This window comes from Filicampus tigris, chromosome 6, assembly GCF_054856515.1.
Source record: "Filicampus tigris isolate MCC_2025a chromosome 6, RoL_Ftig_1.0, whole genome shotgun sequence".
Lineage (NCBI taxonomy): Eukaryota > Metazoa > Chordata > Actinopteri > Syngnathiformes > Syngnathidae > Filicampus > Filicampus tigris.
The window spans coordinates 12,804,250-12,918,435 of NC_141222.1; the positions used below are offsets into that span (position 1 = coordinate 12,804,250).

General features: G+C 40.0%; 5 protein-coding genes and 2 long non-coding RNA genes across 15 annotated transcripts in view; all 7 read right to left on the reverse strand.

The window, feature by feature from the left end:
- LOC147145867 (uncharacterized) overlaps window positions 1-8,376 on the reverse strand; it is a 12,412-nt gene extending 4,036 nt beyond the window's left edge. Inside the window, exons 1-2 of the long non-coding RNA XR_015087126.1 lie at window positions 8,343-8,376; window positions 3,474-3,556 (exon numbers count right to left, since the gene is read on the reverse strand). This is a non-coding gene — a long non-coding RNA (uncharacterized LOC147145867). The remainder of the gene's footprint in view (window positions 1-3,473; window positions 3,557-8,342) is intronic.
- Window positions 8,377-22,358: 13,982 nt separating this feature from the next.
- Window positions 22,359-25,463, reverse strand: LOC147145868 (ependymin-like). 3 transcript variants are annotated; one of them, XM_086032958.1, is made up of 6 exons: window positions 25,007-25,463; window positions 23,899-23,933; window positions 23,659-23,793; window positions 23,242-23,425; window positions 22,914-23,001; window positions 22,359-22,605 (listed from the first exon to the last, which is right to left on the reverse strand). In XM_086032958.1, exons 1-6 carry the CDS (start codon window positions 25,080-25,082, stop codon window positions 22,455-22,457), a joined length of 669 nt encoding a protein of 222 aa, XP_085889084.1. In that variant the 5' UTR covers window positions 25,083-25,463; the 3' UTR covers window positions 22,359-22,454. The 3 variants fall into 3 exon arrangements, with proteins under 3 accessions (XP_085889084.1, XP_085889085.1, XP_085889086.1); XM_086032959.1 differs by lacking the exon at window positions 25,007-25,463 and adding an exon at window positions 24,551-24,600; XM_086032960.1 differs by lacking the exon at window positions 25,007-25,463 and adding an exon at window positions 24,142-24,419.
- Window positions 25,464-26,180: 717 nt separating this feature from the next.
- pnpla6 (patatin-like phospholipase domain containing 6) lies at window positions 26,181-58,092 on the reverse strand. Of its 6 annotated transcripts, XM_086032953.1 has the most exons (38): window positions 57,963-57,978; window positions 57,296-57,348; window positions 53,865-53,953; window positions 52,990-53,043; window positions 52,830-52,917; window positions 52,639-52,721; window positions 52,467-52,558; window positions 52,253-52,393; window positions 52,012-52,171; window positions 51,730-51,810; window positions 51,309-51,437; window positions 51,071-51,151; window positions 50,253-50,388; window positions 50,030-50,092; window positions 49,456-49,556; window positions 48,081-48,260; window positions 47,133-47,210; window positions 46,815-47,020; window positions 46,467-46,598; window positions 46,229-46,352; window positions 45,020-45,133; window positions 44,868-44,943; window positions 44,597-44,746; window positions 44,442-44,505; window positions 42,901-43,069; window positions 42,624-42,806; window positions 42,391-42,509; window positions 42,154-42,310; window positions 41,689-41,805; window positions 41,529-41,598; window positions 38,377-38,493; window positions 35,303-35,412; window positions 32,972-33,127; window positions 32,695-32,847; window positions 32,094-32,210; window positions 31,230-31,317; window positions 30,828-30,973; window positions 26,181-27,588 (listed from the first exon to the last, which is right to left on the reverse strand). In XM_086032953.1, exons 3-38 carry the CDS (start codon window positions 53,910-53,912, stop codon window positions 27,520-27,522), a joined length of 4,152 nt encoding a protein of 1,383 aa, XP_085889079.1. In that variant the 5' UTR covers window positions 53,913-53,953; window positions 57,296-57,348; window positions 57,963-57,978; the 3' UTR covers window positions 26,181-27,519. The 6 variants fall into 6 exon arrangements, with proteins under 6 accessions (XP_085889079.1, XP_085889081.1, XP_085889077.1 ...); XM_086032955.1 differs by lacking the exon at window positions 57,296-57,348 and having other exon boundaries at window positions 50,265-50,388; window positions 57,963-58,092; XM_086032951.1 differs by lacking the exon at window positions 57,296-57,348 and having other exon boundaries at window positions 57,963-58,092.
- An 807-nt stretch (window positions 58,093-58,899) lies between these two features.
- On the reverse strand, window positions 58,900-62,026 carry atp5pd (ATP synthase peripheral stalk subunit d). The gene is made up of 6 exons (XM_086032961.1): window positions 61,900-62,026; window positions 60,751-60,881; window positions 59,556-59,652; window positions 59,369-59,440; window positions 59,184-59,246; window positions 58,900-59,085 (listed from the first exon to the last, which is right to left on the reverse strand). Exons 2-6 carry the CDS (start codon window positions 60,870-60,872, stop codon window positions 58,954-58,956), a joined length of 486 nt encoding a protein of 161 aa, XP_085889087.1. The 5' UTR covers window positions 60,873-60,881; window positions 61,900-62,026; the 3' UTR covers window positions 58,900-58,953.
- Window positions 62,027-63,641: 1,615 nt separating this feature from the next.
- LOC147145871 (homeobox protein MSX-2-like) lies at window positions 63,642-66,271 on the reverse strand. Its single transcript, XM_086033645.1, has 2 exons — window positions 64,995-66,271; window positions 63,642-64,406 (listed from the first exon to the last, which is right to left on the reverse strand). The coding sequence occupies exons 1-2, from the start codon at window positions 65,350-65,352 to the stop codon at window positions 63,991-63,993; spliced, it is 774 nt and encodes a 257-aa protein (XP_085889771.1). The 5' UTR covers window positions 65,353-66,271; the 3' UTR covers window positions 63,642-63,990.
- Window positions 66,272-67,477: 1,206 nt separating this feature from the next.
- On the reverse strand, window positions 67,478-68,978 carry LOC147145872 (uncharacterized). Its single transcript, XR_015087040.1, has 3 exons — window positions 68,850-68,978; window positions 68,087-68,211; window positions 67,478-68,004 (listed from the first exon to the last, which is right to left on the reverse strand). It is a non-coding gene; the product is annotated as an uncharacterized LOC147145872 (long non-coding RNA).
- Window positions 68,979-100,685: 31,707 nt separating this feature from the next.
- caly (calcyon neuron-specific vesicular protein) lies at window positions 100,686-109,975 on the reverse strand. Of its 2 annotated transcripts, none has more exons than XM_086034599.1 (5): window positions 109,823-109,975; window positions 106,495-106,670; window positions 106,180-106,302; window positions 104,738-104,851; window positions 100,686-101,796 (listed from the first exon to the last, which is right to left on the reverse strand). In XM_086034599.1, the coding sequence occupies exons 2-5, from the start codon at window positions 106,621-106,623 to the stop codon at window positions 101,557-101,559; spliced, it is 606 nt and encodes a 201-aa protein (XP_085890725.1). In that variant the 5' UTR covers window positions 106,624-106,670; window positions 109,823-109,975; the 3' UTR covers window positions 100,686-101,556. The 2 variants fall into 2 exon arrangements, with proteins under 2 accessions (XP_085890725.1, XP_085890726.1); XM_086034600.1 differs by having other exon boundaries at window positions 106,495-106,633; window positions 109,823-109,918.
- Window positions 109,976-114,186: the final 4,211 nt, after the last annotated feature.

A 114,186-nucleotide genomic window follows, 5' to 3' on the forward strand; every position in this document is an offset into this window, starting at 1 on the left:
CCTCATACCTCATAAGATGCATAATTTTTATCGAAATCTCGGTGCAAACTGTCATGATGTGCTTTGTGATGTTGGACAAGAAGGAAACCTGAATGAAGATGTAGACTGCTAAATTAGCTTCTCACGTTAGCTTTTAGCAAGCCATTATGTATGTATGTATGTATGTATGTATGTATGTATGTATGTATGTATGTATGTATGTATGTATGTATGTATATATATATATATATATATATATATATATATATATATGGATTTTCACTTGTAATTGGGTCAGGTACATATTGCCCGCGATAAACAAGGGGTCAGTATACAACAAGTGACTCACTACCAAAAGCACACAGTGCAGCATGCTCCTAGTCAGTGTCAGGAGGAGACAACTCTTACAGAAGCACATCGAGTCAAGCAAGCAGCCACAACTATTGAATGGAATTGTCAAGATGTCCACCTCTAACACATCACATTGACCTCATCTGTCCAGGAAGTGAGATGATGATGATAAACTGTGAGCAATGAGCATGTATTTCATTTACACCAATACCTTGTCACTATCTAAGGAACCAAAAAAATTTGAGTTCATGATATTGTTGACAATTCATAATTGCACCTGTTTTAGTCTCTTTATAATTTTCAAATGAAACTTTGAAAAGCATCTATTTCATACAAACCATGACTCGATATTTTATAGTATATTTTAATGATCTGCAATGGTCTGTTTACAGAAATAAAATCTAGCAGCTGTCTGCCCTGAGGCACACTGAAGGACAAGTAGACTTCTCCATGGTTACCTATATGTGTACAAGCGGGAAGCGTCACTGCACAGCATAGCAAGGAAGGCTGGATTATTGGGATAACGCCTAATGAGGCAGAACGGGGCTAATTCTATTTGAACTTCTCCTCTTGAGTCAACTTTACGGGTACGATTAGCTTGCTGACACGAGAGACGGGAACAGAGAAGGTGGGAAGGTGACGATGGAAGGGAAAGAAATCAATTTCCTCTCTGGGCAGTTCAAAACAAATGTTATGAAATGAATATCCTGCCTTTTACTGTAGTTGACCCACTATTCCTCCGTGTATCATTATAAAGAAAAACATAATGACCGCAAGTTTTTGCTACTTCATATTTTATTAGCTTGCATGATAGTAAATAATTCAAGCTATTCGAACCAACAACTGAGATGTTCACATGGACTCCAGAGATAAACACTGGAATAGTATTTTGAGTCCAAATGAGGCTACTGCCATACATTTTTTTTTTGTATACATTCCGGCTCAGTTGACTCTCATGAGAATTCACTAGGAAAACTATCTGGTTTTCATAACTGGACATCCTGTTCAAAAACACTCCACAATCACATACTGTATGTTGTGTTCTGAAGATGCAATATGTCATGAAAATGCTATTTTTACCATACAGCATTTCCAAACTGGATAGGGTTGGTGTATATTATTTGATTTTATCCACCCATGCATGCATTTTCTCTCGGGCTTTCCCATACGAGATGCAGGTGGGCTGCAGCCTATCCCAGTTGACTTTGGGCAGCCTTACACACTGGACTGGTCACCAGCCAATTGCAGGGCACATAAACAATCAACCATTCTCACTCACATTTACATCTTTGGGCAATTTTGAGCATAGGTGGGCAAAGTAGGTAGACTGAAGTTTAGCAGACGGACGGGTTTAGCCACCCCTTGTTGCTTAGAAACCGTTTAAAAATTCAGCATGTGACTACCTTTTAGGAGGAAGACTCCATTACATGCATCTGTGAAGGTAAGAGCCACATGGCAGAAGTGGCTAATTAGACATTTATGTCAAAACGTTTTTCAATGCTGAAAGTAAATTTACCGTACATTTATCACAAGGTTCATGATGATTGTGTAAAGACCAAAGTACACTGATGATACATTGTAGTATTCAGTTTTTTTTTTTTCAAACACATCAGTTAGGCTGTCTATGAGCTGCAACATTGGGTACTATATCCGATCAACTGAACTCAACTCACCTAGCTAGCATAAAAGTGCACAATATTAGCTGTATAGAAATTCAATATGGGAGCCATGGGATGAGTTGAGCCACCATCTCAACATACCCCATCTATCTTATTAGTGTATTTTGGCTATATAGCAATATGATAGATGTAAGCTCCAACAGAGTTTGCATCATTGTGCATTGTCACCTGTCCAGCAAGGGTGTAATAGATTATGAACTTGTCATATGACGGGTATACAGACTAGGCTACATTAACACAGCAGGGTAAGATTCCCATTTCAACTTGTTTTAATTTAGCGTTCTAATCCAAATCAAATCAAAATTAAAATCAAATTAAATTACATGAATTAGATTGAAATCTAATCGTATTTTTATGTCGTCATTCACGTTACAAAAACAAATCTGACTTGCAATAGATGCATATCTGATTTAGAACCACTAACGAAAGAGGCCTTGGTCATAATTCAGAGGGAAAAACAAACAAACAAATACAAAAACAGAATTGTACTATTAACATTGACATGAAAAAAATGTGATATATGTCACTTATGGGCAACAAAAATTGGAATTGACCAGGTCATTATGCCCCGTGTGTATAAGTGTTAAATGAACAGGTTTTCAATCCCCAAGGAAGTCCTTGACAAAGCAGCCAAGGACATGAAAGAGGGAAAGTCTGTTTTGTAACCTCCTGCAAAAAGCTGGACAAATGGAATGTAGAGTAAAGTGGGGCGGTTGGGAAATGGATGGAGAGAAAGGATGAATAGATGAAAGGAAAGAGGGTGGAGGAATGAGGTAGGAAGAAAATGGATAGATTATGAGGATGAAAGTTAATGTTCATGTAGGCAGGCAGGAGGAGGAGGAGAAGGTGGGGTTCCACACACACAGACCCCCCCCCCCCCCCCCCCACACACACACAAATATATCACAAATTATTGTTTGATTACACTGGTCAAAACATTTTTAATTTTTTTCTTATCAGAGATGCAAGTTAACTTTTCTAGATTAATTTTTGCGCTGTTTTCAAATCTACCTTTGTTTTTTCTATAGCACATCAGATTTTCATAACAACAACAACAATAATAATAATAATAGTAATATGTACTATAGCAATATATTTAGTAATATTTCTGAATTAAGGTTTAGATTCAGCAACAGGCGGAATTTTTTTCTGAAACGTCATAGTCATAAATTACAACACATGGTAAAATCCGCATTGTGCATTGTGCATAGGTCAAACTTAAAAACAAAAAATAAATTACGTATGTCAAAAACATCATGTGCTCGAAAAAAGTATCAGCATCAAAAATACGTTTCAAGCTGCATAAAACCATCTCTTGTTAAAATATATATATTTTTAATTTTAATTAGGCTATTTTTATTTGTTTATTTTTTTGCATCAATGTAGCTATTTTTTTCGCACTAAAATTGGTTAAGTGATATATTTATCATTTATCTCATTAAATCAATCCATCCATTCATTTACCATACTGTTTATCCTCACTGTGGTCACGGATGCATTGGAGCGTATCACAGCTGACTTGTGGCAAGATGCAGGGTACCGCACACCTAGGACAGGTTAAATATTAAATAACGATAAAAAAAATTGAAACATTTTACAAACATATTCAACATTTCTTTCATTAAATATACATATTGAATCATTAAATAAAATGTAATTAATTCTAAATGGCAAGATTATGAATTCTTGTTTTATTAACATGAACTATTTTCTATAAATTACACATTCACATTTAAACTTTTCTTTTTTTTTTTTTTTTTTTTAATCTGATTTACAAATCTACACAAGGCCAGATGGCCAGGGCTAAGATTTAAACCCAGAACCTCTCAACTGTGAGGCAGACGTGCTAACCACTAGTTCACCATGCTTTCCTATTAAAAATCATGGAGATTTTGCAAAACTGACTGTCAGGCTAGAAATGATCAATTTCGCAGTGAGAATATCTACTTTATCAAAGCAGTCAAAGGACATTAAAATGTTCTGGAGTAGGAAATAAACGACTACTGTAATTGGTATACTAAATGTTCATGAGGTGATGCACTCCTCAAAGGTTTTGTCTCCGTTTCATCATATCACAAGTAAATGTGGTAGCGGCCTTGAATCCATCCTCAGGAAGAGTTTTACTGTTTAGAAAATACGAGCTATGAATCAAAGTAGTGTTCTAAAAACCATCATCTCCAAAGCGAGCTGCCTTTCCCGGTGAGGGCATCAATCAGAAAATTCACAATCTGCTCGGGAAAATGGCCAGCAATAATGTTAAATGTGCAATTTTCTCTTTCCACAATTGGCAAGATAACGTAGAAAACAGAGCAATCATAGAGTGCATTTGCATCACAATTTAGTCACTGTCATAGAATATAAAGTTTGAGCACAATTTTGGTGGAATAGAAGACAAGATAATGCACCAACCAACACGGCGTGCTACAGCAGTGGGTCAAAGGTGAAAATTATTGAGCCACAATCATCCATCAGTACATGTGACATTTGCTGTCATATTTCCAGAGGTGCTGTTCGGTAGAATGACTGTGCACCTCACACCTTTATAGTATTTACATGAACAAGGCTGCTTTCAGAGGAAGAAAATGACACATAATTATATTTACTGTTATTCTCCCACAATGCTGACTGTCTCCCATGTTTGACCCTGGCCTTTCTCAAAAAAAAAAAAAAAAAAAAAAAAAAAACGCCCTCAGTGGTTTCTCTCTTACATGTGCCCGGCAACTCAATGCTTGGTTACTTTCACCTGGAAACAGACAGTGGTGTGTGGAGGGATTATTTGGTGTGCGGTATTGCTTTTAGACAGTCACATTACAGCTGAACCCGTATTGCTGTCTTGTTGATGTATTATTGCCAACAAATAAGCCCTCAGAGCAGCATGATTTCCATTTGGCCGATTTGAAAACATGCTTTCATACGAACCCTGGTAGCAATCTTTTTTCATCACAGACAGCAACACACCGACTCATTTTGTGTGTCTTTAAAATATCAAATCCAGCAAAGGGAGTTTGAATGCATTGCACACACACTTGTGTTGAGGGAAAAAAAAGGGCCCAAAGAGTACTTCTGGTTCGATGCGTAACCTTCATGTTTTGAGTGTGGAAGCGTGAAAAGTTCATTACATAAGCTTAAAGGATTTTAACTCTGCACCCTTAACAACACGCAAAGGCTCTTCTAATGCAATGTCAGGAAACAACAAGCCTATCAAATGGTTTGATTCAAGTCGCTTGGAGGCATCAACATTCAGTGAAGCATTATTGCTTCATTTATCAACACCAATCAAATGTTTCATGGAGCAATGAAGTTGGGGCTTCGACCTTGACGACCAGTGATTACAAGCCCGCGAGTCGGACGTTTATCTAGTATTACCCAGAAAACAGACTCCCACAGACAGTACATCATTGTGCCTTTAGGGTTGAATGGCTTGTGTGTTTCAGGGTCCATTTTAAAGTTCTTTTACAACCTGGGCCATCATACCTAACTAATATGCTTTTATCATATCAACCCTCGCGGGCCTTGAGGTCCTCCTGTTCCTAATGCTAGAATGAAAACCTACCAAGAAGCTGCTTCTGGAACAGTCTGCCAGAGGCCATCAGGGCCACAGAAACTATTGATGCTTTTAAAGGGAGGCTCAACACTCAGATGTTTAGGTCAGTTTTTCATTGATTTCTTTTCTATTGTCAAATTTATCTACCCACATATTTATTCGTTTTTCTATTTCATTTTAATTTTATTTTATCGTACCTCTACTTACGAACGTCTCTTCATACGAAAGTTACGAAATGCTTAGACAGGAAAATATTGCCTCTTGTTACGAAAGAAATTTCAGGATACGAAAGGTAAAAATACAGTATGGGCTGCTATTCGTAGCTCCAAAGTTTCCTGAACGCAACATAGTCATAGCTGCTCTGCCATTGGCAATTACCTGACATCTTCCTGGCATCTTATTGGCTAAGAGGGACCTCTACCATATGCATCTATGTGTGTAGATAGACAGGTAGATAGATATATATGTGATAGATATGACTATGCAGCGTCCTCGTCATTTGCCCCTCAGGCCATGAGGTGTTCCGAGAGATAATATAAAAGTATGAAAAAGTGATGCGTTTGGTTGATCTCGCCAAAGAATATGACCGTAATGTATCGACAGTCGCCACGTTATTAAATCAGTTGTTTACAAAACGCCAGGCAAAAACCACTTCTGAGAGAGAACATGAACCAAAGAGGGCAAAAAGCGATGAGGACAGATTAGGGCATTTACGTGGAAAACGCGTCTCTACCTAAAAAAATGTCTACTTAAGCAATTTCTTCCAGAACCAATTAATTTTGTAGGTAGAGAGTTTTCATTGTATTTTCATTGTAGTTTTTTTTTTTTAAAAATCCTGCCATCTGTTCTCTATTCATTTTTCCTTGACGATTAAGCTTATAATCAAGGATGACTCAGCCTTGTGCTGGCTCATCTCTTTGTTATGCTGCCATCGGTTGAGATTGCTGAGGGATCTCCCTTGATGCACCGAGCTTGCCTTTGTCCTCTCTTCACTCCTCTCCATTTATGTTGAATGTTACTAACCTGCTGCTCTTTGTCTTTCCCTTTCTGACCTATTAGTCGGACTCACCGACGGGCGCCCGTTTGAAAATAGAGGCGGACCGGACTATAGACAGGTACTATTTTTTCTCCCCAGAAAAAAGGCGAATGATTGACGATGGAAGGGTACCCACGCTGCAGACAGATGATAAATAACGGACGCTCAATTTGTAGTAAAATACCCTTCTCTGCTAAATATTATTAATATATAGAACAATATTCCACTATTGCCATGCAGTCTGCATCACGCTGACAGTTATGAATGCCAACGTACGGTACTTGACCTTGGCACACATTCAGCCTGGACAGGGTCACGACTTTTTCGACCTTGAAACCACTTTGGCAGCAATGAGAACAAACTGGCTGGTGAATGTCACAATCCATCACTTGCTCAATCTCAGCACTATAAAAGTGCTTGACTGAGAAAACGCTCACATCCTGACAGTCGTTCTTTATTTAGATTGCCGAGCATGTAACTTTGAGATGCAGTGGAGCTCATTATCTGTTCTTGTTTTGCCAAGGTGATCAGCATAAGGCCGTGGCGGCATCATTTCCAACACCTAGACGCCAAACCATTCAAAAAGACTGTGACAGCCCTGACAAGAAGGCACTTCCCAATAGGCCTAATTGTAAGCATCTGTCAATGTTGACCGCCTCCTTCTTTCTCTCTTTCCTCATGGCAGCTAACAAACACATGGTTGCTGATGAGATGGGCGGTCATGTCCTAGTCTCTACTCTTTCAAAGCAAAACAGCACCATCTGTGCCTGGATGAAGAGAGTCCACTTAAATGCTTGTCACTAGAATGCCAAGTTTCAGCAATCTGTAACCAGCACGTTGGTGACTTCTTAGAGTGGACTCCATCTGAGTCGTGGTGACAGTTCAGATTGAGTGCACATGGGAAGAAGTGACTTTGGTCTATGTATTTGTTTTTGTTTTCAGGGCTGGGTGTGGCCAGGTGTGTTGAACTCATTACGCAACTGTCTCCCAATAGTCGTCACCCTCGGCATGTATACACCAGTCTGACTTGCCGGAATGTCTTTTTACAATTCAGTACGGGTATGGTTCTCCACTGTGCTTACGTTCGTTCCGAGTGATTTCCTTGTTGCTTAGTCCAAGTTTTATTATCTGGCCCAATTGCACTTTGGTCTTGCTCCTAGTGTAGTTTAAACTAGTGATTTTATGTTCATTCCTTTGCCATTTTTTCAAGTTCTTTTCCTGGGCTTTCTCAGTACTTGGACTGACTGAAGATTGGACTGGCTTTTTATCATTATTATTTTTTTGTTCTTTGTATACAGCCTCAAATTTTAGAGAGCTCAGCCACGCCCAGTCCTCAGTTTGTTTGCTAATTTGATCTTTCTTTCATCAAGGTTGTTACTTGTATCGGTGTCCACTTCTGGGTCATACGTCTAGCCTCACCAGTGACAGCATATAATCTTTCCACCACCTCTAAAAAGCATATTTTTATCAATTTTCAGTAAATAAAACACCAGTGTGTTGTATAAAACACAAAAGAGAATGTAAAGAAATCACAGTATCTTATACAATCACTGTATGTGCTAACTACTTATGTGATGGCTGTGCCTCTTAAAGGGGCTTGGCCTAGTGAATGAAGTCATGAGCTGAAGTCCGCGGCTCCTTGCAAGTGCTCTCATTTTCGACGTGTGTTTGACTACCCCATGAAAAACAGTAAATAGCTGAAAGCGCACCGGCGACTGTGGACATCCTTGCCCACATGTATGCGTTACATTACCTTAATTGCTCCATTGACCTCTATCTGATCTACCTATCTGAAACAACCTCAGACATACTGGTATTATCTGCTTTTGCTGATGGAAAGGCTTCCGAAGCGAATATATTGAATGACTACTTCAAACCTTTGTGAAATTATTCATGGCATCTGTGTGCATTTAACATCATTATCAATTCAAAGCCGACCAATATGTTCGCTGAGAAAATGCTACAAAGTATTTTTACATTACAGGGTCTTGTTTCTTTTCCATGTAATAATATAACTTGGGAGAAAGACAAGCAAATGTGTGAGTGAAATCATTAGCTTTTTATGCAAAGATTTGAGTGCACATCAAGCATCTTCCTGAAATATGTGCAAATTGACGTATCCTCACTGGCTCATGTGTTGAATAACTTGCTGCTGTTTAGGAAACACTTGTTGCCAAATTTGTGATTCTGCTGCAACCGACGAGTGTTTTACATAAACACATGAAATATAATTAACTAGCACTTGTATCTTCTCAGCCGTGGAGCAGCTGGCGACACTCTTGGCCCCCTGTGTGCAGATTTTTCAGAACATTATAAAAGACTCAAACATGAAGCACTTTGAAAAGTTGTGTGCAAACACACCGGCAGGTTTGCATCAATGCCCAACTCTCATGTTGTGGGTTACAGATGTTGATGTGCTGTAAAGTTGTTTATTGGAATGTCCAAACAGCAAGCTCATCGTAGGTTGAGTGATCAGGGCACCTAAGAGTCATCGAAATGAAAAAGGAAATGCGGAATTCCCTGCGACACTGCTCTTGCGTTGCCGTCTACAGCCAAAAGCCAAAGTACTATTTATGCATGGACATGATTCTTCCAATGCCATTCCTATAACCATGACAGTAAAGTCTCTCTAGCCACAAACATCTGGGTGTAATTTGAATCCGATCAATTTTAGCCCAATAAAGATGACGTGTCTATCAGACCTTTAAGACGATTTAATTCATTTTTCAGAACTCTCTCAGGGTAGCCAGTTTGGTGCAGTAATAATGAATCTGACCGCCCGTTGCTCTTGAATTCCATCCTTCCCTCACTCGTGACCAAGACCACAACATACTTGAACTTCTCAACTTGGGGCAGGATCTCATCACCGACCTGGAGACCACTCTACCCTTTTCCGACTGAGGACCATGGTCTCAGATTTAGAGGTGCTGATTTTCATCCCAACCGCTTCACTCAGCTGTGAACAACTCCAGTGAGGGTTGGAGATCATAGCTTGATGACACCAACAGTACTGCATCATCTGAAAAAAGTAAAGAGGCAGTACGATCTCAGTAACCAAACCGGACCTCTCGAAGGGTAGCCTTGGCGGATTCCAACCCTCACCGGAAACTAGACCGGTCAACCCGTATCAGGGAGTTCAGTACCCCATACTTCCGACGTACAACTCCCCCCTGGTTGGTTGCGGACAAATAAATAAGCAAAAAGCGCATCGAGAATGGCTATAACCAACGCAGCGCCGCGAGAGTCCACGTTGACTCGCATGAAAACACAAGTCGCGCAATGACGTCAAAGCATTGTTGTCGCACGGTGACGACGTAAATCTCCGGGTGTAACCGTCCACACCAAAACGCGGATCCGACGATATCTGGGGATCTCCACTGCGGCTGGAGTTTTGCGTTTTCACTGAAAAAACTCTGTGGATGATAGAGCTAATCGCAGGCATCTATCCGGCGTTTTCAAAAACCCCGGCTACGTGTAGACAGGGCCTTAAACTGAGCTCCCTTCCCCATTAACACATTCAGTCAGGGAGCTATTTGAGCAGCGCCGCTGCATGAGCAGAACAAGTAAACACCAAAGTAAACACCAAAACACGCCTTAAAACGGTTGTGTGAGAACTAACGAGTAGATAATGGGGGACCACTGATGGGCCAGCGCCATTATGTCGGCTGTAAGTAATGGAAGGCTGCCTGTCTTATGTTGCAGCAACACTCTTTACTGGAGGTTGAGGTAACATGGAGAATGCGATCCCATTTGTTTGTACGGCTGACGGGTTATGATCTACTTAGCAGGGATGTTGCACCTGAAAGGGGGCTGAGGCGGGGGTGACTAGTGGGGGTCAGACTGATGATTTAATTGCTACATATAGGATATCAACATACCACACCGTATCCTACAACATGTACTTGACATGTTTTTGTTGCCAAACCCACTTTCAAAACAAAGTTATTAAAATTTGAATAAACAGTTTTTACTGGCCTATGATTACAAAACTCATCAATTTGCTGTGTATATTGTCGGGCCGAAACCTTCCAATCTGATAAATATCATATTTTGTCACAAATCTTTACTATTGGTCAGTCCACATGTGTTTTTTTTAATTGACCAATCGAAAGTGCTGAAAATAGCTTGCGCTCTTTGACGATGAAATGTTCACGGTTGAATAAGCTTGCCGTTTTTGGGGTCTCCTGAAAAGTGAAGATTTTGGTTGAACAAGGATTCCGCCCAACACCACAATGATATGTAATATGAGGAGGTCATCCATTTATTTGATGTCACATAACCGCCCTTCGAAAGAAACCATAACTGCGATGTGGCCCGCGACAAAAATATGTTTGACATCCCTGCTTTATCCGCTGCCTCTTGCCTAAAGTGAGCTGGGGTGGGCTCCGGCTCAACCATGATCGTACTGTGGACAAATACAACAGAAAATGGATGTCTAATTATGCTACTATTAAAGAGGACTTGATGTTTAATGAGATTAGCCATAGCATATATGGGATGCTAAATAAATGTTTAGTCAAGAGTCTTTAAATCTTGTGACAGTGAATCAGTGTAGTCAGTATTATAATGATGGCTGCACATAATCAAAATGTCAAAGACTTCATTACCGAGATATTTCACGGCAGATTGACTAACTTGGTTGCATAAATGAGTGGAGAAGCAGCTGTTTGCGTTGCTAAGCCCAGCTAAGACAGAATTCTCCCACATGAACAAAAGCTGCCAAATAAATTCGCTCAAAGCAAATACACACGCACTGGTTTCGCAGCATTGACATAATGAGATCCGGCCTGACGGATGTCAGGCCCGGATCTCACGTTACCACAGTGTGAAGCCACTTTCCGCTGAGTAAACACACACACGTCAACAGAAAGTACGTGTCTACACATGTGAACCCAGACTACACAGGATAACGACTATGTCTGCACACCATCGTTTTTTTTGTCTGGCAGGAGCCACCACTGTGAGGCAAATTAAGTCTTGGCGATGTGCCTTGCATGATGAACGCAACAAGAGGGGTGACATGTTGTAAGATGCATATTACAAACAGCACTGACTCATTATTAAATTCGCTGTCATCAGTGCTCGCATGATGACTTCCTAAATGTTGCCGTAACCTTTGAAACATCTCATCAAGAGAGCTATGCTCACATAATATTGGCCATGTTGCTTCACAAGTGACCTTTTTAAAGACGATTAAGGAGAATATGCGCTCAGCAACAATATGCTGAACTTTTAAATACCTGATACTGTGTTCTTACTGGTACGGCGATTGAGTGGGTTGTTGAATGGTTGGATTGGTTCTCATTCGCCTTTTTTTTTCAGGGAGGGAATCTATTGGAAGCATATATTGTGGGCAATCACAATTTTTCAATCATTTTATATCGTTTCTTAATGCTAAGTCCCTCCGCCGCTATTTCTTGCTTACACACACACACGCACAGCCACGCACGCACACACAAACAAACGCGCAAAACAAAGCAAATGGTCCCTCAACATCACGGGATGTCGTAAATCAGTGGAGCCTGCTCAAAAGTTCCACACGGACCACTCGACAGTTCCAAGAACTCTTCGGACCCATCAAGAATTAAAAATAGTTCTGGCGTGTCCCTGTGGCAGCATGTGTTATGTCACTAATACCTTGAGTTATTCAGAAGCTGTGGTATTATCAAATCCTCAGTATTTCTCTTCTTCTTTAAACTGAATACTGGATATCCTTGACTAACAACTCCATAAGATAATTCTTCCAGACAGTGAAAGTGAAGACTTCAGGATTTCACCTACTTATGATGTTGCCTGTGTTATACAATACTGTAGTGAAAGATTTGAAGGCAAAGCCACCAAGTTAAAGCTTTTAAAGCAACAATAGAGTAAGTATTATCTTTTCCTCAAATAAAAGCATTGAAATCATTCTCATAATACATAATAATATAATAGAGAACAGCTCATCCGTCAATGCCATACCTACCCTGGTTCCCCTACTTTAATGGCGTACCATTTTGGTGTGCCAGCCAGGATGCTCTTCCGAGATGTGACGCGCTTATACAATCTTTGCTACATACTAAAAAGGTCAGATGACATCAATGCGGCGCAATATACACTATGTAACGGCTATTAAAAGATTAGGATTACTACATAGAAGAGTAATAAAAGACACGTTTTTGTGTCATTCACAGTAAGTATCCTTAATTAATGCATTAATAAATACCACATCCTACAATTCAGTAAGTGATTGGAATTCCTGTCGTTTAATCCATGTGTTATCTTTGTTTTTTGGGGTATACCAGAACTCGTATATATTTGCTGGTATGACTGATTTAAGGGAGCTTTTATTGGTTACAACATACTTTTGTTCATTACACAACGTGTGATATTCTTCGTTTAGTTTAGTTTGAAGTTAAATTTCAGCTTTGAACGGCAGTAAACAGCTTTAAGTGTCTTATTTTAGAATTGTTGAGTATCTGTCAAACTGCCGCTGGTTATGAATTGAGTTCACAGCCTCCATACGGCGCTCGTATCATACAAGTCAAAGCAAAAAATAAAAATAAACAAATCAGCCAATTTTCCCCTTTTACCTTGTTCAAGTTGACGTGTTAGCAAAGGGCAACCAAGAATTCAGGTGCACAGCTACATTTGCATTCTTTTTGAATCCTCTTTCTGTTCAACAGTTTTCCAATATGCACTTTCATTGGAACTCTCCTGAGGAAATGTGTGACACTTGAGCAGTTAAATCATCGGCTATTCAGCACAGCTGCGCTTTGTTGCTGGCGATGATGGGCAGTTATTTACCAGAGCGATTTCACTGTTGCTGTGAAAAATGTGTATCGAGTGTGCTAATGAGATTCAACAGAAGTAAAGTTACTGGATGGTTGGCTGTCAGAAACGAGTTGGAGGATGCATTGCAGCCTTTGCGTCTGTTGAGTTACAGTGAAGAGAACTTTTTTAACAAACAATTGAGATGATTTACTGTTCGGCTAGTTATGTTACCTGTGATGTGATGGCATCCCACCACTCCATGTGTATTTGTATGTATCCACATCAATGTGGTTTTCCCAACAAGTGGAACTGAGAAATACTAACGATGATCCCAAAATGTCTAGGAAGAGTCACATTGATGCAGATGGAAGGCAGTGTCAAAATTGTCCAAGAATTAAAGGCAAACTGATCGTAGAAGAACGAGTGTTACAAAAGTCACAATCAAAAACAATCTGGCAGTGAAAGCGGTATTAATGTGGCTGAAGAAATCACTCGACCTTCAACGTCTTTTTCAGGAGGTGCGTTAAGCAGAGCATCTTGAAGATCTGTGAGCATGTATGTTCCCACGAAATACACATGCCAAGTGCAGCCATTTATTTTTGTACAATGCCACATCTGTCACGTATGTTCTTCGCAACTCAAAATTGTTGGTTGGTAAAACTGAGTTTGATACCTTTTGTCATGGTTTTACATGGTTGAGGACCCAAGTGCAGGGAAGCAGGAAGGAGAACACTCAAACAATTTATTTTCCAAAATCCAAACAGGGAAAACAAGGAGTGTGGAAATATCAAGAATATACGCCGTACAAAACAGTCAAGTCTAGGCACTGGACTGCTAGCGTTAGCTTCTAGTAGTACTGGTGTAACAAAAAACGGTTTGAACCAGAAAACCATTTTTTGATTTAAAAGGTGCGAGTGCATCAAATCGAACTGAATTGTTCAACTTTGAAATGTATCAAGATACCTATCGAATCGTCTTTATTGAAGTGATATATCTTTGAAGGAATTGGCACATTTACAGTACCGACAAATTCAATCAAATGCGTGTAAAATAACAACCAAAAAGTACCGGTAATTGCATCATAAACTATCAAACTGAGCCATACTATATCAAATCAAATCGTAATCTCAATGAGTCGAACCGAACCAAATCGTGTAAAATAACAACCAAAAAGTATCGGTAATTGCATCATAAACTATCAAACTGAGCCATACTATATCAAATCAAATCGTAATCTCAATGAGTCGAACCGAACCGAATCGTTCCACCTTCAAATCGAACCCCCCTTGAATCATTTCGCACCTGACATATCGTAAACCGTATTGAATCGTCTTTTGTGGAGAGATGCAAACCCCTATCTAGTAGTATTCGTTAGTTCTAGTCGTAGCCGCTAATTAGCTAGCCACCAACTGGCTAGCTGCAATACAGACAACATTTTTGACCCCCCCGGGTGACTGTTTTTAAAAAACGTGCCAAGCGACAAATACAGCGACTTTTGACTGGGATTTCAATGATATAATGTGAGATCTTAATCAGTGCCATTGTTCTCACTTTCTTTCATTCGGCTGTATGAGAAGATCTGTCAGCATGAACACCCCATTTCAAAGGCCATTGCCATGTCTACTTTTCAAAGCTGGTTTTGTGATAATGAGCTTGTTTGATCTTATTAGATCGAGAACATGGCTTTGCAGACACAAACTCTGCCAGAGTTCACACTCATTAAATTGGAGTCACAAGGCTGACATATGATCAATCAATCTACTGACCTATCTATAGTTCTCTGTATATTTCCTCTGACATCGACTTTTGAGACATAGCAAGCTGTGAATGTTAAGTGCCTATGTCTTCTGTCTATTTGAAAGGGAGAGTACATATTAATGAGCATCAGTGCAATATTACTTTGCAAAGCTGTTCTATCTACCGTCGCATTCCGTTCAGCCGTACTATTATGCCTTAAAAGAACCGCATCATATCGCAATGTCTGAATTCTTACTATATTATTATTGCTGCTTTTTCCAAATGCTGATGACTTTAGCTATTACAGAAAGGACAGCATATAGAAATCTTTTTCATCAACCTTTCAGAGATTCAAACAGATCAAGCACCAAGCCATGCGAGTCACACAGGAAGACAAAGGAGCGAGGGGGAGGAGGATGAGAACCGTGACGAGGAGGGACAGGTTCTCTCATTAGCGTAAAGAGGATAATTGTAGCATGACCCCTGAAGCCTGACATCCTCTGCTGAATAGCACGTGAGGGTGACTAACCAGTACATCAGGAAAAACGGCATCACGTGCATATGTAAGCACCATTGTAACCCCTTCATCTCACTCCTCCTTACTTTCACACATGCATTAAAACATGTAACATGAAATACGCATTTGTATTGTGTAGTACATATGCACTGCACCTGTTACCCACTAATGCATTCAATTACGGCTCCGGCACTCTGAGCGACTGAGCTGCGGTGAAAGAACAACAGAACCATCTAACAGTACCAGGAACAAGAGCTGTAGCCAACACTGCTTTAACAAACAAAAACTTTCAGAGATATTCATTCAACGGTATAATTATTATTGTGCTTGTAGTCGGCAGTGGTATAGAAATGTTACTGCACAGTATAATACATAAAGACATTTTGAATTCATCTTCACTAATACACATCAACACTCATTATTATCATTATTGAAATGGGCTTTTTTTTTAAATGTAGAGTTATTCTACTGCCCCTTCTCATCTGTTGCACTTGTGTTATGTATTTGATTCGGTGGGTTCAATCAATAGACACATTCACACACTCTTTATTCCAAACGTGTTACACTGTGAGGAGACGGTGTTAAATTTTGAGGAGTCAGTTGTGACTCCAATAAGTGAGTGCATTTGGACTTCCCGAGTGCATACGATACAGCCTTCACACCACCTTGCCACGAACTGACTTGGAAGGCCATTTTTATAGACGTCATTATGGAGGAGGCGGGGTCCACGGCAAATCTTGTGAGGACACTGTCACGGGTGAGGCCATCCATTTTCTATACTGCTTATCCTCATTAGGGTCATGGGTGAGCTGGAGCCTTTGCAGCTGTCTTTAGGCGAGAGGCAGGGTACACTCTGGACTGGTCGCCGGCCAATCACAGGGCACATGTGGACAAACAAGCATTCACACTCACAATCACTGTGCGGGGACTGAACCCATGTTGCGTGAACTGAAGTTAATTAAGTGAACCACTAACAGAGACAAGCACTGTGCCATGAGAGATCAAAAGGTGTGCTATGGAAAATTATCAAATTTCACCCGATTGTTCAGAAAGTTAATAAAATGACAGATCATCCTGTGTATCCACCTGTTGCCATTCATATTGCGAAATAATAGCTTTGTGTTCATCTAAACACACCTAGACTTCACACTAAAATTTGTGAGCAAACTGATTCTGATTCTGATTAATTTAGTGAAACCCCTGTTATTCGCAACACATGGGAACAGAGCCCTGATTCAAATAGTGAAAATTCGCAAGTAATTGATGGCACCTCTAAAAGGGGTTTGTAATTGTGAATAGATACCACGACATAGTATTCACAAACAAAGAGGCTCTTAAAGTATCAACGACATGCATCCAACATGTACACAAGAATGAACCCAATTTTACATTAACGACTGCAATCACTAGTTCAATTATTCAACACAAACAAACCACCTTCACTTGAGGCTCATTAATAGAATCAGCTTGCACATTAAATGAAATGCTAGCACAAACTGATGTGAGTCATCACACAAATGGCCACAAAAATATGCACAGTAGCACTTTAGACAAATGGTGTTGAGTCATTAAACTTACCTTTTGGCATTTACCCACAATTAAAAATGTTTGGGAATACGGGAAAAATGTAACACTAAAGTAGACTACAGTGGCTATTACGTTTTTGCTTCTTTCCCGATGCAACTACCATTTTCACTTTGTTTCACTCTGACTGTACATGAGGGGCATTCAAGGACTGCCAAAAAACAACAACACTGAAAACGTCATCGATTAAACCTAACAAAAACAATATTCCATAAAATAGTGCCAAACTAATAGTTTAATTTCTTTGACCAGACCACAATATCAGCGAATTTCAGCTAATAATGGTGGATTACTCCCCAAAATATACACTTTTAAACATGTATTGTGGTTTGGCATGATATTAATATTCTACTGTAATATACATTACTCACAAAAGAGGAAAATTAAGGATGTACCTAAAATGCAGTACAATCTTTACAGGTGAACTAAAGTTGACATTCTCTAAAGTTGTTTTTTATGCAAGTCGCCACTGAGTTTAGCCTTTCAGAAAGAGTCATTGGAGTGTTCCAACAGTCATACAGATAAAAAACAAATACAACAAAAAAAAACCTGTTTTGAATTTTTGCAACTCAGCTCCATGTTAGAGAAGAGCAAGTTGTTCAAAAAAGAACTGAAAGGCTGAACAGTTGGTGCCTTCGAAAGTTTAGAGAAGGCCAACTTAAATTCACCTGTGAAAAATATACAGCATTTTAGGTTCATCTTTAAATTTAATCCCCAAGCCCAATATCCCCAATTCCTCCCCCCCCCCCCCCCCCAGTAGTCTACAGTATGCACCTTGTTTCAATTAAGGTTGAGAAACACTGCAGTGCACTATCAGTGACTCATGTTTGCACCAAATACTCTACAAGAAAGTGTCTTCAAATGGACAAACCTCTGCAGGTAAAATTTCAGAACAGTGAAGCTAAATCTTTCTGCAGATAGATTCCCAGCACATCACTATCAGTCACAAGATGACATTGTGCACTAATGTGCAACTGTCCATTCCTGATGGAGCATCTGCCATGGATGACGAAGCATGTAATCACCACAACAGCTTGCATTTGCTATCACGCCACACCAATGCAAGACATTCAAGTCACACAACGCCAAGACCTTCAACAAAATGTTTAATTACAGCAACGTATTTAATTTTAGTGACATCTGTTTCCAATTGACCAAACAACATACGGATTACAGACTGGTTGATGTTTATTACCTAAATAAGAGGGCATCCTGTACAAGACTCTGTAAGTGAAGAGTGTGAAGAGGTTCACATTGAACTCGTTTTTTTGCTCCTTACGCTTTCCATTAAGCGAGCCTTAGACCAGCTGTGTTCCTGTGTGGGGATTTTTAAGGCGCCAGAGTTTAAAATTGCTTCATCTCTCCACTGACGTGCAGTCGAGCACAAAATTACAAATCTGCATGCAGCCTCTCCTCTAATATTTCAGCTCAGTTGCATTTGACACTGATTTTAAATATGTAAATACCTCATCACGGTGGCATGGTTAGTGTTTCTTCCTATGCACGCAGATGCATGCTTTTACTAGGAGGACCTTTAAATTAGGATTACCGTAATCCAGGCACCATACACTTAAATATGGTCATGGTAAACAAAAATTATTGGTATACTTAAGTGGAACAGAAAAAAAAAAGTGTGATGCCAAGATAAATACTTTGAAAACTTTCCATCGTTAATGTGACCTATAACCTGTGCATCTCAATTGATGAAAATTAATTCTGCCAAAAGGGGAAGTAAAAATAAACAATGTGAATGTGAATGTGGTTGAACAAGTGCTCACAGTCTCTAAATGGGATGGAACTGTGTTCAGAATTAAAGAGGAAGTCAACCCAAACATATTTTTTTCAAGAATATGGTCTATGCAGGCCCACAAATTTAAACAAGGGATTCTGATATATACAGCATTTGTGGAATAAGAGTTAATCCACCTTTTTGTAGCCATCCCTGGGGGAAGCCATTTTGTCACTTCTGTTGAGTGAAAATGACCTCACAGTTGCTCAGGGCCCAGGTAACGACCAATCGCAGCTCACCTGTTTTCTAAAGCTGAGCCATGAATGGTCGTTATCAGAGCCCTGAGCATCTGTGATGTCATTTTCAGTCGATGGCTAAATGCGTGTGGATTTTGCTGCTTAACTCATATTCCACAAATGCAATATTAATCAGAATGCCCTGATTCAACTAGTGGGCCTGCATAGAACATCCATCCATCCATTATCGATACCGCTTATCCTCACAAGGGTCGTGGGACGTGCTGGAGCCTATCCCAGCTGTCCTCAGGCAGTAGGTGGGGGACACCCTGAATTGGTTGCCAGTCAATCGTAGGGCACATAGAGACAAACAAACATCCGCACTCACAATCACACCTAGGGGCAATTTAGACAGTCCAATCAACTTACCATGCATGTTTTTGGAATGTGGGAGGAAACCGGAGCACCCGGAGAAAACCCACACAGGCACGGGGAGAACATGCAAGCCCCACACAGGGAGGCCGGAGCAGGGATCGAACCCACGACCTCTGAACTGTGAGGCGGACGTGCTAACCAGTCGATCACCGTACCGCCCTTCATAGAACATATGTTTGATAAAAATATGTTTGGGTTGACTTCCTCATTAACCAATGACATATAAAGTCATGTCAAATGTGAATCAGAAGACAGCTGGCACCATCTAAAGTCTCTGTTTGACCCCAAATGAAGTTCTCCGGACATTTGTTTTCTTTTCAGCAAAGGTCTGAAAATTTTGTGGTAGCACTGAATGCTATTTGGAACTGTTCATAATTCCCTCAACCTTTACTGAGGCCCCAAATCCATCTGAAGAAAAACAGCCTTGAAGTATGATGCTACCACCACCATGCTTCACTGTTTTTTGTTTTGTTTTGATGAGCAACATTTTGTTTGTGCCTAACATAGCTTTTGGGACTATGACCCAAAGAGTTTAATGTTGCTTTAAAAGGGACTTTGCAGGCTCACTTCACAAATCTACTCGAATCCTGCAGCTTGTTCAGTGTTGCGGTTGGCCTCTTGACAGCAGTTCAGGGTATATCCAGTTCTTGGTAATGTCACTGTTGTGGCATATCTTCGCCACTTATTGATGACTGTCTTCACTGCGTTCCATGGTATGCTTCCAGTGATTTCTCGGAAATTCTTTTGTACCCTTCTCTTGAATGATAGCTTTGAACCATGAGATCCCTCTGATGCTGTGGTAGCTCTCTGCGGACCGTGGCTTGTGCTATAAAATGGGACTTGAAAAATGTCAGGAAAAGCCTAGTGGAACACCTGAACTTCATTTGGGGTTAATCAGAGGCACTTTAAACAATAGCAGTTGCGTGCTGACTTCCATTTAACATGAATTTGAACATTATTGGTTAATTTTGAACACAACCACAACTTCGGTTGACCAGATGATCTAAGATGTGTATTTTTACTTACTTTTTTAATTCAATTTTTATTTCTTTAACTTTACTTTAATTCTCAATTATTTTTTTGTTGAGTTGTACAAGTTACAGGTCAAATTAATGGTGGAACGCTTTTCAAAATGATTGATCTCGCTGTCATTTATCTGTATCACAAAAACAGGCAACAGGGGGTGTGTCGACTTTTTACTGATAGAAACAGGTGTTTAATTGGATGTTCCAAATGTATGAATACAATTAAGATCTCTGTATACAATTAAAATCTCTGTATGGAAATTGTATTGCTAATGGGGCAGCATGGTATTCAGTGCTTAGCACAAGAAAAGGGAACTCCAGTTCCTCATGAGCCATCTCCTGCCTGACTCAAACACACCTGACTCAAATGATCAGGATCGTTTCAGACTTCTACCGAGCATGCTGATGAGCTGATCATTTGAATCAGGTGTGTTGCAGTAGTACAGGTAGATAGATAGATAGATAGATAGATAGATAGATAGATAGATAGATAGATAGATAGATAGATAGATAGATAGATAGATAGATAGAAAATCAAATAATACTGTATATGCCCCCATAGTGCTGTAATTTGCCCATGGGTCTTGGTTGTCAACCACTGGAAATAGAGATTCGAATTAAGGATAGTCTACTTGTGCAAATAGTCTCTTCGAATCAAGTCGTGGTTAAGTTATTTTATGAAAAATAAAAAAATGAAATCATTTTTCAATCAGTCAAACATATACAGTACCTTAAAGTGGCCTCGAAAGGGAAGAAGAATGTTGCTTCTCTCTGCTGGAGGACAGGAGTACTACAGTATTATGTGAGTGAGTTTAAAAGGCAAGCTTTCAAATTCAATACTCGACAGAATAAAATGTTCATATATGTATATATATATATATATATATATATATATATATATATATATATATATATGCTAACCAGTCGACCACCATGCCGCCAGAAAACACAACATTTAGCATTAAAATCAAAAGTGCTCATTTATTGCCGAACTAAGGTGTTCGGTAGTGATGGTCCTTAAAACCACATGCTGATTTTCAGACTTTGAAGGGCACGAGAACTTAATAATGCTGCCAACTAATTACTCGCCATGTGCCCAGTGATGAACATGAAGGTAATGTCTCTTACTGGTGAAATTTCTGGGGATGTAGCTAAAACCAAGCCCTGCCTACATACAAATACTCTTAAGTTGGGACAGGTTTTTCTACATAAAAACTTCTCATTTGAAAAAAATCTACAAAATCAATGTAAATCTTTGACCATACATTTAAAAGCAACCAAAGTGTTCTATTAAAGTAAAGTATTTTTTAAATGGGCAAAAATCTTCTACATTTTTTTTTTTCATGAATTGAAATTTAGGAGTTAGAGATTGGGACAGCCACCTTCCAATAGGAAGTGACATATAAAAGATGACGTTTTATACATTCAGTTTAGTAATATCTCAATAAATGCCTTGTGGTTAAATAGATTATAACAATATATTACTAAATATGCAAGGTCTGAACACTTCTTTTTTTTTTTATTTGATTTTCATTGTGGGACAGCAATTTCAACCAATTCGGTAGAATGGCTCATTTACACATTCATACATATATGTGTATACATATATATATATATATATATATATATATATATATATATATATATATATATATATATATATATATATGGATATATTCTCTCTCTCTCTCTCTCTCTCCCTCTCTCTCTCGCTTGCATGAACGCACGATATACACACAATCATTTTATCACGTGCCATGTCAAAACTTTATTTGCATTGAATCAATGCATAGGTTTTTCCTCCTTTGAATGAGGGGCTGACCAATGAACACATGCAACACCTGATGTTTTACTTCATGTCCTTGGTCTTCCTGGCTAGAGACTCTAAGGCGGTGAACATGGTGTCAGGTGTTTCAGAATCATCCAGCTGAGCTTTTGCACAGAAGAAAGGCGGGAAGAGGTCCATGGGATTGGTGATGCCAAGTACCCAGTTGAAAGTGCTGGAAAAGGAACAAAGACCCTTGTTTAAATTGCTCAGTTACGGTATATGGTTCCATGTGATTTTCTATGGAGCAATTCTGCATATTTTATAGTAGAAAATGAGAAAAATATTAGACAGTCAAATGCAAACTAAAACTACACTCAATACTGGACAGTGAGCCTGTGGTGTTGTTGATGCAGCGCTTGTATTAGACCTCCTAAGTATCATGACATCATCGTGACAGACACTTAAGGATGCTGACACATGGCACATGAAAGCTTGAATAAAAAAATTTTAAATAAAGGCTCTTCAGCCTTGAGGTCATACCTGACAACGGTCCATCCACTTGTTGGGGTGTAGCCAGTGAAGGTCATTGGGATGCAGCCAATCTCCGTGAAGACGCTCATATAGGTGCCTGAATTTATGAAGGTGTACAATATGTGGGGCAAAAGCAGTTGTCTCATTAAGGAATACAGGCAGTGCAATCCTTAATATTTATGCTAAAAGCAAAAGTGTTTTACGCATTCTGGATTGTAAGAGTAACACTCTTGTGTATATTATCAAACTGTTCTGAATCTTGCTCTGTCAATGAACAGTTATTTTTCACCACATGAGCTGTGCTCATGTCACAGATCCATCAGCGTTTTCTTCTCACCGTTGCCGGGCAGGTCCCCGTACCAGGTGTTGACAAGCACTCCCATTCCCCACGAGGAGGAGGAGCCCAAAACAATCTGACCCATCAAATTGGCATCATCAGGCACTTGCATAGGAACAAAATCTGTATTCAGACGTCTCTTCGTGCAAGACATTTTGCTCCAGTCGATCTCATAATAGACTTTCTAGAAAATAGAAAAGTGATGACCTTAAATAAGTCATACTTATAAATTACTTCAATGTTTACTGAGCAGACAGTGAGAACAAATATTAAGATGAAATGCCCAGAGAAAACTCACAGGAGCATGGGGAGAACATAGCGCACACTTATTACACACACTGTAGATAAGACTGAACAATGACTTAATCCAATGAATGAATTTTTTTCTTTCTTTCTAAAAGCAGATGAGCCACTCACCTTATTGAACATCATCAGTTGGTCCACACTGAAGGTTTCATTTCCAACCATGCCAAAGTTTCTAACCCGAATCTTCTGACCAATAGCATCATAGGTGATCGTTCCCGTGGACATGACGAGACCATTGAAGCCCATCTGGAAGACAAGTTACACTACATACCAAAGGGAAAATGTATGCAGAATACTTTTCTTCTTTAAGAGCAGGAGTGGGAAAATAAATAAATATACTGTGTGACTTACCACAGAGACACCTCCACTCATCAGGGGAGGAGACTCTATGCAAAAGGAAACAGAAATATACTATGAAAAAGTATTCACGCATGCAAAAGAAGTATAGAAATAAATGGCTGCATTTAGGTTCGACAAAGAGTGTCTAAAAAACATGATTGAAAATTACACTCAGTGCCATGGCCACAGCATTTTGGGCACATCAGCACAAGTTAAAAGTTCTGGCCTTGCAAATTCCTACAATGATAAACATACTGTTGATGACATGGTCCAGAAACAACAATTAAAGAAGGTTCACTGGATTGTGGAGGTGTGCCCATGGGAGAGGAACAGACAGCCGTGGTCTTTCTTTTTTCTTTTAAATAAAGAGCATTTAAAATGGCTAACAATGCAATTCTAAAATCAAATACAACCTGAAGAATATAAAAATTCCCAAATATCTAACCCGCAAATGCTCAAAATACAGTCCATCCGGAAAGTATTCACTGCGCTTCACTATTTCCACTTTTATGTTACAGCCTCATTCTAAAATGTAATAAATGCAGTTTTCCCCTCACAATTTTACACACAACACCCCATAATTATGTGGAAAAAGTTTTTTTTTTTTTATTTTATTTCTTGCAAATGTTTTAAAAAAATCAAAATCTAAAGAAATCTCACATACGTTTTCACAGCTTTTGCCACCAAGCTCAGAGTTGAGCTCAGGCACATCATTCTTTAGAGGTTCCTATACAGCTTAATTGGAGTCCACCTGTGGTAAATCCAATTGATTGGACATGATTTGGAAAGGCACACACACCTGCCTATAGAATGTCCCACAGGTGACAGTGCATGTCAGCGCACAAACCAAGCAAGAAGCCAAAGAAATTGTCTGCATAACTCCAGGACAGAATTATCCCTCGGCACAAATATGGCCTAAGCGCACACAGCCAAGACAACCAAGGAATGAATGAGGCTGTAACAACTGGAAAAAGTGAAGTGCTGTGAATACTTTCTGGATGCACTGTACACAATTATAAATCTTTTGGGCGACCCCTGACAGGAAAGTTTTCCCAGTTATCACACATTGTGAATTTGTATATTGTGAGAAATGCACGATGACTGTCGAGAATCAACTCACCACACTGTTGGGGTGTCTGGGCACTTGCAGTTGCAAGCAGCAGGCCAAGGATGGCCAAAGCGCGGACGATGTTCATCTTCAGAGAGTGCAAACACGTCAACAACCGGCGTCTCCAAATATACCCGATTCACATCTGGACGGGTCCCACCAAGTGTTATCGCCCCCACACTGACTCTTGTCTTTTAGCTCCCAAAATAAGAAAATATCAACTTGAGATGGAAAATGTTACTGATAACAGATGATGTATGTCGTGCGTAATTGGAGCCCCAACCCCATATTCAGCTGCCAACATGGAGGTAACTGAATTGAATATTAAAATCACATCCAGACCAATTTTCAACAGTAATTGGAATTGAACATGTTTCTCCCAAACCTGCTTTGAAAAATGAGACTCATTGAGACAACAGTCAAAGGTTGTGGATTGGAAGCCAATGCAGCTGGAACAATTCCCACATCGTATCAACCTCCAGCTGCTCTCTTCTCGACCTGCATCATCTGGTTCTCAGTGTTCGCTTTGAGCAAATGAAATTTCTCACCAGTTTTATAGTTTACTCATAAAAAGACTACTTTTGTTCCTGAATAATGGAAGTGAAAATAAAGTTATTTTTAATTTGTCAATATTCTCAACAATACAGGGGAAAAAATATTTTCTTGGCTTCTCTGCAGCATAACAAAAGACTAAAGTTCATGGAGAAGTCACCTGCCTCTTAATTTGCCCACCACATATTTTCATTGACTGCGTTTTTATTATCAGCACTGAGCAGAAAGACCTGGTTACCAAGAAATGTTGTGGAGGAGCAGTGCATTAGGCCAATACCAGATAAAAGGTACAGACCCGGGATTATGTTGCTTTTGTTAGCATTAGGAATTGTATTTATTCATTTTGGGGTGGGTGGGTTGGTTAGGTGTTGGTTCAACTGCTTCCATTCCTCAGATAATTCTTTCGTGGTAAAAATTAGGCATGCGCAAGCAGTGGGGCATCTATTTATGGTTTACAATTTGGTGCTCGACCAAATTAGTGTTATGGCAGAGGTGCTTGCTTCCGACATCATGACATTGCAACAAAGCTGAATTCTTGTGCATCACATAATAACAGCACTCTGCGGGCAAGTACCTTCCATTTTAAACATCAACATTCAAAAACAGAGGCAGATACATGCAGTAAAAACGGAAATATGGCATTATGCATATTTATTTTCCAATGTGAATATTTAATATTTTAATCTTACTGCTTTAGGTTCTCAATGTGGACAATTAATGAAAAGTCATATTGTCAACATTTCAGTTACCATCCTAAATTAATTAAGACCCCCCACCATAAATTGAGGAAATTCACACCGCAAAAAATAAAAATCAATTAACATCCAGTAGTTAATAGAGTTAAATACTGTATTCTTTCAACAAAACAGACTTGCAGTACAAATGTTTGACATCGCTTTTGTTTGGATGTCGGTTTCGCAGCTAAGCATCAGAAATGTACACCTGATGTAAAAATATTCATATCAACAAACGCAAGTCCGTATCATTCCAGTTATAGATTTTCACTCGGGGCGCTTTTGGGTGGAGTCTGCGACCAAATAAGTTCAACATGGAGATTTACAGTGTGACATCACATCTGTTACGAGATGACCACCTGGTGGGGGAAACCGCATGGTGTTTCCGTACAGTCAAAATGAAAATGGACACTTTGTGGCAAAAGGGGGGCTGAGATTGACCGCCGGCTGCAAGGCTTCTTCTGCAGTTTGACGAGCGCCCACTTGGGTCGCTGAAAGCAGCTCGGCTCAATCCAAAATTCCATCACACATTCATTCTCTCACCTCTTCCCTTACAACTACCAAAAAGCAAGCTGTCATTGTGCGTCAGTCTTCAATAAATTAAATTAAAATAACACTAACTCACTATTTTTTTTTTTCGTCCTTAAAAGACATTTTAAAACAAATCGGAAGTCCCTTTCACATCTTTGACTTCCAAGATGTATTTTATCTGTCATCTTGATTGATTCTTACAACCTCTCATGATGCTGCTTGAAATGTACAGTTGTCGACTTCAGACAGTTCCCTTAACATATCACTTCCAGTGTCCTGCTACTATTTCAATATTCAGGACTCACACGTACACACACACAGACAGTGTACATTAATACCCTGGAGGCATGCATTGTAAGCGTCTTTCTGGTCATTTCATAGCCAAACACTGCAGTGGCGTGCAAGGACCTCCTGTGTGGGGTTGGTTATTGGAGTCCTTTTGGGGTTTGAGGAAAAGATTACATGAAGTGAGAGGTCTCCTTTAAAATCCATCTTTGAAAAATCTGCTTAACTCCTTGTGGGACAGACAGAGTAAGCCACTTCTTTTTGGCCTTCTTGACTGACGGAGAGCTTCGAGGATGAGTTCAAGAGAAAACAAACAAGAACAACAAAAAGTATTTCCAGAAAAGTCTGGAGTGGAGCACATTGTCCGAGTTCTTTTGTTGGCCCTTGATGATCCACTTGAAAATCTTCCACTGTGGCTTGTTGTCAGCAGTCAGAGACTTCTGAGGCGTCACTGGTGGGTTTCCTACGTTGCCTCACAGATTTCTCCTCATCCTGCACAGTAAAACAATGTTGTTTCCATGGAAAAGTACGGAAGCTGACAAAGAGACGTCTGCACCCCATGTGGCGCCAAATTAGATCATTGTGATAATCCTTTTAGTATTGGACATAATAATCAATTATAAAACATAATCAGGAGTGCACATAAGAATTTCGGTTCGCTTCCCAAATGAGTACCACAGGTCATTGTTTGGTGCTCATTTTTTTTCTTGGCCTGCTGACCTCATGGATGAACTTAAAGACTTGTAGCACATCTGGACAAAGTAGGTCCCGTGGGTGACATCCAGTCAGTCCACAGTCCCTGCAGCTTTTATGAACTCAAAATAAAATGGCAAATATGTGCTGCTTTTATTTTGACGTGAATGTGTCAACATAGCAAGCGAACAAAAGCAGCGATTTGTCTTCAGTGTTGTTAACTTAACATTCGCTGCCACTGACGAATTTACTTCTTTTCACAGTCCAGCCATTCAATCCCAGGAATTTTTTTTTTTTTTCTTCAAATTTTTTCAAACGGTTAGGGGCAGAAAATGCCTGGCAGTGAATGAGTTAAGAGACTTCTTCAACCATTCTAGCAACTATTTAAAAAGGAAAATGGAAAAGCCCAACGGCTACTGTGGTCCTCATTTTAGCAACAATCTTATTTCCTGCACAGTGAAGCGCTAATAATGACTTGAGATCCTAAGAACAGCTAATAATGGTTTATGTTCATGTTAGTACACTGAAAACATATTTATAAAAAAACAAAATTGACACTTTGGGCTTTTTTTTTAATGTTGATTAAATAGTGATGTATTTTAATGTGGCTGATTGTGCTTTTTTCCCCACCAATTTTCATTTACTTTTGTTTTTATTTCTTAATACTTGATTTCTTATACCAGGGCCACACAAGCAGCAGCTTATTAAAATAATCAAATTTACTGCTTTATGAATAGACAAATTCATATTTGAAATTTAGTGAGCATGTTGGTGTGGCCCTCGACAGCTGTTTCAGGTTCTCAAAATGCATTGTCCACCCCTAAATTGCCCTGTGATCAGCTAGCTGATTTAGCACGGTTCTCTACGGTCGGCAATCGGCTGTAAAATCTTTTTTACATCGTGGACCGCTTTCACATAAAGAACTATTTTGACAGGGGGTTGAAGTCGCGTCGCTGCGAGACGGAGATGACCGTCTCATCGGCGACCACCGCCGACACCGGCCTCCGCCAGTGCAGCTGTTTGCAGGGGTCCAGGCAATGCAAGCCAGCTTACACTATGCAATGCGCAGCGAGGGTCAACTTAAAAATAAATGCAAGTAATACTGTACATGGATATCAATTCCTTATTGGTCTTCTATTTTGAAGTTGGCTCTCAGAAGCCGTCATTGTGGTGGCTGACTTGACTTTGACTGGAGGCTGGCCTGACTGCAGTCAAGCTGACTGAGTTGCAATATGAAAACTGACATAGATGACTCTGGTGTGCACATGAATATTTTCATTTAGCATATGTAGCGGCGCACCTCTCATGTGAACCCCTGCCCATGATCATTCTGACAATTACAGTACAGTGGTACCTCTACTTACGAAATTAATTGGTTCTGGAAGAAATTTCTTAAGTAGAAAATTTTGTAAGTAGAGATGTGTTTTCTATGTAAATGCCCTAATCCGTTCCAAGCCCCCCAATATTCAGACATAAATGTTTTATAAAGGATAAACATGCATGAAAACATGTAACAAATACATGTTACAATTAGATTATTGCACAATAAATGAGAGTTGTGCATAATGTAACAAAACAAAGCATAGAGTAAGGAATAAAAATGATGGTCGTTTACCTTTTAATTGCTGTCCTCATTGCTTTTTGCCCTCTTTGGTTCATGTTCTCTCTCAGGAGTGTTTATTGCCTGGCGTTTTGTAAACAACTGATTTAATAACGTGAAGACTGTCGATACATTGCGGTCATATTCTTTGGCGAGATCAACCAAACGCATTCCTTTTTCATACATTTCTATTATCTCTTGCTTTGTTTGTATGGACAAATAAATGATTTTCTCCTTTTTTTCTTTTCCTCGCTTCCAATTCACATAAAGATAAAGAAGATGCTATGCTAGCCAATGGCAGAGCAGCTATGAGTATGTTGCGTTCAGGAAACTCCGGAGCTGCGAGTATCACCCCATACTTTTACCTTTCGTATCCTGAAATTTCTTTTGTTACAAGAGGCACTATTTCCCTGTTGAGGAGTTTCGTCACTTGAAAATTTCGTATGAAGAGACGTTCGTAAGTAGAGGGTACCACTGTATGTCGATTAATCTGGTTTTGAAGTAAGGCATTGTGGATTCAGTACTATTTGACATCAGCCATGGGAAGCTGTTCAGTTGAGCTACATCAGTGTATACTGTTACATAGAGTGGGAGGAAAAAGTTTGATAACACTTTGGAATTTCTTAAATGTCTGCATATATTGGTCAGACAATGTGAATGGACAATACAATTACCTTTCTCGTGTCCTTTGCTTGCAGATCAGATGTGTACAATGATCAGGATGAATTTTGGACCATCCCCCTTTACAAAAGTGCAGTTCAGCAAAATTCCTGAGACGTCTGGTGTCAATAGCTCTAATTGTGTGGGAGGAGCACACAACACCACGTGTGGAGGAAAACATGGCACAAGACTCGACCACTGGCACACCAATGGCACAAGACCGCTTCAGCATCATGGTATGGGTATGCTTTGCTCCCTCAGAGCCAGGACAGTTTGCAACCATCAATGGAAAAAATCATTCGCGGTTTATCAAAATATTTTGCAGAAAAACCTGAGGCCATCTGTCCAAGAATTGAAGCTCAAAAGAGGATGCGTGTTGTAAAAGGACAATTATCCGAAACTCTGAAGCAAATCAACAACAGAATGTCTTCAGAAGAAGAAAATAGGTGATAGTCCTGACCTCAACATGATTGAGATGCTGTGGCATTGCCTCAAGAAAAGCAACTGCAACAGTTTTGAACAGAGGAATGATCCAAAGGTCATCCTGATCACTGCTGGTATTAATTGACTGTTTGCTTATTCTTGTGATTTAGATGATCGTTGTGTTTTTTTTAAGACCAATTTATGTAAAAGTTTAAGAAATTTCAAAGGATTCACATACTTCTTCCTCCCACTGTAGAGTGCCACTATCAGAGTAGACGACCACTATACATCATGTAGAACCACTCAGCTTTTGGAACACTTGCGTGTTTTCTTTGGCTATTCCAGTTGTACTCACAGTCTGGAAGATTCCGTTCGGTCCCCACTCTCCCGGGGACTGGTCCTCTGGGTCTTCTGCCTCTTCTTCCTCCTGCTGCCCTTCCTCCTCTCTCACAGTGTCCATCCCATCCTCCTCATACTCCGTCAGACAGTCCGACTCCTCCGCTGAAGGGAAAGATTTAGAAGAGATATTACGACGATAAATCATATAGTGGCTGAACCCACCAGCATCCATCAAATGTCAGGGACGTGTTCTGCTGTATTCCAATAAAAGATGTTTGGTGTAGGTTGTAAGCCCTTATTTACTATACCAGTTAAAGCTAATGAGATCTTGAAGGTGAACTGTGCAAAGCGTTGTCTAAAATATGAAAGAAAAAACACGTTGTAAGCAATAAAAATGGAATAAAAATGTGTACTTCACCCTCAGCAGAAACGTAGTTTTGGACCGGCTCTATCCTGGATACGATCTCTGCAAGGTCTGTGAAGTCAGCTCCTTGACACGTGCATGACTGAGACACACGTTTTTCTATCATTCATTCATGCTGAATATTGAAGCACTCAAAAAAAAATAAATAAATAAATAGACTCCACACAGATCTGACCTGCTTGATATTTTGCATTTTTTACAAAATCGATGATCAATTGTAATGTTATTATTTGCCGATCGATCAATAATATCATGATTACAGCAAATACAACCTCGTTCACTCCAGGGATGTTCTGTGCTGTCATTGTTAATAATCCAAGGTTTCTCATCATATACAGTCAGATTTTCCCCCCCAAAATTTTTCCATAATTTTGAAAATTTTTAGGTTTTGTTATTATTTTTTCCCAATGCATTTCCGTGGCGATCTTTATATGCCAATTTTGGCTACTCATGGGCCGAGTAGGTCCCGATCCCAAACGAATAGCGGGGGACGACTGCACAAATTGTTTAAACAGATTGGTCCATCTTCTGATCGGAGATTTTTTTTTTTTTTTAACTTGCTAATCGGCTCCAAAAATCGAAATCCTGAACATGTAAACCAGGGGTCTTCAATCCTGTTCCTCAAGGGCCGGCGTCCTGCCCGTTTGCCCTCTTTTAGGGAAATGAATTATAGGCAAAACAAACACATACAGCATATTACTAGTATTACAAAATATTCTCCTATTGTGGAAGTTATGAAGCTTTTGGGGCAGCAGCCTTTTCACAAAATTCTTTGTTTTAGGGTTGGACACTTGCTTGACTCCTTGAGCATTTACACAATCAAGTAGAATTTCTCTGAATGGTACTTGTGGCACTCACATCGACTCTTTTGCTGTCGTTGTAGTCGGCTGATCGATGGTCCCTTAGCATGTTTTCAATGATGTCACCTCGGGCCCAGCCAGTGAACACCAGCTTACCGTGTTGGAAGCCCACATCCTGGAACAACACAATGAATCGACAAGAGGTGTTTGTAACAAAAGGAAAGAGAAATGATTCAGTTAAAACGCCTAATATCTTAAAATGCTGTTTGATCGGAGATTATTTAGATAAATCCGAGACAATAAAAGTAGCCATAACTGAAACCCTGAACACACTGCGACATACAGTGCTTTGCAAAAGTATTAGCCCCCCCTTGACCGATCGAAGTCAAAGTCCAGACGTGAATGCAATTGAGAATCTGTGGGAAGGATCTGAAACTGCTGTTCACAAACACTCTCCATCAAACATTACTGAGCTAATGTTAATGTAATAATTTAATCTTTATGTTTGAAGCCTGAAATGTGGCAAAAGGTCAAAAAGGGGGCCAATACTTTCACAAGGCATCGTATATTTGTACAAGAATATCAAAACATTTGTCCAGCATGAGTGAACATGTGCCTCCATGCATAAACCGAAAGAGGAAAGTTGTTGAGCAACTCACATAAATCTCGTCAAACTTGCCAAAGTCCATGGTCTTGAAGCGATCAATGGGCGGTCTAATGTACTCGCAATAAGCACTTTTCTTCACCACCTCTAATTGCCGCACACAAGACACATAGGCAAGCCGAGACTGGATCTCCGCCATGTCTGGCACCTAGATGAGGTTGTAAAGATTACAATTACAATCCAATAACTGTAAAACTGACACAAAAGTAGTTCATCACCACAGTAACACAATCATTATGGTCATCATGGTCTTGCAGCCAACTCGGAGGCACCTTGACTTTTTCAGCCCAAGGATTGATTCGTTTCCACAGCAACCACCAGCCAGACAGACAGTCGCCATAGTTACAAAGGTCTGTCTCGTCCTGGCTGCCCACGTCGATGGCGATGACTGTTTTGGCGCCCATGTTCCTCGCAATATCCGCTGTGATGTCCACAACACAAACACCAGAATCGAGCCGCAGACAAAAGATAAAGATTCCTTCAATACAAGTCGTATTCTAGAGTTTCAAAGTAAATAAACCAACACCACCAAAAGGATTTCCAGCAGGGAATTTAAGGTCGATTGGTGACTAACTGATTTGGACATTTTGGAAAAGTAATTCACAGAAGGATGGAAATCATCGCCTTTCTCACAAACTGGCTAGTGTTAAAGAAACTGGGCCTCAACATTGTGGTGGTGTTTAGCCTATTTAAAGACAAAGTGCAAATCTCTGATCCAGTGTCAAGATGGGCCATAAATACTCTTGATTGATCAAACTTCTCAGGAGGCAGGCAGCCCTATAGTTTCTCAACAAATTGTTGCTCATTTTACAAGACTGGAAGTCTGTTGGATCGATTTTTGGGCCCACGGAGCGCCACAATTCACAAGCTTCCGTGACAACTATCAGAGGAAGATGAGACATGAGTCCCATTCCAAACAGAGCTTTGCAGTGTGGAGCTTTGTGAAATGTGGCTGCTCTGTTATATCAGGATGACACAGAATCTCGAGAAAGTATTTTCGTCTTCATAACAAATTGGACTTCAGAAACTACACACATCTTACACACGGAGGAGCTGTTATGTACAGTGGGTACGGAAAGTATTCAGACCTTTTCTGTTCCGACGGTTCCTTCGACTTTTTCTCTGACATGCACTGTGAGCTATAAGATCTTATATAGACCTTTCCTAATCAAGTCCAATCAATTTAATTAGACACAGCTGGACTCCAATAAAGGAGCAGAACCATCTCAAGGAGGATCAGAAGAAATGGCCAGCATGTGAGTTTAATATGAAGGTCGCTGCAATGGGTCTGAATACTTATGACCATATGATATTTCAGTTTTTCCTTTTCCATAAACATTCAAACATTTCTGTTTCTTTTTTCTGTCAAGATGGGGTGCCAAGTGTACATTAATGACATATAAAACGAACGTTTTTGATTTTAGCAAATGGCTGCAATGACAAAGAAAGTGAAACATTTCAAGGGGTCTGAATACTTTCCATACCCGCTGTATATATTTAAACAATGATTTGCAGAACAACGAACTCTACTCATCTTTCCTCTGGTTGAAATTGTGACAAAGGCTAATTTTGGAACAGAGCAAGACCAACAGTACAACAAGTTGTGCTGAGTAGTCATTTCCATACATGAACCCGGTATTTATAAAGACCAATGTCCAATGTCACAGTTTTCCAAATAAATTGCAAAATAGCATGGAACATTTTGAACTGTGTTGCTCTGTTCTAAGAAAACTGCAAATTTCAACTGAGGGCACAAGCACCTGAAGTCAATGAACTAGTGTCAGCCAGTCAAAGAAAGATGGGAAATCAATGTTTTCATGCTTAGAATTACATTATCTGGATTTCTGTATCTACATGTCTAAATTTAAAAAGAGATCAACGATACCAACTTGAAACCTCCCATACTTTCAAAGTATCTGGCACTAGTTGTGAGGCAGACATCAGGTCCAAAGTAATACTTAGCACTGCTACACATTAATTTTTTTAATCTGGTTGTAAAATCAAATGTAAAATCCTCCTCAAATGGGTCTGACAAATGCTGCTTTTCATTCGCTTTTGAATAGAGGGTGTGTTCACAGTCACACCAACCACAACAGTTGTCTGTCAGTTGACACAAACCATGACATGTTTGAGACATGCATAGTAATGTATTCAAAATGGACAAAAGTCCATTTTGTGGAGTATCTTGGGTAGGAACAGTACTAGCAGAAGGAGATTGACAACTTTGTATCCGGTAATGGATGTTTCAGCCCAGATGGAAACTGCAAAGTTGTCTTTCTAAAATGTATTTCATGACTCTGAATAGAATATTTTAAATATACTTGACATGTACTTTCATCAAGCAATGATTGGACTGAATTAGACCCATTGCAAAGTTGGCTTGTTTGACAAGACTACCTTGCAGATGTGAACTCAACGTACCCTTACACTCTGATCTTGGTGGTCTGCTTAGCATTAAAAAAAACGTCATACTTACCCATCCTGTGCACATTATACACAGTAAACCACCAAACCAGCTTCCCTCTGTCCACTTTAACCCGTCCTTCTGGGCCACGGGGGTGGTGGATATTTGAGAGAGGGTACCACCTTTACTTGCCTGGCAGGTTGTTGATGTAGCCACCATCCATAAGCAAGTTCCCATCTTTGGGGTCGCAGAGAGGCGGCAGGTACCCGGATAGGGTCATGCTCGCCCGCACATAGCGCCACAGAGAGCCTGGCACACCGGGGACGGAAGTAGGGAGGAGGAAGGGGGGGGGAATAACATCTCAATTTCTGCTAAGTGATTCATGTTAGTGTTGATGCAGACCACAATCCCAACACTAGGCAGAGATCAGTCACGGAGGGTGAGGGGACCGCCGCAAAGTTTGGGATTGTAGTTCTGCCCGCCTTTACACTCTGCTGTACACCAAAGCAAACCTCATTACCAAGCACACAGACCCATTGTGACTTGTGCGACTGGTAAAAGGCAAATGGCAGCCATCACAGAGCACCAAGACTGTACAAATCTCCAAACTGTGTCTCAACATTAGCACATTTACTTTTAAATGATCCAAGCAGCAATCTCTCCGAAATACATGGTTGGTCTAAATGTGCTGCTGCAAAGAAGTCAAAGTCAAAGACGTAGTTGTTTTGTGACAAGTTTGGAGATTGTGCCAGGGAACAACCAGCCTGCCCAATTCTGCAGTACAGCTCAGCGCCAGCAGAGGGCAGGAGCAGACAGAGAGCTGCATGGGTTGGAAGGATAAGGACCACAGCAGAGATGCGCAAGGGTGCAACTGTGCATGAAGTATTTGTGAATTGGAAAGACATTTTAAGATCTCATTGCAGGGTTCTCTTCATCTGACTTAATGGTCATTCTCAAGTTGCACAAGTAACAAATGGGCTACAGCAGGATCCAGAACACTTGTTCCCAATTACTTGAAGGAACAATACAAGTAAAAAGATAAAGCAAGAGGTCGAGCACATTTATGGAAATATATTCATTGAATCGACGTGTCCAGAAGTGACATGCACATGGACTCAAGCAAAGCCAGAGGAGGAGACAGGTTTGCTGAAAGAGCCAATCACAATGTTCCTTCAGGTGAAGATGAACTGGGGGATGAATTGAAATGAAACAGTGACACAATAAAAAAAAAACTCCTCATGGAGATAAAAGACAGACACATTTCAGCCCAATGGCAGGTGCAGTTATTCAAGCCAAAACAATTTTGTGATGTAAACAGTGTGCAGGGCGATACTTCTTCCTCTTGAGGGTGCAAAAGTGGTATACAGTTAACCCATTAAAGCCTGAAGCCCCTCGTGAGATATTTCTCTAAAACCTATGGTCGTCTTTGGAGTCACCCTTGAAAACCTGACATTTTCGCCACCTACAAAATAATTAATATCTCAGCCCCTGTAGCAGATAAACATAATCCCAAAAGAATTCGAGAGCGTAGACATGTGGCTTTCACACAGGCCCGAGTTTATTCATCTTGACTGTTTCAATTGAAGATTTGGGCAAGTGAAGCACTATTTTTAATTTTTCTAAAATCGAGTGGTAATTACCATGCTGTGTTTTCTTACAACGACGTTGAAATCGTCATTGTCTACGAGCATATATCTTAACCATACATGGCGTTTGGATGGTTTCACGGCTTTAAAGTCTGCGAGCGTGTCATCTATATCGCTGCCGTGACTTATAGCAGAGCTCCCGCAATCAACTGTCTCAATTACTCGACAAAATTCCAGATATCCTCCGACAAATCACGACACCGTCACATGTATATTCTGATGCATTTCATTGGCTAAGAGACCGAGAATTGGATAAAAAAAAAAGAAAAAGAAAATGATGTATACGCTCTCCCGGCTTTAAAGGGAGAAACACACAACAGCGCTACCGGCTTTTAGTGGTAGGAACGCGGTTATGCTCTCCCGTCCTCGGTTAATACAAAACTGTTAACTTTCATTTAACCTGAATACATGAGACTGTACTAGTTGTTGGCTATGCCTGAATATCAAAGAAATTATCAAATTAAATGTGGCGTTGTATAACGGACATGGACTTTTAACCATCCATACACTAATTTTCTAAAGCACTCATCCTCATTAGGGGTCATGAGTGAGATGGAGCCCATCCCAGCTGACTTTGTGCGAAAGGCAGGGTGGATATGTTCGACAAACAATGATTTACACAATTTAGAGTCTTCGATGAACCTTACGAGCATGTTCTCGTGGACATGTGAAGCCCTTTGAGACTTTTCTGTGATTAAGGTCTATATAAATAAATTTGACTTGACTTTTTGGAATGTGGGAGGAAGCCAGAGTACCAGGAGGAAACCAATGCAGCACGGGAGAACATGCAAACTCACTGGAGAAGGTCAAAATTCCTAACCCGAACTTCAGAGCTGCAAGACAGACATGCTAATCATGAGGCAGGCCACTGTGATGCCCACTTTCAACTACAGAACTTCCCTTTCTTTAATTTAAATACAAAGGCTACATTAGAGTTTTTCGAAGTGCAGGACAGTGAGCCTCCCATCAGATAAAATAACACACAAGCAAAAACCGTGTGAGGTTGGGTTTCTTGCTCATCCAAGGCCATGACGTCTCTGTCAAGAACCAAAAATCCACCATCTATCCAAGCACTTTGCCTTCAACATACTATAGCCAAAGTGAGCTCAGCAACTTTAAAATGATCTTTTCTTTAATCCCTCACAAATGCTGTTACTCCCCTGAAGTCCCAAGCACCCCCTCAAAGGAGGCATGAAAGCCACCGGGCTAGATAACGTGTGTACATGAAAGAATTGCCATTATCAGTCCAAATTCATATATGAATAAGAAACTTCAAAGCATACAAAGGAAACCAGAAGCAGGCAAAAGATCATGCAACACTCTGATCCATGGATGCCCATACAAATAAGAGAAAATGTATCCAAAGACAAATGTAAATTTAAGAGCCAAATGAAGAGGACCACATGTCCATTACTTACTGCAGGATTATAGTAAGGTGGGTACAATCAAAAAGAGACATCCAAAAACATTGTCTTTCCTTCCAAACCATGGGCTCCCCAAGTCTAGCTGGTCAGGATGGGGTTAGTTAGGAACAGGAACGGAGAGGGAGACGATAGCCGAGCCACTGTTTGTCGACTTTGATGGTAAGGGAGGATGTTTTTGGTGTGCAGGCGTTTTAAGATCTGACCTGGGACATTGTTTACATAGCAACCGTCCACAAGCAAATGGCCATCCTTGGGATCGCAGAGGGGAGGTAAATAGGGGGTGTAGGAGGCGCTGGCTCTAACATACCGCCAGACGCAACCTGTCAGGAGATTGAGATGGAGGAGGAACACATCAAATATGGGTTGGATTCAAAGTTGCAGGTGGAAAAGAGAAGGAGAGACATAGTGTGAAAGGAGAACAGAGGAAGCTGCCATGGGCACGAATGAATGGCAATGTGTTGATCAACTGTATTTAGTTAAGGCGATATAAAACAGTAATTGTTTTCACTCTCAATGATCGCACTATAACACTGCTACGTTCCGTGATTATTAAAAGAGCAATAAAAGTGTTTACATTGAATCATATTAGCATTGTTAGATAAGCAATGAAAGAGGAAATTGAGTGCAGTAGTGTGTGAGAAAGAAAATAGGAAGGAGGACGGCAAGAAGAGTAAAGAAAGACGAAGTCCAACGCTTCACTAAGTAGCACTGCACTGGGCCTTCCACTACAATCTTCAAACTGTAACACGAACAGGAAACTGCAACTGCATCCGCGTTTAGCTTCAACATATCCGCATCCTGTTGTAGAATCTCGGCGGACGAAATAAAAAAATGACATGGAGGATTATGACACTGACACCGGTCACCCATCCCACCCCCTTAAAGAAACCTACTACTTAGAAGTAAGTCATTTAGCTGATGAAATAAAAATGGGAAGGAAATGCCACTATTAGGTTAACACTTATAGGTTAGGCAAAGACACTGAACTAGTGTAACTACAAAAAGCACTACATGAAGTTGAATGAGTGAAGGAAAGATGGAGGGATGCCGTTTTAGAGGGAACAGATTGGGATGGAGTGTTCTGGATCCTACATGCTGACATGGAATAAGGAGAACTAAAAGGCATTAAGGGGACTAAATAGGTTAGTTCTGCTCCGATGATTGGATGAGCAGCTCTGTGATGTCTCTCTGTACTGACTTCGAAACACAGCTTTTTAAAACAATAACAAGATAGCCACTTTGATAATTTAGCTGATGAAATAAAAATGGGAAGGAAATTAATTAATTAAAAAAATAACCACAGTGAAATAGAAATGAGAGAAACTGGTCAAGTGAACGGGAACACTGAGACAGAGAGGGAAAGGCTTTGCTGCAGATGTTAATAAACATGCCACGATGCAAACATTGATTTTAGTATCATACAGTATCCTGCCCCAACGCTCTCTAGCCTTTAAACCCCTCATATCCAGCATGCTGTACAGGGTAAAAATAATTTTACAAATATACTTTTAATTCTTGTTCAAGAATAGAATTAAAAATATAAAATAGCGCAGCGAAAATCTTGTATTTTCTGGACTATAAACCGCACCTTTATATAATCTGCACCCACCCTATTTAAAAAAAAACCATGAAAAGAAAAACGTATATAAGCCGTACCTTTATATAAGCTGCACCTAACTGTGTTGAAAATGTTGATATTTACTGCATTTACAGAACGATTTTGAACTGTAAATGTACATGTATATGTACCTGAACAGATTCTTACCAAACAGTGCCTTTTAACACGGCAGCAACTTTGCTGATTAAAACGAAACAGAACCAAGAGAAAAAAACAGTACTTATCTTCATTTCACTCCCACTCCAGTTTGTCAGTTAGCGTCCACCTTTTATTGCTCTACTTCCGCATACCACCTAATACGTAACCTAGTGCATAGCACCCTCGCCTGTTGGACTCCTCCACCTACAGTCACTTGCCCTTAATGGCAATTGTATTGTATTGTAATTCCGGTTTTGCGCGACCAGCTGTGGAAAAAAAAGCCACAGAATAGCTGCACCTTTATATAAGGCGCATGGTTCAAAACCTAGAAAAAAAAGTAGCGGCTTATAGTCCGAAAAATATGGTATACTTGTAGTATACTGGATTTGTGGGGTGAAGAGGGCAGTACTTTAGCCACTGCTAGTGATGATGCAAATGTAAATGTACAAGCATAGAAACTAGAGATGTCACAATATGAGCAATATTGTGATGTCGCGATATTAAAATGGCCACAATATTGTCGTCGTCATGCCAGGATAATAGCAGCAAATCTGTTTAAAAGCCCAAGTTGTTTTCCATTCGTGCAGTTCCAGCACGCTCCGGTGGTTAGTTTATTAGTGCAGTTTAAGATTCACAATGTGAGTATGCGCATTATCAATTAAGTGCGTATGCACTGCTGAGCCAATAGTAGCGCATGACTGGCCAAGCTTATTTCTTTGTGAATGCTGTTAAGTACAATAACAATATTGTGTTGTTGTTTTTTTTTGTTTTTTTTTTTTTACAATATCGTGAGCTTTTTATATAACGCCAACCTTTCCACAATATTGTGATAATTATCATATTGTGAGGTTCATATCGTGATATCATCGTATTGTGACATCCCTAATAGAAACACATCCAAATGTTGTTTTTGTCTAACCAGTGGTGCCCAAGTCCGGTCCTCAAGAGCCCCTACCCAGCCTGGCTTATATGTCTCCCTTCTCCAACACACCTGATTCAAATGATCAGGATCATTCTAAGGCTTCCGAAAAGCTTGCTGATGATCTGATCATTTGAATCAGGTGTGTTGGAGGAGGGAGGCATAAAGCAGGCTGGATATGGGCTCTCCAGGACTGGACTTGGGCATCCCGAGCTAAACAAATCTTTGGTTGTGGCCCCCTATACAGCATCATGGGAATTCTTGCATTATCTGTGTGTACCAGTATCTCTTACCATCATTCAATTTACATTTTTGTTTGGAGTGTGCCACAATAAGGAATAAAACTGAAAGCACGCCAGTCACACTAAGCATTTTCATATCAAGGAAAAGTGGTACAGTAACTTCAGCAGATGACTGTGTATAACATATGGTTGATAGTTCCTCTACTTGAGACTGACACATTATTGGCTATAGACTCTAAATGCCGGACTTTTGAAATTACTATCTAAAGCAGCATTTTTGCACTGTGTTGTTAACACGAAGGAGAAGCTCTGCATCCTGGTGCTGACATAGTCTCTTAAGAAACTAAATCATCTGTTTTCCATAAATTGCCTCAAGTTTGAATCCTAAATACAAAGGAAGGACGGTCAGTTGTCCTCAGTAGGACAGCTGTCACTTACCATCTTGGTGAACACGCATGGCGGATGCTGTAATATCTGTGGTGACATTGAAATATGGCAGCCACAAGTCCTGAAAACACACATAGTGCCATAAGCATAAAGTCCATTATTTTTCTTCTCTAATATTAATGTATTTAAGTGCTGTTCACTGCAAAATCACCTCAGCTTGCTTGTCCTGAAATACTTTGTAGATGCTGGTGTTGAATGCAGAGCCAGAGAACATGGAGGTGATGGGATAGGTCAGGTCCAGGACTGTTTTGAAAACTGAGTTCATGGCCTATTAAAATACCACAAGACACAGCACTTAAAATGTGTGTCATATTCCACAACTATAATCAGTGCATGCTGTGAATAAGCATAGGCCACCATATGCAGTATCTTTTTTCTGTCCTTCCACCCTTTTGTTTTATGTTTGTTTAAAAAATAAAATAAAAATCGACATACAACAAAAACCCATTTTCAGAGCTGAAGTACGTACTGTATATAAAGCTAAAAATAGCTAACGTAAACATAATTAGAATAAAACGGTGAGAGGCAATTTTACCGGACACAGATTAAATACAAGAAAAGACAATGCCAACCAACCGGTTACAATATCTGAATAACACAAATACGAGTACCGCACCTTTGACCACTCTCTGGCTCTCTGCTTGGTTCTGACGGCACTCCTCTCTTCAGCATACAGTGCACCAATGAAAGATCCGATAGATGTTCCACCAACAATGTCAATGGGAATCCCCGCTTCTTCCATAGCTTTAATTACACCCACGTGAGAACAACCTCTACAGAGGACAACCATATTGACATCAAGATGTTGCAAACGTACAGGGTACATGATGCACATCACATTTCTCTGGCTCACCTTGCTCCGCCTCCTCCCAGCACAAGGGCTATACTGTTTCCGGTCAGCTCTCGGGCCAGCCGAGAGAAGTCACTGTGCCTATCTGCTGTTTTCTCAAAAACCTTTTCGTAAACTTCCCTCTGCAAAACACAGAGAGCGTGTGTAACAACATTTTAGTAGGACCAGCGTCAGGAATGCAAAGTATACTAGGCTATGTGATGTGTACTGTAACAGTTCTAGATGGTCTTTTGTACCAGTTTGCTAGGGCTGCGTCTGGAAAAGACCCTGCGAGGACACTTCAGGTGAAGATGCCCTGAGCACCAGCTACGCATGTTAAGCCACTCGACTGTCCTGGAAGGACCTGGACTATCCTCTCTGTGAAGAAGGATCAGCTGTTTCAATGCACGGACTGCTGTGTTCTCCAGCATCTGCTCCAACTGAGGGCAAATATTAGAAGAGTGCATTCCTATCACGGGAAAGATTCACTGCCTAGTGACAAATACTGTACACTGCTCTTCCTGGAACACAAACCTCTCCAAGGGTAGGCTCCTGGTCTCCCAGGCCAACAATAAGGATGCAATCCGCCTGACGAATGCAACGCTGAGTCCATGGGGTCATGCTGTTGTCAGTCTGGTACAAGACAATTCGATTGATGTCCTCCTGCTGGGCCAGCCAGCCAGACAGGCGGTACTCATGGATGCTGATAGATGGGAATAGAGAATATCACTGGCCAAGTCTCGAAATAAGCGGTTTCGCATTGCTGTTTGCGACATCATTTGTGTATACTGCCCCTCAAACGCCGCCACTGCGACTGGGCCAGTGTTTATGTGACAAAATGCAGGGCTGCCAAATGTTACAGATCACTCTCTCTCTCTCTCCCTTTTTCTCTCTCTAACTCAGAGGCGAGCAGTGTATGGCTGCGCATGCTCTGTCTCAGAATGCATAGAGATGTCGTCGTATTCGTTTACGTACTTGCAAATGGTGGTGACCCATCAGAGCTTGGCTGAGAAGAGAGACCTTTTTTTCAAGCTACTTTAACTTGTTTTTATTAAGTGTTAAAACAATCGCAACTACTGTGATGAAAACATGAATGAACTCCATCATGAAAAAAAACATGATGTTTACATCGTTCTGCACGTGTCACACTGCTGTAAATTGATTGAACCCATGGAGCATGCAAACAGGTGACTACAAATCGTCAATCTACTTGTCTTAAGTTCCCATGTAAAGCCCGTGAGTTGACCACTTTATCCTCAAATGATTTTTAATATTGTATCTCACCAACTAAAAGGTGTGAAATATACAATTTCAACCGTTTCCGCTCTGTGTCTTCATTTGAGGGCCTTCTACACTTCCAATGTTTTACTACTGAATATTTGCATTATTCCAAGTTATCTGGTTTAAGCTCATAAACACATAGCCATGAACATACTGTATTAGTATGTTGCATGTTACAATGCTAGCTGCTCATGTGAAGATGCACAAAGGCTGTTAAAGACTTTTTGTATTAATGCCTTATGTTTTTGATACAAGAAATGCTAAGCTTAAGTTTAAATTTATATTTGTTTGAAACTGCCGCATTTAAATATTTCAACACAATAAAATAGAGTCTGCTGCTATGCACAGTACGGATTTAACAAATAAGATCGGTTGATTACATAAATTACATAAATTACATTTTTTTGTTACAAAGTCGGAAGTATTCAGTAAACATATCCTTTACCCGAACTTGAATACTGAAATATTTAATAGCTGCAGCCCTAAATTCAATCGCCCTATTATATTGCCATTAATATTTTTATTGTTTAAAACCCTTACTTCAGGTCCCTGGGATTAACCGGAAATAAAAATGCTCCTTAAAATGACTAATTTGCCCCTAAAATGGAGACTGTGAGTAGCAAAATTGCTCTTCAAAAAAAAAAAAAAGCCTTTGCTAGCTACTGTAACAACATAAAGGAAACAGGAAACGGCTATAATGCCAGGAAGAATCACTGGGACATAGTAATTATATGAGAATTAATATAGCACTCAAGGTTATTTCAACGATGAGATAAGAATGAGAGGATGCTGACCTGTCCAACACAGATGCTCCAAGTCGCTCTCTGATTATGTCACTGGTCAACAGCAAAGTTGGCCCTTTATGGTAATAAAAATAACATCATAAAGCAGAAAAATCCAAATAATCTTTGACTAAGAATTGGATCCAACTAAAATCACAGAGGCCTACCAATGGCACTGAGGGCATGGCTGAGCTCCAGGTTGAATGCATTTATTGGCACTTCATCACATACTGGTAGCACAGCCACAGTAGAGAGGTTGCTGGCAGGGTTGGTTACATCAGGATTGGTGGTCATACTGGGAAGACTCAGGGGTGAGCCTGCAAGTGAGCCAAGGAAGAAATGTGAGGGGGGAAATCTCAAGTGTCACTCACTGCCAAAGTGTGAAATTTACATCCAATCACCGATCACACGCTATGATCCCGATCGGGAACAATTTACCTGAGAATGGACCTCGACCCTGCTGGAGGTTCCCCAGAATTTTCTGGCCCAATAAGTGGATCAACCTCGTCACGACCTGAACACAAACAGTGAGCGTCAGAACCAATTGAGTAGACCGGACTCTAGACAATTATAAGAATGCTTATTTTTACCTGAGGATATCTTCTTTTGATGTTGTTGAGTGTTCCCTCAGGAAGCTTGACCAGTTCAGTGTCTCTTACAGCATGCACAGTGGTGGCTCGTGGCTGTCTGGTCAACGCCTCCACCTAAAAGCACATGGATATTGCTAGTATTCTTTGGCATAATAGTAACCATGACTGTTTGTTTTGCTATGGCTTCAAGCTCTTAACACAAGTTTCATAGTCAGATATTAAATTTAAAGGTTTCATGTAATGTGCGTCACAATTTACTCAAGCATTTTTAATTGTGCAACCCAAATGTCGCAATGTGAATGACAGACTAATTAAAACGAAATAAAAATGTCTACAACTGTTCTCCATAATGTTCAAGTTCATGAATGGTAAACAAATATGTAGCTGTGGAACTGGCATACAGTGCTACGGATTAGAATTACAGTGAAAATAAGAAGTCTAAGAACCTCCGCTAAAATACCAGGTTTTTGTGATGTAAAAAAAAGAAATTAAAAAAAAAAAAAAGAAACCACAAATGAGACCAAGATAAATCATTTTAAAACTTTTAATGTGACCTATAACCCATGCTGTGCAACACTCAATCGGAAAACAAACTGAAATCCTTTGAGAGTAAAAATGATCAGCAAACAATGACCTGGTTAAGAAAATATGCGCACCCTCAAATTAATCCATTGGGACCTCAAGTTACGAACTTAATTGGTTTTGTGAGCCTGTTTGCAACTTGAACCGCTCATAAATCAAGGTCATATTTAATAAAAATACAATAAAAATACAAAACGTGAGAGGAAGAGCACACATCCAATAACATTTTCTTTAGCAGTTTCTCTCCTCTGAGGAGCCATTCTTTACTGATTAATGATTTATTTACATTACAAAAAGTTCAACATGTCTGTCAACAAGTGACAGCTTCCGCATTCATTCAAGTCTGTCAGTGTGGCACATCTGGATGTGGCAATTATGCCCACTTAATTTGAAAAAAAAAAAAACACTGAGCTGTTTACTTCTTCTACACGTTGTAAAAGGTTTTATTTTTCAATGTTGTTGTATAAGTTATGGGACACAATAATGGTGGAAAATATTTTTTTCATTATTTATATTGGTCTCTTTTTTTTTTTTTATACATCACAAAAACCTGGCATTCGAACAGCGGTGTGCACAGCTTTTATATCTGCTATTCACGATCCAATAGTTCATTGAAAGGAAACTCACCACTCCAATAAGGTCTCCTCGTCCATATTCCCCGACTAGTTCTTTCTTGCCATTTGCCTTGCGGATGACTGAACGCAGACGTCCATTCAAAACGATATATGTGCAGTCTGACTTATCATCCTGTCTGTGTGTAGACAAAAAACACATACTGTATGTGTATATGTTCCAATTACATTTATGTGATTGAATAAACTTTGACAGCAATGCATGTACACCGGAAAAAGATGGACTAGAGTACCTATAGAGTGCTCTACCCGCTTCCACAGCCATCCAGTCAATAGCAAAGTCCATCTGTCTGACAAATGGTGACATACGGATGGCCACAGTGTGCGCTGCACTCAGCACCACGCTGGGCTGCTCCCTCATAATCCTGAGCAATGGAATCACAGAATTGATAAAGTTGCAAAACAAAGTGAAAGCTTTAAATTACGGTTCAGTTCAAGAGTTGACTCATGCTTCACAGAACTATGCTGTATGTATCGCTGTATTAATGCACCCTTGTTAGGACTCAATCAGGCAGTATTCTTTCAGGAGACCTATTTGTTTGTTTGCTTGCTTCCAAATGTTGCATGTTCAAAACACTCACTCATAGAAATCAGATTTTGAAATCTTGAGGTAAGTACAGTCTCGTATGGCCTTGATGGTGAAAATAAGAGGCTCTCCAGTAAGCACAGCGAGCTGTCCCACCATCTCCCCTGGGTGGGTCACAAACAGGCAGACGGCTTCCTGCTTATTTATCATCCGCTGATAGACATGCAGGCATCCAGACAGGACAAAGTGCAGACTCACATCCTTGGAGAGCGAAGAGAGGAGGGGAAAAAGAAAGCAAGCATCATATGATTTTATTTACGATATTCCTTTTTAAACTAAAGAGAGACTGCTGTATTTGCATTGTGATCGTTACCTGGTCTCCCTGTCTGGCCAAGACAGCTCCAGCTTTAGCATGATGTAAAGTAACTTTCCCATTTAACAGAGAGGGGTCCTGGGATGGAAAGGATTTATTGTAAAAAATAAATAAATAGGAACAATAAACATTAATAAGGAACACTATCGGATTTACTGAGTAATCTACTGATTTGATTTCAACAAAGCTTGTGCTTAGTAAGTGAAGCATTAGCTACTCACACAGGTGCATATTTTTGCCCCAAATGGATAAACGGATTCCCACTGAAATTGTCGTCAAACGTTTCTGTCTGTGAGTGTGTGTGTAAATAACAGTGTACTGCACCTATATAGGGGGCCTGCTGACTGACCTGCTTTCAGCATTAAGAAGATGCTGCAGGGTCATTAATGTCAATCAGCTCATTCATGCAGCAAGTGATTTATTTCTCAATCCGTAGGCAAATAGTTACCGTAGATTTGTCAGTTTCTCAAATGGACTTTACAAAACAATATGTTTCCCCCAATTCCATTTCCCAGTATAATTCTTTGTTGCCCTCCCTTTGAAATGACCTTCCGTAAAATGTTAGGCATTTTCAAAACTCCTCTTAAAAGTATTTTTTTTCTATGGCTTTTGACTCAGCATGAGACTTTGCATTGTTTTAGTGTTTGTTGTATTTGCGTTATAGGTGTGTTGTTTTTAGACTCTCTTTGTTATTGTACAGTATGACTGTTTTTTTACTTCATGTACAACACTGTGTGCAGCAATGGTTGTTTTAAAGAGCTCTATAAATAAATAAAATTGAGCTGAGTGGACTGTGGACGTGAAAAGATAGGAAGCCCCTGGAAAATGCCCAGTTTTACATGGAGCAAAAGGAGCAAGACTTTAAATAAATTCTCTACATCTCAGGAAGGCATTTGTTATTACTGTCCCCGGTTTCAATGGGAAAATCACAATTTAAGAGATATATACCTCAATCCTCATGAGCTTCAGGACCTCTTTCTGTGCATCCTCAAACAATGCTGAACTGGATCGACAGGTTACAGTTGTGAAAATATTATCCACCCCTGTCTCTTCCTCTGGATACAGGTAAATCCCTGAAGGAACCTCATCCACTGTCACCTTCTTCTCCCGCTGGTCCTGGGAAATAGACTGCCATGATCCGCAATATGTTTAATAAGCCTCAAATGAGAATTCACTGATAGCGGTGAGGGAATCTATAACATGCAACAGTGACTTTGTTAACATAATTTCCACGGTAATTACACAAATGCTTTCGATTTTATGATCTAGAATAGTGGTGGGCGATAAATATCATATCACGATTTCTAGAAAAATAAAATTACGATCATGATTTTAATCATGATTCTTTTTTTACATCGTTTTTTTGGGGGCTAATTTGCACCTTTTTGACCATTTTCCTCATGTTAAACATATTTAAAATGTATATAAAACTGTAAAAGAAAAAAAAAAAACATTTTAAACCAGCTAAGCTTTGTGAACAGGTTTTAATTTGAATAGGGACAATTTTTATCAAAATGTGCAGTGAATTTAAACATAAAAGGTAACATAACGTAAACATAAAAACACAGCTTGTAACGCGGGTCTCGCACTTTGAAGAGTCTTTTAATTCCCCCGTTTTCCGCAGTTTTAATGGGAATCATGTCTTCAGCAAAGTAATAAGTCACTGCCTCAGTTACTTCTTTACACCGCTTGCTTGTTTTTTCATATGGAGTGCCCTTGTTAAATGACTCTGTTACCGTGGGTTGTGTTAGCTTGGAGCTAGCGGCTGCCTCTGGCTACCATGTGTCAGATCTCCATTTGCTGTCGGCGTAGCTTTTTTGGGTGCTGTCTCTGTCTCCGCAAGTGATTAAAACAGGTTTATCGTGTTGCCATCTGACGTCCAAACAGAGTCTCTGCAAACTTTGCAAATAATTGGTTTGCGCATTCTCCTCTGAGGAAAAGGCAAACCAAATCGACACTGTGGATGTGGAGTTTCTTTTCGGGACCAACTCTGCCTCGTAATGACTTTCCGCTATAGCTTCCAAACAGGAAGTTTTATTTTTATTTTTATTTTTTTATACAAACAAACAGGGAGGTGGGGAGTGTCACTGTGCGTGCTGTGATTGGTTGGTTGGGTATGCGTCAGCGGCATTGAGCCACCATAGAGCTAAACTGTATAGAATGTGCCCTGTAGACGATCAAACGATCTTTCGGCTTCATGAGATCGTCAACATGTTAAACCCCTTAACGATCTAATATCGTCATATCGCCCACCCCTAATCTAGAATAAATAAAATCAACACATTTATCACTGGTTAAAATGTATAAAGTACTGCACACTGACCCGAGTAAAGTTGGGCAGGGTGTTGCCGTCTTCTGCAGACACAGAGATCCGTCCCCTTTCATACGCCATGTCAAAGTCTGATCTCAGACCTTTCTGTATACCTGCACTGACAGAAGTACACATTAAACATTTCAGTCCATTATGACGTGCTGTCCAAACAGCATGTGGCTGCAAGCTAACAGAGATGTAAAAATAGACAATTCAGTCGGTTAAAAACAGATTGCCTGCTGACTCAGTGCATTTGTGAGTAAATTGAGACAAGATGATTATTATTTCAGTACATATGCTTTTTGGGGCATTTTTGTTAGGTGATGTGCGATGAGATTTTTCTAAATATGTATGTGTGTTGGCTCAATAGAGGTTGGAAAACACTGCTATAGAGAATTGATAATGGTGTTGTGGATAATGGGTACATTTCTTGCCAAATACCAATCCCAAATATAAAAAAAATATATTTCAATAAGTACCATGTATTAGATAGCTTACCTTAAAAAGTATTTACACAAAGCTTTCCACTCAGACACACTGTTTCAGAAAGATTTCGCACAACATAAAACAAAGAAAAATAGCTCACCAGCAATATCCACAGGCATGGAGATGGTCCTACAAAGGGTAGCTCCATCCTTGGCTTGATCTCCTATTATATACAACAAGAAATGGCAGTTGAATAGGCCACCAAGATTAAATGTAAAAGGAAAAAAGTGTAAGCCATAAATATGTAATTGATTTTCTTCGTATCACATATTGGTAGTGGATGGTCTTTGAAACACATTTCAAAGCCTCCAGTCTCACCTTACCAGCTAAATCACCTTTTATCGCAGCTTCGCGTTGCTCCTCAGGCACTGTCAGGCTGCCAAAGCGCTTGCCGTGGCGAATGGGACTGGTGCGGGTCGGGTGAGGAGATGGAGGTGGCTGACGTGAGGGATGCAATTCCTGTCATATGGTGTGCACGTGAGACAAAAGATACAAGAGAAATAGAGAGACAGACAGAAGTTCGAACCTTAGTAATGCATAATAATGATACATGAATGCTTACAGTGCACCTGAGTAGGGCAGGGCATTTAATTAAAAATTAAACGTGATTTCGATTTCGGATTCTCGCCATGTTAAAAACATGAGAAAAACGGTGGATGTCCCTAACGGTGCTGTTTTTTTTTTTTTTTTTTAAATACTCGACGTGAATGTACCCTGTATGCACCATGTTTCTTGCACAGTGAGTGATATGTTATGTGATACTGCACTCCGTCAGCGTGCTTTAATCTGTTTAATGACACCCCAATCAGAGTAGTCTGTAAAATCAAACACACCACAAAAAGAATTAAAAACACATTGTACATTTAAATACAAGACATGCTAATGTCGCCAATGCTAAAGCTAAAGCCAAGGTAAAAATCGCATTGACATGCTAACAGGAAATCAGCAGCAACTTCTGGAAGTGATATTGCTTCAAGTAACGAATAGTCACACACACAAACACAGTAGGAACACACACACACTGGTAATATTACAATACTCAAATGCATATATTAACATATCAATCAATCAAAATAATTGTGATTATTATTTTTCTCCATAATCGCCCAGCCCTATTCTTGGGTGTGCGTTATTAACTCACATGACTGAAGAGCTCATTTGTTAGACCCAGGTAGTTGTGAAGGGCCAAGACTGTAACTCTCTGGAGACGAACCATGATAATCTGAAAGATGGAAGCTTGACAGATGAGTTTACCCAAAACATATCTGGTGAATAAAGTCATACAGTGAAAGAACTTACATTGGATCTATTAAAAAAATAAAGCATGAAAATATGGGCATGCGGACTCAAAATTTGAATCTACGGAGGACAAACCTCACCTGTACTACCCGGACCAGACTTTCAGGGTACTTCTCAAATATAGACAGGAAGGCCTCGACTGGTAAACGAAGAACAGTGGAGACCTCAGCTGCCCGTGCCGACACTGTTCTGTAAGGCTTCTGGTGGCCCTGGACAGACAAAATCAACAAAAAAAAATAGTTGTTGTTGGTTTTTTTTTTGGTTTTTTAACGTGTACATATAAAGAGGTTGAATACTATTCATTTAAATCAAATCAACATAACATAGGATCAATTTGTGTAATTAAAAGATAAACATGACAGTATATATATCATTTGGCGAGAAATTCAAAGCAGTATGAAGCTACTCTCCTATTTGTTTTATGGTGCAACTTTTATACTTTTATGGGTGACCGTGTCTGTATTCCTGCACATGCATGTCAGAAACCTGCTCGTAACATACCGTGATGACATCCAGAATGCTGAGGAGGCTGTGGACACTGTCTCCAGGGAAAACCTCCTTCACCACACTTTCTTTGCCATCCTGGAAGAAAAGAAAGAGACCACAACAACCTGTTCAATATTCAAAGAGTGTTGTGAAGTCTGAGCTGAAAGCGGAGCAAACTGCCATAACGCTCCTCTAGCTTTCTGTGTTATGTTCTTTCCATTCCATTCTTGCTGCATGGAAGTAACAATGTTGTGCGCTAACAACAACTTCACAGCAATAGACAACTTCTGTGCATACCGTTCCAGTAAGGCACAATTCTAGTTTTCCATCTTGAACCACGTAGATGCTGCTGTCTGGCTGGCCCGGCCTGAATACATACTCCCCTTGCTGGAACTGTACAAACACCATGTGCTTGCAGAGCTCTAGAAAGAGGGGCTTCTCAAAGTGGCCCAGCACACTGCAATGAAAAGTCAAATAATGAGACTTCAATTCAGGAGGCATTTTGTTCACATGAGCTGTGTGATAGTGCTCAACCTACCGGACATTTTTAAGCATATAAAGCACCTCAGAAGGAAGGTGAGAGTTGGCCACGTCAAATTCAGTAAGATCTGCCTCCAGTACGGAGGGAGGAGGCTCCTTGGCCTGCAACGTAGGCACTTCCTTCTTAAAGCGCAGGATCCTGCAAATGGAGACCGCTTGGGATGAGATGTCAGAAGAGCAGTTGTGCTTTACGAGAATAAGCATTTTTGTACTTTTTGGCAATGTTGAGCATCTTCTGCTTCTTTTTCAGGCGCGGCCGAGAGGAGGAGGATGTACCCACCAGGGAGGAGGTAGACTGGGAGACCTTTGGAGAAATAACAGTGATATCAGAGGGAATGAGAAGGACAATTCCTGAGGCTTTGAATTCCTGTGAGCAAAGCTTACTTTACGCATGATCTTTCGCCCATAGAACATGACTTTGTCCCTCTTACGAAAGCGGTACTTGGGAGCCTCCTGTGCTTCGAGGTCTGTCAACGACAACAACATATCTTACTAATAGAAACACATACAAGTTGTAACTTTGTGTAATGATTGAGTAAGTTCATGCAAGAAAATTATCACAAGCGACTACTGACTTCTTAGGTGGATCCGCCGCAGGATGAAGAAGATGAGGGTGGCAATGAGGACTATGGCAACGCCAGCACCAATCACAATCCCCATCATCTGAAGAAAACAAAACGTCAGTTTTAGCTGCATTAGTCATAAGGACAGACTCCACTGAATAACAACACTTACCATGCTTGTCTGGAGCTCCTCCTCCACAAATGACTTGATGTCATTAAACTTGTCCTGCTCCAAACAATGGGGTGACATGAAGATAATCGGGTTATTGTCCCATCTCAAAGTTTCACTTGCGGGCTCTCACGTGCAAAGAAGTTTACAAGTAACTGCCAGATTTCTGCTTCAAATGCAGTGCTATTATTGTGTAGCCCTATGAAGAGCAAAACGGTGTTTCTATATTTAAAAAGAAATCGAGGTCACCCACTCACTCCACACAAACAACCATGAACCTGGATGCTTTTGGAACATGGGAGGAAGCCGGAGTGCCCGGAGAAAACCCACACAAATACTGGGAAAACATGCAAAGTCCACACAGGAGGGCCTGAACGGAGATTCGAGCAGAGAGCTACACTAGGCCATCCTTCAGCAAAACATCAAAAGCAAAAGTAATGTGATAAAAAAGAAGCGCATTTAAAGAAAGCTATCCTACACATAAGAATCAGTCTTTTCTATCCTTCTAAGAATACATTTGTCTCGAAATCCGTAACATCAAAATTGGCAAGTCTTAATTGAAAAAGAGGCAGTACAGGTTTTGTAGCATTCCGGTCAATTACACTAAGTGCCTACTATAAGGAGATACGTGTGTGAGGAGCAAAGGCTTGTGCATCAAATGACAAAGCTGGACTCTTTGGATACTGAGAGTAGTGCTGACAGATGGTGAGAGCAAGGACAGCATGTGCACCAAAACTATAAACTTGGATATACAGTACAGTATATAAGTTATGTGGATTTTTTTTTTTCATTTAAGTGATACTGTATACTTACTACTTGGGCATTTTTCAGGACAAAACAACAACAACAAATTTTCAGTGGCTGCATGATAAACCAACCTCTGGACCATCTGTTTGGACCTCTTGTTCCGAGGTACTCTGTCCCATTGTAACCCTGTTTCTTCATAGGGGTGATCCATAAAAGGCCTCTGGAACAAAACCACGGGAAACATCATGGTTACAACATATTGTTACAGCAGTAACTCAAAATGCAAACACCCTAAAGCCTTAATAGCCGAAGGATATGTCCCGTACTAGAATCAGGCTGGTAATTACAGACGGATAGCTTTATATTAGCCAACATGTTAGCCATATGTTGATCAGACGGTAATTGCATTACACATTTATGGTCATCACACACAAACAGCTAAATGTCATTACACATAAGCAGTCACATAACAATCAATCATAAGGGAAGAAAGAAAACTCTTTGTGTCTTGTGTAGCACACACAGGCATTCACATAGGTGCATGCATACAACTTTGTCTAGTGGAATGGAACGTGGCTTTGAGGCATGTCTGACAGGGGTAGGAGAACTTGGAACCAAGGATGTTCTGCAGCCAGACGAACTGGTCCTTGAAGTGATAAACCATAGATGGAGAAGATCAGAACCGGCATTTTTGATTAGACTTATCTGTCAGCACAACACTATATATGTGAGGGTTGCATCTTCAACAGCGCCCTTTGGCGGCCTTTCGGACTTTGTCTGATTCCTGTATTTCAGAGAGTGGGAGTTCCTGTTTACACAAAATCTCCAGATGGTGCTTCTATGATATTGTAGAGTTGGAGAGCGTGGCCGAAAATAGTGTTGAATGCTCTGAAATTCAGGAACGTATTGCTGTAGTGATTGCCCAGTGACATACTTATAGAGTTCACGGGAAAGGTCGATCGAGGATTGTCCGGGCCGCCAGTTATTATCAATACTTGGGATAGTCAAGTTGTGGAATAGTATATGCTTTTGTCAATAATTGTAACCTTGTTCGAAAACTGGCATGCATTAAATTGTCTATTTTGAGTTGCTTTTGACGTGCGGATTGCACATGCCTTCTGAGTGTCATTGATAGTGTTTCATTTGATTCTGTACGCGTTGTTTATATTGTAATCGTCTCTTATGAGTATTTGATTTTTTGCTGACTTTTTTGTGGATTGTGTGATATTCGATTATTGTCAAGTAGCGTGGAGACAAAGCGTTTTCTTTATGTTCTGAATTTTGAGTGTCAGATTGCGGTGGTGAGACGTGCAATGGACGTCTTGAATTGAAATGTTTGGTCTACATTGCGGTGATGTTATGAGCATGACTGTTGTGTGTTGGAAACAGCTGTGATAAAAAGAGAAAGGAAATAAAATGAGTGGGGAGTGACATTTCTGTATGACAGAGGGATTGTTAGATAATAATAATAATAATAATAATAAGTTAGGGATTGTAATAATAATAATATGTTTCATTTATCATGGGGGAACATCTCAGAGTGTTAAGGTAGAGGGGGAAAAACAAATTACGTTAAAATCTAGCAGAGTTTAAAGCAGAGGTTGTACTGTACAAGCAAGAATGGCTGCACTTTTAAGTGGGGGAAAGGTTTTGACAGGGAGTCTTGGTGAGAGGAGTGTGTGACTGTTTATGTTGTACACGCAAAGTCATGCAACTAGTGTGTGGCTTGTAAGATAACTGTGAGGAGAAGTGATGCAAATGGATTCAAAAGATTACTCATGTTTGTGTGAGTGGATGGACCACTGCCTTGAAAAAAAAATGAAAAAGAGAGAAAATGTGGAGAAGCGGTAATAATTGTAAACGGATGTCAAAAAAAAAAATGTTGATATACAGTACGTTAACGTTCCCCAAATGATCTTCCTCGAAAATACAACGGACCATTTCAAATGAGGCGAAAGCTTTGAAGGCATCAAAAGAGTGACAATAGCCAATATGACAAAGACTAAAAATATGGTTTAAATACCAAACTGCAGACTTAATACTAAACTTTGGTTTGAAATCAAGTTGTATGCAACAATATGGATATAGAGTGGATTTTCCGGAGAGCAGCCAGTAACCTCTGCTAGTGCTCGATAAAGTAAAATTATTTCATTATGACATGATATAGTTATTTACCAATTTATCCAGCCTGCAAAATACCAGCCTGAGTTAGCTGATGCAGGCATATGCGGTATAGGTGGGAGTCTGTGGGACAATAAGCGTGTGCCTGTGGACAAATCTGTCAAGCCAAGCAATTGTTAGCCTAGAGTCATAGCGAACTGCCTGTTTTGAGACAAACATCTTGTCTGTCAGTCAGACTCCCATCTTATTGCCCAAAGTCTGCCTAGGCTTAGTATGTCTGCAGTGATTGCATAATTGCATTTGTGATGATAGGACTCCTGGCTTGTTTCACCTCAACACCGGTATCTTCAAATGTAGTATCAATTTTGTTGATATGTGAACTAACCCTGTCTGCATTCAGTACTTGTATGTACTCAACATGAAGCAGCACCACAGGCTGGCATCAGCTGCATCATGACATTCCTGATGCACTTCCTGCTGAATCTTGAGCATCAGCGGATGGCTTAATGTCACTGAACTGCTGTCTAGAGATCAAATTGAATTACTAAAAGGCTGAGGGGGAGTGTCATGTTGCATGAAGTAAGAGGCAGTGACAAAATAACCCTCCGGACAGGATGCTGCTACAATACAGCGAGAGAGGAAGCGTCATCTGCCGGCCCTTAACTCCAATATCCCTCAAAGAAGAAGCTTTAAAGGTGGTGGAGCGCTTGTACTTAGTGTACCTGCTGTAACTGGGTCTGATAAGAGTTGTGCAATTTAGAAAGGAAATGGGAATACTGCAGTGAAATCTAACTGACCTTGCACTTAATGCAAATGACAACAGATGTCAGTTAATGGAAATCAATAGCAGCCGTTGTTTGCAATTACTGTTTTGGAGGAAGTGACCATCTGCATCTATGCTCCAAAGTGCACTTTCTATTGTGCTGATTGTCTGTTGAAACACGATGTTTGCTTTTGGGTTTGAAATGTGAATGTGTGTAACTTGGCAAGAGTCAGCCTCTTTCCTCCAAGCTGTGCCTCCCTCCATAGATGCCAACATCTTTTGTTCTCTTTGAAACAAAGCTAGTGTTGACAGTGACACTACTGTACAGAGAAGATGCTAACACAAACATGCCTGTGTACACACTCACTGGGATTTGTAATGTATGGTTAGTTAGCAGATTAGACAGTGTTTGAGCCTACATGAGACTGGACTTAATGTGGGACAACCCCCACCGCCCCAGTGAAAGCTTGCAAAAACAGAGCATAGCATTTGAGTACACACAAAGACATCAAGGTTAAGTGACCTTGTGATATGATCAAATGACAGCAAAAAGTAAATAAGAGCATGTGTACAGCACTAGAAAGGTGAACCTGTAAGCAGGCGTTAGCTCATATTTCCCCTCTAGTAGCCAAAATAGTTCTGCTTAATTTGCACCCCCTGAGATGTTGCCTTACTGACCTCTTGTTAATTAACTGTCTGGTCTCGTTTTAATCACAAAGGGTAGGTAGGGCCTAAAACAACAAATACAATCAGTGGAACACACCTGCACGAGAACCGACATCGATGCTATATTTAGCCCCTCTAAATTAGCACTGTTAGCTCGTAGAGCTACCCCCTCCCTGATTACCTATAGGTGACTGTTGCATAATGAGAACAACACGGAAGGAGGGGCACTGCTCTGTTTAAATTTGAGTGATTCCCTAGTGATATTGATGCGTTTGAAATTGGAAACCCTGGCAAGCAGCTTCTCTACATTCAGGGTAGAGGGCACCCGACTGCTTGTCCCATTGGTAACGTCGTGCATGGTAGCTAACACTGGTCGCCAAAACATAAGCTAGCGGTCCACTATCGGCATTCCGCTTGATAGATAACAACGAATACTCACGCATTAGCAGGTATTCATTTGGGTCGCATTATTGCCTTTCCATCTCACAGACATTACGCATTCAGATAAAAATCACAGTTACTCACACTGGGACGGTGAGCTGTACTTTGCACCATTCGCTTTTCCCCATATGGTAAACTCGCGGCGGCCAATAGTACGACTCAGATACATCAAATCTATACGAACATATACATACGTGAAAGCACTTGCAACCAAAGTTAGTAGGAGAGGGGGATTTACCTGAACTGGTGGGCTCCAGAATTTTCTTCAATGACTGTCAAATAACCGAACAGAACTCATATTTGATAAACTCCTCCTTTATTCTTCCGCAAGACGCTAAACCAATCAACAACTCAGAAGCTGCAAAAATGGACCAACCACAGTGCGTGAATTGGCAAGGGGCTCAACATAAACCAACACCGATGTAAATATTGCGTTATAACACATTACTGTTGCGTTTTATTGCAAAAAGAGTTGTACGTTTTTATTGCGTTATTCTCAATAAAAACAATTATGTTACTTTTGGATGAAAACGAAAGATTTCCACTTCCGGGTCGTAGCTTTAAGTGTACGGCAGCGCGTTCATGAGCATGCAAAGGGATAATGCATTTATGGGTCTCAGGAATTGAGTGGAAATTTCGTTTTAACTGTTAACATTTAGTACATACCTCACTCCCTCACAGACAGAGTTCTTTCGTGTATTTTGGGGAAAACGGGAATAAACGACCAATAAGCATTTTCCATGAAAAAGTGGGTATGTCTCTCTCCCATTAAATAACAATGTAAATAAAACAGATTACTGAAAACATATCTGCAAATAGTTGAACCCGTGGGTGCCTGGTTCCACTGTACATCCCAAATAGATAAAATTGACCAAAACAATTTGAATATTAATACAAAGCGGAAATATCTTCACGTCCTCAATTAAGTATGTCAAACTGTGTTGTAAAAGTGCAATTAGATGTTGCATAGTACATAGCATAATGTTTCAATACAAACACTGTAAAGTATGCAAAGGAATAAGCAGATGTCAAAAAGTATTTTTCTCCAGGCTGAGATATATATTATATAGCATACAAACCATACATGTTGTACCTTCATGTTGACAATGGGAGATTGTGCAACACTCGGCATTTTAACGTGTGCATACAATATATATACATCCAAAGACACATAATACATTTAAAACATGTATTTTTTTATTATGAGGTGAGTGTCAAGTCAATGATTATCACAGTTCAGAAATGGGCTTGTGGGGCCAATATGGATATTTGACCATGTCCAACTTGGTCTCGGGGAAGGTGTTGTTGAGGTCTTCAATGGTCATCTGGTCGAAGGGGATCATATTCTTGAACTTATCCAACTGTTAGCAAACAGGAAAGACAGACAGACAGACAGTGAGTGAGTGAGTGAGTTTGATGAATGATTTCTTCAGGATGCTCATGAGGTACTCGTTCTCACCTCTATCTCATACTGAGCGATGCGAGCTTTTGATGCTTCCACGTAAGCTATAGCATCCTTGTCCTGGTGAAGTTAGTCAAATGTTGGGAAATCATGAGAACACAAATGTATGTCATAAAAGATCACTCAATTCCATGCAGAACAATGTTTGGTAATGGCATTCGCTATTTGAGGTTCACACTTACAGCCGCTGCCTCCTGCGTGTTGATGGCACTTGTCTGCGTATCGACAGGCTCAGGGATCTTAAGTGCTTTGAACTATAAACAAGAGGAGACAATGATGTAACCAGGAAAGCAAACAACTCTAGCAGATCTAAATGATTGAGAAAAGCTCAAAGTTGTTTCCTAAATGCTGACTTGTAGTTCCATTTACCTTCTTCTCAAACTCATCAACCATCCCAGCTTTGGCCACAGCGCTCTTGTAATAGCTCCAGTCGATGGCAACAGGAGACTCTGGCAGGGAAGCTAGTCTGGTCGGAGAAAAGAAGGAAAACATAGGAATGAGCATGTGTTGTTTAGGTAGAAAGGCAAATGCAAACAAAAGTGGAACCTTTTACAACTCTGGCAAATGAGCTAAAATGATTCTCAATGCTGTCAGATTACCACCCCAAAAAAATGACTAACATTGTTTACTTTTGTAACAAGTATGTTTAAACATATTTCCAAATATGTTTGAACGAGTTTTGCAGTCAAAAATGGTTACTCGACACTGGCAGTTCCACGCTTGCGTACCAACACCCCAACATGTGTTGCAAAAAATTGTTTGCTTAAAGGGTCAAGTCAACCCAAACATATTTTTTTTCAAGAATATGTTCTATGCAGGCCCACTAGTTGAAACAAGGCATTCTAGTAAATATTGCTTTTGTGGAATATTTGGGCGTTAATCATATGCAGATTTTCACAATTCATGGGCCAACCCGGTCCCTATGCCAGATGAATAGTGGGGGGTCCATTGTAAGTATAATAAGATAAAATGTTGGGAATTTGTGATCAAACTTTGCTGTACCACTGAGGCAATAAATGTATTGATCTTAAAGCGGACCCAATGAGACATGAAAAATAAAGTGATAAAGTTACATCTCAAAGAAAAACGGCTGTCCAATTGTAATCTTGAAAAACTGGTGGCACGCCAGGCTGTAATAAGAATATTGCAACCTTAGTTTTATGAGATTCTCACTGGGTATTGGTCAACCAATCAAGAAGCTGCTAAACTTGTATTAGAGCTAGCATCAATGCTAACAATGGTTAGGGTTGTGCTCTGTGCTTGCACGGACATTCAAAAGATTTATATGCAGTTTGAATTGGATGCATAATGTTTGGTTAACAAATACATTCATTCATTCATTCATTAACGCTTTTGTAGGAACTGACCACAATTTATATCAACCACAACTGCTTAAGAGTAAAATTAAACTTTAAAACTATACAATCCAGCCACCCAAAAAAAAAAAAAACTAGGAATCCTTTTGGCCCCTTGATATTTGATCAGTTTTGTCAAGAGATGGCAAAAGTTGGAGGAACAAATCATACTTGACAATAAAGAACAATGGTAATGACATTTAACTGACTTAGCAGAAATTGCATCACTGCGGGTCTTCAGGGCATTGAACATGCCCTTCTGGTTGGGTGGAACACGCTCAGCAAATGCCACCCAGTCAATGGCCTTCAGGGCTACACGGCGGCCTGCCATCTTCACAATCTGAAAGACACAATTGAACATATTGAAAATCTTGGGCATAGACGGAAGGAAGTCAAAACGTGTTGTTATGATATACATGCGTTGCTAGATAACGCCGGTCAAGTATTTAAAAGTTAACAATAGACTTAAAAAAATAATCAGTTAACTCTAAATATTAAAGAAACCTCTGAACACAACTTCGGTTAGCACAGTACAACATACAAATGTAGCGTTCAAATTTCTTCTGTAAGCATGATGAATTGCGTAACAGATTTAAAATGAGCGCATCAGGCAGTCTTTCATCAGAACGTGCCAGTAAACCATGTGAGAGTTTGCCAACAGCGAGACACCAAACTGCTCATTTCATTGTTAAGGTTGTTTTCTCAAGCTGTATTTAGCCAGGTCACATATATTAGGAAAAAATCGAATGGCACCCCACCAACCAAGTGGATGCAGGAGTTAATTTTGTACCTTCTGCCCTCCAGTGGATTAACATTTAGTTGCTCAGCCTGTCGCTATACGTCGCTTGCATACATATATTAAGATATTTTAAGTGAAATGGGGTCGTTTCCAGCCTGATGACCTCTCAAAGTCCACTGCTTGGAAGAATCCTTGTTACTCAAAACACTACTTTTTAATGGTGGGCTGATGTTAAAGTTGTGAGTATCCTCCTAACAACTAGAGATTGTGTCGTGTCCGTTTAACGGCGATATATATAGAGAGAGAATCTAGCAGAACACTAAAGCGGTTAAACGTAAACTAAACGAGAGAACTAACTGTATTCATGCCACATTTCTTCCCTCGCCCTTGGCATGAAATTGAAATCGGCTGCAAAACTAAGATAGCATTGTTAGCTGGCTAGCCAAGGTCAGAGAAGAGCTTTTCTAACGACAAGGTTTTAGCCAACAATCGATTGGCATCAAGTTCACGTTTGCAAAGAACGGACATGCAACGGACAAACGTGCACATAAGATCGTTATTTAAAACATATTTATCTCTGCTACGTCATGGAAATAGGCTGTGGATGCTGCGTCCTCACCTCGCTTCACCGAAGGAGTCTGTGACAGGACTGAGGAGCGGAAGTGATTCTACTTTGAACAAAACAGGTCTGCAGTGAGCTAGTCATCGCCCTCTGTTGGTCGAATGGAACAACTACAGCGTTGCGGTTCACTCGCTTGTGCGTTAAGTGTCAAGTGGGCAAACATTTGTGCTCAAGGAAGGCCCCATTAGATTTTTCAAACGGATTGATGGGTACAGGAGAGGTTATCAGTTTATGAATAAAAAAAGATTCGTTTTGAATGTAATATTTATAATTAATTTAACTACAGGGTGGACGACACGCAGTGCAAAGGTCAGGGGTTCCTGTGTGGAGTTTGCATGCTCTCCTTGTGCCTGCGTGGGTATACTCCGGATTACTCCCACATTCCAAAAACATGCAAGGTAGGTTAATGGAACACAAAATTTATTTTGAGTGTGAATGGTTGTTCACTTGTTTGGCTGGTGGCAACCAGTTCAGGTGCCCGACCTAATGCCCGAAGACAGCTGGGCAGGCTCCAGCACGCACACGACCGTCGTCATGGTAAGCAGTTTGGATAATGGATGGATGGATTTTAATTACAGTAAAAAAAAAAAAATACATTATTTAATTAAATGTGTAATTTTAAAAGCATATGCAAAACCATTTATGTTCTTATTTTATGTTGTTTACAATTAATACACGAACCAGATGTTTAATACAATAAATACAAACATATTAAATGTACATTATTTTGTGAAATGATTTATGACATCAACCATTTATCTTATGATATCAATCAATGAAAATATATTAAAATTGATTCATACATTTAAATAATCACATAATAAGGGGGAAATAGCTTCATTAATTTAACAAATCAAATACTTTACAATGAAATTAGAAAAAATATTCATGCTTATTTTTAAATCGTATTATTTAAATTAATTTTAATAATAAACCAACCATTTAGTCAAAGGAAAAATGTTAAATGTACAATTAAACCATCTAATTTGAATTATATTTCAATTGTATTTTCTTTACAATAAATCGGTCAACAAATTATTCAGATATCAGATAAATGAATTTTTTAAAGTAAAGAAAATTATTACGTTTTAATTAGCCACGCAGCTTTAGGGGAAACGGTATTCCAGAATTCTTCATATAATAGTGGATAAAATGATAATAATAAATAAAATAAACGCTCCCTTTGAATTATAAAACAAAGTGGGCTCAGGGGTCCATGGGCAATAGTTTGCCCACCTTGTAAACTCATGAGATCACCACACTTTAAAATTCCGCTGACGTGAGTGTGGCGTGACGTTTTCACGAGTTATTTGCAAAATACAAAATATGTTTCCTCTTGTCTGTATTTTTCAATATGGTCATGTTCCATATTTCCAATTTACATGAACAGTTTGACTCAGAGAAATGTACACGTTATTTTTGACTTAAGATAACAATAAATGCATATTTTTGCCACTGATACGACACTGAAATGTTCCTTTAAATTTGTATTATGAGGCAAAGTTTAGCCCTGTTACACAACAAAACATATTCAGATATTTAAGTTTATTTACATGTCACTATAGATTTTCATAGAGAAGTGTACACAGTACAGATAGAAAAGATTCAATAAATACAAATGTCCTGCTGTTCCTCGAATAAGACTGCTGGACTTTTTTTTTTTTTTTTTACATATACGGCAAAATCCCATCAAATTCTATTGCAACCCTCATAAAGGCAATGCTGGGAGAGTAAACACTATTTGATACACACATTTTATAGAATATAAATTGTCTCTTTGCTGACAACTTCGTGGTAAGTAACATAAACAGTTGAACAAGATGACGAAAGTTGATGCTGGCTCTTTAAGGCACTTCCTTTAAGTACTTATAAACTTGCGTAAACAACAGCACTTTTTTCCACAAATGCACAATTTTGTACAACGTGTCCAACAATATACAGTATTCATTTTTGGAGGTAAGACGAGTATTTATCTCAACGTAATATTAAAAAAAACAAAAAAAACTTTTCCAGCTGGAAAATACTTATTGTGCCTTTAAGTGTTTTTGCATCCATGTCCTATTTCCCATGAAAGCGCACATGGCAAAACTACGACAAATAGTACATCCCGTACGTGACAGGTCCACCAAAGAGCCCCGGCACCGGCAGACTGGGCCTAGGGAAGGGGTTCGAGGGGCCCCATGTTGCCGAGCCCTGCATGTGCGCGCTGAGAGGGAAAGGCAGCGCGAATGCGGACAGGACGGGCTTGGAGGCCAGCTTAAACTTCTCCAACTCGGCTTCCTGCAGCCTCTTGGCTTTGGCCCTGCGGTTCTGGAACCAGATCTTCACCTGGGTCTCGGTCAGGTTGAGCGAGCTGGAGAACTCGGCTCTCTCGGCTATGGAGAGGTACTGCTTCTGGCGGAACTTGCGCTCCAGGGCCAGCAGCTGAGAGGTAGTGAAAGGAGTGCGAGGTTTACGGTTGTTTTTGTGCTTCCGTAAAGTACACTGAGATGGACTGGAGCTCCCTGGTACAGAGAGAGAGAGAGAGAAACACAAGTCATCACGGACCCCCCAAAGAATACATTGATTAATAAATAAAAGAAATTAAAAAACGCACACAAGATGCATATGACTTATTGGAAATAGTATGTGTAGCTTATTTCACAATGTTAATTAAGTGTTTTGTGCTGGTATACGTGTAACTGTGGAAGAAAAATTAAGAAACCACCGCATGCCCGGGAAAACAATTAAGAAAAAGTGTAAGAGGACTTCAAAATCTTAGATGTGCTTACACTTACAGGGAATAAAAACAGCAGTTCTTCAGTTTCTTTGCATCTCAATGAAGATTTGTTGACATGAACTGATCATTTTGAATGGTCTCTTACTTTTCCCCCTGAACTTATGAGCTCGTTTTAAACATTAAAATACGAATCCCCAGCAGCATTATGTGTTCTTCACGTGAAGCAAAATAGTCCCAAAAGTCTGTTTGCAAGCGTCTTTTCGGCCTATGAGGGAGTAATTGCGCGATATTGCATAAACAGCACTTTGAATCACGATTGTCTGCACCGTATATGCATACATAAGCTGACATTCAGTGGGTATAGCTGACTTACGAGAGTTCGATGAGAATGTGTTCGCTTGGAACCAAGTGCTCTGATCGGCGTCAGCCGAGTGTGGCGTGTCCTCCGTGGAGCTGCTGCAAACAGCCTGCGAGCCCTCTGCGTAAAAAGTCCTCGGAGTGAAGTGCGCCGCGGGCTTCTGAGCAAGCACTGCCGACTCGAAAGAAGTCCTACAGGTGCTCTTCTTGGATATCAAAGACTCGACGCTGAACGGGAGGAGGCTCCTTTCCTTCTCCGTGCTCAGGTCCTTGGGCTCCGCGTCCTCCGTCTCCTCCTTGGGATGGACAACTTGGGCGTCTTGGGACGGCGAGCCCTGCGCTGAGTTCATCGTCAGGCGAGGCGATGGGGCCATGCACCTCCCGGCGGGCCGCTAGAAAGAGCGATGGAGTCGACGATGTGTTCACGGACCGATACGCGTCTCTAGTACGAGTAAGCGACGCACACTTCAACTTTTACGCACCCGACAGGAACGTCTATAAGAGGAAGAGGTGTGTTTCCACTCCTCACTCCCACCAATCAGCTGGCTAATTTGGGGTCAGAGCGCGGTTTCGATTGGCTCACAGCCTTCTAAGGAAACTTCAAGAGACCTTTGAAAAGAAGGAGTAGTTAATCATACAGACCCCATGCTGCGAGAGGCCATTCATGGCCCTCGCAAAGTAGCTTAGACCAATTTTAGTGTAATTAACCAGTGGGGAGGACTCTCTCGACCATTTACATCCATTAGCCGGACACTCTATCGGCTGCACTCTCTCAGCTATCACGAGTTAGTGTGTGTATCGCAGTCATCAGGCAAGAATGCGGATTGAGAGGAAGCTGCGCATTTCAGGACAACGACAAAATGAAAATATCAATACCGGCATGTCATACGCAACACTTGACCTGGAGCTACCCGGATTAAAACGAAAACTGTCTAAAATACTTTCCTTGCAGGGTAAAAGAGTCATCCTTTTATAGGAGAAAATTAAATAAACACGTCACGGAGAGCGACGAGGCGGCCTGATTGGGTCAAACACGCATGCCGTATCACAGCAATTAAAGGCCTGTCACGATCCTTTCTGGCTTCACAATGGCCTCGGCTGAGAAGCAACAGGCCTTTTTCCCTTCCTCCAGCTCCAACTATTTAATAAGCCAGACAAGTTGTGTTTTGCAGGCGCCAGGCTCGGCTGGATCTCAAAGGAAGACACCTCGGGGAGAAAGGACTCGACCGTGCAGCTCCACTAAACCAATTGCCCCCAAAATATTTCATCGTGCACTGCGGGCATGGAGAAATGTTTCTCATTTTGCCTAGGAGTGCGATTGAGCTTGTTAGTCTATAACTCACAGTGACGTGGTTTGAAGTTTAGACCGGTCTAAAAATAAATTTCATCATTAAATAAAATAATATTAATAAGTATCCGCGTCAACAGGTACATGTAATCCATTATGTCACATTGCAATCATGCATTCGTTGTAGCTTGTTGTTGTAGTTGAGATAATTCAATAGTTGCTCAAACTGAACGATTTATCATTATTGAATATTATACTGTGTTTTAGATTCCATGCATATTTTTCAAAGTATATCTGCCATATGTAAACAAATCAAATAAATGTTGAAATGCTGTGTGATTTATGTATTTTATTCCACTAGCTCAATTATTCCCATGTTGCACTAGCATATATAGGAGTGCTTGAAATGACTTCCAAAATATGCATTAGGTGGCTGATGGGTGTAAATGTAAGGGATACATCTTTTGATTGGCGACTCAACCTGAGTAAATCCTCATGTTGTGTCTCTTTGGTTTTTTTTTTCCTATTTGACAAAGACCTCTGTCTCCACACACTGGGGCCTCTTTTTACCCACATGGTTTGGGTTTATGTCTCATGTTGGCGCCCTTCTATCTGCTAGAAGACTCAGGCAGGGTTTCATCTGGTGCATGCAGGTACACCCAGCAATCGAAGCAGCACACAAGTATACAGTTCTCTCCCCTGCTCCCCTGTAGTTTGCTATCCTCTGCTTTATGCTCCCCAAAATACATTTGTGCAACAGTGTACAGCTGGGCGTAAGCCATGTCAGAAGATGTTAGTGAGTTTGAAAACAGATTTATCCATCAAGGTCAGTGCGAGCATGATAGGAAGCATGTTCCCTTCAGCTGGCGTCATAAATGGAAAACCATTCAAATGCTAACGCAGCGCTCACTGTAGTCACTTCAGAAAGCACATTTTCACCATTCTGTGACATGCAATACAAGAGAAGCATCAAAAACAGCCATTTTACAAAGACAATAATGCACAGGACAATGCTGGAAAGGTTTAAATGTAAGATTATAATGTTCAGTATCATGGTTGTAGTTTGTAGTTCATAATGAGGTTCTAATTCTTTGTTGGACCCCAATAAAAACACCTGAATTATGCAATGCGTTTTTTCACCAGCACAAACTACAACCAGAATTATAAACCTATTGTCTGCTATGAGCATGATCATTTCTGTAAAGGCAGATTTATTTTATACAAAAAGCCCTGCCATTTAGAGGAACACTTGAGATGTGCAACTCATGCTTGTGAGATGCAAGAGTTAATTTTAAGCGCAAACAGGACATCGAGGGCTGAACGATTTTCAAAAGTAATCTAATTGCAATTTGAAATAGAAATATTTTATTCAAGGTCCTCTTCCCATGTATGTTTTAACAAACACAAACCATAAATTAATCTGTATTACAATAAACAATATCAACTTCATTATACAGAAATGGTTTGGTCTTATAGGTTAATGATAAAATAAATGCAAATGGACCATGAATTAATAAGAAAGACAGTTAATTTATCTACTTCAATTACATTTGTTACCTATGGACCTTATTTTTGTGTCCAGCACAAGTCTGGCGCAAAGCACAGTCTAACTGTCTAACTTTTGGCATTTTCATTGATGGACGCAGTCAGAAAAGGGGTGTTTGTGCCATCGTGGGAATGAACACAGCCGACTTGCTTCCTGGCCAATGAAAGCGGCTCCAGTCATTCCCTTTAAATTCTGCGCAGGAGAGACACACAGCATCTTTGACATTGAGGAAACTGAAATAGACTCAAGCAGAAGATCAAAGTGCACAAAGTACGTTTATCAGGAACTGCAAGTAGACCTCCTGCATGTGGGTTGATGTAAAGATGGCCATGGTGATCGCAGATCACAGCTGTGAAGTGGGCACTTGGAGATCACCTTGCACCCTGATCGTTTTTGTGTCTGTGTGTGAACCGATTTGATTATGTACATCATAATGTGGTTGGCTTGCTGCTCGAACAGCTTTACATTCACATACATTTGACATTTCGCATAGCCTTCACTTATTTGCCAATCTATTGAACTGTAAGTGGGAGCCTGCTGCCACTTTAACCCATTAAGGCCTAAAGTGACTGTTGAAACATCGCCCAAAAACGTAAGGGCGACTTTAGAATCATCCTCTAAAACCAGAAGTTTTCTTGGAAATTGAACACCTACAAAATGATTGACATCTCAGCATGTAGTAGACAGAAACATCGTTCTAAAATAATTTGAGAGCTTAGACGTGTGGCTTACACACAGGCCTGAGTTTATTATTATTTACTGTTTCAATCCAAAATGTAAAAATAAAGTGTCGGTGCAAGAGAAGCCCTATTTTTAATTTTAAAAAATCGAGTGGTAATTACCATCCACTATTGTGTTACTAAGCCGTCAACGTCTTCATTGTCTACAAACATAAAAGAAAATGACCTGTACGCTCTCCCGGCTCTAAAGGTAGAAAGACACAACAACTGTCCTGTCTCGAGTGGTAGAAACGCGGTTATGCACTCGTGGCCTAAATGGGTTAACTCTTAAAATTTTTTCTTTAAGGTTTTGCTTACCTTAACCAGAATCCCTTGTCACATGGTTGCCAAAGGTAAAATCGTGGTGGAGTAAAATGCTTCCTAGTCCTTGTGAAAACTGAAATAAAATACCCATTACAATAAAAGAACGTTTTTTTTCTTTGAATCTGTCTTCTTTTTCTTCGTATTATTCTTCTTCTGTCTTTTAGTGGTTGGCAAACAACTTTTGGTGCATTACTGCCACCTTCTGAAATGGAGTGTGAGGGGCAGCAAAATACTGTTTGACAACCTCCTAACCCCACTCTTTATAAAAATAGAAATGTAAAAATTATCTCAAAATAACTAAACTGTAATACTGTCTGAACCTTTGTTTCCCCAAATTGCAGCCTTCGCAATTTTAAAACTGCATTCTACCACACTATGATGTCGATTTGAAATCAATTAAAATTCATCCCTACTAACATCCCTATTTTGATATGGAATCAGCAGAGCAAGAGTAGATCCCAGCTGTGATTGTGACTGCATTCGTATGATACATTTGCATTTTCATACTTAAAAGTCCAATTTATTTTCATCTTTGGTCTCCTTCAGTTCAAATGAGGTGACAAGGAGCCCAACTTCAGATTGCATGACACTAAAAAATGTACAGACTATCATAAACTTTCATTTGACAAAACAACTTGATGCAAACCAGATCAGAATTGCTTCAGTCCAGGTTTTAAAACCTGGAGTTGACTTTTTCTGCCAAAGCCACTACCTCAGAAATTTGAAATATTTTTGCCTGGCTGACGCAGAAGACTGACAAACAAACAAACTGACACCAAACTGACATTTTTTGGAACATATAAAAGTAAAGAGACTGAAATTGTCCTGTGGTGATATAAATGTGTTTTTGTCTTGGTGTTTGATTGAGTGTACCGTGAAACGATTCGTATTTAGATCTTACTAACTGGCTGTGACTTTTCAATACATATTAAAAGTCAAAAGCAACATACTGTATTTCTTTCTCTCAACTCAAAATACAATATGAACTTCTCTCATGTCAAAACAATTAGCTGATTTTTCTTGGGCGTAGCAAATACTTGAGAAACAATGCAGGACATTTAAGTGGCTATGTGCATACTGTGGTCACATCCCCAAACCCAAGCACGCTGCTGCAGTTTTATTTGCTCACAGAGCCCAAAGCTGTGATGCAGTTTAGTGAGAAGCATGACAGCAGCATCGATTTTCATTTTCACACCATCAAATCACGACAGGGTCAAAACTAGAAACTAAAAAAACAGTGATATTAAAAAACAATTCAGTATTTTTAGAATACTATATAATACTAAATACAATCATAATAACTAGCAAAAAGCTAATATGTTGACCATGGGTCCTTTTTTGAAACTGAGAGCGACCGCTTGTGTACTGATTGATGTGAAGGTCAACCATCTTAATACACACTTCTGAAAAGAACAAATTTGCTCATATCAGCTTTAATAATGGTCGGATTACCGTTGATAAATCACGCGATGTTTACATGTTTCATACAGCTGTAAAATGGCTGTGCTGATTATTGTAGCGACCCATGTAAACAGCAGATCGCAATAGATCACGTCACATGACGAAAACAGCATTTCCGTTCTGTTTGGTCATTCGGTTTCATTCTAAACGGAATACCAGGCTCCATGTAAACCAAGGGTGTCTAAGTCTGATCCTCCGGAGTCCCTATCAGCCTGTTTTAGGTGTGGCCTGATAATAATCCTGATCATTTGAATCAGGTGTGTAAGAGGGAGGCATCTAAAACACGCCGAATAGGGGCTCTTGAGGACTGGACTTCAGCACCCCTGATGTAAACCAAGGCCGATATAAAGTTTAAATATGAGCACGACCTCAGGACAGTTTCATTGGTCCACTGTGACGTGTTTGGCAGTTTCATTGGTCAGATGTGACGAGATTATCGGTAAACGTATTGGCGGGCAAGAAGGTCATGAATGAAAATCTATAAATTAACTGCAAGGCATTGAAAGCAACAGGGTTCAAAACGTGGGAAAAAAAGGGACTTGTAGTCTGGGGATTATGGTTATATGTTATTATTAATAACTAATGATATTCCTTTATGTGACGTCAAGTGATCATTTGAATGATTTCTGAATAACTTTAAGGAGACAGATTAATATAAATATTGCAACCCTTTATTTGTATAAAGCTCCGCCAGTGTTTACATTTTGAAATGATCACTTCTACAGCATTTCGAGAAAATCACTACCTGCGGGCGCCATGCCGTGACCCCCGCTTGGAACATTTCAACCACTTTTAATGTTTCATAGTTCAATTTAAGTCCTTATGTTTATTAGAAGCATTTTAAAAATGTCACCTATATCTGTTTTTAATAAACATTTATTCTTGAGCTTTTTTTATGGCCCTGGTGGGAGAAGTAAAATATATGTATCATCATAATCACAGAAAACGTGCCACACATTCATTTCTTAGATCATTACACATCCGTATTAAAACCCAAACATTGGTTCAATACGAATGGATGTGACCAGAAATGCGAATCATTCAACTTCCTTGCAGAACTACTTATTGAGTTCAATTTAAACAAGCTGATGGTTGAATCATCACAAAACCTTTTCATGACACTGGAAGTGCTGACATGAATGGGCAACGCTCGTCGTATAGCGATAACATTATTGCAGGCCCCAAAGGTCAAAACAAATGTGTGTGTTTGAATATCGTGAGATTACAATTTCAAAGTGTTCCCCATGAGAAGGGGAACAATGGCGTGGGTGGGAAGTTAAAAAAGCGGGTCTCTTTCAAATAAACAAGCATGGCTTGCTTCTGAATAGGGCTGCTACGGAGCAGCCGCATTGGTTCTCAGAGGATTGGGAGCAGCCTCCCTCTCCCTCCTCCTCCTCCTCCTCCTCCTCCTCCTCCTCTTTCTCCTACTCAGCTTCCACACACAGTAAACCAAAACAACCCGATGGAGCCTCCTCACGAGCATAATGCAGCATTTTGGTCCACTTCTTTCAAACCACTTTAGCTCATCTCTGCTTTCCCCTTCTCATCATGAGCATGGACGGGAGAGTAGATGGGGGTGTGTCAGAGCGTCCCTTTTTTTGTGCTATTGCTTAATGAGCCTGAAAATACAATTGCACTGTTCTGGCTGTGAAGATAGCCTGCAGGCTGGTGTAAATTAGCAGCGTGAGGAAGCCCAGAGGGCTGAGTCTTGCTGAGCGTGCAGAATAGGGAGATGTGGTGAGTGGAGAAAATCCTGTTAAGAAACCGACGCGGAGGAATCCCGGTGCCTTTTGGGCGCGACTGCGGCCGACGGGCTCACTTGTTGCACTGGCAAATCCCGGATTCATGACAAAGGAGCGACTTCCTGTCACGAGTGAACGTCATTATCTCGGGATGTTTTTGAACCCGCAATTGCAGCATGACCTCACAATGGCTCTTTTGAGGCCCTACCGTAATCATCACTCAAGTGAATTTTCTATGCTTGTGTAAAATTCAAGTGAGGGTGCAGTGGTGAGAGTCTCCCACATAGCATATGTCCTCTCGTGAGCGCTGGCTGCTCTTTTGACCGCTCCGCTTGGCATCTGCTGCCCGTAGCCTGCCTATATCTGCATTCTAATGCACATATCCTGCTGGGATGTTAACTTCAGGCCCTCCATAATTGATGGCTTCCACACTTCAGCCGGGTCCCCCCCCCTTGTCCTCTCCCCACTGATTGTTGGTATATCTCTGTGGTTTGGGGGTCTTTGACTCAACCATTGTTCTATTATGGAGGAATTATAATAGACTAAAGTAGGGGGGAGCAAAGAGAAAGAAGCCAGGGAGTAGATAAAAAGAGAGTCACTGCTGATATTTAGTGAACTCTGAAGGGGGAGTTTTCATTCTCATTCTGCAAGTTTGGCACATGCCTTCTGTTACTAAGTGGCAGTGCATTGAAAGAGGGACTTGCATTTCCCATTCTGCGTCTCTGCTAGGTGCCGAGACTTACAACCCTGGCAGCTGTTGGGCCTTCTATGCTGCTATAGACTCCTCTCCACAGGTGAGCTGTGGAGACTCCCAGTCTCCACTCCACTCAACAGAGGCCCTTTCAAGTCATCGGCTGTGCGTGTGTGTGTGTGTGTGTGTGTCTATGTGCGCCCGTCACACAAACCGCAACAAGAACAGTGACTTTCAACATCTCACGTAGTGCTTGTCATGGTGCTACACCTGCAGTTTGATTCAAAACGATGGATCATCGCATACCTTAGATCAGCGGTGGGAAAGTGGTGGTCTAAGGGACGCGTGCGGCATGAGCGGCCCCTTGATTAATTAAAACAAGAAAAATGTTAACATTCTTTGGGGGGAGAAACCAGCCAAATTCTTCAAAACCCCTTGATAAACATACATACAATATACGTTTTAAATGAAAAACGGGGGTAAATGTATTAAAAAATGTTGAAAAAAGAAAGTGGACCTTGAGAAAGGAAAAATATGAAAAGAAAGAAAAAATATGTGAATATGCAAATCCGCAGGTGTCAAACTGTGAATATGGAGGGGTCAACTGGAGTTTTAAGTTGTAATATCACCAAGCTATGTCTTAATTGCACTTAGACTGCCCTATACCACAACATGGGTAGGCCTGATCATTTTTGGCGGATTTGGAATGAAATGCAGGACAAACATAATACCGGTACCTCAAAAATATTACAATTTTGAGTGAGGTGATTTTTGTGAAGAAAAAAAAAAAAAAGTTATTGCTCCTAATGTTGATTTCAGTAGTTTTGCACCATCCTTAATGGCCACTTTTATGCAAGAAAGAAATTGTGGCCCCCTCCACAGCATTTAAATTGCCCATTAAGTGTTTTGCTTTTCTTTGTTTTGTTTTTTTGCAACATTAAACGTAAAAAAATGGACAGGCAAGACATCTACATACTGGGTAATGTCTACTTCACGAGAGCTCAGTTCAACAAGTATCAAAGGAGTAGCTCTGTGCTTGTGTATTGCTTTTTCTTTTGTTTTTGAGCAGCCTCAGCAAGGGGTTTTAAGAGTAGAAGAACATGCGAAGAGAAGAATAAACACCGCAAGTTAGTGCATTTGACAAAGAGGACTCGCATTCAAAGCAGTAAGACTCCAGTGTGACCACATACAGTACGTGTCGTCATTTGTCGTCAAAGTTTTTGCACTTTTATCACCAGTAAGAATGTTAAAATGTAACTAAAAATATTTCATCTATCATGTAAAAATGTACACTCTTAAAATTGCTGCAGGTGGAATTGTAGAGGGTTAAAAAGTATCCCAAATTGCACGAATTAGCTACCCTTACTGATGAGTTCAAGTTACCAATAAGTGAATCACCAGGTTACCGGTTAGAAGAATAAAAAAAAATCTCATGTCAAGGTCACCACAGCGACTCACTTGCATGATATGTTTGGTACAGTTTTTACAACAGATTCCCTTTCTGATGTGGACCCTAATCGGACCGGGATTTGAACCACAATCATCGCAACCATGTTACGTCAAATTTCCTTCAACTTTAGTATGCGGCAAAACTGTCCAAAATTGCGACCACCTTAACACTTTCAGCCCTCCCAAATCTGATTTCAAACCCAATCTGCTCGGTCAACATAATTAACCCAACCTTAAAGTTAAAAGTAACCCAATCTGTTCAAAATCCACAACTACCCAGCGAGTGGGTTAGGAAGAAACCCCCAGCGTATTTCAGTGTGTATTAATATCCGAACAAATTAGAGGTCGACAAGTATCCTAGAATGAATTGTGTTTGAATTCTGATTCCATAGTAAGTGTGCCTGGTACAGCGGTTGATTTGTGTAAAGGTCTCTGGACAGCCTTTTAACTGGTTTGAGAGACCACTTGAAATGCCATTTGTTGTTTTTGTCAAGGCAGGTTTCAGCACCTTTTTCGCCCTCTGAAGTCGGTGGCAGAATATTCCCCTGTTTATTTTCTTCTTTTTGTCCAGTGTGATGCGAGCTGTTACATATTATTCCTGAGGTGTGGTGCCTCTCCCCTCAAAGGCCTCCACTGTTTCCCCCAAACTGCTGCCAAGCTGGGCTATCTATTCATTTGGTTACTTAAGTGTAATTGCTCCCCTTTGAAGCCTCAGAGAGGCAAATCATTTGCTTTGGCCCCGGGGCAGTAATGGTCACCAAGCCAGCGACCCCCTCCTGGTCCGAGAGCGTCGGTGAGACCGCGAGAGGCCAGAACCCATACAGAGAAGAAATAATACAGCCAGGGCCGCTCAATTTCACCTCCCTTTTCATCCCATTCTTTGAAAACTTTTTATTAACAACAGCTTTCTCTCTCAAACCGGGGCGCCAGGAGAGGGGGGTGAAGAGGCGCAGGGAGGGGCGGCGGTGGTGGCATGAGAGGATATCGGCGGCAGGGGAGGCGGAGGGGGTGCCCGTCCCCCCGTAGATGTCTGCCGGATTCTCACACACACTCTCGTGCTCACTCACATGCACACATCATCGATAGTGACAGGTCAAGGAGGCACTGAGCCCCCTCCCCGTCCGCTCTCCCCCATGCTTCACACCGCTAAAGGGGGACTCAAGTTTCATATACCACAAGCTTACACACACACACACACTGAATATATGAATTTATTTATCTTTATATGCGCTGACTTTCAACCCATGACAGGCCATAGAAATACTGTACATGGTACACAAAGAGTCCATTTAATGCTGAAAATTACTGCAGCACTTACTGTAATTGTCACAACTCCGAGCGGACTGACGTTGTAATCTCATAATAGCATAATGGGGCCTGAAACTGTGTACAGGAGGACAATTAGAACTGTGTAGCACAGGAAAAACATTTTCCCATCCAAGCAGAGAGGGTGAAGATTGTGTGAATGTGTGTGTGTGTGTGTGTGTGCGCGCATTTTTTTAAAATATTGATTCAACCAGAAAAAAATGGAAAATGAACTATAGTCATGGCCAAAGGTTTTGGCAGGTGCTCAAATGTCATGTTTCACTTACTTTGCTCCTCCAGAGTTTACGTTTGTAATTCATATTGATTCCATATAATTGCATTGTGCAGCTTTTAATAAATTTTCCGCCCAAAGTCCCAAAAGTCTGAATTGTCGAACTCAAAGTCAACACTTTATTGACTTTTTGTACAAAATTGATTCATTTTCTGATAAATAAAAACAAAATGTTTTTTTTTTCCAGTATATAATTGATATATTTAGGCATTACAGAAGCTCTTAACATAAAAGCAGCCAAGTCCGCATGCTATGTGTAAGATGTGATCAGATGTTTTAATTTGAACATTACCATCTCATTCAATCCCAAAGACATATTTATATGTCTTTTCATAGTCCAGCCATTCAATCAGGAATTTATTTACATTTTTTTTCCAAAGTTTTTCAAACGATAGGGTAAAAGAGCATCTGAAAATATATGGTAGTGAATATTAATTTCTTCTAAATAGCGGGATTGTTCTGTGCAAGCAAAGCTGATTATGAATGCTGCATTTTACTTGTATCATTGTCACTGAGTTGTTGTTTTTTTAAGAGAGGAGCTTTTCCTGCAGTCAAGCCAGATGGTAACAATTCTTGGACATATTATGGGCTACTCTGTGCCAAATAGCATACCTTTGGGCTATATTTTCAGTGGGCTATAAAAACCAATAATGTAATTTTGATCTATTTTATCAGACCTGCCCTGGCTACGTTCACACCGGACAAGAATTTGATATGTTTTACTTTTTACACCCTCAGTGCACATTTTCAATATCTGTCCTGCTGTGTGCCTTTGTTTGTTTGACTTTTGCAATGGGATGAAATATGCAGAGATTCATTGCCATGTTGTCACGCACTTGGCCTTTAATACTGCACGATTCAAAAGTTAAAGTGAGATACTAAAGGTCGGGGTCTGTGAATGCACGCGAGCGTTCTCTGCAGAAACTTTTAAAAAGCCTGACCTTCACATCCCAGTGTAATGCTGACACAGAAGCAAACTATGCTGAGTGGTCCACCATCAGCTCCATGACTCACCACTGACCTTGCAATACCTTTCCAGACCCATTTACCAACCTTAAGGGACCACCACACGGCCCTGCAATCCATATGCGATTCCATGATACTAAACATACCTGAAAACCTTGTGTGAACCTATATAAACACGCACACGCATCACAGAAAACAACACATCTCAGAGAACTTTCCCACAATATATGTAAGGAATGTGCAGTCACAGAAACAACCACATCAAGGTGGGACAATGGAGGACATTAGCTCAGGTTTTCCATTGTGAAGGTTATTTTCTTCTCGGCCGATCACACGCACGACTGGAGGCCTGCTGGGTGGAATTGCTCACGCTAATGGCACTACACACTTTTGCAGCAGGAAATGGGACAGCCGCGTCGTAACTGCTAAAACGGTGATTAAAAATACTCAAATTGCATCATGATGTGACGGAGAAAAACAAGCCCTGCAAGTGGAGTGACTGACCCGTTATGGGATGTGTAAATGTAGCCGTTTGGTGGAAAGTAAATAAATAAAATGCTCCAAATGTTGGCTAGCTAGTAAAGTCTAATTAAGGCTCACAATATTAACTCTGTAATTTGCTCGTCTGAAGAGTCATTAGGCGTGTCCCTGGCTTGGTTTAATGGGATACAAAGTGCACTTAATGAGACAAATAGTTACCAAAGTGCCTGGCTAAATGTTGGTTGTGGATGCTGGAAAGTTCTTTGTAGTCTGTGGGGAGAGTCATCATCTAAATGATGTGTTTTATATCACTTTGGTAATGAAAAGAATGGACGCCTTCTATACGACACAATGGCTGCCATAGTATGCCGCATTAAAAAATATGGACTCGATTGAACATCATAAGGAAATTACAGCGAACGCTATTTTGTGGTGTCTTTGTCTGTGATGCTTGTTGAAAGCCATTGAAGATAACAATACCATTTTCCTGAGATAAAATGCGTCAGACAGGCGAGTCTCATTGAGCGCTCTGTACAAAACTGTATTTGTCTGTCATCTCCAGCGGTCGCTTAAAAAGACGAGCTTCCGCATCCACGGGTGTTGGACTTTTTTTGACCAAATGTTTTTCCCCTTTAATTCCTTACTTGCTGGGAATTTGTGGTTGTGTGCAAACCTTTAATGAGCTCCATCTTTGACCTGGCTTGTACATTTCCAGAGATGTCATGTCTCCCAAGTCAAGGAACGACTAACACGTCCTTATGATTTAACATTAAAGGAAGGCGGTCAAAAAAAAAAACTGGGCTCTTTGCCAAAAAATGTAAAGATATCCCTGTAAAAGAGAAATTGTAAATGCTAAATACATACAGATCACAGGAGGACAGCAGCAGCGAGATGGTGAAGCCTCCAGGATTAAACAAATAAAACAACACATGACTCTAGTTACATTTCAGAATTATACAGTTTTCCATTTTCTCACTATCCTTGCTTTTCAATGATTTTTTTAAAAATTTGTTTTAGATGTCTAAAGTTCTTACACAATTTGAAAAGTTCTTCTACTGCCTTTATTTCATATTTCTGTCTGAAAAAAAGAGAACAAGATTGCAAGTGACATGCTTGCTGTCACATTGTTTGAGGTTTTTGCCAACGTAATCAAATTTTGGACGGTTTGGAAAGCCGTCGTCATGGTGGACTTTCTTACGCAGACCATATTTTACAATGTGTCCACTTTAAATGGAAAAAGAACAAACACATCCTGTGATAAACTATGAGTACAGCTATTTTCTTTAAAAAAAAAAACATGAAATAAACATCCCTTGGGAGGAATAATTTCCATGCGACAATCTACTAAACTTTCCAATTACATTATACAGTTGTCATGTCCTCAAATCTGTTTGTTTTGTCATGTTGCTGCAGGCTTGTTTTTGTGTGCATGCAGGAAACCTCGCTTCAATTAAATGTGATGGAACACATGTGTCCTTTATCGGGGCCAGCATCTTCTACTGTTGGCCTTTGAAATGCCACTGGCTCCATGGGATAATTTGGCTTAAACGGGGGCTTCTCCAGGGGTGCCCCGCCATGTGCCTGACGGCGTGGATCAGCTGATTCCTGGTGTAGCTTTAGACTTATTAGTGCACACGCATCAATGGAAATGCTGGAAATTGTAGCTACAGTACACGGAAGGGGGTAACGGGTTGTGGATAGGCCGTAATAAATTACAGGAGGTATGATCAATAACATTTTGTGGCCGTATTTTGTGCTTTGTGCGATTTTTGTGCGTATTGTGATATTTAAAGCAACTTTCTCCCACTTTCTTGCATTGTTTTCTACAAAACAGCCCATTTTTTAGTTGTTTTATACTTAAACTATCCATTTTTTGGTTTGTTTTTTGCAAAAACAACCAAGAAAGTTGGGTCAAATTAACCCAATTAGTGGATCTGTCAATTTTTGACCCAAAATTGTGTTATTTTTAACCCAACTGTTTTTAGAGTGCTGTTTTGATCGTTTTGTTGAATAATTGTATTTCACAGGAGAATTGTGATCAAGGATCAAAGAACGCGATTAAAATAGTCTATGACTCTAAATATACATCCTATTTGACGATTCTAGATTCATTCCAAGATTTTACTCTTGTAAATAAAATATATGTTACAAGCTTTGTTGAAAATAGTTGAAGTAGAAAAATGGGATGAATCACGATTAATTATGGAAAATTTTGCTATTAATTAATTACAAATGTAAATGCTTGACAGCACTTTCCAACACTGTTTTACTTTAGCCTGTCTATGGTGTTTTCTATTATATGCGAGCATTAAGCTGCTTTTGTTAGACGTTATGTTTTGGCTGCATATTTTGGTGTTTGCAGATACACTATTTGATTGTTTTTTGTTTTATGTCTGAGTTTTACATGAAACGTCTCCTGGGAGTGACAAATAAACTGCTTGATTTGTTGACAGTGAAAAAGCGTGAACAGGCACCAAGGAATACTGTAATTTAATTTACAAAGTGTGTTTAAAAATGTTTCAGTGAGTTTTAATGAGTTAAAGTGTGTGGGAGGGGTAAAAAAATATCTACATATACGGTATATATCCATCCATCCATTATCGATACCGCTTATCCTCTCAAGGGTCGCGGGTCGTGCTGGAGCCTATCCCAGCTGTCTTCGGGCAGTGGGGGGGGACACCCTGAATTGGTTGCCAGCCAATCGCAGGGCGCACAGAGACAAACAAACAACCACGGTCACAATCAAACCTAGGGGCAATTTAGAGAGTCCAATCAACTTACCATGCATGTTTTTGGAACGTGGCAGGAGAGCGGAGCACCCGGAGAAAACCCACGCAGGCACGGGGAGAACATGCAAACTCCGCACAGGGAGGCCGGAGCCGGGATCGAACCCAGGACCTCTGAACTGTGAGGCGGACGTGCTAACCAGTCGACCACCGTGCTGCCCTACGGTATATATATATATGTTTTAAATTATATGCTCTCTTTGGATAACGAGGCCCTGGCTTGTATCCCCCACAATAAACCTGGGTACACTGTGATTTCAAAGACTATTTTTGAACAATATCTTAAATTCCTTAACTTCAACAACCGTGGGTCGCTACTGTAGTGACAATAAGAAAAGATGACAGAGTGACAGCAGTGGAGAACCACTGTTATCGATCAGTAAGGGAACTGCCCTTTCCTTTTTGTGGCTTTGATGGTGAAACAAGTAAACAGAGAAATCTGGATTCTGTCTTATATAATCACGCACACTGACACATATGCATGCACGCACACACCCCCCCCCCCCCCCCCCCCCCACACACACACACACACATACGCACACACAGCCCGTGACTCAGCTGAGTCTGGTAATTCCCAAACCAACATCCCACAATCGAGCAGTGTTTACTGTTATGCTGCCTTCATATCACATCATCAAATCAACAATTGTGGCTGGCGAAACAATAAAAGTGACAGCAAGCGTGATTTTTGTTGGTGCTTAGAAGCAAAGGGGAGGTGCGAGGGTTTTTGGATTCCCAGCAAAGCTCTTGTGTCATCTCTCGTCTGCACTCGGCACCACTTCGACCGACAGTCCAATTATGTCCGTGCCTTTGCTGGCAGCCTGCTTCGAATTTACCAAAGTTTGATTTTGTGTGTATCTTTTTTTTCCTGGCACAAAAGATAGCCCAAATCTGCCAATGTTTCAGAAGCACACATAAACTCCTAAAGCGTTCTCCTAATAAATAGCACTAGATTTAAGTTTTACAGCATGAGCCGTCAACAGGAAGAGCGGGCGGCATGACTTGGGGCCAACCGCTTTAATTGGCTGTCTGCAGGAATTTCTGCTGTGGCAAACTAATTGTCCCACAACTCCCTGGTGCTTTATCAACACAGGGGAAACGCCACCAGGCTGATAAGCAGCCAGCCTTGTAAACCAATCTATGACCATTGGCCAATTTGAAACATGTGTTATTGGCTATTTGACCATTGGGCCCCCTCTTCTATTCGACTGAAAGTTAGCCTCGAAGTGGACTTTTTCAACATATCGTCGCTGTCCTGTGAAAAACACTTAGCTCCAATTTTGGAAACTTTTTTAATTTTCTCGTTAACGCGATGTCTGTAACGCGGAAACACCATTCATATAGAAATAAGAAAATGAAAAAAAAATGGAGATAAGTGTTTTTCACATGACCGCAACGATATGAGAAGTTAAAGCAACAATAAGGAAGATTTCTTGCTCCTACTATGGAAACTGCAAGAATGGTGGATTAGCGTTTATTAAGTGAACACACGTGTGTTGTCGCATCGATCCATTCATTTTCTATAGCGCTTGTCCTCATTGGGCTCGCTGGTGAGCTGGAGCCTATCCTAATTGAATTACTAGAGGGGACGCGGTACAACCTGGACTGGTCGGTAGTCAATCACAGGGCACACACCGACCCTTCAAAAATGGTTGTTATGACATCCAACAAGGCAATATGATTAATATGAAATATGAATTAAGTAGCAAAATGCACCCGTTTTTAGCCATCTCAGGGGGCGGCCATTTTGTCACTTCTGTCGACTGAAAATAACACAGACCCTAAGGCCTCAGATAACAACCAATCACGACTCACCTGAAGCTTAGCTATGATTGGTCATTACCTGAGCACTGAGGGTGTGTGATGTCATTTTCAGTCGAAAGAGGTGACAAAAAGGCCGCCCCCTGAGATGGCTAAAAACGGATGGATTTTGTTGCTTAACTCATATTCCACAAACTCAATATTAATCAGAATGCTGTGTATCAACTAGTGGTCCTGCATAGAACATGTTCTTAAAAAATATATTTTTGGGTTGACTTCCGCTTTAACATAGATGCCAGTGCAAACGCAACATAAGAGGAAACAGAACATTATCGAAGCAGGCTTGTTGTTCATGTTGTCTTGATGGTAAAAGTTGCACCAGGGGGTAACTGGCAGTAAGCAGGACACAGTCTATCTATGGCTACATTCTTGTCAAAGCGCACACTGCTAATTGCTAAAACCGCTGCTCGCCGCAATGTGGTCAGGCAAACAAACAAATACAGAGCGTCCTGATTTTTGTTTTTCCTCGTCCTTGGCTCTACTTAGTGCTACTCTAGTCATACATCTGAAATAGCCCTAATTCAGTTGTTTCAGTCTTGTCTTGCATTAGAACGCTTCTACTTTCAATGCTTCCTCTTATGTAATGGCGTTTGCAACATAAACTGACCGTCCGGGCGTGCTCTCACAAGCTCTTGTAGGGTCATTGATCTTTTGACTTTGGACAAGAAAAATGATGCTATAAATGCTCTGAGTGGGTGCGACAGGTCGCAGTGATCAAAACCAGCTGCCAATTAACTTAATGACTGAATCTATCACATTCAATTAGAGGGAGCCTCGGAGCTGCCAATCCAGCCCTTGGATCACTCGTTAAACAAAAACACAGGCAGAGCGATCACTTTAGGAGCTATGTCTGTGTCTTTGTGATCCTTATCTGGCAGGCCCTGTGTCGTATTTGAAGCAACCTCCCGCCCACCAATGACGGGTCCCACGAATGAAATGTTGTATGGAAGGGATCACCTCAATCTCTGGAATCCGTCGACCGCTTTCTGTCTTGATCGGCTGACAAATGGTTTCCAACAGCCCCCAGGGAGCGTTCGAGAGAAATTCCCTGATATGTGACAGTGGAGAGGATAGGAGCAAAATATAAGTGATCAATCTATCCTAAGTAAGATAGATGATGCAAAACAAAACACATAACGAGAGCTACTTTCGCTCAATAATCCGGCTTTGGTAAAGGGCCTTCTATTATTCCCCAGAGGAACAGCTATCTGACAAGGCTTTACTCCATGGTCAGTGTCTTTAACCCCACATGATAACACTTAGCCCAGCCATAAAGAATTGGCCCCTTTAACTGATCCATTAGCGTCTGATCCCTGAGAGCGGACCTGGCCGTGTCTACTGAAACTTCCCAGCAAACCTTGAAAGGAAACAGCATGGCAGACGAGCGGCAAGATCAAAGTGTGTCTCCCTCCTCCTCTTCCTCAGCTCTCGGCCTCTATCTGCTGCTCTCCAATCTGCAGATTTGACCAAATGTCCAAATACCAGTAAATCAAGCTTTACTCATTCTTTACTTCAACAATATTGATGTGTGCTATGTTTTTCATAGATTTATTAAATGAAACTCATGACTGAAATCAAGCTTTACTCATTCTTTACGTCAACCATATTGATGTGTGCTATGTTTTTCATAAATTTATTAAATGAAACTCATGGCTGGCATCAGTCAGCCCCCGATTTATACACTTTTTAAAAAATCTCACAAGAAATAATGGAAATAAATACGCTCCAGGGTAATACTACTACTACTACTACTGCTACTACTACTACTACTACTAATAATAATAATATTAGTATTAATACTAATTATTATAATCATAATAATAATAATAATATTATTATTAATAATAATAGTAAACACACTAATTTCCAATTTACTGTTATTGTTTTCTGTTTGTATGTAAGTGTCTTTGACTGTCCAGACAAGTGCTGAATATACTTTGTATTTGTTGGATAATGATAATAGATTTAATATTCTTCACTGTCAAACACAGTTGTGCCCTAATTTCAGAATTTTTCAGGGTTCGCTTGGTTACTATTTGATTTGTGAGCCAAATTTGTGATACAAACAAGCTTCATAGCCACTGTCAATTGAGAGAAGTGGAAGAAAATGGAGCAAGTAAGGCGCTTATGGGAAAGGAGAGACACACACACACACACACACATATATATATATATATATATATATATATACATATATATATATATATATATATATATATATATATATATATATATATATACACACACATATATATATATATATATATACACACACATATATATATATATATATATATATATATATATATACACACACATATATATATATATATATATATATGTGTGTTGTGTGTGTGTGTATAACAAGTTGCTTCATATTGTAAAATGACAACAACAAACTAAACCACTAAAAATGGTTGATTGTGTTGCTTGTGTTATTTTTTTCTTAGATTTATGTTTATGTTTATGTTTTTTAGATATGGTTGGGAAATCAATCTGCAGTCAGATTATAAAATGGCTGAGGACTGATTTGACGCTGAGAGGATGTAAACAGATAAAGATTTTAAGATAGTTTTGACACTGTTTTTGAGGGATTAATTGAAAAATATGTTTATTGTTGTGTCTGTATTTTGCAATGGCGTCGAACGGCATTGCGTCATACTAGGAGCTGTTTCTAATAAGTTTTTCCTCTCATGGAGCCATGCAATAAAAACGATGTGCAGCGCCTAAAAGAGCTAACAGATGATTGATGGGATGTTTTTCCCAAATGTCTTTCTCATCTTAACACACTTGTTATTGGCCCTTGTTACAAGCAGTTTGTGGTATTCATTTTTAGTGTGCTACTTTTATGTCGATCAGATATCGTTCCGATCTGACACTGGCAGGATGGAGAGAACATATGTTATTGTTATGGCTGTCCTGAGATGCCTTACCCGCTCTTTCCTGTTGACAATGTCCTGTCTGTCTCTTCTTTGTTTTCATGTTTCTGCCACCTTCCCTCCCTTTCTTATTTCGGAGCATCCCTCCTCCCATCGTCCCCCTGTTGATCAGCCTCTGCTCTCTCTCCTCCCAAACTTTCCCATGCAGCTTGTCTTTACTACGAGCACCCCCCTGGCTTCCTCCCACCGGTGTTTTCAATTTAGCACCACTATGAGCCGGTTCACATTATAATGTGATCAATTAGTCCGAGACTCCGCACATTTTACAGGCCCATGAGTGAGCTTTGGTGATTTACTGGCTGCGAAGTAGATGGAAGGGAGAGATGTGCAGGCATGGGCTGATACGAGAGTTTTCTGTGGGAACCGAGTCGATGTGGCGCGTACCTTGAGGATTTGGTCCTGTGTGCGGTTTTTGCTCCCAGTAGGAATGTGGTTAAAAATCCTTAAGATGAAAAGGCTTGTGAGAGGAAATGCAAGGGAAAAGGAAAACATATGATATTTTCCGCAAGGTCAAATGGTTCTTATCATACGTTTTGGATTTCAACCACACACTTTTTTTTTTTCCCCCGTTATACAAATTGTATTCTGGCTGTGGAAATCATACCCGGCAAAGAGCAAAGTATTTTAATCCGAGGCTTTGGGTACTCTCATATATACATATAGACATTGGGTCAATTAGAACAATGAAGCATTATCAGTCTAATTTATCAAGTGTTGAAGTTGAAAGAAGCTGAAGAGCCACATGTTCATTAAAGATTTATATATACAGTCACTACACAGTCCCTAATGTAATCAAAACCTGGGAGCTCTGTGACCTTACATAACCTTGACCTTCTAACTTACAATAGCTTAGCACATTAACCACAGCCAAGCTTAATTTAATAGGTCCTTAGAAAATGTAACCATTAACTAACTAACTACATGTCTGTGGTCAAAACAGTCATACGAAAAAAGACCATTTTGAAAGTAACGCTACAATAAACAAATATTAAATATCACATTATTTTAATAAAGGATTTGATCATTTTATACCACTTGTAGAATGCAATGGAGGATACATACCTGTATATACAGTCAGTAAATATGGGCTGAATTGTTTGTTTAGAATACATTGAGCTTTCTTCGTGTGTGTGTGGGTGCGTGCGTGCGCGTGTGTGTGTGTGTCTGCACGCGCCTGTTATAAGAGACCAGAGTGGGGTTTGTTGGCTTGTCAGTACACACCAGTGGCCCCCATGGTGTCTCCTCTTAATTACCCATCATTCCTCTCAGGGCCTGGTCCCTCACAAATTACGGCACATTGTCCATCGCCGATCGGCCTGTCATCGCGCGGCTCCACATTTCAGACCACGGCTCATTGTGGACCGAGAGCAGAGCTGGGGGGCCCAGATGAGACGTACACACCGCAGCCATTTGCGTGCGTTTGTGCAGATTTGCGCACTCGCTCTCTCTGGCCATTAACTGTGGTGCCAGCTGACTCTGTGACCCAGACGCTTTTCTGCCACATCAGCAGCACCAAATGACAGTGGGACAATACGAATACCCACTACACGTCAGCCTAAGAGAGGACAAGTGTATTGAACGGTGTGTGTGTGTGTGTGTGTGTGTGTGTGTGTCGGTCTCAGTGGAAAAGTGTCTTTTCTGTTCATTATCAGCCTAAGTGCATTACTCAGGCGATGAAGAGAGAAGAAGTGACCTTCTGTTCTACATGGGTTGATGAATGTCATGAGTGACGCCCGGTGACGCTGCAGTGTCAAATGGATGCTCTTTGAGCAAATGACATGAAAAGGAAAAGTGTGTGTGCGTGTGTGTGTGTGTGTGTGTGTGAGAGAGAGAAAAACTGGAAGAGCACATTACACGTTACATTAACACTGTCACGAAGCTCAATTGACAACCAGGCTATTGACTCAATCAAATAAGTGCCGTATACAATTGTTAAGGGACCGGGCAGACACCACTGAAGGTCAAAAGAAAGCGTGCAAACAAGAAACAGGCTACAAGATGATATCATTATAACACACACATGCTCAAGAACAGGTGTGAGGAAATATACTGCCCACGGGCCTCGTTCATACACTCATTCTCATTTTTTTGTTAATCCGGCCCACCCAGCATTTACATTTACAAGAGCCTGTAACATTTCTTGCATTCATTTACCCTCTTTTTCCTAAAATGTAATTCTCCATTTTTCAAATGTTCTTATTCACTGATTAAAGAATTGATTTATTGTAAATAATAACATACAACTACGACATTAGCGATATACTCAAATGTATACGTTTAACATTGTGTTAAATTATTGGTTATAGGCATAGCGTGCCTCTTGCACAAAGTTAGCTGGGAGAGACTCCAGCACACCTGGGCACTAACTCTAATTATAGCGTTATAGACGATAGATGGGTAATTACAAATAAAACAATTTCAATTTGAAGCAATCATTATTTTATTCATCATTAGGGATGTTTGATACTTTTTTTTGTCAGACCGATACCGGTACGAATACTCAACTCTTGAGTAATCACAGATGCCGTGACCAAGTATCGATACCACTAGTACTTTTGATACATAAAATGAGCAAAACAACAATGACAGATTATTTTAAAGTAAACCCATATATACCAATATAGCATTTTTGCATGGAATTAATGGCATGTTTCGATAATGTTTTTTCCATTTGCTCATAAAATGCATATTTTGTATAGAACGCACAATAAAATGAATTTAAATAAATGGTAAATGGCATTATATAATGCGCAGTGGCAGTCCAAGTCTGGTGGCACAAGTGTTCCCTCAAATGCATGTGCATGGAAAATAAGTCATAACTTGCTCATTACTCAGCCGATTTTCATGAATCTTACTTCCTTGTCAATGCCAAAGCGAGTGCTATCACTACAAAAAATGCATGTTTTATTTTTGGGCATTTTTATGACATCCACAACATTGGAACACGGCAAAACTTTGCCTGTATGAGCTTTAATATCGCCGGGGGCAAGGGCGTCATATCTATATAATGTTCATATCTGTGATAATGACTGTAAAGCCGCTTGGTTCCCAGAATGCATCGCGTGGCGCATCACATTAAATTAACAAAGTTATTAGAATCAATAAACCAATCAAATTGTATATATGTTGCTCTTTTCATACATAAAAATGCAACTCAAAATGCTATGCAATAAAAGCATCCAAAATACAACATAAAAAGAAGACCTGTCCCCTTCCTCCCTCCCAACATACACAAAAACATACCCACACACACACAAAAAACATGGCAAAACTGTCACATTTATTTGCTTATACAGTATATGTTGCAGTGTTTTAGATATTTTTTAAACAAACCGTGACTATAGGTTATGTGTAAAATAGTCACATACAAGTCAATTCCTACAAAGCACTAATATAAATATATATTGTAAATATAGATGGACTGAAAGAAACTGAATCTTTATGGATGTGAAGCCTATGCTTTTATTTTCTGGTCATAACACGGCCATGAGAAATACCAATACCGGGAATCGACCCGATATTGGTTAGTCGCCCATCTATATTAATCAAATAAACCAATTTAACATAAGCGCTGGCGGCGGGCCAAAACCTTGTACCTCCAAAATGGTTCTCAGGAGACCCCAATAATGGCAAGTTTGTTTAATCATTAGCATTGCATCATGAAAGAGAGCAAGTCATTTTTAACACTTTGGATTGGTCAATAATGTGTCAAAATAAAACCCACGCGGAGGGACTCGTGGACTGACCAATAGTATAGATTTTGGAAAAAATATGAAATTCACCAAAATGTGACTTTTGAGGTTTCGGCCGGACACCAACGATACACATTTTACCTTATGAAAAGACATGGCCCATGTGTCCGTCCCAAAAATCAGAAGTTTGCCTATACCTCTTTCGACAAAAATGTTATCATTGTAAATAAATGTTTATACAGTATGCCACTTTATTTATTTGTACCTTATTTTATTTCTTCTGGAACCGAAAATTGTGCTATAATTCTTGATCCTTGGGATATTTTGACAAAAGCATGCCACAGAAGAGCGAGCGAATTCAGCTGACGTGGAAACTGTTCTAAATTGGGGTATGTCTTCTTGTTCTTTTGTATATTTTTGTTTATTGATAATTTATTTGTACAAAAGTTGTATATGAAAGTTAAGAATATGAATGTTACCAATTTATTATTATTATTATTATTATAACAACAACAAAAAATTGCCTACACTGGTAGTGTATTACATGCTGCTGCCTTTTGTGCAGATGGCACAGGTTTGATTCCCAGCCATTGCTGGTACCAAGCCCATTTTTTTTTTAAATGGTAGGTTGCTTCAAAGAGAGGGGATCTGGTGTGAAAAACTGTGCCAAATAAATCATGCGCGTGGTTTGCTAACCTCTGTTGGGACAATCAGAAAATCGTAACATAAGTAAATTCCCTTTAGAGTAAATCCGGGACAGATTATTTGTCTTTCTAATATTTCATTTTTGAGAAATTGTATTAAAATCCAAACAAATTGTTGGCAAGTGTCCTGGAACCTTAAAGTGTCCTTTAAGTGCGCTGATTGTTTTTGTAACTTTTTGTCATATTTGTGCTTAATTAATTCAGTACCAGACTTTTTCAAACCCTCTGTGAAATGACATATAAATATGTGATTGGGATAGAATGAGTTCTTGATCCTTAGTTATTGGCTGGTGACCAGTCCCCAGTGTTCCCCACCCCTTACCCAAAGTCACCTGGGAGAGGCAACAGCTCACCTGTGACCCCAATTAGGCCAATCGTAATAGAAATGGCATGGATGGGTAGTGTTTCATTATTTTCATTATTACAGTACTATTTCAGCAGCAACATAGAATTAACAAAGAAACTGGTTATTTGATGTTTTTATTCAGCAGGAATAGAAGTACGCACTCTTCTGAGTGTGATTCTTGTTCCATGATGTTTTTCCATTTTCAATTCGGCTTCATCAATGCAACATTGTCCTGAATGGTTTCTAACAGCAATTCACAAATTGTCAGTGAGTGTAGCTTGTGCGTTTGTGGCAACACTGCCCCTGTCCTTCAACTTACTTCTGTCGTATTCCCACTGCACAATTCTCTTCATCTTGCTGGAGAAAGTCAGTTCAGAGGCTGAGAATGTGTGCGCCAAGTTGTTGCATCAGCTGAACATTAAAAACGGATTGAAAAACAAACACATAGTAAACTATAATTGGAGGCCTTGGCATTGAGGGCTTTTAATTTTACAAGTTCTCCCTATTATTAGCCTAAATGTGAGTAAAACGCTAATTAATAATCGCAAGCACATGTTGTACAAAGCATGGAATTTTTTACTGGGACGTTAGGTGTAAATGGGATTAAAAAGTGCAATAACGGCCGCTCAAGCTTTTCACCCAACACGGTGGTATAGCGCTTTTTACAGGCAAGAATACGGCCTTACATTTCATTCAAAATCATTATCGCCTGGACCTTTCCTGAGGACAAAGCGCGTTTGCTCAACTTTCCATACCGCCTGAAAAATGACCACAATGTGTCATGTGTAGAAGGAATGTTGCACCCTGCGGCTCCCAAAAACAAATACCTCTTAATTATACGCAATTCCCCATAAGTGCTCACTGGGACACATGAAAGCATCAATAACTATAAGAGTTGGAATTTAGGATTGGGGCCGGGGGGGGGGGGGTGGGGGGGTCATGTGACTCCCTCCCAGCTTTGAGGTTTGGTGTTCAAATCCTGTGTACGGTTTGCATTTCTGCTTCTTCCGACATAAAAAAATTGTGCATGTTAGGTTCATGACAAAAATGTTGCTGTAGGTGTGAATGTGAGTGTGAATGTGAGTGTAAAAGCTTGTTTGTTACTTCCTCATTGTTTGTCTATATGTGCCTACGTGTGCGATCAGTCCAGGGTGTAAGCTGTCTCTTGCACAAATTGAGCTGGGATAGACTCGAGATTTTTGGGGGGCTAAAACAGTAATATAAGTTGGAGCAACTTTAAAATATAAATTCTTGAATTCATGGCAACAATGTTACTGTAGTTAGCAAAACAGAGCAAGCAAGTTGTTTGCTCCAAAACAATTTCCTGAGCTGTTTTTACTTAGACCTTTTAGCTGCGGGACAATACAAGGGACAATTAGTTCTCTGTTGTGAAATGTGGAAAAGCCAATTTTCACAACAGCAAAACTTCAAATATTTTTTTGAATTGCCCAACTTTAAAATTTCTAAATATTTTGAACGGAAGGGCACTCAATGAATGCAATCACTTCCTTCCCATCTAATTCCCCCTATCACACAGTAAAGCAAGGGGGGTGATCTACATTTGGTACTGATTAAGACGAGGCAAATTTTTAAAAGTAGGAGTCTGGGGACTTGGAGACCACAGAAGTCCCACACATGCATCAGAAGGCTCCTTCTAATTTAGATGTCTAAGAATTCGCTGCCTCGTGCCAGTAAGTCTCAGCCTCGGTGAAAATACTGTAAATGGCACAGGGCAGCGTGCACTCGGCCCCATTTGAAAGCCATTAAAATATTTTTGATGTGACATATTAATTAAGAGTGTTGCCTTGAAGCTCCATGCATGCTACATGACGTAGCCGGTGGACATAAATACATTCACTGATGATGGATTTCAATCATCTGTAACTCATCATGTCATTTACAAAACAAAGACACACATCTATTGAGATGACTCATGTTATGTTTTACTGCAAGTTCAAGTTCAAGTTCAAAACACAAGAGGAAGTTTGACCAAAAACCCCAAAGAAAAGTTATATTTTCAACAAGCTCTCCAAATGTATCTACAACATATTTTGGGGGGGTGCTATTGAAGTTTGCAGTCGGAATTGCTGACGGAATCCTGTTTAAAATCAGAGGCTGACCGGCCTATAGGCGGGTACTATTTTTTCCCCCGCGAAAAAAAGGCGAATGACAGACGACGAAAGGGTACCCATGCTGCAGACGGATGACGAATAACGGACACTCAATTTTTAGTAAAATACCCAGCTCTGTTTATTACCACAGGACAACCTGAAGTCCGCGACCTGCATGGGCATACTTCCGTCATCGTCCCTCCATCCTTATTCATAAAAATCGTTCCCGTCCATCCTCGTCCTTTTAAAGCTCTTCCGTCCCTACATTCCGTCCCCACGACATTATTGTTATTTTAGGAGGAGAACGAAAGACTTCCACCTCCGGGTCGTAGCTTTAAGTGTACTTAGGTGCTGGCAGAGATTTTTATGCTCTAGATATGTCCCAGACAAGGACAAGGTATGTACTGAACATTAACAGTTAGTTACCAAAACAAAATTGCTATCCATCATTTTTCTTATCCGTGAAATAGGTGTTCTGTGGCGTAATCCATGGTATTACATGTAATGAACCACTAGAGGGCAGACTATGCCTGAGACAAAAATATTACTGCAGAGAATGCACATGAAAAAGAGCACTCCAAAGCATATTGCAGGCTCAGTCGTTGCTGCTCTGTGGTATCGCGGAACAGAACAGTGGTCTTTCTTTTTAAAAGAACCCAACAAAACACATCAATAGGTACTTTACCCGGTTAGGGACGATTACAGGGACGGACGAAAACCCACAAGCCATCTTTTTTTTTTAAACATTATGTACGTACTTTTCATTGAAGCTGCGCCATGATTGGTTTGTTACCTGAGCCCTGAGCACATGATGTCATTTTCCGTCGACAGCAAGTGGCAAAATGCGTTTTTAAAGGTGTTAATTGTTCAAAATAATGAAGCTATCCAATTCATTATAGACAAAATATTAACTTTTTACTGCTGAAAATGGCAAAACTAGTAAAGTATCCATTTAAGAGTTCTGAGGCCAGAAATAGGTGGCCTGTGGGCCAGAACTGCCAATTGAGTCTTCAATTAACCTAGCATGCAATAATTCACTGAGAAATGAAAGAAAACATAATGCTAGATATGCACCATTTCAATGGGTTCATCTTTTGTCTATGCTTGCATGCTGCTACAACCTTTCTTGGGCACTAGCAAACAAACAGTGACTATACCATCACTGCTATTCTTATTAAAATATCTGAAAGTTCTGCATTTTCCTTAGTGACACAGTTGTCACACTAATGACTACAGTAATTGTTTTTAGACGGAAACAAAAAGAATCTCTTAATGTTTGCACCACTGATACAAATCCCTTGGGGACTTCGTCTTCATCACGTGGATTGTCTTTGTATCTCTCGGAGAATTAGAGCTCTAATAACTTTCATCCCCAGCCCCCGTAGCGTCGCTAAAATGTTTACAACAAGAGAGCAGCAAGCTCCTTTGGTGAAGCCGTGCATTCATTAAACAGCCTCTGACTCAATTCACTGCACATAAATATATCCATTTCATTATGGAAGCCGGTCAAATATTTGTTTCGCCCCCCCCATATAACGTAAATTGTTGCAAGCTGTTGCACTTGGAAGTGGCATTCTCATGATGCTTGTCTCCCCTTGCACAAATCACAGCTAAATGTTACATTGCAATGACCACTGGCAGCCAGTTTATTCACCAAATGTCAGGGCCCCCTCAGTAGCCCCTTGTTTTTTTTTAATGGTAGTGATGCTTTTAGATGTTTGTTTTGAGTCCTCGTTTCAGCTTTTGCATTTCCTCGAACACATTTCTGGTTTATCTTGAGTTGCTCATGAAACATAATAAGCTTTCAATATGAAAATGTAGCTGGAAAGCGCTATTCTCCAGTTCCTGGATAGCGTGAGTGGGTGATTTTTGAGTACAGTAAAGTTTGGACTACCCCTGCAGCTTAATCACAGATGCAGGGTTTTTTTGGGGCAGATTTTCCCATGCTAACCAAGTTTTGCATTTACCAGAATTGCATTTACTGTTCAGAAATTTTTCCACTTAGCTTCATGTAAAACCGGTCCTGCTTATCCAAAAATATGCTCATCCAAAATTATTCTTTCTGTTCTGTGAAAACAATTCAAACTTTGAAGCCGTTAAGCATTAGTTTTAGTTCAGATTGTTGACAATTTACAATACTTTTGATGTCATTAATCGGCTCCACCTGTGCCACACGACTGCCACCGTCTGATTCAGGTGTGTACACCAGAGAGGGCAGCACACTCTTGCACTGTATTTGTATGTGTAATATGGGCAGTTTATAAACTATGGGGTGCCATTTGTAAAGTGGCTCATTTGAAAATAACAGAAGCCTTTTGAACACATTGACGTTGACCGGGGTTGGCCACAGGTGGATCCCGGGGCCCTGCCCTCTGCACGCAAACGACCCAATCGTTCGTGTGTGTGTGTGCCACTCGCCGCCAATGACAGGGACCTCTGACTCCTATCTCGAGTTCAACATTGGCAAGCTGTGGAGATTGATTTCTCTCTTTTGAAATGCTTAGTCAGTTCATCATTTTAATTATTTTTCGAGGTGATATATTTATATATATATTTTTTTTTTTACAATGATTCTGAATCTGCTCTCGTTGTTGTCTTAGATCATGTTTTAATAATCATAATATTAATATAATAACAAGAATATAATACACAGGCTAATATGGTAATATGTTGAATAATATTATGAATTAAGGATCAGGTTCAGGAACAGGTGGATTTTTTTTTCCCTGAAACTTCAAATGTATTTATTATTTACTTTACTATATTTCTTTTTTTAATTTTCTGAAAAAGTGACTTGGGATGTGGATGGATGTTTTTGAAATGTGGGAGGAAGCTGGAGTAGAATACAATCACAGGTGACAACATACAAACGCCACACAGGAAGGGTAGAGCTGAGTTTTGAACACCTGAACTCAGAACTATGAGGCAGACATGCCTCCAAGGTGTCAATGTGGGGCAATGTGTGTGTATTTTAGTCCATTCATCCAGCAGAACATTCATTAGGACAGAGTCACTAATGTTGGACTTGAGAAATGGCCTTACAATCTCTGTCCGGACCACATTATCCTAGCATTGTCTTTGTGGGGTTTGCTTTGTGCGCTGGGAGCAGAAATAATGGACTTAACTGTTCCTGGAAATTAAAGGTTCCAAATGACAGATTATATTGAAGAATGGACATTATAGGCCAACTAAAGGCCTTTTCCGACCACGGATTGATTATTTAATTGAATACTTGAGGTCTGAATGTAATACTTTTGTAAACCTAGCGTCTAACATTTCACTTTCCCGACTCCAGAGAACTGTCCATTGCATGGGAAGTTAGAATTACACTTACAGTATTTGACACAAACATGATGGGATGACAGCATTGTGATAAAGGGCTGTAGACGTACCGTATATGAACACACATGGAAAAAAATGTTGGTAAACCCTCTGATAATGAAAGAAAAAGAATAATAAAAGAACAATGAAAGTAATAATAAGCAAACATGTAATGAAAATTAAGCAGTGAAAATCAGATATTGCTTTTGAATTGCGGTTGAACAGAACTATTTCAAAAAACAATAAACTCATGAAACAGGCCTGGACAAAAATGATGGTACCACTTGAAAAGATTGAAAATAATTTGACCAAAGGGACATGTTCAAGCAAGGTGCGTCCTCTAATTAGCACCACGGGTGTCTTTAAACTTAAAATAAGCAGTTAGTTGACTTATTTAAAGTGTGACAAGAAGTCATTGTGAAGTTTGGGGACATAGTGTGTAAACACACTTAACAATGAAGCTAAGAAGAGCGTTGATTCTGGAGATGAGAAAGAAAGGTATAGACAAGCACATTAAAGCTAAGGGCTAGAAGACCAGCTCAATGTTCCTGTGGCTGGAGTCAAACTACCTGGATGTGGTCACAGGAGGAAAATTGATGACAAATTGAAGAGACCAATAATACGAATGGTAATAAACGAGCCCAGAACAGCTTCTAAGGAAATTAAAAGTGAACTCAAAGGTCGAGGTACAGTACATCAGTGTCAGCTCACACTATCCCTTGTTGTTTGAGCCTTTAGTGGACTTCATGAGAGGTGACAAAGGAGGACACCACTTTAAAAAATAAATTATTAAAACAACTGCATATTGACAAGCCACGAAGCTTTTGGGAAAACGTCCTAGGATCAGACGAGCCAAAAGTGGAACTTTTTGGCAAGACACATCAGCTCTATGCTCATGGATGCAAAAAATGAAGCATACCAAGAAAAGAACACTGCCTCTACTGTGAAACATGGAGGAGGCTCTGTTATGTTCTGGGGTGGCTTTGTTACACTTAGCACTGGGTGTCTTGATTCTGCGCAGGTTACAGTGAAATCGCAAGACTATCAAGGTATTCCTGAGTGAAATGTGCTGCCCAGTGTTTGAAAGGTTAGTCTCAGTCGCAGGTCATGTGTCTTACAAAAAAACTAAAAACACCCAAGAATGACTAGAAGCAAAACACTGGACTATTCTGAAGTGGCCTTCTATGAGCCCTGATCTAGATCCTTTTGAACATGACTAGAAGGAGCTGAAAAAATGCCATCTGGAGAAAGCATCCTTGACACCTTGGACAATTGGAGCAGTTTGCTCATGAAGAGTGTGTCCACCAAAAAAAAAATTCTTGATTGCAGTGACTGCCTCAATAGGTTGTGGAACAAAATATTGAGTTAAAGTGGAAGTCAACCAAAACATATTTTTGTACAAGAATATTTTCTATGCAGGCCCACTAGTTGAAACAAGCCATTCTGATTAATATTGCGTTTATGGAATATGAGTTCAACAGCAAAATACAGCCATTTTTAGGCATTTCAGGCGGCGGCCATTTTGTCACTTCTGTCGACTGAAAATGACATCACAGTTGCTCAGGGCTCAGGTAACGACCAATCACGGCTGACCTGTTGTCTGAAGTTGAGCCATGATTGATTGTTATCTGAGCCCTGAGCAACTGTGATGTCATTTTCAGTCGACAGAAGTGCCAAAATGACCGCCGCCTGAAATGGCTAAAAACGGGTGGATTTTGTTGCTTAACTCATATTCCGCAAATGCAATATTAATCAGAATGCCGTGTTTCAACTAGTGGGCCCGCATAGAATATATTCTTGAAAAAAAATATGCTTGGCTTGACTTCCACTTTACGGGTATCATAATTTTTGCTCAAGCCTTTTCATTCGTTTTTTCTGTTGAATCTGTTGAACTATAATTAAAAAACAATGCCTGATTTTCAATGGTTAATTTTCATTAGTGATGTGGGCGACGTGTGTGAATATTTAGAGCCTGTTGATCGCAAAACTAATGCACTCTTTGGTAAATTAAATGTTAATTTTGGCTATATTCTGGTCAGAGTCATATGTCAGGCTTTCCATCAGGCTTACTATTTCCTTGCCCATTTATAAATAATGTCTTCTTAGATGGCCAAGTAAGAGATTGTTTTTTTTCCCTCAATTAGGCACATCTAAAAGCTTATTCATGACTTTTTGGCGCTCAGCTATGCCTGGTCGGGAATTGGCTAAAGCAAAATAGAAACTAACCCAAAGCATTCATTTGTCATTCCTCTCATCAACCAAAATGATTTTAGAAAACTTTGGTTCGGAAGATGGATGGATGGATTTGGTCCACGATTAATAACTAATAGTTTGAAAATCAGAAAAAAAGCATAGAAGATCTGGTTGTTTTGTCTTACTGGCTTAGAGTGAGGTTTCTGTTGCAGCGTTACGAACTAATGAGGAATTTCATGGCGACTGAGTCATTTTTCAGAAGACCATCTTGAGGACAATCCTGTGACTAATCTCAAGCATCGGTATACACCACAATGTAAAAGGAATGAGGAAAGCCGTACAATGCCTCACAAAGAGCTGTACAGCATTTTGGAAGTGTACGATATCAACACAAATGGACGGAACACAGAGGGCTGGCACCACATTGGGCCTCTGCAGCCATGGGAGACGACCCCTAGGTGGCAGCCTACCTCATGAATACTCCACTGTAATAATAACATCAGTCCAGTGATGAAAGCTCTGGCTTTTATTTGCTCAGCGGGCAACAAAAGGCAGCGGTCTGAACCCTCGGTAAGTTATGATCACTCGCTCCCGCCCTTTAAACAGCAGCTTGATAGGATCTGTTGTGTGCGCTCTCAGCTTGTCTAATGTTACTCCCATCAAAGAGGCCCCAGTAGAGCTGAATGGAGGATGATGCGTGTACTGCCTCTGCTTAGTGGAGGCATTTCCAGCTGGCGCCAGCGCAGAGGAAACCCACTGAGACACACAACAACACATACAGACATCGGGGTCAGCCCCGATTCACCCTCCTATTGCCTGACCACGACTCCCCTTTTCAGGCCAGACTGCCTTTCTCTCTTTAGCTCTTTCTTCAGGGTTCATCCATTTTAGCCAACATTCTGGACCCTAACTCATTTAGATTATAAAGATAAGAAGTGAAGGCACAAAGTGAGATCCAACTTAGGAGCTGTGAACAGAATTAGATCAGTTTTGATTGCCATTGTCAGAGAGGTCTTGATTTATTTTGTTTAATATTGTGTTTGTACTTTGCACTGATGTAGAGCTGTACAGCATGACATCGAGAGCTATTCCTGAAACTTTGAACCCTGGTTTAGCATAGTAATAACTCCAAAATGTTTTGCACTTCCCCACATTAATAAACATATTATTGAAGGAGAGGTGACATTTTTTTCACAATTCAAGACAGTTCCAAGGTGTCTTAACATCTTTCTGTGTCTCTCTGTCTGTGACACGTAAACCTAATTTTACAGCACATTGCTTGCAATAATCGAATTTGCTCAATTTAGCGGCGGATCTTCATCATGCAGCACGTCAGTCGCCATGCCGCCCCACATGATGCTGGGCCAATGGGAAGCCTGTTTTTTGTGGACAATTAACTGGTGGACTGGATTTTGCCGGAGCGTTAGCCTGCGTCTGGCTATCTCGATTCTTCAGCCTCGCTTGGCCGCGACTGTTTGCTTCTAGTGGTGGGAGCAGAGCCAAGCACTGTTGAAAGCAAGCGAGTGTTCAAGACAATGAATGCATGATCATGTCATTTGCTGAGAAACTTGGTTTTCCATAATATATCCCCTTTAAATGAGTAGCCCCTTCCATCCATATTCGGGGTCTTGGTTGTTGGAGCCTGTCTCATTTCACTTTAGGGTCATTTAGCCAACTGTTTTGAATTAAAACATATGGACCATTTCTTTATCATTAAAAGTGTTCTGCAGCCTGAACACAAACACTTGAAAACTGACAACACAAGGTTTTTAAAATACAGTTTGTGAAGTCACCACCAAAACAACTACCACCAAATCACAGAACACAGTTTTGTTGTTGTCTTTGTGCTTATAATTGTTCCTTCAGTATGGTGCGGTGATTAATTACTTACACACAACAAATTTTAAACTGCTCAGGGCTCAGGTAATGACCAATCACAGCTGACCTGTTTTCTGAAGCAGAGCCGTGATTGGTCGCTACCTGAGCCCTTAGTAGTTGTGATGTAATTTTCAGTCGACAGAAATGACAAAATGGCCGCCCCCTGAGATAGCTAAAAAGGGGTGAATTTTGCTGCTTAACTCATATTCCACAAACGCGATATTAATCAGAATGCCGTGTTTCAACTAGTGGCCCCGCTGAGAACATATTCTTGAAAATTATATGTTTGGGTTGATTTCCCACTTTAATGTGAGACGACTAACCACTCAATCACTATGCTCCCCAGTAAGGACATAGCGACTGTATAATACAGGGGTCTCCACACCCCGTCCTCATGAGCCCCTATCCAACAAGCTTTATATGATACCTGTTCCAAGACACCTGGGTCAAATGGTCAGGAAAGTTATCAGACTTGTGCAAAGCTTGCTGATGAGCTCATCGTATATAACACTTTCAAGAGGAAGGCCGTCTCAACTATTTTAGATTTCACAGATTTTAAGTTCAACAAAAGGTAATCAACGTTCTATAAGTGACTTCAAAGATTTTATGCAATTGCGGGAACATCATTCGCATCACTTTTAAGACTACATTTGACAGCAGTTGGATTCCAGGAACATGAACAAAATGAGTGTTCGCACAGCACTGTGGGCCAACTCAGAGAGTTGCTTTTCTAATTTCTGTTTAGACCCTTTGATATTCTCAAGAAATAAAATGGAAGTGATGGCTTTTATGTGACTACCCCTTATTGGAATTCCTGGTAAAATGTGCTAAACATTTACCAAGTGAAAATTCTTTAAATAAGTACACAATAAAGGTTTTTGAACTAATTTACTTTCACGGCATGAGCCAACTGCATCCAATGTCACCGATATCACTACAGAGAAAAGTAAACCCTAATAGACTGTGTTTAAAAGTTTACAATGGCCACACACACTCAAAACCCTGAATTACTGATTCTGAGCACTTGTGGGAAAATTTGGGAGTGGAAATGAGATGCAGATGAATATCTACTATACACGTGGATAGAATGGTTGTTACCATTTTATTAATGAAAGATAAACCAAAAGTAGTCACTAAAATAATGTGAAACTTACTAAATCACTAACGAATGAAAAAAATGTGCTGACAATCAATCACTAAAAAAAATAATAAAAAGTCATTTCTTTAACTCTCAATGAATCTTTCCATGTATATTTTTGCTCGCTCCTCACGTTTCAGGTTTGAGACTTCATGTTCCTGCTCTTGTTAGAAATGGTCCGTAAGATTTTGTGAAGGGCTCATGGAACCGGAAACCAAGCTTTCTGAAAGTTGACAGTTTTTGCTTGAGAAGGGTTTGAAGTCTTTACATTTCATTGTCAGATGGAGCAAAGCAGCCCCAGAACATAACTGAGTCTCCCTTGTGTTTTAAAGAACAGCAGTTTTAAGTTAGTTCAGTGACCATTCTGTTTTTTTCTTCATTGAAAGAGGACCATCAATTATGTCCATGTGCGTCTAGTTTTAGAACTGTTAACCCCCAGAAATCAAGTACAAAGGAGATGCAAGGTCAAACTTGAATCACTTCAGACGAACACAGATAAAGAAAAGAGGCATATGAATGAAAGAAATCGACATTTTTTATTTGTCCATGCAGTGAGATCCGGGCAGATGGATGTGATGTAAGGACAAGCTGTACTGTGATCTCACACTCCTACACACACACACACACACACACACACTAACGCGCATGTTCAAAAACACAATTTAGTCGCCATTTGAAATAAAGAGAAGGACCTGGGAAAAGAGTGACAGTAATGACACATTATAACACCATAAGTATATCATTAAACTGGCATCAAACGGAATACAAAAAGACTGTGTCTTCAACATTCAAAATGGATGTACAATTTGTTGTAAAGTAACAGAAGATGTAATTGCTGGAATAGAAAACATGTTTGATGTTCAAATAAAAATATAAGACAAAGCGCTAGTAGAAAGAAGCTATAAAATGTAAATGTGTTACCCTTGAGCAGACAAAAATAGCTACATCAGATACATTCAATTTTAAAAATCACAACAAGACATTCCTTTATGTCATTTACTTACATACTATGAATAAAATGACAATTATTCTTTTATGGGCAATAACAGTCAGTTCTGACATTCATACATTTCTTATTTAAGATAAGTTTCATAATGATAGCACATGTTTAAAAATTGTCCCGCAACAGCAAACGATGACAACTGGCATAAAATGCGTCACCTTCAACATTCCACCGTGACAACATACACCACAATATGGATACATCGTGAATTCATGTGATGTACACGTTTTTCGCAATTTTCCAACATTTTAATAACATTCTTGCTCTGACCACAACCTCCAAAGCGCGCACTCGCACACACAATTTGATTATGGGATGCATTGAAACATCTCTGACTGCCCGGTTCGCAAAAAAAAAAAAAAAAAAAAAAAGCACACCGATATTCACTCTTCTCCCTCCGGTTCACCTTTGACTGGCTGGTTGTCATGTTTGATGGCATCGGTCTCCTTCAGAGCTCTGATGACCGGCAACCATGGCGATGGCATCTCAGGCCCTGCCCTCTTGACCTGGTTGAGGCGGCTGAGGGCGGCATAGAGCCCAGAGTTGCTGCTGCCTTGGATGTCTGCGGGATTCTGCTGCTCGCTGGAGAACATTTCCAGAGCAGCCGGAGTGCAGTGCCTTTGCTGTTCGCACAGAAACAACAGACTGACTGACACACATACCGGTAGTCACATCCAGGACCTTGACATGCTGGAACCTTCTCTTTGCTGTGTTTTCCTTTTTACAGAGGCATGGTATCCTTTATTCGTCATTGGTCATTACTTTTGACATTCTAATGTTACGCAGAGGTTGCAGTTCAAAAGGTCATACTTGCCTGTTAAGTTACATGTTTTTTGATGAAAATCAAAAAGGATCCTGGTATTGTTTCCAACAGAAAAAAAAAAAAAAAAAAAAAAACAACCAAATTGGCACTTGACCAGCATACTGGAATGGATTGTGTTAGGAATTTGGGTTCCATAAGCAGCTATGCTAATTTTTATCTCTACCGAGCACCGAAAATTAGGCAGTTAAGGCCTAGAGAGAGCAAAACGACGTTCACCAACAGTGACAGACGCTTACCCCCTGTGGCATCCGGCCGGCTGTCGGCACGTCACGCTGGCAAAACACACCGCAACGACAGACAGCGACGCTGACCATTAAAGTACCTTCTGCGCATGCATAAGATGTAATACCCTTCCATACCATCGGTGGCGGTAGTCAACATTTCTCATGGTTAGAAAAATCCTACCGGAAAGCTATTGGCCGGGGGCGGAGTATAAAAACGTAAACAATGCATTCAGCTATATTCTTCGCTCACGATGAACTCCCACGTGAAGTAAACCATCACGTTCTTGGCGCGGTATTGTGAAATAAACCTGTATATAGATTATATACTATATAGATTAAGGCAGCGAAGGCGTGCTCACTGTTTATCCGCATTTGTCACATCCCGTTGGTGCTCCAAGCGCTGATTCGCTAGCAACAGCCAATCAGAGTGACCAAAAGTCACGACTGGCGACGCAGATTCAACATGCATAAATGCCCCCCAGACGCTTAGAGACGGGTTACGACACTACGACGGTGGTCACTAAACCAATCAGACGGCGCCACGACGCTTCACGACCTCCAACGTCGGTTTGGTGTATCAGGGCCTTCAGGGATAGGACACAGGCCAACAACTGTTGGCAAAACGTTTTAAACTCATTTTAGGGTGAGTGCACCTTTTAAAATGTAATATTACCGGTACTGCAGATACATAACAGTATGAATGATATTGTTTAAATAATAATTCATAAGATACATGTATCACTCATTTGTCACTAGAGTATACATGAAATTCAGTTCTTCAAATCTTGTGAACAGAGAACGCAACAGAGTTCCTCTTAATTCCCAATTACCCAAATTATTTTTGTAGTAACGGGATGAATTGAATTACACATTCCCATTAGCCAAGATCAATGTGATAGTTTTGGTTCATCTGCTACTTTGGTAATCCTCAACCTTTAGCTACTGAGCCAAGGCACAACTTTTGTCCGAGAAACCTCTCCTAGCACCACCCAAAAATATTTCACAAAAGCACGTATATTGTTTTATTTATTTAATTTACTCACAAACTGGAGTAACTCGGTGTGAAATCTGGGCCTGTTTATAGTTTACCACAAAGTTGTTAGTTTTAAGTTTTCCTGGCAGTCATGCTTGCATGGATAGAAAATGGGAGAAGAACTGAAACAGCTGTTAGTTACAATAAGTATTTTGCAATAACACTCAACAAAAGACACAATTAAAAGGAACCCCGACTGTAATGACATGTTGGCTCTATATGATTTATTCGGTTAGAATCATAGCAACAAGATAACATTTTATAATAATAACCCAGTTTAATATATTATGTAGAAACTTTATTTGCATATACGTCATCATTGGTGTTTACGTTCATTCTGGGTGGTGACGTAACATGGTTGCACGCTGTGTTTTGAGCAGTCTCGGCTATCTGTCAGCAGCGCTGAGCGCCTCAGTTCAGCTTTTTCAATTTGAACCAAAGCGTGGTCAAAGATATGAGGAAAGTGAGGAAGAAGCCTGTGATGAAAACATCAAGTTGATGTCATGTTTATCCGAGGAGTAGCGGTCAACATCGCACACTGACAGATGTCAGGCTGCTCGTTACCTTCCTCCGTTGCTAATTCGGTGGCCGTTCGTAGCTACAGCTAATGGAGAAATATGGTCCATGTACGTGTCCAACGCCTCCTGTCTTTCGCGTCTATTAGCACGGTTTTCACTCATCACTTGTGGGCATTTAGGGTCCTCGTGAGGAAATATAGTAGACACTGCAGTTGGTTTAAACCATCATTCGTAGTCAGACACACCAGTGAGCTCTCTCATGAGCTGGGGGCGTTGAAAAGCTTCCAATGCGTCCGGGCTAAAATTACGAGAGAACAACCACACAATGTCAAATGTAGTTTCAGTAAGTTCTCTTGTTTTATTTTTTTTTCCATTTCGAAAAATGCTTTTTGTAAAAATTGTATTCTAGTTTCAATTATTTCGTTCGTTTTCATTAACTATATTAACCTTGTTCACGATTCACGGCAAAGAGGTTGGAATTAACTTCTCTTCCTGATCTTCTCAAACAGTTGGTCCTGAAACATCTTAAAAGAATCACCCATACTCACTCTTCCTCTCATAGCTGGGAAAAATGCAAAAAGCAACTGTATCCGACAAAACACTTCAAAGGTTCCCCATTCCTTCTTCCCTGCTGTCCCCTCATACCAAAGCCTTTAATCACAGTTTAGTCACGCTCAGTCCTAATTAAAGACCCCTCCGATTCACAGGCGGGCATCCCGGCCACTGCCTGACCAGAAACCAAGCCCTGTACCTCCCTCTAGTCTTTCCTCCTGCGAGAGAGGTTCTTGAACTAACATGCGTGGCGGCACTGCTTTGGTACTTGATGGCCCTGAGGTGTCGTTAGGAGATAATGAGTTTCCTGCTCGAGTGTCGAGACAAAAATCTACTCAAGTGACGGATGTGAGGGTGTGCTGGGAAACCAAGTGCCAGATGAGCCACATTCTGTCGGGTGTGTGTGTTGTGTACCTGAAGGATGAAACCCTGTGGGCAGGTAAGACGGTCGTACCACATGGCTTTGTACATGAGTAGGAGGAGGAGGCTGGTTAGGAAGGCCAGCATGATGAGGATCAGGCCTGTGATCTAAACAACACACACACATAGACACACTCTAATGAACACATGTATGCATTTATAGTTAAAAATCGGCAGAATTACCTTGGACAAAGTTTAGTGCGTTTACTGTATAGAATAATTTTTAAGATGGAAGTAGCAAAAGAACATAAAAAGTTGTAGTAGGGATAATAATTCGAAAAATGTAATTATTGTAAAAGTTAGGAATCCTCTTATCTTTTTGGACAACTACAATCTTTTGCACTATTTTAAAGTATCCAAATAAGGTATCGCAAACTGGTGGGCAACATAAAACAACCAAAAAGTGAATTAGACCAATTTTCCAAAGAATGATACATACAGTATATACAGACATTATTTGTGCAACGGATCCGTGATCCGTACGGATTATGGACCACAATTTGGACTGGGCACGATCCGTGCAATGTTTGGTGGGAAAAAAAAACTGCATGTTCACATTAAGGCAAAGTGATTAGTCCGCATTCATTGTAATAGCAGCAGAGGAAGTTGAAAACTCTCATGGATCATGTAAATTGCACATATGGGAGCATTTTGTCAACCGAGGCGGCCTTTTATTGTGGAGAGTCTAAGGCACACCTGTGCACTAATCATGGAGTCTAATCAGAATCTTGATATGGCACACCTGTGAGGTGGGGTGGATTATCTCGGCAAAGGAGAAGTGCTTCCTATCACAGATTTAGACTGGTTTGTTAACAATATTTGAGAGAAATATTGTATATGTGGAAAACGTTATAGACCTTTCAGTTCATCTCATAAAACATGGAAGCAAAGTGTTGCGTTTATATTTTTGCTGCTATATATATATATATATATATATATATACATGTATATATATATATATACATGTATATATATTTATATACATGTATATATATATATATATACACATGTATATATATATATATATATATATATATACACATGTATATATATATATATATACACATGTATATATATATATATACACATGTATATATATATATATATATATATATATACACATGTATATATATATATATATACACATGTATATATATATATATACACATGTATATATATATATATATATATATATATATATATACACATGTATATATATATATATATATATATATATATACACATGTATACATATATATATATATATATATATATATATATACATGTATATATATATATATATATATATATATACATGTATATATATATATATATATATATATATATATATATATATATATATATATATATATACACACACATGTATATATATATATATATATATATCCATACATACATACATAAATATAGTGTACCTTGGCTCTGTCAGAAACGTCTTTGTAGAAGTTGATGTTTAGCTTCTCAATGTTGGGCATGAACAACTTGTTCTTCTTTTTCTTCTGCTGCAGTTGGTAATGAGTCGTCGTCTTCACAATAACCTGAGGCGGCAGAAACTGTGCAATTAAAATAAGTACACTAATTGTAATTGAATAGTTAGTGCGATGCTACAGATTAGCGGGAAGGTTGCATCAAGATGCAATCTGCTCACTCCATCTGCAACGTTGCAATGGGCAGGGCATTGTGGTCATTGAGCATCGTTATCTGCAGAAAAAAAACAAGGCCGGGCCTACCTTGTCCGCAAAAGACTGCTGGAGCTGGCTGACCTCCAGGGGTGTGATGAGGGGGATGTTATCAAAACCATCATCTGCAGATGGCTGCTTCTCCATCTTATCAGACAGATTGGTGCCCAGCTTCACCATGACTGCACTGCTGCGGGCGGGACAGGCAAGTCAGACCTAGGAAGAGTCTGTAAGAGGTCCTTGATGAGAATGTTGAAATGTTTTTGGAATTTTTTTTAGGAAACCGGAGAAAACCTACGCAGGCACGGGGAGAACATGCAAACTCCACACAGGGAGGCCGGAGCCGGGATCATATCCACGACCTCTGAACTGTGAGGCGGACGTGCTAACCAGTCGTCCACCGTGCCGCCACATTGCATACAGTATTGAGTAATAAAGTGCAGCTCAACTTTCGGTTAATGGAAGTCATAGCTAGAAAGAAGCTTTTGGTGGTATGTCAAACTCATTTGAAAGTGAGTTTCTAAATCTCACATACGGTCCATGTATTTTCAGAGGAAAGTTTTAATGAGCAACAAAAATGCTTTCCTATTGATAAAATCGAAAAAAAGGGCTGTGACATTGCAGCAATAAAAAGATGCAGGTCCTACGGTGACAAGAGTTGAGAATCACTGATTAATAGAATATTTAACTATGCTTAAATTACACAATTATTAAAATAAATGAATGAATAAATAAATGTCAATTACACCTGTTTGTTTTCTGTGTCACTAAGCCTAGGGCCGCGGGTGTGCTGCAGCCGATCCCAGCTGACCTCGAGGGACAGGCGGGATACACTCAGAACTGGGCGCCAGCCTATCACAGTCCACATATTAACAAACAACCATTCATACTCACACTTATGGACAATTTTGAGTCTTCAAAACTAAAGTGTATGGTTTTGTGGGAGGAAGCTGGAGTAGCCAGACAAACTCCACAAAGGAAGTCATAAGATTTTTTTTTTTTATTCACATTAAATAGACCAATCATTTAATAATATAAATAAATGTAAAATATGTTTATTTTAGTTATGCTTGTGTTTGAGTGTTTGATTACTTAAAAAAAACATTATGTAATAAAATACACGATTTTAAAAAAAATTGATAATTCTAATTTTTTTCAGATTTTTTTGTATCATATTATTAGTACTAAGCAAATTACAGTACCAAATTATTTAAGAAGGTAAATAAATAAATAAATAAATTTCACCATCTACCAAGACCAATTCCAGTAGAGGTGTGCTGCAATTACAAACAACACATTGTACAATACATTTGGGGCATAGCACAGCATAATGAAAAGATTGCTTTTCCTGTCAATGAGGTCATAGTTCGGAATTTCAAAAAAAATATATGATTCATCTGCCGGTTTTACTCAAAGCTGTGTCTATACTGTTGAATATGGTACTCATTGATACCATCTATTTTTCTCTCCCTTTAAACAAATGATCATCCAAATGTGACAGGAAGGAGTAATGAGTCATTCAAAGGTCTTTTGCACATAGTAATGATATAAAACCCACTGCTGCGCTGACTCACTACTAACACGCAACGCACTGTGAATGTGCACTTTGGCAGTGTGAATGTGCACTTTGGACACGTAAATGTCCCACTTTGGCGAATTCGGTCTGAAAGGGGCTGGCAAATAAATGTGTGGCTGCGTCGCAATACATTTGTCAATCAAATCCATTTTCGGAGGCAGAATCAAATCACATGAAGTATGGAGAAGCTCTCTACATTAGGAGAACGTTATTACTCAAGTACATCCAATGTTCTGATTGTGTGGGCGGGTGGTGGATGAAAGTGTGAGAGCGATGAATCATCCTGATTAGCATCTGTGATTACCAAATTAGCCTGAAGACTAACAAACACTCCACATTCACACAGCTGAAAACATATCAGCCCTTTGGCTGCAACTCATATCAAGTTCCATTTTAAAAACATTTACGATTTATTGATATGAAACTTCAAACTTACAACATATTTGGAAATGGACATTAACATTACTGTGTTAGAATCATCACAATCAATTTATCAATTATCTTAGTACGGATTCTAGTGAAAGTGTTGAATTGATTGTTAATTAATCGTGTGTTATAGCAGTTGAGGCAAAATGCAGTGCACTACCAGATTGCAACCAGCAATTTGTGGTCTACAGAATAACAATATGAGGGGATTTATTAGAAGTTGAAAGAGATTAAAGCCCCTTTGATGGTGAGGATATGTTCCAGAACCACCCGCTATAGGTGAAAATCCGCAATCGAGAGATCATATAAAAAATAAAAAAAAGTTTTACACTTTGCACACATTTCGAACACATTTAAATGTATTAAGAATTATTACACAACACACCCACACAATATAAGAATAAAATGCAGAGAAATATTGTACATATTGAGTCCACTGATAGTGTAGTGGTACACACGCCTGAGTTGTGTGCGGGCAGCGTGGGATCGATTCCCGCTCAGTGACAGTGTCTATGTGTGCCCTGCGACTGGCTGGCGACCAGTTCGGGGTGTAGTCTGCCTTCGCCCATTGACGGCTGGGATAGGCTCCAGCAACTCCCCGCGACCCTGTATAGGATAAGCGGTTTGGAAGATGACATGACATGACATATTGTACATATTGTCTTATCTGTGGGTCTTTATGAGGCTGGGTGATGTGTGATGTCGGCAAGTCAGCATTGTGAGCGTCTGGACGTAGTGGCACGAACAGTGAACCGCGATACAGCAGGGGAACACTGTACATCCATTTTATGGAAACTCCTTCGGACATCATTACTGAGCTCAATACAGTGGCACAGAAACGTGAGTTTAAAAAAAATAAAATAAAATTATTTGATCGACAGTTTCCCCCCCTCCATATTGGCTAAAGGAAATGCTGTCAAGTGTGAATAGTGTTTTGTATGCCTCAAGTTTAGGTTGACTGCCCATGCAAATGTGAACTTGCTGCATTGAAGCTAGATGACTAAACAAAGGAGGTGCAGTCAGACAAAAGAGCATCAATGCAACAGCAAATCCACAGGACATGTAGAACTGACAAAAACACTGAAATGTGCTTATTTCCTTTCCTTCTGTATGATGTGACAATGCAGTTCCTCTAACGGATGTGGTGGGATGATCGCTGGCTAATGCAGTCAACATTGGGGGAAAAAAAGGCAGTCAGACTCAGTACCAATAAAGGTCCAGTGTGTCACCGGCAAGGTAAATGATGTCTAACCTGCACTAATCAATGACGATCAAATGAAAACATATTTCTTTACAACGAGATTGTCGCAGCAGAGCTGTAATATTTCAGCATCTAATTTCCAGCCTCGAAACACAGAAAAGAGAGAATGAACTTACTGCGGATGTCTCTGTTCTGTGGCCAAGCGGAGGTGATCGCACGCCACTGATGCTGCCGGGGACTTGGCTGTGAAAGATGGTTGCCGTGGTGATGTGTTGTGACCGCACTGCGCATGTCTCCCAGCCTGCGGCAGCTTCCGGAAGTTGAATATGAACTCAGCCTTGAGACTCATCTGATGGGAAGTAATAGACGGCTTGATAGTACACAGTGTTTTATTATAGCAGTCATAGATTTGGTTTGAAAAGCCCTCAGATTTGGTGATAATTGCAGAGTAAACATGCCCGTGTTTGGTGTCAATGACAATTTAGTTGATGATGATCAAATAAGACATAATAACACATCATCATGGTTTGTGCCATAAAAACAGACAGGAACTGAGTAGCAAGACTAAAGTAGAACTATTTTGTCGATAACATTCAAACAATACTCAACAATAAAACATTACTTAAAGTGGAAATCAAACCAAACATATTTTTCCATGCAGGCACACTAGTTGAAACACAGTATTCTGATTAATATTGTGTTTGTGCAATATGAGTTTAGCAGCAAAATCCACCCATTTTTAGCCATCCCAGGGGGCGGCCATTTTGTCCCTTCTGTCGACTGAAAATGACATCACAACTGCTCAGGGCTCAGGTAACGACCATTCACGGCTCCGCTTCAGAAAACAGGTTCGCCGTGAGTGGTCGTTACCTGAGCCCTGAGGAGTTGTGCTGTCATCTTCAGTCAACAGAAGTGAGAAAATGGCCACCCCCATGGGTGGATTAGCTCTTATTCCACAAACGCAATATTTATCAGAGAGCCTTGTTTCAACTAGTGGGCTTGCATTGAACATATTCTTGAAAAAAATATGTTTGGGTTGACTTCCCTTTTAAGAATGAACTGACACAGTCAAGGCAACAAGGGTAAAGGAAATATGTTGCTATTCAGTCATTCAAATTCAGAGTTCAAAGTATATTTGTCTTTTCAACTTGTTATTGACACGTGCTTGGATATGAGGAAAAAATGGTAGGGCACCAACCACTCACATACCAGGAAAACTACAGTACTCAAATTAACCATACATCCATTTCCTGTACATTCTAACCAATTAAGGGACACAGGGAGCTGGCGACTATCCGAGCTGCCCTTGGGCGAAAGGCACACCACACACTGGATTCGTCGCCAGGCAATACACGGCACATACTGAGACAGACAACCATTCAGAAGTCACTCAGCAGTAACTGAATCCATGCTTCCTGCATCGAAGTCAGATGAGAGTACCACTGCTCCATTCAGTGACATCAGTACCCTCACATACTCAATTCCAAAGTTTCTTTCAAATGAAAGTGCGAAATCCCACATACAATAAAAATAATATTAGAGTCTATACTATAACTTCCCAAATGATTTTAAAGCAGGCACAGCGACACACAATTTTTCTTGGTCATGTCACAAGTTTGGCGGGAAGCTTTCGGCCAGGCAAAACAGGCTAAACACCAGCTTTTGTGCCTCAAAGCAAAACAGTTTCAGCATGTTAAGGCACACATATCCATCACAGACATGCAGACAGAGGAGGCAGAGCCTCACATGCATGTAAAGTCTAAAAGAAAACAACAAATAATGATTACATGACAATACAATTCATAAACTGTTCCATTTTAGTTCTTTAGTCTGTGATTTTTATTAATTTTCTTTTTTTAATCCAATGATGTCCATGATTTCATTGTTAAAATGGCTGAATATGGATATTTCTTGGTTAAATACATGGGTGAGACATAGTGTGGGAGCAAGCAGCCAGGCTGTTCTCAGATTGTGCAACCCCTCACCAAAAGCAGAAATTGAATGGTGGAACACCATCTACTGGTAAAATTACTGTACTACAACAGAGGAGGCCATTGGCAAGTGCCTGTTGTGTCTTCCATTTATTTATTAGGATCTACCCCTTGATGAGGGGATCAAACATAATAACACAATACATTGAACACATCTCTGCCCACAGTTACCCACCTCTCCCCCCTATATATATATATACATACATATATATATATGTATGTATATATATATATATATATGTATATGTGTATATATATGTATATGTGTATATATATGTATATGTGTGTATATATATCTATATACACACACACATACACATTTAAAAACACATATACATATATATATACACACACATACATATATATATATACATATATATATATATATACATATATATATATATATACATATATATATATACATATATATATATATACACACACACAAACATACATATATATACACACACACATACATATATATCCATCCATTATCTGTACCGCTTATTCTCACAAGGATCGCGGGGCGTGCCGGAGCCTATCCCAGCTGTCTTTGGGCAGTAGGCGGGGGACACTCTGAATTGGTTGCCAGCCAATCGCAGGGCACACAGAGACAAACATCCGCACTCACAATCACAACTAGGGGCAATTTAGAGTATCCAATCAACTTACCATGCATGTTTTTGGAATGTGGGAGGAAACCGGAGTACCCAGAGAAAACCCACGCAGGCACGGGGAGAACATGCAAACTCCACACAGGGAGGCCGGAGCCGGGATCGAACCCACGACCCCTGAACTGTGAGGCGGACGTGCTAACCAGTCGACCACCGTGCCGCCCCATACATAAATATATATACACACACACACATATACATATACACACACACATATACATATATATATATATATATATATATATATATATATACAGATATATATATATATATATATATATATATAGTATATGGTACTGTATATAGTATACAATATATATCAATCAATTAAATAAAAACCAGTAAGTACCGCGATAACGGAATGTGCCTTGCGCTTATAGTGACCATGTCACCTATTTGCGGTTCGCTCTTCACATCTTTTTCTATGGAACATGTAGTCCTGCATATTGTCCTTTTTGATTCTTTGATTTTGCCAACAATGCCTCTGCGCATTGACCTTCTTTCTTAATTGGGACTCAGCAGAGTCTTTGATCTTTTCCATTGAGGTTCTGGAAATCATGTGTAATGTTAAGTTAGTGGTGGTAATTTAAATTTGGACAGAGGGTCAAAGGCTAGTAATCTGCGAGCACCCATAATGCATGCCTTTGACCTAGGAACAGATATCATGTGACCTCTGTGACCTGCAGAATCTTCAAACATCTTTATATCAGTGACATACCGCCAGAGACAGTGCACTGAAAGGTTTATTTGATGCACGGTGATCTGGACCAGCTCATTGGAAGACTGTGAGGGGGAGCTGAAGCAAATGAAGATGTACATGTGCAGAAGACAGAAAAGAGCTTTAAGTAAGTGTGACGCAAGTTGAATTAAGAGCGCTTTGAGAGAGACAGACAGAACAGGCTCATCTTAACATTTTCATGAGGACAATTGGCCCATGTTTGGCTGCAGGAATTCATTCAGCCTTTAGGAAAGTACCTTCCAAAAATTTTAAGCACCCCTGCATGCCACCTCCTTCTCTTCATTTTGGCAGATGTTTATTAAAAACTTACCACACAGAAAAAAATGATAGTTGAATTTACTCAATTATATTTCGTCAGATGGTTGCCCAAAATGAACTCATCAGGATCCAGAAACATTTTTTTTAAGTAGATGTATGGTCTAAATTTATCTGGATTCAGATTATGTATATTTCGTCCAACCATTTAAAGAAATAAAACCAAGCAAATAATGCACAGCATTTTTTCTGTTTGTAGACAGAGTTGGCTCAAATTTGATGCTATCAAAACATGTTCCCATACACTGGAAAAAAAATGTAACGTTGAATTTACTCAATGTATGCATGTATATGTATATTTTCTCTTCTCGCATCCAATATATCCCAGCATATGTCCTATGAAAAACACTTACCGGTATGTCCAATTTAGGACAATTTTTAATGCGATGTCTAACGCGGACACACTATTCACATAAAAATAAGAACATTGAAAAATATTTAACATAAGTGTTTTTCACACGACAGCGACGAGATTATATATAAATATATATATATATATATATATATATATATATATATAGTGTATATATATATATATATATATATGTATGTATATATATTGTGTGTATATATATATATATATATATATATATATATACATATATATTAGTGCTGTCAAGCGATTACATTTTTTAATCTAATTAATCGCAAAATTTTACATTGATTGCGATTAATCCTATTTTTCAACAAATTTGGTGGGCAAAGTGGGCAGAGGTGAGCTAATACTGTTAACGGAGGGGTTTTTTTGCGCTATAAAATTTAAATTAATCTCCATAGTTAATGCTTTAACTTTGATACAAACAAACAAAAACAAAACAAAC

What these genes read in the sequence shown, in the direction of transcription:
- LOC147145868 (XM_086032958.1), bottom strand. Translation starts at nt 25,082, where the DNA reads ATGAACATCGTCCGCGCTTTGGCCATCCTTGGCCTGCTGCTTGCAACT. An exon ending in AACTGATGATGTTCAATAAG is followed by an intron (nt 23,426 to 23,658) that starts GTGAGTGGCTCA and finishes TCTATTTTCTAG; the next exon opens with AAAGTCTATTATGAGATCGA. An exon ending in CGGGGACCTGCCCGGCAACG is followed by an intron (nt 23,002 to 23,241) that starts GTGAGAAGAAAA and finishes TCATAAATTCAG; the next exon opens with GCACCTATATGAGCGTCTTC.
- pnpla6 (XM_086032951.1), bottom strand. Translation starts at nt 53,912, where the DNA reads ATGGGACAGAGTACCTCGGAACAAGAGGTCCAAACAGATGGTCCAGAG. An exon ending in GGCGAAAGATCATGCGTAAA is followed by an intron (nt 52,559 to 52,638) that starts GTAAGCTTTGCT and finishes ATTTCTCCAAAG; the next exon opens with GTCTCCCAGTCTACCTCCTC. An exon ending in GCATTCTGGATGTCATCACG is followed by an intron (nt 51,438 to 51,729) that starts GTATGTTACGAG and finishes TTGTCTGTCCAG; the next exon opens with GGCCACCAGAAGCCTTACAG.
- atp5pd (XM_086032961.1), bottom strand. Translation starts at nt 60,872, where the DNA reads ATGGCAGGCCGCCGTGTAGCCCTGAAGGCCATTGACTGGGTGGCATTT. An exon ending in AGTGATGCAATTTCTGCTAA is followed by an intron (nt 59,653 to 60,750) that starts GTCAGTTAAATG and finishes TTCTCCGACCAG; the next exon opens with ACTAGCTTCCCTGCCAGAGT. An exon ending in ACACGCAGGAGGCAGCGGCT is followed by an intron (nt 59,247 to 59,368) that starts GTAAGTGTGAAC and finishes TAACTTCACCAG; the next exon opens with GACAAGGATGCTATAGCTTA.
- LOC147145871 (XM_086033645.1), bottom strand. Translation starts at nt 65,352, where the DNA reads ATGGCCCCATCGCCTCGCCTGACGATGAACTCAGCGCAGGGCTCGCCG. An exon ending in CACATTCTCATCGAACTCTC is followed by an intron (nt 64,407 to 64,994) that starts GTAAGTCAGCTA and finishes TCTCTGTACCAG; the next exon opens with GGAGCTCCAGTCCATCTCAG.
- caly (XM_086034599.1), bottom strand. Translation starts at nt 106,623, where the DNA reads ATGGTGAAGCTGGGCACCAATCTGTCTGATAAGATGGAGAAGCAGCCA. An exon ending in AGCAGTCTTTTGCGGACAAG is followed by an intron (nt 106,303 to 106,494) that starts GTAGGCCCGGCC and finishes CTGCCGCCTCAG; the next exon opens with GTTATTGTGAAGACGACGAC. An exon ending in ACGTTTCTGACAGAGCCAAG is followed by an intron (nt 104,852 to 106,179) that starts GTACACTATATT and finishes TGTGTTGTTTAG; the next exon opens with ATCACAGGCCTGATCCTCAT.